This window comes from Natrix helvetica (genome assembly GCF_964273705.1).
Source record: "Natrix helvetica genome assembly, chromosome: W".
Taxonomy (NCBI): domain Eukaryota; kingdom Metazoa; phylum Chordata; class Lepidosauria; order Squamata; family Natricidae; genus Natrix; species Natrix helvetica.
The window spans coordinates 2,846,002-2,990,180 of NC_138555.1; positions in this window are offsets into that span (position 1 = coordinate 2,846,002).

Here is a 144,179-nt window from a genome sequence, read left to right on the forward strand (position 1 = left end):
TGCTAGCTGATCAGGAATGGGGATATCAGACACTGTAGCCCAGTTCTGTAAATGAGCCATGATTGAATGCATATCACTCTTCAAAGTGAAGTCATCCTGAACTCCATCTAGCTTACCATAACATAGCATGTTTATGATTATTTTTCTCTCTGATTGGGAATATAGGATAATATATTCAAATATATAATATCTCTATATTGTAAGCGGAAATGGTTAGGGTTAGGGTTAGGGCCTTTGTCTTTTGCTAGCTGATCAGGAATGGGGATATCAGACACTGTAGCCCAGTTCTGTAAATGAGCCATGATTGAATGCATATCACTCTTCAAAGTGAAGTCATCCTGAACTCCATCTAGCTTACCATAACTTAGCATGTTTATGATTATTTTTCTCTCTGATTTGAATATAAGATAATATATTCAAATATATAATATCTGTATATTGGAAGCGGAAAGGGTTAGGGCCTTTGTCTTTTGCTAGCTGATCAGGAATGGGGATATCAGACACAGTAGCCCAGTTCTGTAAATGAGCCATGATTGAATGCATATCATTCTTCAAAGTGAAGTCATCCTGAACTCCATCTAGCTTACCATAACTTAGCATGTTTATGATTATTTTTCTCTCTGATTTGAATATAAGATAATATATTCAAATATATAATATCTGTATATTGGAAGCGGAAAGGGTTAGGGTTAGGGTTAGGGTTAGGGCCTTTGTCTTTTGCTAGCTGATCAGGAATGGGGATATCAGACACTGTAGCCCAGTTCTGTAAATGAGCCATGATTGAATGCATATCACCCTTCAAAGTGAAGTCATCCTGAACTCCATCTAGCGTACCATAACTTAGCATGTTTATGATTATTTTTCTCTCTGATTTGAATATAAGATAATACATTCAAATATATAATATCTGTATATTGGAAGCGGAAAGGGTTAGGGTTAGGGTTAGGGTTAGGGCCTTTGTCTTTTGCTAGCTGATCAGGAATGGGGATATCAGACACTGTAGCCCAGTTTTGTAAATGAGCCATGATTGAATGCATATCACTCTTCAAAGTGAAGTCATCCTAAACTCCATCTAGCGTACCATAACTTCGTATGTTTATGATTATTTTTCTCTCTGATTTGAATATAAGATAATATATTCAAATATATAATATCTGTATATTAGAAGCGGAAAGGGTTAGGGTTAGGGTTAGGGTTAGGGTTAGGGCCTTTGTCTTTTGCTAGCTGATCAGGAATGGGGATATCAGACACTGTAGCCCAGTTCTGTAAATGAGCCATGATTGAATGCATATCACTCTTCAAAGTGAAGTCATCCTGAACTCCATCTAGCGTACCATAACTTAGCATGTTTATGATTATTTTTCTCTCTGATTTGAATATAAGATAATATATTCAAACATATAATATCTGTATATTGTAAGCGGAAAGGGTTAGGGTTAGGGTTAGGATTAGGATTAGGGTTAGGCCCTTTGTCTTTTGCTAGCTGATCAGGAATGGGGATATCAGACACTGTAGCCCAGTTCTGTAAATGAGCCATGATAGAATGCATATCACTTTTCAAAGTGAAGTCATCCTGAACTCCATCTAGCTTACCATAACTTAGCATGTTTATGATTATTTTTCTCTCTGATTTGAATATAAGATAATATATTCAAATATATAATATCTGTATATTGGAAGCGGAAAGGGTTAGGGTTAGGGTTAGGGTTAGGGCCTTTGTCTTTTGCTAGCTGATCAGGAATGGGGATATCAGACACTGTAGCCCAGTTCTGTAAATGAGCCATGATTGAATGCATATCACCCTTCAAAGTGAAGTCATCCTGAACTCCATCTAGCGTACCATAACTTAGCATGTTTATGATTATTTTTCTCTCTGATTTGAATATAAGATAATATATTAAAATATATAATATCTGTATATTGGAAGCGGAAAGGGTTAGGGTTAGGGTTAGGGTTAGGGTTAGGGCCTTTTTCTTTTGCTAGATGATCAGGAATGGGGATATCAGACACTGTAGCCCAGTTCTGTAAATGAGCCATGATAGAATGCATATCACTCTTCAAAGTGAAGTCATCCTGAACTCCATCTAGCTTACCATAACTTAGCATGTTTATGATTATTTTTCTCTCTGATTTGAATATAAGATAATATATTCAAATATATAATATCTGTATATTGTAAGCGGAAAGGGTTAGGGTTAGGGTTAGGGTTAGGGCCTTTGTCTTTTGCTAGCTGATCAGGAATGGGGATATCAGACACTGTAGCCCAGTTCTGTAAATGAGCCATGATAGAATGCATATCACTCTTCAAAGTGAAGTCATCCTGAACTCCATCTAGCTTACCATAACTTAGCATGTTTATGATTATTTTTCTCTCTGATTTGAATATAAGATAATATATTCAAATATATAATATCTGTATATTGGAAGCGGAAAGGGTTAGGGTTAGGGCCTTTGTCTTTTGCTCGCTGATCAGGAATGGGGATATCAGACACTGTAGCCCAGTTCTGTAAATGAGCCATGATTGAATGCATATCACCCTTCAAAGTGAAGTCATCCTGAACTCCATCTAGCGTACCATAACTTAGCATGTTTATGATTATTTTTCTCTCTGATTTGAATATAAGATAATACATTCAAATATATAATATCTGTATATTGGAAGTGGAAAGGGTTAGGGTTAGGGTTAGGGTTAGGGCCTTTGTCTTTTGCTAGCTGATCAGGAATGGGGATATCAGACACTGTAGCCCAGTTTTGTAAATGAGCCATGATTGAATGCATATCACTCTTCAAAGTGAAGTCATCCTAAACTCCATCTAGCGTACCATAACTTCGTATGTTTATGATTATTTTTCTCTCTGATTTGAATATAAGATAATATATTCAAATATATAATATCTGTATATTAGAAGCGGAAAGGGTTAGGGTTAGGGTTAGGATTAGGATTAGGGTTAGGCCCTTTGTCTTTTGCTAGCTGATCAGGAATGGGGATATCAGACACTGTAGCCCAGTTCTGTAAATGAGCCATGATTGAATGCATATCACTCTTCAAAGTGAAGTCATCCTGAACTCCATCTAGCGTACCATAACTTAGCATGTTTATGATTATTTTTCTCTCTGATTTGAATATAAGATAATATATTCAAACATATAATATCTGTATATTGTAAGCGGAAAGGGTTAGGGTTAGGGTTAGGATTAGGGTTAGGGTTAGGGCCTTTGTCTTTTGCTAGCTGATCAGGAATGGGGATATCAGACACTGTAGCCCAGTTCTCTAAATGAGCCATGATTGAATGCATATCATTCTTCAAAGTGAAGTCATCCTGAACTCCATCTAGCTTACCATAACTTAGCATGTTTATGATTATTTTTCTCTCTGATTTGAATATAAGATAATATATTCAAATATATAATATCTGTATATTGGAAGCGGAAAGGGTTAGGGTTAGGGTTAGGGTTAGGGCCTTTGTCTTTTGCTAGCTGATCAGGAATGGGGATATCAGACACTGTAGCCCAGTTCTGTAAATGAGCCATGATTGAATGCATATCACCCTTCAAAGTGAAGTCATCCTGAACTCCATCTAGCGTACCATAACTTAGCATGTTTATGATTATTTTTCTCTCTGATTTGAATATAAGATAATATATTAAAATATATAATATCTGTATATTGGAAGCGGAAAGGGTTAGGGTTAGGGTTAGGATTAGGATTAGGGTTAGGGCCTTTGTCTTTTGCTAGCTGATCAGGAATGGGGATATCAGACACTGTAGCCCAGTTCTGTAAATGAGCCATGATTGAATGCATATCACTCTTCAAAGTGAAGTCATCCTGAACTCCATCTAGCTTACCATAACTTAGCATGTTTATGATTATTTTTCTCTCTGATTTGAATATAAGATAATATATTCAAATATATAATATCTGTATATTGTAAGCGGAAAGGGTTAGGGTTAGGGTTAGGGTTAGGGCCTTTGTCTTTTGCTAGCTGATCAGGAATGGGGATATCAGACACTGTAGCCCAGTTCTGTAAATGAGCCATGATAGAATGCATATCACTCTTCAAAGTGAAGTCATCCTGAACTCCATCTAGCGTACCATAACTTAGCATGTTTATGATTATTTTTCTCTCTGATTTGAATATAAGATAATATATTCAAACATATAATATCTGTATATTGTAAGCGGAAAGGGTTAGGGTTAGGGTTAGGATTAGGGTTAGGGTTAGGGCCTTTCTCTTTTGCTAGCTGATCAGGAATGGGGATATCAGACACTGTAACCCAGTTCTGTAAATGAGCCATGATTGATTGCATATCACTCTTCAAAGTGAAGTCATCCTGAACTCCACCTAGCTTACCATAACTTAGCATGTTTATGATTATTTTTCTCTCTGATTTGAATATAAGATAATATATTCAAATATATAATATCTGTATATTGGAAGCGGAAAGGGTTAGGGTTAGGGCCTTTGTCTTTTGCTCGCTGATCAGGAATGGGGATATCAGACACTGTAGCCCAGTTCTGTAAATGAGCCATGATTGAATGCATATCACCCTTCAAAGTGAAGTCATCCTGAACTCCATCTAGCGTACCATAACTTAGCATGTTTATGATTATTTTTCTCTCTGATTTGAATATAAGATAATACATTCAAATATATAATATCTGTATATTGGAAGTGGAAAGGGTTAGGGTTAGGGTTAGGGTTAGGGCCTTTGTCTTTTGCTAGCTGATCAGGAATGGGGATATCAGACACTGTAGCCCAGTTTTGTAAATGAGCCATGATTGAATGCATATCACTCTTCAAAGTGAAGTCATCCTAAACTCCATCTAGCGTACCATAACTTCGTATGTTTATGATTATTTTTCTCTCTGATTTGAATATAAGATAATATATTCAAATATATAATATCTGTATATTAGAAGCGGAAAGGGTTAGGGTTAGGGTTAGGGTTAGGGTTAGGGCCTTTGTCTTTTGCTAGCTGATCAGGAATGGGGATATCAGACACTGTAGCCCAGTTCTGTAAATGAGCCATGATTGAATGCATATCACTCTTCAAAGTGAAGTCATCCTGAACTCCATCTAGCGTACCATAACTTAGCATGTTTATGATTATTTTTCTCTCTGATTTGAATATAAGATAATATATTCAAACATATAATATCTGTATATTGTAAGCGGAAAGGGTTAGGGTTAGGGTTAGGATTAGGGTTAGGGTTAGGGCCTTTGTCTTTTGCTAGCTGATCAGGAATGGGGATATCAGACACTGTAGCCCAGTTCTCTAAATGAGCCATGATTGAATGCATATCATTCTTCAAAGTGAAGTCATCCTGAACTCCATCTAGCTTACCATAACTTAGCATGTTTATGATTATTTTTCTCTCTGATTTGAATATAAGATAATATATTCAAATATATAATATCTGTATATTGGAAGCGGAAAGGGTTAGGGTTAGGGTTAGGGTTAGGGCCTTTGTCTTTTGCTAGCTGATCAGGAATGGGGATATCAGACACTGTAGCCCAGTTCTGTAAATGAGCCATGATTGAATGCATATCACCCTTCAAAGTGAAGTCATCCTGAACTCCATCTAGCGTACCATAACTTAGCATGTTTATGATTATTTTTCTCTCTGATTTGAATATAAGATAATATATTAAAATATATAATATCTGTATATTGGAAGCGGAAAGGGTTAGGGTTAGGGTTAGGGTTAGGGTTAGGGCCTTTGTCTTTTGCTAGATGATCAGGAATGTGGATATCAGACACTGTAGCCCAGTTCTGTAAATGAGCCATGATAGAATGCATATCACTCTTCAAAGTGAAGTCATCCTGAACTCCATCTAGCTTACCATAACTTAGCATGTTTATGATTATTTTTCTCTCTGATTTGAATATAAGATAATATATTCAAATATATAATATCTGTATATTGTAAGCGGAAAGGGTTAGGGTTAGGGTTAGGGTTAGGGCCTTTGTCTTTTGCTAGCTGATCAGGAATGGGGATATCAGACACTGTAGCCCAGTTCTGTAAATGAGCCATGATAGAATGCATATCACTCTTCAAAGTGAAGTCATCCTGAACTCCATCTAGCTTACCATAACTTAGCATGTTTATGATTATTTTTCTCTCTGATTTGAATATAAGATAATATATTCAAATATATAATATCTGTATATTGGAAGCGGAAAGGGTTAGGGTTAGGGCCTTTGTCTTTTGCTCGCTGATCAGGAATGGGGATATCAGACACTGTAGCCCAGTTCTGTAAATGAGCCATGATTGAATGCATATCACCCTTCAAAGTGAAGTCATCCTGAACTCCATCTAGCGTACCATAACTTAGCATGTTTATGATTATTTTTCTCTCTGATTTGAATATAAGATAATATATTAAAATATATAATATCTGTATATTGGAAGCGGAAAGGGTTAGGGTTAGGGTTAGGGTTAGGGTTAGGGCCTTTGTCTTTTGCTAGCTGATCAGGAATGGGGATATAAGACACTGTAGCCCAGTTCTGTAAATGAGCCATGATAGAATGCATATCACTCTTCAAAGTGAAGCCATCCTGAACTCCATCTAGCTTACCATAACTTAGCATGTTTATGATTATTTTTCTCTCTGATTTGAATATAAGATAATATATTCAAATATATAATATCTATATATTGTAAGCGGAAAGGGTTAGGGTTAGGGTTAGGGTTAGGGTTAGGGCCTTTGTCTTTTGCTAGCTGATCAGGAATGGGGATATCAGACACTGTAGCCCAGTTCTGTAAATGAGCCATGATAGAATGCATATCACTCTTCAAAGTGAAGTCATCCTGAACTCCATCTAGCTTACCATAACTTAGCATGTTTATGATTATTTTTCTCTCTGATTTGAATATAAGATAATATATTCAAATATATAATATCTGTATATTGGAAGCGGAAAGGGTTAGGGTTAGGGCCTTTGTCTTTTGCTCGCTGATCAGGAATGGGGATATCAGACACTGTAGCCCAGTTCTGTAAATGAGCCATGATTGAATGCAAATCACTCTTCAAAGTGAAGTCATCCTGAACTCCATCTAGCATACCATAACTTAGCATGTTTATGATTATTTTTCTCTCTGATTTGAATATAAGATAATACATTGAAATATATAATATCTGTATATTGGAAGCGGAAAGGGTTAGGGTTAGGGTTAGGGTTAGGGCCTTTGTCTTTTGCTAGCTGATCAGGAATGGGGATATCAGACACTGTAGCCCAGTTTTGTAAATGAGCCATGATTGAATGCATATCACTCTTCAAAGTGAAGTCATCCTAAACTCCATCTAGCGTACCATAACTTCGTATGTTTATGATTATTTTTCTCTCTGATTTGAATATAAGATAATATATTCAAATATATAATATCTGTATATTAGAAGCGGAAAGGGTTAGGGTTAGGGTTAGGGTTAGGGTTAGGGCCTTTGTCTTTTGCTAGCTGATCAGGAATGGGGATATCAGACACTGTAGCCCAGTTCTGTAAATGAGCCATGATTGAATGCATATCACTCTTCAAAGTGAAGTCATCCTGAACTCCATCTAGCGTACCATAACTTAGCATGTTTATGATTATTTTTCTCTCTGATTTGAATATAAGATAATATATTCAAACATATAATATCTGTATACTGTAATCGGAAAGGGTTAGGGTTAGGGTTAGGATTAGGATTAGAGTTAGGCCCTTTGTCTTTTGCTAGCTGATCAGGAATGGGGATATCAGACACTGTAGCCCAGTTCTGTAAATGAGCCATGATAGAATGCATATCACTCTTCAAAGTGAAGTCATCCTGAACTCCATCTAGCTTACCATAACTTAGCATGTTTATGATTATTTTTCTCTCTGATTTGAATATAAGATAATATATTCAAATATATAATATCTGTATATTGGAAGCGGAAAGGGTTAGGGTTAGGGCCTTTGTCTTTTGCTAGCTGATCAGGAATGGGGATATCAGACACTGTAGCCCAGTTCTGTAAATGAGCCATGATTGAATGCATATCATTCTTCAAAGTGAAGTCATCCTGAACTCCATCTAGCTTACCATAACTTAGCATGTTTATGATTATTTTTCTCTCTGATTTGAATATAAGATAATATATTCAAATATATAATATCTGTATATTGGAAGCGGAAAGGGTTAGGGTTAGGGTTAGGGTTAGGGCCTTTGTCTTTTGCTAGCTGATCAGGAATGGGGATATCAGACACTGTAGCCCAGTTCTGTAAATGAGCCATGATTGAATGCATATCACCCTTCAAAGTGAAGTCATCCTGAACTCCATCTAGCGTACCATAACTTAGCATGTTTATGATTATTTTTCTCTCTGATTTGAATATAAGATAATATATTCAAATATATAATATCTGTATATTGGAAGCGGAAAGGGTTAGGGTTAGGGTTAGGGTTAGGGTTAGGGCCTTTGTCTTTTGCTAGCTGATCAGGAATGGGGATATCAGACACTGTAGCCCAGTTCTGTAAATGAGCCATGATTGAATGCATATCACTCTTCAAAGTGAAGTCATCCTGAACTCCATCTAGCGTTCCATAACTTAGCATGTTTATGATTATTTTTCTCTCTGATTTGAATATAAGATAATATATTCAAATATATAATATCTCTATATTGTAAGCGGAAAGGGTTAGGGTTAGGGTTAGGATTAGGGTTAGGGCCTTTGTCTTTTTCTAGCTGATCAGGAATGGGGATATCAGACACTGTAGCCCAGTTCTGTAAATGAGCCATGATTGAATGCATATCACTCTTCAAAGTGAAGTCATCCTGAACTCCATCTAGCGTTCCATAACTTAGCATGTTTATGATTATTTTTCTCTCTGATTTGAATATAAGATAATATATTCAAATATATAATATCTCTATATTGTAAGCGGAAAGGGTTAGGGTTAGGGTTAGGATTAGGGTTAGGGCCTTTGTCTTTTTCTAGCTGATCAGGAATGGGGATATCAGACACTGTAGCCCAGTTCTGTAAATGAGCCATGATTGAATGCATATCACTCTTCAAAGTGAAGTCATCCTGAACTCCATCTAGCGTACCATAACTTAGCATGTTTATGATTATTTTTCTCTCTGATTTGAATATAAGATAATATATTCAAATATATAATATCTGTATATTGGAAAAGGAAAGGGTTAGGGTTAGGATTAGGATTTATTCTTCGCATTTCTAAACCGCCCCCTTTCCCAAAAAGAGACTCGGGACTAGGGTTAGGGTTAGGGTTAGGGCCTTTGTCTTTTGCTAGCTGTTCAGGAATGGGGATATCAGACACTGTAGCCCCGTTCTGTAAATGAGCCATGATTGAATGCATATCACTCTTCAAAGTAAAGTGATCCTGAACCCCATCTAGCTTACCATAACTTAGCATGCTTATGATTATTTTTCTCTCTGATTTGAATATAAGATAATATATTCAAATATATAATATCTGTATATTGTAAGCGGAAAGGGTTAGGGTTAGGGTTAGGGTTAGGGCCTTTGTCTTTTGCTAGCTGATCAGGAATGGGGATATCAGACACTGTAGCCCCGTTCTGTAAATGAGCCATGATTGAATGCATATCACTCTTCAAACTAAAGTGATCCTGAACCCCATCTAGCTTACCATAACTTAGCATGCTTATGATTATTTTTCTCTCTGATTTGAATATAAGATAATATATTCAAATATATAATATCTGTATATTGTAAGCGGAAAGGGTTAGGGTTAGGGTTAGGGTTAGTGTTAGGTCCTTTGTCTTTTGCTAGCTGATCAGGAATGAGGATATCAGACACTGTAGCCCAGTTTTGTAAATGAGCCATGATTGAATGCATATCACTCTTGAAAGTGAAGTCGTCCTAAACTCCATCTAGCGTACCATAACTTAGCATGTTTATGATTATTTTTCTCTCTGATTTGAATATAAGATAATATATTCAAATATATAATATCTGTATATTGGAAAAGGAAAGGGTTAGGGTTAGGATTAGGATTTATTCTTAGCATTTCTAAACCGCCCCCTTTCCCAAAAAGGGACTCGGTACTAGGGTTAGGGTTAGGGTTAGGGCCTTTGTCTTTTGCTAGCTGATCAGGAATGGGGATATCAGACACTGTAGCCCAGTTCTGTAAATGAGCCATGATAGAATGCATATCACTCTTCAAAGTGAAGTCGTCCTGAACTCCATCTAGCTTACCATAACTTAGCATGTTTATGATTATTTTTCTCTCTGATTTGAATATAAGATAATATATTCAAATATATAATATCTGTATATTGGAAGCGGAAAGGGTTAGGGTTAGGGCCTTTGTCTTTTCCTAGCTGATCAGGAATGGGGATATCAGACACTGTAGCCCCGTTCTGTAAATGAGCCATGATTGAATGCATATCACTCTTCAAAGTGAAGTGATCCTGAACCCCATCTAGCTTACCATAACTTAGCATGCTTATGATTATTTTTCTCTCTGATTTGAATATAAGATATCATATTCAAATATATAATATCTGTATATTCTAAGCGGAAAGGGTTAGGGTTAGGGTTAGTGTTAGGTCCTTTGTCTTTTGCTAGCTGATCAGGAATGGGGATATCAGACACTGTAGCCCAGTTTTGTAAATGAGCCATGATTGAATGCATATCACTCTTCAAAGTGAAGTCATCCTAAACTCCATCTAGCGTACCATAACTTGGCATGTTTATGATTATTTTTCTCTCTGATTTGAATATAAGATAATATATTCAAATATATAATATCTGTATATTGTAAGCGGAAAGGGTTAGGGTTAGGGTTAGGGCCTTTGTCTTTTGCTAGCTGATCAGGAATGGGGATATCAGACACTGTAGCCCAGTTCTGTAAATGAGCCATGATAGAATGCATATCACTCTTCAAAGTGAAGTCATCCTGAACTCCATCTAGCTTACCATAACTTAGCATGTTTATGATTATTTTTCTCTCTGATTTGAATATAAGATAATATATTCAAATATATAATATCTGTATATTGTAAGCAGAAAGGGTTAGGGTTAGGATTAGGAATAGGGTTAGGGCCTTTGTCTTTTGCTAGCTGATCAGGAATGGGGATATCAGACACTGTAGCCCAGTTCTGTAAATGAGCCATGATTGAATGCATATCACTCTTCAAAGTGAAGTGATCCTGAACCCCATCTAGCTTACCATAACTTAGCATGCTTATGATTATTTTTCTCTCTGATTTGAATATAAGATAATATATTCAAATATATAATATCTGTATATTCTAAGCGGAAAGGGTTAGGGTTAGGGTTAGTGTTAGGTCCGTTGTGTTTTGCTAGCTAATCCGGAATGGGGATATCAGACACTGTAGCCCAGTTCTGTAAATGAGCCATGATTGAATGCATATCACTCTTCAAAGTAAAGTGATCCTGAACCCCATCTAGCTTACCATAACTTACAATGCTTATGATTATTTTTCTCTCTGATTTGAATATAAGATAATATATTCAAATATATAATATCTGTATATTGTAAGCGGAAAGGGTTAGGGTTAGGGTTAGGGTTAGTGTTAGGTTCTTTGTCTTTTGCTAGCTGATCAGGAATGGGGATATCAGACACTGTAGCCCAGTTCTGTAAATGAGCCATGATAGAATGCATATCACTCTTCAAAGTGAAGTCATCCTGAACTCCATCTAGCTTACCATAACTTAGCATGTTTATGATTATTTTTCTCTCTGATTTGAATATAAGATAATATATTCAAATATATAATATCTGTATATTGGAAGCGGAAAGGGTTAGGGTTAGGGTTAGGGTTAGAGTTAGGGCCTTTGTCTTTTGCTAGCTAATCCGGAATGGGGATATCAGACACTGTAGCCCAGTTCTGTAAATGAGCCATGATAGAATGCATATCACTCTTCAAAGTGAAGTCATCCTGAACTCCATCTAGCTTACCATAACTTAGCATGTTTATGATTATTTTTCTCTCTGATTTGAATATAAGATAATATATTCAAATATATAATATCTGTATATTGGAAGCGGAAAGGGTTAGGGTTAGGGCCTTTGTCTTTTGCTCGCTGATCAGGAATGGGGATATCAGACACTGTAGCCCAGTTCTGTAAATGAGCCATGATTGAATGCATATCACTCTTCAAAGTGAAGTCATCCTGAACTCCATCTAGCGTACCATAACTTAGCATGTTTATGATTATTTTTCTCTCTGATTTGAATATAAGATAATATATTCAAACATATAATATCTGTATATTGTAAGCGGAAAGGGTTAGGGTTAGGGTTAGTGTTAGGTCCTTTGTCTTTTGCTAGCTGATCAGGAATGGGGATATCAGACACTGTAGCCCAGTTTTGTAAATGAGCCATGATTGAATGCATATCACTCTTCAAAGTGAAGTCATCCTAAACTCCATCTAGCGTACCATAACTTGGCATGTTTATGATTATTTTTCTCTCTGATTTGAATATAAGATAATATATTCAAATATATAATATCTGTATATTGTAAGCGGAAAGGGTTAGGGTTAGGGTTAGGGCCTTTGTCTTTTGCTAGCTGATCAGGAATGGGGATATCAGACACTGTAGCCCAGTTCTGTAAATGAGCCATGATAGAATGCATATCACTCTTCAAAGTGAAGTCATCCTGAACTCCATCTAGCTTACCATAACTTAGCATGTTTATGATTATTTTTCTCTCTGATTTGAATATAAGATAATATATTCAAATATATAATATCTGTATATTGTAAGCAGAAAGGGTTAGGGTTAGGATTAGGAATAGGGTTAGGGCCTTTGTCTTTTGCTAGCTGATCAGGAATGGGGATATCAGACACTGTAGCCCAGTTCTGTAAATGAGCCATGATTGAATGCATATCACTCTTCAAAGTGAAGTGATCCTGAACCCCATCTAGCTTACCATAACTTAGCATGCTTATGATTATTTTTCTCTCTGATTTGAATATAAGATAATATATTCAAATATATAATATCTGTATATTCTAAGCAGAAAGGGTTAGGGTTAGGGTTAGTGTTAGGTCCGTTGTGCTTTGCTAGCTAATCCGGAATGGGGATATCAGACACTGTAGCCCAGTTCTGTAAATGAGCCATGATTGAATGCATATCACTCTTCAAAGTAAAGTGATCCTGAACCCCATCTAGCTTACCATAACTTAGCATGCTTATGATTATTTTTCTCTCTGATTTGAATATAAGATAATATATTCAAATATATAATATCTGTATATTGTAAGCGGAAAGGGTTAGGGTTAGGGTTAGGGTTAGTGTTAGGTCCTTTGTCTTTTGCTAGCTGATCAGGAATGGGGATATCAGACACTGTAGCCCAGTTCTGTAAATGAGCCATGATAGAATGCATATCACTCTTCAAAGTGAAGTCATCCTGAACTCCATCTAGCTTACCATAACTTAGCATGCTTATGATTATTTTTCTCTCTGATTTGAATATAAGATAATATATTCAAATATATAATATCTGTATATTGGAAGCGGAAAGGGTTAGGGTTAGGGTTAGGGTTAGAGTTAGGGCCTTTGTCTTTTGCTAGCTAATCCGGAATGGGGATATCAGACACTGTAGCCCAGTTCTGTAAATGAGCCATGATAGAATGCATATCACTCTTCAAAGTGAAGTCATCCTGAACTCCATCTAGCTTACCATAACTTAGCATGTTTATGATTATTTTTCTCTCTGATTTGAATATAAGATAATATATTCAAATATATAATATCTGTATATTGGAAGCGGAAAGGGTTAGGGTTAGGGCCTTTGTCTTTTGCTCGCTGATCAGGAATGGGGATATCAGACACTGTAGCCCAGTTCTGTAAATGAGCCATGATTGAATGCATATCACTCTTCAAAGTGAAGTCATCCTGAACTCCATCTAGCGTACCATAACTTAGCATGTTTATGATTATTTTTCTCTCTGATTTGAATATAAGATAATATATTCAAACATATAATATCTGTATATTGTAAGCGGAAAGGGTTAGGGTTAGGGTTAGGATTAGGATTAGGGTTAGGGCCTTTGTCTTTTGCTAGCTGATCAGGAATGGGGATATCAGACACTGTAGCCCAGTTCTGTAAATGAGCCATGATTGAATGCATATCACTCTTCAAAGCGAAGTCATCCTGAACTCCATCTAGCGTACCAAAACTTAGCATGTTTATGATTATTTTTCTCTCTGATTTGAATATAAGATAATATATTCAAACATATAATATCTGTATATTGTAAGCGGAAAGGGTTAGGGTTAGGGTTAGGGTTAGTGTTAGGTCCTTTGTCTTTTGCTAGCTGATCAGGAATGGGGATATCAGACACTGTAGCCCAGTTCTGTAAATGAGCCATGATAGAATGCATATCACTCTTCAAAGTGAAGTCATCCTGAACTCCATCTAGCTTACCATAACTTAGCATGTTTATGATTATTTTTCTCTCTGATTTGAATATAAGATAATATATTCAAATATATAATATCTGTATATTGGAAGCGGAAAGGGTTAGGGTTAGGGTTAGGGTAAGAGTTAGGGCCTTTGTCTTTTGCTAGCTAATCCGGAATGGGGATATCAGACACTGTAGCCCAGTTCTGTAAATGAGCCATGATTGAATGCATATCACTCTTCAAAGTGAAGTCATCCTGAACTCCACCTAGCGTACCAAAACTTAGCATGTTTATGATTATTTTTCTCTCTGATTTGAATATAAGATAATATATTCAAATATATAATATCTGTGTATTGGAAGCGGAAAGGGTTAGGGTTAGAGTTAGGGCCTTTGTCTTTTGCTAGCTGATCAGGAATGGGGATATCAGACACTGTAGCCCAGTTCTGTAAATGAGCCATGATTGAATGCATATTACTCTTCAAAGTGAAGTCATCCTGAACTCCATCTAGCGTACCATAACTTAGCATGTTTATGATTATTTTTCTCTCTGATTTGAATATAAGATAATATATTCAAATATATAATATCTGTATATTGTAAGCAGAAAGGGTTAGGGTTAGGATTAGGAATAGGGTTAGGGCCTTTGTCTTTTGCTAGCTGATCAGGAATGGGGATATCAGACACTGTAGCCCAGTTCTGTAAATGAGCCATGATTGAATGCATATCACTCTTCAAAGTGAAGTGATCCTGAACCCCATCTAGCTTACCATAACTTAGCATGCTTATGATTATTTTTCTCTCTGATTTGAATATAAGATAATATATTCAAATATATAATATCTGTATATTGGAAGCGGAAAGGGTTAGGGTTAGGGCCTTTGTCTCTTGCTCGCTGATCAGGAATGGGGATATCAGACACTGTAGCCCAGTTCTGTAAATGAGCCATGATTGAATGCATATCACTCTTCAAAGTGAAGTCATCCTGAACTCCATCTAGCGTACCATAACTTAGCATGTTTATGATTATTTTTCTCTCTGATTTGAATATAAGATAATATATTCAAATATATAATATCTGTATATTGGAAGCGGAAAGGGTTAGGGTTAGGGTTAGGGTTAGAGTTAGGGCCTTTGTCTTTTGCTAGCTAATCCGGAATGGGGATATCAGACACTGTAGCCCAGTTCTGTAAATGAGCCATGATTGAATGCATATCACTCTTCAAAGTGAAGTCATCCTGAACTCCACCTAGCGTACCAAAACTTAGCATGTTTATGATTATTTTTCTCTCTGATTTGAATATAAGATAATATATTCAAATATATAATATCTGTGTATTGGAAGCGGAAAGGGTTAGGGTTAGAGTTAGGGCCTTTGTCTTTTGCTAGCTGATCAGGAATGGGGATATCAGACACTGTAGCCCAGTTCTGTAAATGAGCCATGATTGAATGCATATTACTCTTCAAAGTGAAGTCATCCTGAACTCCATCTAGCGTACCATAACTTAGCATGTTTATGATTATTTTTCTCTCTGATTTGAATATAAGATAATATATTCAAATATATAATATCTGTATATTGTAAGCAGAAAGGGTTAGGGTTAGGATTAGGAATAGGGTTAGGGCCTTTGTCTTTTGCTAGCTGATCAGGAATGGGGATATCAGACACTGTAGCCCAGTTCTGTAAATGAGCCATGATTGAATGCATATCACTCTTCAAAGTGAAGTGATCCTGAACCCCATCTAGCTTACCATAACTTAGCATGCTTATGATTATTTTTCTCTCTGATTTGAATATAAGATAATATATTCAAATATATAATATCTGTATATTGGAAGCGGAAAGGGTTAGGGTTAGGGCCTTTGTCTCTTGCTCGCTGATCAGGAATGGGGATATCAGACACTGTAGCCCAGTTCTGTAAATGAGCCATGATTGAATGCATATCACTCTTCAAAGTGAAGTCATCCTGAACTCCATCTAGCGTACCATAACTTAGCATGTTTATGATTATTTTTCTCTCTGATTTGAATATAAGATAATATATTCAAATATATAATATCTGTATATTCTAAGCGGAAAGGGTTAGGGTTAGTGTTAGTGTTAGGTCCTTTGTCTTTTGCTAGCTGATCAGGAATGGGGATATCAGACACTGTAGCCCAGTTTTGTAAATGAGCCATGATTGAATGCATATCACTCTTCAAAGTGAAGTCATCCTAAACTCCATCTAGCGTACCATAACTTGGCATGTTTATGATTATTTTTCTCTCTGATTTGAATATAAGATAATATATTCAAATATATAATATCTGTATATTGTAAGCGGAAAGGGTTAGGGTTAGGGTTAGGGCCTTTGTCTTTTGCTAGCTGATCAGGAATGGGGATATCAGACACTGTAGCCCAGTTCTGTAAATGAGCCATGATAGAATGCATATCACTCTTCAAAGTGAAGTCATCCTGAACTCCATCTAGCTTACCATAACTTAGCATGTTTATGATTATTTTTCTCTCTGATTTGAATATAAGATAATATATTCAAATATATAATATCTGTATATTGTAAGCAGAAAGGGTTAGGGTTAGGATTAGGAATAGGGTTAGGGCCTTTGTCTTTTGCTAGCTGATCAGGAATGGGGATATCAGACACTGTAGCCCAGTTCTGTAAATGAGCCATGATTGAATGCATATCACTCTTCAAAGTGAAGTGATCCTGAACCCCATCTAGCTTACCATAACTTAGCATGCTTATGATTATTTTTCTCTCTGATTTGAATATAAGATAATATATTCAAATATATAATATCTGTATATTCTAAGCGGAAAGGGTTAGGGTTAGGGTTAGTGTTAGGTCCTTTGTGTTTTGCTAGCTAATCCGGAATGGGGATATCAGACACTGTAGCCCAGTTCTGTAAATGAGCCATGATTGAATGCATATCACTCTTCAAAGTAAAGTGATCCTGAACCCCATCTAGCTTACCATAACTTAGCATGCTTATGATTATTTTTCTCTCTGATTTGAATATAAGATAATATTTTCAAATATATAATATCTGTATATTGTAAGCGGAAAGGGTTAGGGTTAGGGTTAGGGTTAGTGTTAGGTCCTTTGTCTTTTGCTAGCTGATCAGGAATGGGGATATCAGACACTGTAGCCCAGTTCTGTAAATGAGCCATGATAGAATGCATATCACTCTTCAAAGTGAAGTCATCCTGAACTCCATCTAGCTTACCATAACTTAGCATGTTTATGATTATTTTTCTCTCTGATTTGAATATAAGATAATATATTCAAATATATAATATCTGTATATTGGAAGCGGAAAGGGTTAGGGTTAGGGTTAGGGTTAGAGTTAGGGCCTTTGTCTTTTGCTAGCTAATCCGGAATGGGGATATCAGACACTGTAGCCCAGTTCTGTAAATGAGCCATGATTGAATGCATATCACTCTTCAAAGTGAAGTCATCCTGAACTCCATCTAGCGTACCATAACTTAGCATGTTTATGATTATTTTTCTCTCTGATTTGAATATAAGATAATATATTCAAACATATAATATCTGTATATTGTAAGCGGAAAGGGTTAGGGTTAGGTTTAGGATTAGGATTAGTGTTAGGGCCTTTGTCTTTTGCTAGCTGATCAGGAATGGGGATATCAGACACTGTAGCCCAGTTCTGTAAATGAGCCATGATTGAATGCATATCACTCTTCAAAGCGAAGTCATCCTGAACTCCATCTAGCGTACCAAAACTTAGCATGTTTATGATTATTTTTCTCTCTGATTTGAATATAAGATAATATATTCAAATATATAATATCTGTGTATTGGAAGCGGAAAGGGTTAGGGTTAGAGTTAGGGCCTTTGTCTTTTGCTAGCTGATCAGGAATGGGGATATCAGACACTGTAGCCCAGTTCTGTAAATGAGCCATGATTGAATGCATATCACTCTTCAAAGTGAAGTGATCCTGAACCCCATCTAGCTTACCATAACTTAGCATGCTTATGATTATTTTTCTCTCTGATTTGAATATAAGATAATATATTCAAATATATAATATCTGTATATTGGAAGCGGAAAGGGTTAGGGTTAGGGCCTTTGTCTCTTGCTCGCTGATCAGGAATGGGGATATCAGACACTGTAGCCCAGTTCTGTAAATGAGCCATGATTGAATGCATATCACTCTTCAAAGTGAAGTCATCCTGAACTCCATCTAGCGTACCATAACTTAGCATGTTTATGATTATTTTTCTCTCTGATTTGAATATAAGATAATATATTCAAACATATAATATCTGTATATTGTAAGCGGAAAGGGTTAGGGTTAGGGTTAGGATTAGGATTAGGGTTAGGGCCTTTGTCTTTTGCTAGCTGATCAGGAATGGGGATATCAGACACTGTAGCCCAGTTCTGTAAATGAGCCATGATTGAATGCATATCACTCTTCAAAGCGAAGTCATCCTGAACTCCATCTAGCGTACCAAAACTTAGCATGTTTATGATTATTTTTCTCTCTGATTTGAATATAAGATAATATATTCAAATATATAATATCTGTATATTGGAAAAGGAAAGGGTTAGGGTTAGGTTTAGGGTTAGGGTTAGGGCCTTTGTCTTTTTCTAGCTGATCAGGAATGGGGATATCAGACACTGTAGCCCAGTTCTGTAAATGAGCCATGATTGAATGCATATCACTCTTCAAAGTGAAGTCATCCTGAACTCCATCTAGCGTACCATAACTTAGCATGTTTATGATTATTTTTCTCTCTGATTTGAATATAAGATAATATATTCAAATATATAATATCTGTATATTGGAAGCGGAAAGGGTTAGGGTTAGGGTTAGGGTTAGGGCCTTTGTCTTTTGCTAGCTGATCAGGAATGGGGATATCAGACACTGTAGCCCAGTTCTGTAAATGAGCCATGATAGAATGCATATCACTCTTCAAAATGAAGTCGTCCTGAACTCCATCTAGCTTACCATAACTTAGCATGTTTATGATTATTTTTCTCTCTGATTTGAATATAAGATAATATATTCAAATATATAATATCTGTATATTGGAAGCGGAAAGGGTTAGGGTTAGGGCCTTTGTCTTTTGCTAGCTGATCAGGAATGGGGATATCAGACACTGTAGCCCCGTTCTGTAAATGAGCCATGATTGAATGCATATCACTCTTCAAAGTGAAGTGATCCTGAACCCCATCTAGCTTACCATAACTTAGCATGCTTATGATTATTTTTCTCTCTGATTTGAATATAAGATATTATATTCAAATATATAATATCTGTATATTGTAAGCGGAAAGGGTTAGGGTTAGGGTTAGGGTTAGTGTTAGGTCCTTTGTCTTTTGCTAGCTGATCAGGAATGGGGATATCAGACACTGTAGCCCAGTTTTGTAAATGAGCCATGATTGAATGCATATCACTCTTCAAAGTGAAGTCATCATAAACTCCATCTAGCGTACCATAACTTGGCATGTTTATGATTATTTTTCTCTCTGATTTGAATATAAGATAATATATTCAAATATATAATATCTGTATATTGTAAGCGGAAAGGGTTAGGGTTAGGGTTAGGGCCTTTGTCTTTTGCTAGCTGATCAGGAATGGGGATATCAGACACTGTAGCCCAGTTCTGTAAATGAGCCATGATAGAATGCATATCACTCTTCAAAGTGAAGTCATCCTGAACTCCATCTAGCTTACCATAACTTAGCATGTTTATGATTATTTTTCTCTCTGATTTGAATATAAGATAATATATTCAAATATATAATATCTGTATATTGTAAGCAGAAAGGGTTAGGGTTAGGATTAGGAATAGGGTTAGGGCCTTTGTCTTTTGCTAGCTGATCAGGAATGGGGATATCAGACACTGTAGCCCAGTTCTGTAAATGAGCCATGATTGAATGCGTATCACTCTTCAAAGTGAAGTGATCCTGAACCCCATCTAGCTTACCATAACTTAGCATGCTTATGATTATTTTTCTCTCTGATTTGAATATAAGATAATATATTCAAATATATAATATCTGTATATTGGAAAAGGAAAGGGTTAGGGTTAGGTTTAGGGTTAGGGTTAGGGCCTTTGTCTTTTTCTAGCTGATCAGGAATGGGGATATCAGACACTGTAGCCCAGTTCTGTAAATGAGCCATGATTGAATGCATATCACTCTTCAAAGTGAAGTCATCCTGAACTCCATCTAGCGTACCATAACTTAGCATGTTTATGATTATTTTTCTCTCTGATTTGAATATAAGATAATATATTCAAATATATAATATCTGTATATTGGAAGCGGAAAGGGTTAGGGTTAGGGTTAGGGTTAGGGCCTTTGTCTTTTGCTAGCTGATCAGGAATGGGGATATCAGACACTGTAGCCCAGTTCTGTAAATGAGCCATGATAGAATGCATATCACTCTTCAAAATGAAGTCGTCCTGAACTCCATCTAGCTTACCATAACTTAGCATGTTTATGATTATTTTTCTCTCTGATTTGAATATAAGATAATATATTCAAATATATAATATCTGTATATTGGAAGCGGAAAGGGTTAGGGTTAGGGCCTTTGTCTTTTGCTAGCTGATCAGGAATGGGGATATCAGACACTGTAGCCCCGTTCTGTAAATGAGCCATGATTGAATGCATATCACTCTTCAAAGTGAAGTGATCCTGAACCCCATCTAGCTTACCATAACTTAGCATGCTTATGATTATTTTTCTCTCTGATTTGAATATAAGATATTATATTCAAATATATAATATCTGTATATTGTAAGCGGAAAGGGTTAGGGTTAGGGTTAGGGTTAGTGTTAGGTCCTTTGTCTTTTGCTAGCTGATCAGGAATGGGGATATCAGACACTGTAGCCCAGTTTTGTAAATGAGCCATGATTGAATGCATATCACTCTTCAAAGTGAAGTCATCATAAACTCCATCTAGCGTACCATAACTTGGCATGTTTATGATTATTTTTCTCTCTGATTTGAATATAAGATAATATATTCAAATATATAATATCTGTATATTGTAAGCGGAAAGGGTTAGGGTTAGGGTTAGGGCCTTTGTCTTTTGCTAGCTGATCAGGAATGGGGATATCAGACACTGTAGCCCAGTTCTGTAAATGAGCCATGATAGAATGCATATCACTCTTCAAAGTGAAGTCATCCTGAACTCCATCTAGCTTACCATAACTTAGCATGTTTATGATTATTTTTCTCTCTGATTTGAATATAAGATAATATATTCAAATATATAATATCTGTATATTGTAAGCAGAAAGGGTTAGGGTTAGGATTAGGAATAGGGTTAGGGCCTTTGTCTTTTGCTAGCTGATCAGGAATGGGGATATCAGACACTGTAGCCCAGTTCTGTAAATGAGCCATGATTGAATGCGTATCACTCTTCAAAGTGAAGTGATCCTGAACCCCATCTAGCTTACCATAACTTAGCATGCTTATGATTATTTTTCTCTCTGATTTGAATATAAGATAATATATTCAAATATATAATATCTGTATATTCTAAGCGGAAAGGGTTAGGGTTAGGGTTAGTGTTAGGTCCTTTGTGTTTTGCTAGCTAATCTGGAATGGGGATATCAGACACTGTAGCCCAGTTCTGTAAATGAGCCATGATTGAATGCATATCACTCTTCAAAGTAAAGTGATCCTGAACCCCATCTAGCTTACCATAACTTAGCATGCTTATGATTATTTTTCTCTCTGATTTGAATATAAGATAATATATTCAAATATATAATATCTGTATATTGTAAGCGGAAAGGGTTAGGGTTAGGGTTAGGGTTAGTGTTAGGTCCTTTGTCTTTTGCTAGCTGATCAGGAATGGGGATATCAGACTCTGTAGCCCAGTTCTGTAAATGAGCCATGATAGAATGCATATCACTCTTCAAAGTGAAGTCATCCTGAACTCCATCTAGCTTACCATAACTTAGCATGTTTATGATTATTTTTCTCTCTGATTTGAATATAAGATAATATATTCAAATATATAATATCTGTATATTGGAAGCGGAAAGGGTTAGGGTTAGGGCCTTTGTCTTTTGCTCGCTGATCAGGAATGGGGATATCAGACACTGTAGCCCAGTTCTGTAAATGAGCCATGATTGAATGCATATCACTCTTCAAAGTGAAGTCATCCTGAACTCCATCTAGCGTACCATAACTTAGCGTGTTTATGATTATTTTTCTCTCTGATTTGAATATAAGATAATACATTCAAATATATAATATCTGTATATTGGAAGCGGAAAGGGTTAGGGTTAGGGTTAGGGTTAGGGCCTTTGTCTTTTGCTAGCTGATCAGGAATGGGGATATCAGACACTGTAGCCCAGTTCTGTAAAAGAGCCATGATTGAATGCATATCACCCTTCAAAGTGAAGTCATCCTGAACTCCATCTAGCGTACCATAACTTAGCATGTTTATGATTATTTTTCTCTCTGATTTGAATATAAGATAATATATTCAAATATATAATATCTGTATATTGGAAGCGGAAAGGGTTAGGGTTAGGGTTAGGGTTAGGGTTAGGGCCTTTGTCTTTTGCTAGCTGATCAGGAATGGGGATATCAGACACTGTAGCCCAGTTCTGTAAATGAGCCATGATTGAATGCATATCACTCTTCAAAGTGAAGTCATCCTGAACTCCATCTAGCGTTCCATAACTTAGCATGTTTATGATTATTTTTCTCTCTGATTTGAATATAAGATAATATATTCAAATATATAATATCTCTATATTGTAAGCGGAAAGGGTTAGGGTTAGGGTTAGGATTAGGGTTAGGGCCTTTGTCTTTTGCTAGCTGATCAGGAATGGGGATATCAGACACTGTAGCCCAGTTCTGTAAATGAGCCATGATTGAATGCATATCACTCTTCAAAGTGAAGTCATCCTGAACTCCATCTAGCGTACCATAACTTAGCATGTTTATGATTATTTTTCTCTCTGATTTGAATATAAGATAATATATTCAAATATATAATATCTGTATATTGTAAGCGGAAAGGGTTAGGGTTAGGGTTAGGGTTAGTGTTAGGTCCTTTGTCTTTTGCTAGCTGATCAGGAATGGGGATATCAGACACTGTAGCCCAGTTCTGTAAATGAGCCATGATTGAATGCATATCACTCTTCAAAGTGAAGTCGTCCTAAACTCCATCTAGCTTACCATAACTTAGCATGTTTATGATTATTTTTCTCTCTGATTTGAATATAAGATAATATATTCAAATATATAATATCTGTATATTGGAAAAGGAAAGGGTTAGGGTTAGGATTAGGATTTATTCTTAGCATTTCTAAACCGCCCCCTTTCCCAAAAAGGGACTCGGGACTAGGGTTAGGGTTAGGGTTAGGGCCTTTGTCTTTTGCTAGCTGATCAGGAATGGGGATATCAGACACTGTAGCCCAGTTCTGTAAATGAGCCATGATAGAATGCATATCACTCTTCAAAGTGAAGTCGTCCTGAACTCCATCTAGCTTACCATAACTTAGCATGTTTATGATTATTTTTCTCTCTGATTTGAATATAAGATAATATATTCAAATATATAATATCTGTATATTGGAAGCGGAAAGGGTTAGGGTTAGGGTTAGGGTTAGGGTTAGGGCCTTTGTCTTTTGCTAGCTGATCAGGAATGGGGATATCAGACACTGTAGCCCAGTTCTGTAAATGAGCCATGATTGAATGCATATCACTCTTCAAAGTGAAGTCGTCCTAAACTCCATCTAGCTTACCATACCTTAGCATGTTTATGATTATTTTTCTCTCTGATTTGAATATAAGATAATATATTCAAATATATAATATCTGTATATTGGAAAAGGAAAGGGTTAGGGTTAGGATTAGGATTTATTCTTAGCATTTCTAAACCGCCCCCTTTCCCAAAAAGGGACTCGGGACTAGGGTTAGGGTTAGGGTTAGGGCCTTTGTCTTTTGCTAGCTGATCAGGAATGGGGATATCAGACACTGTAGCCCAGTTCTGTAAATGAGCCATGATAGAATGCATATCACTCTTCAAAGTGAAGTCGTCCTGAACTCCATCTAGCTTACCATAACTTAGCATGTTTATGATTATTTTTCTCTCTGATTTGAATATAAGATAATATATTCAAATATATAATATCTGTATATTGGAAGCGGAAAGGGTTAGGGTTAGGGCCTTTGTCTTTTGCTAGCTGATCAGGAATGGGGATATCAGACACTATAGCCCCGTTCTGTAAATGAGCCATGATTGAATGCATATCACTCTTCAAAGTGAAGTGATCCTGAACCCCATCTAGCTTACCATAACTTAGCATGCTTATGATTATTTTTCTCTCTGATTTGAATATAAGATATTATATTCAAATATATAATATCTGTATATTCTAAGCGGAAAGGATTAGGGTTAGTGTTAGTGTTAGGTCCTTTGTCTTTTGCTAGCTAATCCGGAATGGGGATATCAGACACTGTAGCCCAGTTCTGTAAATGAGCCATGATTGAATGCATATCACTCTTCAAAGTAAAGTGATCCTGAAACCCATCTAGCTTACCATAACTTAGCATGCTTATGATTATTTTTCTCTCTGATTTGAATATAAGATAATATATTCAAATATATAATATCTGTATATTGTAAGCGGAAAGGGTTAGGGTTAGGGTTAGGGTTAGTGTTAGGTCCTTTGTCTTTTGCTAGCTGATCAGGAATGGGGATATCAGACACTGTAGCCCAGTTTTGTAAATGAGCCATGATTGAATGCATATCACTCTTCAAAGTGAAGTCATCCTAAACCCCATCTAGCGTACCATAACTTGGCATGTTTATGATTATTTTTCTCTCTGATTTGAATATAAGATAATATATTCAAATATATAATATCTGTATATTGTAAGCGGAAAGGGTTAGGGTTAGGGTTAGGGCCTTTGTCTTTTGCTAGCTGATCAGGAATGGGGATATCAGACACTGTAGCCCAGTTCTGTAAATGAGCCATGATAGAATGCATATCACTCTTCAAAGTGAAGTCATCCTGAACTCCATCTAGCTTACCATAACTTAGCATGTTTATGATTATTTTTCTCTCTGATTTGAATATAAGATAATATATTCAAATATATAATATCTGTATATTGTAAGCAGAAAGGGTTAGGGTTAGGATTAGGAATAGGGTTAGGGCCTTTGTCTTTTGCTAGCTGATCAGGAATGGGGATATCAGACACTGTAGCCCAGTTCTGTAAATGAGCCATGATTGAATGCATATCACTCTTCAAAGTGAAGTGATCCTGAACCCCATCTAGCTTACCATAACTTAGCATGCTTATGATTATTTTTCTCTCTGATTTGAATATAAGATAATATATTCAAATATATAATATCTGTATATTGTAAGCGGAAAGGGTTAGGGTTAGGGTTAGGGTTAGTGTTAGGTCCTTTGTCTTTTGCTAGCTGATCAGGAATGGGGATATCAGACACTGTAGCCCAGTTCTGTAAATGAGCCATGATAGAATGCATATCACTCTTCAAAGTGAAGTCATCCTGAACTCCATCTAGCTTACCATAACTTAGCATGTTTATGATTATTTTTCTCTCTGATTTGAATATAAGATAATATATTCAAATATATAATATCTGTATATTGGAAGCGGAAAGGGTTAGGGTTAGGGCCTTTGTCTTTTGCTCGCTGATCAGGAATGGGGATATCAGACACTGTAGCCCAGTTCTGTAAATGAGCCATGATTGAATGCATATCACTCTTCAAAGTGAAGTCATCCTGAACTCCATCTAGCGTACCATAACTTAGCATGTTTATGATTATTTTTCTCTCTGATTTGAATATAAGATAATACATTCAAATATATAATATCTGTATATTGGAAGCGGAAAGGGTTAGGGTTAGGGTTAGGGTTAGGGCCTTTGTCTTTTGCTAGCTGATCAGGAATGGGGATATCAGACACTGTAGCCCAGTTTTGTAAATGAGCCATGATTGAATGCATATCACTCTTCAAAGTGAAGTCATCCTAAACTCCATCTAGCGTACCATAACTTCGTATGTTTATGATTATTTTTCTCTCTGATTTGAATATAAGATAATATATTCAAATATATAATATCTGTATATTAGAAGCGGAAAGGGTTAGGGTTAGGGTTAGGGTTAGGGCCTTTGTCTTTTGCTAGCTGATCAGGAATGGGGATATCAGACACTGTAGCCCAGTTCTGTAAATGAGCCATGATTGAATGCATATCACTCTTCAAAGTGAAGTCATCCTGAACTCCATCTAGCGTACCATAACTTAGCATGTTTATGATTATTTTTCTCTCTGATTTGAATATAAGATAATATATTCAAACATATAATATCGGTATATTGTAAGCGGAAAGGGTTAGGGTTAGGGTTAGGATTAGGATTAGGGTTAGGGCCTTTGTCTTTTGCTAGCTGATCAGGAATGGGGATATCAGACACTGTAGCCCAGTTCTGTAAATGAGCCATGATTGAATGCATATCACTCTTCAAAGCGAAGTCATCCTGAACTCCATCTAGCGTACCAAAACTTAGCATGTTTATGATTATTTTTCTCTCTGATTTGAATATAAGATAATATATTCAAATATATAATATCTGTATATTGTAAGCGGAAAGGGTTAGGGTTAGGGTTAGGGTTAGTGTTAGGTCCTTTGTCTTTTGCTAGCTGATCAGGAATGGGGATATCAGACACTGTAGCCCAGTTCTGTAAATGAGCCATGATAGAATGCATATCACTCTTCAAAGTGAAGTCATCCTGAACTCCATCTAGCTTACCATAACTTAGCATGTTTATGATTATTTTTCTCTCTGATTTGAATATAAGATAATATATTCAAATATATAATATCTGTATATTGGAAGCGGAAAGGGTTAGGGTTAGGGCCTTTGTCTTTTGCTCGCTGATCAGGAATGGGGATATCAGACACTGTAGCCCAGTTCTGTAAATGAGCCATGATTGAATGCATATCACTCTTCAAAGTAAAGTGATCCTGAACCCCATCTAGCTTACCATAACTTAGCATGCTTATGATTATTTTTCTCTCTGATTTGAATATAAGATAATATATTCAAACATATAATATCGGTATATTGTAAGCGGAAAGGGTTAGGGTTAGGGTTAGGATTAGGATTAGGGTTAGGGCCTTTGTCTTTTGCTAGCTGATCAGGAATGGGGATATCAGACACTGTAGCCCAGTTCTGTAAATGAGCCATGATTGAATGCATATCACTCTTCAAAGCGAAGTCATCCTGAACTCCATCTAGCGTACCAAAACTTAGCATGTTTATGATTATTTTTCTCTCTGATTTGAATATAAGATAATATATTCAAATATATAATATCTGTATATTGTAAGCGGAAAGGGTTAGGGTTAGGGTTAGGGTTAGTGTTAGGTCCTTTGTCTTTTGCTAGCTGATCAGGAATGGGGATATCAGACACTGTAGCCCAGTTCTGTAAATGAGCCATGATAGAATGCATATCACTCTTCAAAGTGAAGTCATCCTGAACTCCATCTAGCTTACCATAACTTAGCATGTTTATGATTATTTTTCTCTCTGATTTGAATATAAGATAATATATTCAAATATATAATATCTGTATATTGGAAGCGGAAAGGGTTAGGGTTAGGGCCTTTGTCTTTTGCTCGCTGATCAGGAATGGGGATATCAGACACTGTAGCCCAGTTCTGTAAATGAGCCATGATTGAATGCATATCACTCTTCAAAGTAAAGTGATCCTGAACCCCATCTAGCTTACCATAACTTAGCATGCTTATGATTATTTTTCTCTCTGATTTGAATATAAGATAATATATTCAAATATATAATATCTGTATATTGTAAGCGGAAAGGGTTAGGGTTAGGGTTAGGGTTAGTGTTAGGTCCTTTGTCTTTTGCTAGCTGATCAGGAATGGGGATGTCAGACACTGTAGCCCAGTTCTGTAAATGAGCCATGATAGAATGCATATCACTCTTCAAAGTGAAGTCATCCTGAACTCCATCTAGCTTACCATAACTTAGCATGTTTATGATTATTTTTCTCTCTGATTTGAATATAAGATAATATATTCAAATATATAATATCTGTATATTGGAAGCGGAAAGGGTTAGGGTTAGGGCCTTTGTCTTTTGCTCGCTGATCAGGAATGGGGATATCAGACACTGTAGCCCAGTTCTGTAAATGAGCCATGATTGAATGCATATCACTCTTCAAAGTGAAGTCATCCTGAACTCCATCTAGCGTACCATAACTTAGCATGTTTATGATTATTTTTCTCTCTGATTTGAATATAAGATAATACATTCAAATATATAATATCTGTATATTGGAAGCGGAAAGGGTTAGGGTTAGGGTTAGGGTTAGGGCCTTTGTCTTTTGCTAGCTGATCAGGAATGGGGATATCAGACACTGTAGCCCAGTTTTGTAAATGAGCCATGATTGAATGCATATCACTCTTCAAAGTGAAGTCATCCTAAACTCCATCTAGCGTACCATAACTTCGTATGTTTATGATTATTTTTCTCTCTGATTTGAATATAAGATAATATATTCAAATATATAATATCTGTATATTAGAAGCGGAAAGGGTTAGGGTTAGGGTTAGGGTTAGGGCCTTTGTCTTTTGCTAGCTGATCAGGAATGGGGATATCAGACACTGTAGCCCAGTTCTGTAAATGAGCCATGATTGAATGCATATCACTCTTCAAAGTGAAGTCATCCTGAACTCCATCTAGCGTACCATAACTTAGCATGTTTATGATTATTTTTCTCTCTGATTTGAATATAAGATAATATATTCAAACATATAATATCGGTATATTGTAAGCGGAAAGGGTTAGGGTTAGGGTTAGGATTAGGATTAGGGTTAGGGCCTTTGTCTTTTGCTAGCTGATCAGGAATGGGGATATCAGACACTGTAGCCCAGTTCTGTAAATGAGCCATGATTGAATGCATATCACTCTTCAAAGCGAAGTCATCCTGAACTCCATCTAGCGTACCAAAACTTAGCATGTTTATGATTATTTTTCTCTCTGATTTGAATATAAGATAATATATTCAAATATATAATATCTGTATATTGGAAAAGGAAAGGGTTAGGGTTAGGTTTAGGGTTAGGGTTAGGGCCTTTGTCTTTTTCTAGCTGATCAGGAATGGGGATATCAGACACTGTAGCCCAGTTCTGTAAATGAGCCATGATTGAATGCATATCACTCTTCAAAGTGAAGTCATCCTGAACTCCATCTAGCGTACCATAACTTAGCATGTTTATGATTATTTTTCTCTCTGATTTGAATATAAGATAATATATTCAAATATATAATATCTGTATATTGGAAGCGGAAAGGGTTAGGGTTAGGGTTAGGGCCTTTGTCTTTTGCTAGCTGATCAGGAATGGGGATATCAGACACTGTAGCCTAGTTCTGTAAAAGAGCCATGATTGAATGCATATCACCCTTCAAAGTGAAGTCATCCTGAACTCCATATAGCGTACCATAACTTAGCATGTTTATGATTATTTTTCTCTCTGATTTGAATATAAGATAATATATTCAAATATATAATATCTGTATATTGGAAGCGGAAAGGGTTAGGGTTAGGGTTAGGGTTAGGGTTAGGGCCTTTGTCTTTTGCTAGCTGATCAGGAATGGGGATATCAGACACTGTAGCCCAGTTCTGTAAATGAGCCATGATTGAATGCATATCACTCTTCAAAGTGAAGTCATCCTGAACTCCATCTAGCGTTCCATAACTTAGCATGTTTATGATTATTTTTCTCTCTGATTTGAATATAAGATAATATATTCAAATATATAATATCTCTATATTGTAAGCGGAAAGGTTTAGGGTTAGGGTTAGGATTAGGGTTATTGTCTTTGTCTTTTGCTAGCTGATCAGGAATGGGGATATCAGACACTGTAGCCCAGTTGTGTAAATGAGCCATGATTGAATGCATATCACTCTTCAAAGTGAAGTCATCCTGAACTCCATCTAGCGTACCATAACTTAGCATGTTTATGATTATTTTTCTCTCTGATTTGAACATAAGATAATATATTCAAATATATAATATCTGTATATTGTAAGCGGAAAGGGTTAGGGTTAGGGTTCGGGTTAGGGCCTTTGTCTTTTGCTAGCTGATCAGGAATGGGGATATCAGACACTATAGCCCAGTTCTGTAAATGAGCCATGATTGAATGCATATCACTCTTCAAAGCGAAGTCATCCTGAACTCCATCTAGCGTACCATAACTTAGCATGTTTATGATTATTTTTCTCTCTGATTTGAATATAAGATAATATATTCAAATATATAATATCTGTATATTGGAAAAGGAAAGGGTTAGGGTTAGGGTTAGGGTTAGGGTTAGGGCCTTTGTCTTTTTCTAGCTGATCAGGAATGGGGATATCAGACACTGTAGCCCAGTTCTGTAAATGAGCCATGATTGAATGCATATCACCCTTCAAAGTGAAGTCATCCTGAACTCCATCTAGCGTACCATAACTTAGCATGTTTATGATTATTTTTCTCTCTGATTTGAATATAAGATAATATATTCAAATATATAATATCTGTATATTGGAAGCGGAAAGGGTTAGGGTTAGGGTTAGGGTTAGGGTTAGGGTTAGGGCCTTTGTCTTTTGCTAGCTGATCAGGAATGGGGATATCAGACACTGTAGCCCAGTTCTGTAAATGAGCCATGATTGAATGCATATCACTCTTCAAAGTGAAGTCATCCTGAACTCCATCTAGCGTACCATAACTTAGCATGTTTATGATTATTTTTCTCTCTGATTTGAATATAAGATAATATATTCAAATATATAATATCTGTATATTGTAAGCGGAAAGGGTTAGGGTTAGGGTTAGGGTTAGGGCCTTTGTCTTTTGCTAGCTGATCAGGAATGGGGATATCAGACACTGTAGCCCAGTTCTGTAAATGAGCCATGATTGAATGCATATCACTCTTCAAAGCAAAGTCATCCTGAACTCCATCTAGCGTACCATAACTTAGCATGTTTATGATTATTTTTCTCTGTGATTTGAATATAAGATAATATATTCAAATATATAATATCTGTATATTGGAAAAGGAAAGGGTTAGGGTTAGGATTAGGATTTATTCTTCGCATTTCTAAACCGCCCCCTTTCCCAAAAAGGGACTCGGGACTAGGGTTAGGGTTAGGGTTAGGGCCTTTGTCTTTTGCTAGCTGTTCAGGAATGGGGATATCAGACACTGTAGCCCCGTTCTCTAAATGAGCCATGATTGAATGCATATCACTCTTCAAAGTGAAGTGATCCTGAAGCCCATCTAGCTTACCATAACTTAGCATGCTTATGATTATTTTTCTCTCTGATTTGAATATAAGATAATATATTCAAATATATAATATCTGTATATTGTAAGCGGAAAGGGTTAGGGTTAGGGTTAGTGTTAGGTCCTTTATCTTTTGCTAGCTAATCCGGAATGGGGATATCAGACACTGTAGCCCAGTTCTGTAAATGAGCCATGATTGAATGCATATCACTCTTCAAAGTAAAGTGATCCTGAACCCCATCTAGCTTACCATAACTTAGCATGCTTATGATTATTTTTCTCTCTGATTTGAATATAAGATAATATATTCAAATATATAATATCTGTATATTGTAAGCGGAAAGGGTTAGGGTTAGGGTTAGGGTTAGGGTTAGGTCCTTTGTCTTTTGCTAGCTGATCAGGAATGGGGATATCAGACACTGTAGCCCAGTTTTGTAAATGAGCCATGATTGAATGCATATCACTCTTCAAAGTGAAGTCGTCCTAAACTCCATCTAGCGTACCATAACTTAGCATGTTTATGATTATTTTTCTCTCTGATTTGAATATAAGATAATATATTCAAATATATAATATCTGTATATTGTAAGCGGAAAGGGTTAGGGTTAGGGTTAGGGTTAGGGCCTTTGTCTTTTCTAGCTGATCAGGAATGGGGATATCAGACACTGTAGCCCAGTTCTGTAAATGAGCCATGATAGAATGCATATCACTCTTCAAAGTGAAGTCATCCTGAACTCCATCTAGCTTACCATAACTTAGCATGTTTATGATTATTTTTCTCTCTGATTTGAATATAAGATAATATATTCAAATATATAATATCTGGATATTGGAAGCGGAAAGGGTTAGGGTTAGGGCCTTTGTCTTTTGCTCGCTGATCAGGAATGGGGATATCAGACACTGTAGCCCCGTTCTGTAAATGAGCCATGATTGAATGCATATCACTCTTCAAAGTGAAGTGATCCTGAACCCCATTTGCTTACCATAACTTAGCATGCTTATGATTATTTTTCTCTCTGATTTGAATATAAGATATTATATTCAAATATATAATATCTGTATATTCTAAGTGGAAAGGGTTAGGGTTAGGGTTAGTGTTAGGTCCTTTGTCTTTTGCTAGCTAATCCGGAATGGGGATATCAGACACTGTAGCCCAGTTCTGTAAATGAGCCATGACTGAATGCATATCACTCTTCAAAGTAAAGTGATCCTGAAACCCATCTAGCTTACCATAACTTAGCATGCTTATGATTATTTTTCTCTCTGATTTGAATATAAGATAATATATTCAAATATATAATATCTGTATATTGTAAGCGGAAAGGGTTAGGGTTAGGGTTAGGGTTAGTGTTAGGTCCTTTGTCTTTTGCTAGCTGATCAGGAATGGGGATATCAGACACTGTAGCCCAGTTTTGTAAATGAGCCATGATTGAATGCATATCACTCTTCAAAGTGAAGTCATCCTAAACCCCATCTAGCGTACCATAACTTAGCATGTTTATGATTATTTTTCTCTCTGATTTGAATATAAGATAATATATTCAAATATATAATATCTGGATATTGGAAGCGGAAAGGGTTAGGGTTAGGGTTAGGGCCTTTGTCTTTTGCTAGCTGATCAGGAATGGGGATATCAGACACTGTAGCCCAGTTCTGTAAATGAGCCATGATAGAATGCATATCACTCTTCAAAGTGAAGTCATCCTGAACTCCATCTAGCGTACCATAACTTAGCATGTTTATGATTATTTTTCTCTCTGATTTGAATATAAGATAATATATTCAAATATATAATATCTGTATATTGTAAGCGGAAAGGGTTAGGGTTAGGGTTAGGGGTAGGGCCTTTGTCTTTTGCTAGCTGATCAGGAATGGGGATATCAGACACTGTAGCCCAGTTCTGTAAATGAGCCATGATTGAATGCATATCACTCTTCAAAGCAAAGTCATCCTGAACTCCATCTAGCGTACCATAACTTAGCATGTTTATGATTATTTTTCTCTGTGATTTGAATATAAGATAATATATTCAAATATATAATATCTGTATATTGGAAAAGGAAAGGGTTAGGGTTAGGATTAGGATTTATTCTTCGCATTTCTAAACCGCCCCCTTTCCCAAAAAGGGACTCGGGACTAGGGTTAGGGTTAGGGTTAGGGCCTTTGTCTTTTGCTAGCTGTTCAGGAATGGGGATATCAGACACTGTAGCCCCGTTCTGTAAATGAGCCATGATTGAATGCATATCACTCTTCAAAGTGAAGTGATCCTGAAGCCCATCTAGCTTACCATAACTTAGCATGCTTATGATTATTTTTCTCTCTGATTTGAATATAAGATAATATATTCAAATATATAATATCTGTATATTGTAAGCGGAAAGGGTTAGGGTTAGGGTTAGTGTTAGGTCCTTTATCTTTTGCTAGCTAATCCGGAATGGGGATATCAGACACTGTAGCCCAGTTCTGTAAATGAGCCATGATTGAATGCATATCACTCTTCAAAGTAAAGTGATCCTGAACCCCATCTAGCTTACCATAACTTAGCATGCTTATGATTATTTTTCTCTCTGATTTGAATATAAGATAATATATTCAAATATATAATATCTGTATATTGTAAGCGGAAAGGGTTAGGGTTAGGGTTAGGGTTAGGATTAGGGTTAGGTCCTTTGTCTTTTGCTAGCTGATCAGGAATGGGGATATCAGACACTGTAGCCCAGGTCTGTAAATGAGCCATGATTGAATGCATATCACTCTTCAAAGTGAAGTCATCCTGAACTCCATCTAGCGTACCATAACTTAGCATGTTTATGATTATTTTTCTCTCTGATTTGAATATAAGATAATATATTCAAATATATAATATCTGTATATTGTAAGCGGAAAGGGTTAGGGTTAGGGTTAGGGTTAGGGCCTTTGTCTTTTGCTAGCTGATCAGGAATGGGGATATCAGACACTGTAGCCCAGTTCTGTAAATGAGCCATGATTGAATGCATATCACTCTTCAAAGCAAAGTCATCCTGAACTCCATCTAGCGTACCATAACTTAGCATGTTTATGATTATTTTTCTCTGTGATTTGAATATAAGATAATATATTTAAACATATAATATCTGTATATTGTAAGCGGAAAGGGTTAGGGTTAGGGTTAGGATTAGGATTAGGGTTAGGTCCTTTGTCTTTTGCTAGCTGATCAGGAATGGGGATATCAGACACTGTAGCCCAGTTCTGTAAATGAGCCATGATTGAATGCATATCACTCTTCAAAGCAAAGTCATCCTGAACTCCATCTAGCGTACCATAACTTAGCATGTTTATGATTATTTTTCTCTGTGATTTGAATATAAGATAATATATTCAAATATATAATATCTGTATATTGGAAAAGGAAAGGGTTAGGGTTAGGATTAGGATTTATTCTTCGCATTTCTAAACCGCCCCCTTTCCCAAAAAGGGACTCGGGACTAGGGTTAGGGTTAGGGTTAGGGCCTTTGTCTTTTGCTAGCTGTTCAGGAATGGGGATATCAGACACTGTAGCCCCGTTCTGTAAATGAGCCATGATTGAATGCATATCACTCTTCAAAGTGAAGTGATCCTGAAGCCCATCTAGCTTACCATAACTTAGCATGCTTATGATTATTTTTCTCTCTGATTTGAATATAAGATAATATATTCAAATATATAATATCTGTATATTGTAAGCGGAAAGGGTTAGGGTTAGGGTTAGTGTTAGGTCCTTTATCTTTTGCTAGCTAATCCGGAATGGGGATATCAGACACTGTAGCCCAGTTCTGTAAATGAGCCATGATTGAATGCATATCACTCTTCAAAGTAAAGTGATCCTGAACCCCATCTAGCTTACCATAACTTAGCATGCTTATGATTATTTTTCTCTCTGATTTGAATATAAGATAATATATTCAAATATATAATATCTGGATATTGGAAGCGGAAAGGGTTAGGGTTAGGGCCTTTGTCTTTTGCTCGCTGATCAGGAATGGGGATATCAGACACTGTCGCCCAATTCTGTAAATGAGCCATGATTGAATGCATATCACTCTTCAAAGTGAAGTCATCCTGAACTCCATCTAGCGTACCATAACTTAGCATGTTTATGATTATTTTTCTCTCTGATTTGAATATAAGATAATATATTTAAACATATAATATCTGTATATTGTAAGCGGAAAGGGTTAGGGTTAGGGTTAGGATTAGGATTAGGGTTAGGTCCTTTGTCTTTTGCTAGCTGATCAGGAATGGGGATATCAGACACTGTAGCCCAGTTCTGTAAATGAGCCATGATTGAATGCATATCACTCTTCAAAGTGAAGTCATCCTGAACTCCATCTAGCGTACCATAACTTAGCATGTTTATGATTATTTTTCTCTCTGATTTGAATATAAGATAATATATTCAAATATATAATATCTGTATATTGGAAGCGGAAAGGGTTAGGGTTAGGGTTAGGGTTAGGGCCTTTGTCTTTTGCTAGCTGATCAGGAATGGGGATATCAGACACTGTAGCCCAGTTCTGTAAAAGAGCCATGATTGAATGCATATCACCCTTCAAAGTGAAGTCATCCTGAACTCCATCTAGCGTACCATAACTTAGCATGTTTATGATTATTTTTCTCTCTGATTTGAATATAAGATAATATATTCAAATATATAATATCTGTATATTGGAAGCGGAAAGGGTTAGGGTTAGGGTTAGGGTTAGGGTTAGGGCCTTTGCTTTTGCTAGCTGATCAGGAATGGGGATATCAGACACTGTAGCCCAGTTCTGTAAAAGAGCCATGATTGAATGCATATCACCCTTCAAAGTGAAGTCATCCTGAACTCCATCTAGCGTACCATAACTTAGCATGTTTATGATTATTTTTCTCTCTGATTTGAATATAAGATAATATATTCAAATATATAATATCTGTATATTGGAAAAGGAAAGGGTTAGGGTTAGGATTAGGATTTATTCTTCGCATTTCTAAACCGCCCCCTTTCCCAAAAAGGGACTCGGGACTAGGGTTAGGGTTAGGGTTAGGGCCTTTGTCTTTTACTAGCTGTTCAGGAATGGGGATATCAGACACTGTAGCCCCGTTCTGTAAATGAGCCATGATTGAATGCATATCACTCTTCAAAGTGAAGTGATCCTGAACCCCATCTAGCTTACCATAACTTAGCATGCTTATGATTATTTTTCTCTCTGATTTGAATATAAGATAATATATTCAAATATATAATATCTGTATATTGTAAGCGGAAAGGGTTAGGGTTAGGGTTAGTGTTAGGTCCTTTATCTTTTGCTAGCTAATCCGGAATGGGGATATCAGACACTGTAGCCCAGTTCTGTAAATGAGCCATGATTGAATGCATATCACTCTTCAAAGTAAAGTGATCCTGAACCCCATCTAGCTTACCATAACTTAGCATGCTTATGATTATTTTTCTCTCTGATTTGAATATAAGATTATATATTCAAATATATAATATCTGTATATTGTAAGCGGAAAGGGTTAGGGTTAGGGTTAGTGTTAGGTCCTTTGTCTTTTGCTAGCTGATCAGGAATGGGGATATCAGACACTGTAGGCCAGTTTTGTAAATTAGCCATGATTGAATGCATATCACTCTTCAAAGTGAAGTCGTCCTAAACTCCATCTAGCGTACCATAACTTAGCATGTTTATGATTATTTTTCTCTCTGATTTGAATATAAGATAATATATTTAAACATATAATATCTGAATATTGTAAGCGGAAAGGGTTAGGGTTAGGGTTAGGGCCTTTGTCTTTTGCTAGCTGATCAGGAATGGGGATATCAGACACTGTAGCCCAGTTCTGTAAAGGAGCCATGATAGAATGCATATCACTCTTCAAAGTGAAGTCATCCTGAACTCCATCTAGCTTACCATAACTTAGCATGTTTATGATTATTTTTCTCTCTGATTTGAATATAAGATAATATATTCAAATATATAATATCTGGATATTGGAAGCGGAAAGGGTTAGGGTTAGGGCCTTTGTCTTTTGCTCGCTGATCAGGAATGGGGATATCAGACACTGTAGCCCAGTTCTGTAAATGAGCCATGATTGAATGCATATCACTCTTCAAAGTGAAGTCATCCTGAACTCCATCTAGCGTACCATAACTTAGCATGTTTATGATTATTTTTCTCTCTGATTTGAATATAAGATAATACATTCAAATATATAATATCTGTATATTGGAAGCGGAAAGGGTTAGGGTTAGGGTTAGGGTTAGGGCCTTTGTCTTTTGCTAGCTGATCAGGAATGGGGATATCAGACACTGTAGCCCAGTTTTGTAAATGAGCCATGATTGAGTGCATATCACTCTTCAAAGTGAAGTCATCCTAAACTCCATCTAGCGTACCATAACTTCGTATGTTTATGATTATTTTTTTCTCTGATTTGAATATGAGATAATATATTCAAATATATAATATCTGTATATTAGAAGCGGAAAGGGTTAGGGTTAGGGTTAGGGTTAGGGTTAGGGTTAGGGCCTTTGTCTTTTGCTAGCTGATCAGGAATGGGGATATCAGACACTGTAGCCCAGTTCTGTAAATGAGCCATGATTGAATGCATATCACTCTTCAAAGTGAAGTCATCCTGAACTCCATCTAGCGTACCATAACTTAGCATGTTTATGATTATTTTTCTCTCTGATTTGAATATAAGATAATATATTCAAATATATAATATCTGTATATTGGAAAAGGAAAGGGTTAGGGTTAGGATTAGGATTTATTCTTCGCATTTCTAAACCGCCCCCTTTCCCAAAAAGGGACTCGGGACTAGGGTTAGGGTTAGGGTTAGGGCCTTTGTCTTTTACTAGCTGTTCAGGAATGGGGATATCAGACACTGTAGCCCCGTTCTGTAAATGAGCCATGATTGAATGCATATCACTCTTCAAAGTGAAGTGATCCTGAACCCCATCTAGCTTACCATAACTTAGCATGCTTATGATTATTTTTCTCTCTGATTTGAATATAAGATAATATATTCAAATATATAATATCTGTATATTGTAAGCGGAAAGGGTTAGGGTTAGGGTTAGTGTTAGGTCCTTTATCTTTTGCTAGCTAATCCGGAATGGGGATATCAGACACTGTAGCCCAGTTCTGTAAATGAGCCATGATTGAATGCATATCACTCTTCAAAGTAAAGTGATCCTGAACCCCATCTAGCTTACCATAACTTAGCATGCTTATGATTATTTTTCTCTCTGATTTGAATATAAGATTATATATTCAAATATATAATATCTGTATATTGTAAGCGGAAAGGGTTAGGGTTAGGGTTAGTGTTAGGTCCTTTGTCTTTTGCTAGCTGATCAGGAATGGGGATATCAGACACTGTAGGCCAGTTTTGTAAATTAGCCATGATTGAATGCATATCACTCTTCAAAGTGAAGTCGTCCTAAACTCCATCTAGCGTACCATAACTTAGCATGTTTATGATTATTTTTCTCTCTGATTTGAATATAAGATAATATATTTAAACATATAATATCTGAATATTGTAAGCGGAAAGGGTTAGGGTTAGGGTTAGGGCCTTTGTCTTTTGCTAGCTGATCAGGAATGGGGATATCAGACACTGTAGCCCAGTTCTGTAAAGGAGCCATGATAGAATGCATATCACTCTTCAAAGTGAAGTCATCCTGAACTCCATCTAGCTTACCATAACTTAGCATGTTTATGATTATTTTTCTCTCTGATTTGAATATAAGATAATATATTCAAATATATAATATCTGGATATTGGAAGCGGAAAGGGTTAGGGTTAGGGCCTTTGTCTTTTGCTCGCTGATCAGGAATGGGGATATCAGACACTGTAGCCCAGTTCTGTAAATGAGCCATGATTGAATGCATATCACTCTTCAAAGTGAAGTCATCCTGAACTCCATCTAGCGTACCATAACTTAGCATGTTTATGATTATTTTTCTCTCTGATTTGAATATAAGATAATACATTCAAATATATAATATCTGTATATTGGAAGCGGAAAGGGTTAGGGTTAGGGTTAGGGTTAGGGCCTTTGTCTTTTGCTAGCTGATCAGGAATGGGGATATCAGACACTGTAGCCCAGTTTTGTAAATGAGCCATGATTGAGTGCATATCACTCTTCAAAGTGAAGTCATCCTAAACTCCATCTAGCGTACCATAACTTCGTATGTTTATGATTATTTTTTTCTCTGATTTGAATATGAGATAATATATTCAAATATATAATATCTGTATATTAGAAGCGGAAAGGGTTAGGGTTAGGGTTAGGGTTAGGGTTAGGGTTAGGGCCTTTGTCTTTTGCTAGCTGATCAGGAATGGGGATATCAGACACTGTAGCCCAGTTCTGTAAATGAGCCATGATTGAATGCATATCACTCTTCAAAGTGAAGTCATCCTGAACTCCATCTAGCGTACCATAACTTAGCATGTTTACGATTATTTTTCTCTCTGATTTGAATATAAGATAATATATTTAAACATATAATATCTGTATATTGTAAGCGGAAAGGGTTAGGGTTAGGGTTAGGATTAGGATTAGGGTTAGGGCCTTTGTCTTTTGCTAGCTGATCAGGAATGGGGATATCAGACACTGTAGCCCCGTTCTGTAAATGAGCCATGATTGAATGCATATCACTCTTCAAAGCGAAGTCATCCTGAACTCCATCTAGCGTACCATAACTTAGCATGTTTATGATTATTTTTCTCTCTGATTTGAATATAAGATAATATATTCAAATATATAATATCTGTATATTGGAAAAGGAAAGGGTTAGGGTTAGGGTTAGGGTTAGGGTTAGGGCCTTTGTCTTTTGCTAGCTGATCAGGAATGGGGATATCAGACACTGTAGCCCAGTTCTGTAAATGAGCCATGATTGAATGCACATCACTCTTCAAAGTGAAGTCATCCTAAACTCCATCTAGCGTACCATAACTTAGCATGTTTATGATTATTTTTCTCTCTGATTTGAATATAAGATAATATATTCAAATATATAATATCTGTATATTGTAAGCGGAAAGGGTTAGGGTTAGGGTTAGGGCCTTTGTCTTTTGCTAGCTGATCAGGAATGGGGATATCAGACACTGTAGCCCAGTTCTGTAAATGAGCCATGATAGAATGCATATCACTCTTCAAAGTGAAGTCATCCTGAACTCCATCTAGCTTACCATAACTTAGCATGTTTATGATTATTTTTCTCTCTGATTTGAATATAAGATAATATATTCAAATATATAATATCTGGATATTGGAAGCGGAAAGGGTTAGGGTTAGGGCCTTTGTCTTTTGCTAGCTGATCAGGAATGGGGATATCAGACACTGTAGCCCAGTTTTGTAAATGAGCCATGATTGAGTGCATATCACTCTTCAAAGTGAAGTCATCCTAAACTCCATCTAGCGTACCATAACTTCGTATGTTTATGATTATTTTTCTCTCTGATTTGAATATAAGATAATATATTCAAATATAATATCTGTATATTAGAAGCGGAAAGGGTTAGGGTTAGGGTTAGGGTTAGGGTTAGGGTTAGGGCCTTTGTCTTTTGCTAGCTGATCAGGAATTGGGATATCAGACACTGTAGCCCATTTCTGTAAATGAGCCATGATTGAATGCATATCACTCTTCAAAGTGAAGTCATCCTGAACTCCATCTAGCGTACCATAACTTAGCATGTTTACGATTATTTTTCTCTCTGATTTGAATATAAGATAATATATTCAAATATATAATATCTGTATATTGGAAGCGGAAAGGGTTAGGGTTAGGGTTAGGGTTAGGGCCTTTGTCTTTTGCTAGCTGATCAGGAATGGGGATATCAGACACTGTAGCCCAGTTCTGTACATGAGCCATGATTGAATGCATATCACCCTTCAAAGTGAAGTCATCCTGAACTCCATCTAGCGTACCATAACTTAGCATGTTTATGATTATTTTTCTCTCTGATTTGAATATAAGATAATATATTCAAATATATAATATCTGTATATTGGAAGCGGAAAGGGTTAGGGTTAGGGTTAGGGTTAGGGTTAGGGCCTTTGTCTTTTGCTAGCTGATCAGGAATGGGGATATCAGACACTGTAGCCCAGTTCTGTAAAAGAGCCATGATTGAATGCATATCACCCTTCAAAGTGAAGTCATCCTGAACTCCATCTAGCGTACCATAACTTAGCATGTTTATGATTATTTTTCTCTCTGATTTGAATATAAGATAATATATTTAAACATATAATATCTGTATATTGTAAGCGGAAAGGGTTAGGGTTAGGGTTAGGATTAAGATTAGGGTTAGGGCCTTTGTCTTTTGCTAGCTGATCAGGAATGGGGATATCAGACACTGTAGCCCAGTTCTGTAAATGAGCCATGGTTGAATGCATATCACTCTTCAAAGCGAAGTCATCCTGAACTCCATCTAGCGTACCATAACTTAGCATGTTTATGATTATTTTTCTCTCTGATTTGAATATAAGATAATATATTCAAACATATAATATCTGTATATTGTAAGCGGAAAGGGTTAGGGTTAGGGTTAGGGTTAGGATTAGGGTTAGGGCCTTTGTCTTTTTCTAGGTGATCAGGAATGGGGATATCAGACACTGTAGCCCAGTTCTGTAAATGAGCCATGATTGAATGCATATCACTCTTCAAAGTGAAGTCATCCTGAACTCCATCTAGCGTACCATAACTTAGCATGTTTATGATTATTTTTCTCTCTGATTTGAATATAAGATAATATATTCAAATATATAATATCTGTATATTGGAAGCGGAAAGGGTTAGGGTTAGGGTTAGGGTTAGGGTTAGGGCCTTTGTCTTTTGCTAGCTGATCAGGAATGGGGATATCAGACACTGTAGCCCAGGTCTGTAAATGAGCCATTATTGAATGCATATCACTCTTCAAAGTGAAGTCATCCTGAACTCCATCTAGCGTACCATAACTTAGCATGTTTATGATTATTTTTCTCTCTGATTTGAATATAAGATAATATATTCAAATATATAATATCTGTATATTGTAAGCGGAAAGGGTTAGGGTTAGGGTTAGGGTTAGGGCCTTTGTCTTTTGCTAGCTGATCAGGAATGGGGATATCAGACACTGTAGCCCAGTTCTGTAAATGAGCCATGATTGAATGCATATCACTCTTCAAAGCAAAGTCATCCTGAACTCCATCTAGCGTACCATAACTTAGCATGTTTATGATTATTTTTCTCTGTGATTTGAATATAAGATAATATATTTAAACATATAATATCTGTATATTGTAAGCGGAAAGGGTTAGGGTTAGGGTTAGGATTAGGATTAGGGTTAGGTCCTTTGTCTTTTGCTAGCTGATCAGGAATGGGGATATCAGACACTGTAGCCCAGTTCTGTAAATGAGCCATGATTGAATGCATATCACTCTTCAAAGCAAAGTCATCCTGAACTCCATCTAGCGTACCATAACTTAGCATGTTTATGATTATTTTTCTCTGTGATTTGAATATAAGATAATATATTCAAATATATAATATCTGTATATTGGAAAAGGAAAGGGTTAGGGTTAGGATTAGGATTTATTCTTCGCATTTCTAAACCGCCCCCTTTCCCAAAAAGGGACTCGGGACTAGGGTTAGGGTTAGGGTTAGGGCCTTTGTCTTTTGCTAGCTGTTCAGGAATGGGGATATCAGACACTGTAGCCCCGTTCTGTAAATGAGCCATGATTGAATGCATATCACTCTTCAAAGTGAAGTGATCCTGAAGCCCATCTAGCTTACCATAACTTAGCATGCTTATGATTATTTTTCTCTCTGATTTGAATATAAGATAATATATTCAAATATATAATATCTGTATATTGTAAGCGGAAAGGGTTAGGGTTAGGGTTAGTGTTAGGTCCTTTATCTTTTGCTAGCTAATCCGGAATGGGGATATCAGACACTGTAGCCCAGTTCTGTAAATGAGCCATGATTGAATGCATATCACTCTTCAAAGTAAAGTGATCCTGAACCCCATCTAGCTTACCATAACTTAGCATGCTTATGATTATTTTTCTCTCTGATTTGAATATAAGATAATATATTCAAATATATAATATCTGGATATTGGAAGCGGAAAGGGTTAGGGTTAGGGCCTTTGTCTTTTGCTCGCTGATCAGGAATGGGGATATCAGACACTGTCGCCCAATTCTGTAAATGAGCCATGATTGAATGCATATCACTCTTCAAAGTGAAGTCATCCTGAACTCCATCTAGCGTACCATAACTTAGCATGTTTATGATTATTTTTCTCTCTGATTTGAATATAAGATAATATATTTAAACATATAATATCTGTATATTGTAAGCGGAAAGGGTTAGGGTTAGGGTTAGGATTAGGATTAGGGTTAGGTCCTTTGTCTTTTGCTAGCTGATCAGGAATGGGGATATCAGACACTGTAGCCCAGTTCTGTAAATGAGCCATGATTGAATGCATATCACTCTTCAAAGTGAAGTCATCCTGAACTCCATCTAGCGTACCATAACTTAGCATGTTTATGATTATTTTTCTCTCTGATTTGAATATAAGATAATATATTCAAATATATAATATCTGTATATTGGAAGCGGAAAGGGTTAGGGTTAGGGTTAGGGTTAGGGCCTTTGTCTTTTGCTAGCTGATCAGGAATGGGGATATCAGACACTGTAGCCCAGTTCTGTAAAAGAGCCATGATTGAATGCATATCACCCTTCAAAGTGAAGTCATCCTGAACTCCATCTAGCGTACCATAACTTAGCATGTTTATGATTATTTTTCTCTCTGATTTGAATATAAGATAATATATTCAAATATATAATATCTGTATATTGGAAGCGGAAAGGGTTAGGGTTAGGGTTAGGGTTAGGGTTAGGGCCTTTGCTTTTGCTAGCTGATCAGGAATGGGGATATCAGACACTGTAGCCCAGTTCTGTAAAAGAGCCATGATTGAATGCATATCACTCTTCAAAGTGAAGTCATCCTGAACTCCATCTAGCGTACCATAACTTAGCATGTTTATGATTATTTTTCTCTCTGATTTGAATATAAGATAATATATTCAAATATATAATATCTGTATATTGGAAAAGGAAAGGGTTAGGGTTAGGATTAGGATTTATTCTTCGCATTTCTAAACCGCCCCCTTTCCCAAAAAGGGACTCGGGACTAGGGTTAGGGTTAGGGTTAGGGCCTTTGTCTTTTACTAGCTGTTCAGGAATGGGGATATCAGACACTGTAGCCCCGTTCTGTAAATGAGCCATGATTGAATGCATATCACTCTTCAAAGTGAAGTGATCCTGAACCCCATCTAGCTTACCATAACTTAGCATGCTTATGATTATTTTTCTCTCTGATTTGAATATAAGATAATATATTCAAATATATAATATCTGTATATTGTAAGCGGAAAGGGTTAGGGTTAGGGTTAGTGTTAGGTCCTTTATCTTTTGCTAGCTAATCCGGAATGGGGATATCAGACACTGTAGCCCAGTTCTGTAAATGAGCCATGATTGAATGCATATCACTCTTCAAAGTAAAGTGATCCTGAACCCCATCTAGCTTACCATAACTTAGCATGCTTATGATTATTTTTCTCTCTGATTTGAATATAAGATTATATATTCAAATATATAATATCTGTATATTGTAAGCGGAAAGGGTTAGGGTTAGGGTTAGTGTTAGGTCCTTTGTCTTTTGCTAGCTGATCAGGAATGGGGATATCAGACACTGTAGGCCAGTTTTGTAAATTAGCCATGATTGAATGCATATCACTCTTCAAAGTGAAGTCGTCCTAAACTCCATCTAGCGTACCATAACTTAGCATGTTTATGATTATTTTTCTCTCTGATTTGAATATAAGATAATATATTTAAACATATAATATCTGAATATTGTAAGCGGAAAGGGTTAGGGTTAGGGTTAGGGCCTTTGTCTTTTGCTAGCTGATCAGGAATGGGGATATCAGACACTGTAGCCCAGTTCTGTAAAGGAGCCATGATAGAATGCATATCACTCTTCAAAGTGAAGTCATCCTGAACTCCATCTAGCTTACCATAACTTAGCATGTTTATGATTATTTTTCTCTCTGATTTGAATATAAGATAATATATTCAAATATATAATATCTGGATATTGGAAGCGGAAAGGGTTAGGGTTAGGGCCTTTGTCTTTTGCTCGCTGATCAGGAATGGGGATATCAGACACTGTAGCCCAGTTCTGTAAATGAGCCATGATTGAATGCATATCACTCTTCAAAGTGAAGTCATCCTGAACTCCATCTAGCGTACCATAACTTAGCATGTTTATGATTATTTTTCTCTCTGATTTGAATATAAGATAATACATTCAAATATATAATATCTGTATATTGGAAGCGGAAAGGGTTAGGGTTAGGGTTAGGGTTAGGGCCTTTGTCTTTTGCTAGCTGATCAGGAATGGGGATATCAGACACTGTAGCCCAGTTTTGTAAATGAGCCATGATTGAGTGCATATCACTCTTCAAAGTGAAGTCATCCTAAACTCCATCTAGCGTACCATAACTTCGTATGTTTATGATTATTTTTTTCTCTGATTTGAATATGAGATAATATATTCAAATATATAATATCTGTATATTAGAAGCGGAAAGGGTTAGGGTTAGGGTTAGGGTTAGGGTTAGGGTTAGGGCCTTTGTCTTTTGCTAGCTGATCAGGAATGGGGATATCAGACACTGTAGCCCAGTTCTGTAAATGAGCCATGATTGAATGCATATCACTCTTCAAAGTGAAGTCATCCTGAACTCCATCTAGCGTACCATAACTTAGCATGTTTACGATTATTTTTCTCTCTGATTTGAATATAAGATAATATATTTAAACATATAATATCTGTATATTGTAAGCGGAAAGGGTTAGGGTTAGGGTTAGGATTAGGATTAGGGTTAGGGCCTTTGTCTTTTGCTAGCTGATCAGGAATGGGGATATCAGACACTGTAGCCCCGTTCTGTAAATGAGCCATGATTGAATGCATATCACTCTTCAAAGCGAAGTCATCCTGAACTCCATCTAGCGTACCATAACTTAGCATGTTTATGATTATTTTTCTCTCTGATTTGAATATAAGATAATATATTCAAATATATAATATCTGTATATTGGAAAAGGAAAGGGTTAGGGTTAGGGTTAGGGTTAGGGTTAGGGCCTTTGTCTTTTGCTAGCTGATCAGGAATGGGGATATCAGACACTGTAGCCCAGTTCTGTAAATGAGCCATGATTGAATGCACATCACTCTTCAAAGTGAAGTCATCCTAAACTCCATCTAGCGTACCATAACTTAGCATGTTTATGATTATTTTTCTCTCTGATTTGAATATAAGATAATATATTCAAATATATAATATCTGTATATTGTAAGCGGAAAGGGTTAGGGTTAGGGTTAGGGCCTTTGTCTTTTGCTAGCTGATCAGGAATGGGGATATCAGACACTGTAGCCCAGTTCTGTAAATGAGCCATGATAGAATGCATATCACTCTTCAAAGTGAAGTCATCCTGAACTCCATCTAGCTTACCATAACTTAGCATGTTTATGATTATTTTTCTCTCTGATTTGAATATAAGATAATATATTCAAATATATAATATCTGGATATTGGAAGCGGAAAGGGTTAGGGTTAGGGCCTTTGTCTTTTGCTAGCTGATCAGGAATGGGGATATCAGACACTGTAGCCCAGTTTTGTAAATGAGCCATGATTGAGTGCATATCACTCTTCAAAGTGAAGTCATCCTAAACTCCATCTAGCGTACCATAACTTCGTATGTTTATGATTATTTTTCTCTCTGATTTGAATATAAGATAATATATTCAAATATAATATCTGTATATTAGAAGCGGAAAGGGTTAGGGTTAGGGTTAGGGTTAGGGTTAGGGTTAGGGCCTTTGTCTTTTGCTAGCTGATCAGGAATGGGGATATCAGACACTGTAGCCCATTTCTGTAAATGAGCCATGATTGAATGCATATCACTCTTCAAAGTGAAGTCATCCTGAACTCCATCTAGCGTACCATAACTTAGCATGTTTACGATTATTTTTCTCTCTGATTTGAATATAAGATAATATATTCAAATATATAATATCTGTATATTGGAAGCGGAAAGGGTTAGGGTTAGGGTTAGGGTTAGGGCCTTTGTCTTTTGCTAGCTGATCAGGAATGGGGATATCAGACACTGTAGCCCAGTTCTGTACATGAGCCATGATTGAATGCATATCACCCTTCAAAGTGAAGTCATCCTGAACTCCATCTAGCGTACCATAACTTAGCATGTTTATGATTATTTTTCTCTCTGATTTGAATATAAGATAATATATTCAAATATATAATATCTGTATATTGGAAGCGGAAAGGGTTAGGGTTAGGGTTAGGGTTAGGGTTAGGGCCTTTGTCTTTTGCTAGCTGATCAGGAATGGGGATATCAGACACTGTAGCCCAGTTCTGTAAAAGAGCCATGATTGAATGCATATCACCCTTCAAAGTGAAGTCATCCTGAACTCCATCTAGCGTACCATAACTTAGCATGTTTATGATTATTTTTCTCTCTGATTTGAATATAAGATAATATATTTAAACATATAATATCTGTATATTGTAAGCGGAAAGGGTTAGGGTTAGGGTTAGGATTAAGATTAGGGTTAGGGCCTTTGTCTTTTGCTAGCTGATCAGGAATGGGGATATCAGACACTGTAGCCCAGTTCTGTAAATGAGCCATGGTTGAATGCATATCACTCTTCAAAGCGAAGTCATCCTGAACTCCATCTAGCGTACCATAACTTAGCATGTTTATGATTATTTTTCTCTCTGATTTGAATATAAGATAATATATTCAAACATATAATATCTGTATATTGTAAGCGGAAAGGGTTAGGGTTAGGGTTAGGGTTAGGATTAGGGTTAGGGCCTTTGTCTTTTTCTAGGTGATCAGGAATGGGGATATCAGACACTGTAGCCCAGTTCTGTAAATGAGCCATGATTGAATGCATATCACTCTTCAAAGTGAAGTCATCCTGAACTCCATCTAGCGTACCATAACTTAGCATGTTTATGATTATTTTTCTCTCTGATTTGAATATAAGATAATATATTCAAATATATAATATCTGTATATTGGAAGCGGAAAGGGTTAGGGTTAGGGTTAGGGTTAGGGTTAGGGCCTTTGTCTTTTGCTAGCTGATCAGGAATGGGGATATCAGACACTGTAGCCCAGTTCTGTACATGAGCCATGATTGAATGCATATCACCCTTCAAAGTGAAGTCATCCTGAACTCCATCTAGCGTACCATAACTTAGCATGTTTATGATTATTTTTCTCTCTGATTTGAATATAAGATAATATATTCAAATATATAATATCTGTATATTGGAAGCGGAAAGGGTTAGGGTTAGGGTTAGGGTTAGGGTTAGGGCCTTTGTCTTTTGCTAGCTGATCAGGAATGGGGATATCAGACACTGTAGCCCAGTTCTGTAAAAGAGCCATGATTGAATGCATATCACCCTTCAAAGTGAAGTCATCCTGAACTCCATCTAGCGTACCATAACTTAGCATGTTTATGATTATTTTTCTCTCTGATTTGAATATAAGATAATATATTCAAATATATAATATCTGTATATTGGAAGCGGAAAGGGTTAGGGTTAGGGTTAGGGTTAGGGTTAGGGCCTTTGTCTTTTGCTAGCTGATCAGGAATGGGGATATCAGACACTGTAGCCCAGTTCTGTAAATGAGCCATGATTGAATGCATATCACTCTTCAAAGTGAAGTCATCCTGAACTCCATCTAGCGTACCATAACTTAGCATGTTTATGATTATTTTTCTCTCTGATTTGAATATAAGATAATATATTCAAATATATAATATCTCTATATTGTAAGCGGAAAGGGTTAGGGTTAGGGTTAGGATTAGGGTTAGGGCCTTTGTCTTTTGCTAGCTGATCAGGAATGGGGATATCAGACACTGTAGCCCAGTTCTGTAAATGAGCCATGATTGAATGCATATCACTCTTCAAAGTGAAGTCATCCTGAACTCCATCTAGCGTACCATAACTTAGCATGTTTATGATTATTTTTCTCTCTGATTTGAATATAAGATAATATATTCAAATATATAATATCTGTATATTGGAAGCGGAAAGGGTTAGGGTTAGGGTTAGGGTTAGGGTTAGGGCCTTTGTCTTTTGCTAGCTGATCAGGAATGGGGATATCAGACACTGTAGCCCAGTTCTGTAAATGAGCCATGATTGAATGCATATCACTCTTCAAAGTGAAGTCATCCTGAACTCCATCTAGCGTTCCATAACTTAGCATGTTTATGATTATTTTTCTCTCTGATTTGAATATAAGATAATATATTCAAATATATAATATCTCTATATTGTAAGCGGAAAGGGTTAGGGTTAGGGTTAGGATTAGGGTTAGGGCCTTTGTCTTTTGCTAGCTGATCAGGAATGGGGATATCAGACACTGTAGCCCAGTTCTGTAAATGAGCCATGATTGAATGCATATCACTCTTCAAAGTGAAGTCATCCTGAACTCCATCTAGCGTACCATAACTTAGCATGTTTATGATTATTTTTCTCTCTGATTTGAATATAAGATAATATATTCAAATATATAATATCTGTATATTGTAACCGGAAAGGGTTAGGGTTAGGGTTAGGGTTAGGGGCTTTGTCTTTTGCTAGCTGATCAGGAATGGGGATATCAGACACTGTAGCCCAGTTCTGTAAATGAGCCATGATTGAATGCATATCACTCTTCAAAGCGAAGTCATCCTGAACTCCATCTAGCGTACCATAACTTAGCATGTTTATGATTATTTTTCTCTCTGATTTGAATATAAGATAATATATTCAAATATATAATATCTGTATATTGGAAGCGGAAAGGGTTAGGGTTAGGGTTAGGGTTAGGGCCTTTGTCTTTTGCTAGCTGATCAGGAATGGGGATATCAGACACTGTAGCCCAGTTCTGTAAATGAGCCATGATTGAATGCATATCACTCTTCAAAGCGAAGTCATCCTGAACTCCATCTAGCGTACCATAACTTAGCATGTTTATGATTATTTTTCTCTCTGATTTGAATATAAGATAATATATTCAAATATATAATATCTGTATATTGGAAAAGGAAAGGGTTAAGGTTAGGATTAGGATTTATTCTTCGCATTTCTAAACCGCCCCCTTTCCCAAAAAGGGACTCGGGACTAGGGTTAGGGTTAGGGTTAGGGCCTTTGTCTTTTGCTAGCTGTTCAGGAATGGGGATATCAGACACTGTAGCCCCGTTCTGTAAATGAGCCATGATTGAATGCATATCACTCTTCAAAGTGAAGTGATCCTGAACCCCATCTAGCTTACCATAACTTAGCATGCTTATGATTATTTTTCTCTCTGATTTGAATATAAGATAATATATTCAAATATATAATATCTGTATATTGTAAGCGGAAAGGGTTAGTGTTAGGGTTAGTGTTAGGTCCTTTATCTTTTGCTAGCTAATCCGGAATGGGGATATCAGACACTGTAGCCCAGTTCTGTAAATGAGCCATGATTGAATGCATATCACTCTTCAAAGTAAAGTGATCCTGAACCCCATCTAGTTTACCATAACTTAGCATGCTTATGATTATTTTTCTCTCTGATTTGAATATAAGATAATATATTCAAATATATAATATCTGTATATTGTAAGCGGAAAGGGTTAGGGTTAGGGTTAGGATTAGGGTTACGGCCTTTGTCTTTTGCTAGCTGATCAGGAATGGGGATATCAGACACTGTAGCCCAGTTCTGTAAATGAGCCATGATTGAATGCATATCACTCTTCAAAGCGAAGTCATCCTGAACTCCATCTAGCTTACCATAACTTAGCATGTTTATGATCATTTTTCTCTCTGATTTGAATATAAGATAATATATTCAAATATATAATATCTGTATATTGGAAAAGGAAAGGGTTAGGGTTAGGATTAGGATTTATTCTTCGCATTTCTAAACCGCCCCCTTTCCCAAAAAGGGACTCGGGACTAGGGTTAGGGTTAGGGTTAGGGCCTTTGTCTTTTGCTAGCTGTTCAGGAATGGGGATATCAGACACTGTAGCCCCGTTCTGTAAATGAGCCATGATTGAATGCATATCACTCTTCAAAGTGAAGTGATCCTGAACCCCATCTAGCTTACCATAACTTAGCATGCTTATGATTATTTTTCTCTCTGATTTGAATATAAGATAATATATTCAAATATATAATATCTGTATATTGTAAGCGGAAAGGGTTAGGGTTAGGGTTAGTGTTAGGTCCTTTATCTTTTGCTAGCTAATCCGGAATGGGGATATCAGACACTGTAGCCCAGTTCTGTAAATGAGCCATGATTGAATGCATATCACTCTTCAAAGTAAAGTGATCCTGAACCCCATCTAGCTTACCATAACTTAGCATGCTTATGATTATTTTTCTCTCTGATTTGAATATAAGATAATATATTCAAATATATAATATCTGGATATTGGAAGCGGAAAGGGTTAGGGTTAGGGCCTTTGTCTTTTGCTCGCTGATCAGGAATGGGGATATCAGACACTGTCGCCCAATTCTGTAAATGAGCCATGATTGAATGCATATCACTCTTCAAAGTGAAGTCATCCTGAACTCCATCTAGCGTACCATAACTTAGCATGTTTATGATTATTTTTCTCTCTGATTTGAATATAAGATAATATATTTAAACATATAATATCTGTATATTGTAAGCGGAAAGGGTTAGGGTTAGGGTTAGGATTAGGATTAGGGTTAGGTCCTTTGTCTTTTGCTAGCTGATCAGGAATGGGGATATCAGACACTGTAGCCCAGTTCTGTAAATGAGCCATGATTGAATGCATATCACTCTTCAAAGCGAAGTCATCCTGAACTCCATCTAGCGTACCATAACTTAGCATGTTTATGATTATTTTTCTCTCTGATTTGAATATAAGATAATATATTCAAATATATAATATCTGTATATTGGAAGCGGAAAGGGTTAGGGTTAGGGCCTTTGTCTTTTGCTCGCTGATCAGGAATGGGGATATCAGACACTGTAGCCCCGTTCTGTAAATGAGCCATGATTGAATGCATATCACTCTTCAAAGTGAAGTGATCCTGAACCCCATTTGCTTACCATAACTTAGCATGCTTATGATTATTTTTCTCTCTGATTTGAATATAAGATATTATATTCAAATATATAATATCTGTATATTCTAAGCGGAAAGGGTTAGGGTTAGGGTTAGTGTTAGGTCCTTTGTCTTTTGCTAGCTAATCCGGAATGGGGATATCAGACACTGTAGCCCAGTTCTGTAAATGAGCCATGATTGAATGCATATCACTCTTCAAAGTAAAGTGATCCTGAAACCCATCTAGCTTACCATAACTTAGCATGCTTATGATTATTTTTCTCTCTGATTTGAATATAAGATAATATATTCAAATATAGAATATCTGTATATTGTAAGCGGAAAGGGTTAGGGTTAGGGTTAGGGTTAGTGTTAGGTCCTTTGTCTTTTGCTAGCTGATCAGGAATGGGGATATCAGACACTGTAGCCCAATTCTGTAAATGAGCCATGATTGAATGCATATCACTCTTCAAAGTGAAGTCATCCTGAACTCCATCTAGCGTACCATAACTTAGCATGTTTATGATTATTTTTCTCTCTGATTTGAATATAAGATAATATATTTAAACATATAATATCTGTATATTGTAAGCGGAAAGGGTTAGGGTTAGGGTTAGGATTAGGATTAGGGTTAGGTCCTTTGTCTTTTGCTAGCTGATCAGGAATGGGGATATCAGACACTGTAGCCCAGTTCTGTAAATGAGCCATGATTGAATGCATATCACTCTTCAAAGCGAAGTCATCCTGAACTCCATCTAGCGTACCATAACTTAGCATGTTTATGATTATTTTTCTCTCTGATTTGAATATAAGATAATATATTTAAACATATAATATCTGTATATTGTAAGCGGAAAGGGTTAGGGTTAGGGTTAGGATTAGGATTAGGGTTAGGTCCTTTGTCTTTTGCTAGCTGATCAGGAATGGGGATATCAGACACTGTAGCCCAGTTCTGTAAATGAGCCATGATTGAATGCATATCACTCTTCAAAGCGAAGTCATCCTGAACTCCATCTAGCGTACCATAACTTAGCATGTTTATGATTATTTTTCTCTCTGATTTGAATATAAGATAATATATTCAAATATATAATATCTGTATATTGGAAGCGGAAAGGGTTAGGGTTAGGGCCTTTGTCTTTTGCTCGCTGATCAGGAATGGGGATATCAGACACTGTAGCCCCGTTCTGTAAATGAGCCATGATTGAATGCATATCACTCTTCAAAGTGAAGTGATCCTGAACCCCATTTGCTTACCATAACTTAGCATGCTTATGATTATTTTTCTCTCTGATTTGAATATAAGATATTATATTCAAATATATAATATCTGTATATTCTAAGCGGAAAGGGTTAGGGTTAGGGTTAGTGTTAGGTCCTTTGTCTTTTGCTAGCTAATCCGGAATGGGGATATCAGACACTGTAGCCCAGTTCTGTAAATGAGCCATGATTGAATGCATATCACTCTTCAAAGTAAAGTGATCCTGAAACCCATCTAGCTTACCATAACTTAGCATGCTTATGATTATTTTTCTCTCTGATTTGAATATAAGATAATATATTCAAATATAGAATATCTGTATATTGTAAGCGGAAAGGGTTAGGGTTAGGGTTAGGGTTAGTGTTAGGTCCTTTGTCTTTTGCTAGCTGATCAGGAATGGGGATATCAGACACTGTAGCCCAGTTCTGTAAATGAGCCATGATTGAATGCATATCACTCTTCAAAGTAAAGTGATCCTGAAACCCATCTAGCTTACCATAACTTAGCATGCTTATGATTATTTTTCTCTCTGATTTGAATATAAGATAATATATTCAAATATATAATATCTGGATATTGGAAGCGGAAAGGGTTAGGGTTAGGGTTGGGGCCTTTGTCTTTTGCTAGCTGATCAGGAATGGGGATATCAGACACTGTAGCCCAGTTCTGTAAATGAGCCATGATAGAATGCATATCACTCTTCAAAGTGAAGTCATCCTGAACTCCATCTAGCTTACCATAACTTAGCATGTTTATGATTATTTTTCTCTCTGATTTGAATATAAGATAATATATTCAAATATATAATATCTGGATATTGGAAGCGGAAAGGGTTAGGGTTAGGGCCTTTGTCTTTTGCTCGCTGATCAGGAATGGGGATATCAGACACTGTAGCCCAGTTCTGTAAATGAGCCATGATTGAATGCATATCACTCTTCAAAGTGAAGTCATCCTGAACTCCATCTAGCGTACCATAACTTAGCATGTTTATGATTATTTTTCTCTCTGATTTGAATATAAGATAATATATTCAAATATATAATATCTGTATATTGTAAGCGGAAAGGGTTAGGGTTAGGGTTAGGGTTAGGGTTAGGGCCTTTGTCTTTTGCTAGCTGATCAGGAATGGGGATATCAGACACTGTAGCCCAGTTCTGTAAATGAGCCATGATAGAATGCATATCACTCTTCAAAGTGAAGTCATCCTGAACTCCATCTAGCGTACCATAACTTAGCATGTTTATGATTATTTTTCTCTCTGATTTGAATATAAGATAATATATTCAAATATATAATATCTGTATATTGGAAGCGGAAAGGGTTAGGGTTAGGGTTAGGGCCTTTGTCTTTTGCTAGCTGATCAGGAATGGGGATATCAGACACTGTAGCCCAGTTCTGTAAAAGAGCCATGATTGAATGCATATCACCCTTCAAAGTGAAGTCATCCTGAACTCCATCTAGCGTACCATAACTTAGCATGTTTATGATTATTTTTCTCTCTGATTTGAATATAAGATAATATATTCAAATATATAATATCTGTATATTGGAAGCGGAAAGGGTTAGGGTTAGGGTTAGGGTTAGGGTTAGGGCCTTTGCTTTTGCTAGCTGATCAGGAATGGGGATATCAGACACTGTAGCCCAGTTCTGTAAAAGAGCCATGATTGAATGCATATCACCCTTCAAAGTGAAGTCATCCTGAACTCCATCTAGCGTACCATAACTTAGCATGTTTATGATTATTTTTCTCTCTGATTTGAATATAAGATAATATATTCAAATATATAATATCTGTATATTGGAAGCGGAAAGGGTTAGGGTTAGGGTTAGGGTTAGGGTTAGGGCCTTTGTCTTTTGCTAGCTGATCAGGAATGGGGATATCAGACACTGTAGCCCAGTTCTGTAAATGAGCCATGATTGAATGCATATCACTCTTCAAAGTGAAGTCATCCTGAACTCCATCTAGCGTACCATAACTTAGCATGTTTATGATTATTTTTCTCTCTGATTTGAATATAAGATAATATATTCAAATATATAATATCTGTATATTGGAAGCGGAAAGGGTTAGGGTTAGGGTTAGGGTTAGGGTTAGGGTTAGGGCCTTTGTCTTTTGCTAGCTGATCAGGAATGGGGATATCAGACACTGTAGCCCAGTTCTGTAAATGAGCCATGATTGAATGCATATCACTCTTCAAAGTGAAGTCATCCTGAACTCCATCTAGCGTACCATAACTTAGCATGTTTATGATTATTTTTCTCTCTGATTTGAATATAAGATAATATATTCAAATATATAATATCTGTATATTGGAAAAGGAAAGGGTTAGGGTTAGGATTAGGATTTATTCTTCGCATTTCTAAACCGCCCCCTTTCCCAAAAAGGGACTCGGGACTAGGGTTAGGGTTAGGGTTAGGGCCTTTGTCTTTTACTAGCTGTTCAGGAATGGGGATATCAGACACTGTAGCCCCGTTCTGTAAATGAGCCATGATTGAATGCATATCACTCTTCAAAGTGAAGTGATCCTGAACCCCATCTAGCTTACCATAACTTAGCATGCTTATGATTATTTTTCTCTCTGATTTGAATATAAGATAATATATTCAAATATATAATATCTGTATATTGTAAGCGGAAAGGGTTAGGGTTAGGGTTAGGGTTAGGTCCTTTATCTTTTGCTAGCTAATCCGGAATGGGGATATCAGACACTGTAGCCCAGTTCTGTAAATGAGCCATGATTGAATGCATATCACTCTTCAAAGTAAAGTGATCCTGAACCCCATCTAGCTTACCATAACTTAGCATGCTTATGATTATTTTTCTCTCTGATTTGAATATAAGATTATATATTCAAATATATAATATCTGTATATTGTAAGCGGAAAGGGTTAGGGTTAGGGTTAGTGTTAGGTCCTTTGTCTTTTGCTAGCTGATCAGGAATGGGGATATCAGACACTGTAGGCCAGTTTTGTAAATTAGCCATGATTGAATGCATATCACTCTTCAAAGTGAAGTCATCCTGAACTCCATCTAGCGTACCATAACTTAGCATGTTTACGATTATTTTTCTCTCTGATTTGAATATAAGATAATATATTTAAACATATAATATCTGTATATTGTAAGCGGAAAGGGTTAGGATTAGGGTTAGGGCCTTTGTCTTTTGCTAGCTGATCAGGAATGGGGATATCAGACACTGTAGCCCCGTTCTGTAAATGAGCCATGATTGAATGCATATCACTCTTCAAAGCGAAGTCATCCTGAACTCCATCTAGCGTACCATAACTTAGCATGTTTATGATTATTTTTCTCTCTGATTTGAATATAAGATAATATATTCAAATATATAATATCTGTATATTGGAAAAGGAAAGGGTTAGGGTTAGGGTTAGGGTTAGGGTTAGGGCCTTTGTCTTTTGCTAGCTGATCAGGAATGGGGATATCAGACACTGTAGCCCAGTTCTGTAAATGAGCCATGATTGAATGCACATCACTCTTCAAAGTGAAGTCATCCTAAACTCCATCTAGCGTACCATAACTTAGCATGTTTATGATTATTTTTCTCTCTGATTTGAATATAAGATAATATATTCAAATATATAATATCTGTATATTGTAAGCGGAAAGGGTTAGGGTTAGGGTTAGGGCCTTTGTCTTTTGCTAGCTGATCAGGAATGGGGATATCAGACACTGTAGCCCAGTTCTGTAAATGAGCCATGATAGAATGCATATCACTCTTCAAAGTGAAGTCATCCTGAACTCCATCTAGCTTACCATAACTTAGCATGTTTATGATTATTTTTCTCTCTGATTTGAATATAAGATAATATATTCAAATATATAATATCTGGATATTGGAAGCGGAAAGGGTTAGGGTTAGGGCCTTTGTCTTTTGCTAGCTGATCAGGAATGGGGATATCAGACACTGTAGCCCAGTTTTGTAAATGAGCCATGATTGAGTGCATATCACTCTTCAAAGTGAAGTCATCCTAAACTCCATCTAGCGTACCATAACTTCGTATGTTTATGATTATTTTTCTCTCTGATTTGAATATAAGATAATATATTCAAATATAATATCTGTATATTAGAAGCGGAAAGGGTTAGGGTTAGGGTTAGGGTTAGGGTTAGGGTTAGGGCCTTTGTCTTTTGCTAGCTGATCAGGAATGGGGATATCAGACACTGTAGCCCATTTCTGTAAATGAGCCATGATTGAATGCATATCACTCTTCAAAGTGAAGTCATCCTGAACTCCATCTAGCGTACCATAACTTAGCATGTTTACGATTATTTTTCTCTCTGATTTGAATATAAGATAATATATTTAAACATATAATATCTGTATATTGTAAGCGGAAAGGGTTAGGGTTAGGGTTAGGATTAAGATTAGGGTTAGGGCCTTTGTCTTTTGCTAGCTGATCAGGAATGGGGATATCAGACACTGTAGCCCAGTTCTGTAAATGAGCCATGATTGAATGCATATCACTCTTCAAAGCGAAGTCATCCTGAACTCCATCTAGCGTACCATAACTTAGCATGTTTATGATTATTTTTCTCTCTGATTTGAATATAAGATAATATATTCAAACATATAATATCTGTATATTGTAAGCGGAAAGGGTTAGGGTTAGGGTTAGGATTAGGGTTAGGGCCTTTGTCTTTTTCTAGGTGATCAGGAATGGGGATATCAGACACTGTAGCCCAGTTCTGTAAATGAGCCATGATTGAATGCATATCACTCTTCAAAGTGAAGTCATCCTGAACTCCATCTAGCGTACCATAACTTAGCATGTTTATGATTATTTTTCTCTCTGATTTGAATATAAGATAATATATTCAAATATATAATATCTGTATATTGGAAGCGGAAAGGGTTAGGGTTAGGGTTAGGGTTAGGGCCTTTGTCTTTTGCTAGCTGATCAGGAATGGGGATATCAGACACTGTAGCCCAGTTCTGTACATGAGCCATGATTGAATGCATATCACCCTTCAAAGTGAAGTCATCCTGAACTCCATCTAGCGTACCATAACTTAGCATGTTTATGATTATTTTTCTCTCTGATTTGAATATAAGATAATATATTCAAATATATAATATCTGTATATTGGAAGCGGAAAGGGTTAGGGTTAGGGTTAGGGTTAGGGTTAGGGCCTTTGTCTTTTGCTAGCTGATCAGGAATGGGGATATCAGACACTGTAGCCCAGTTCTGTAAAAGAGCCATGATTGAATGCATATCACCCTTCAAAGTGAAGTCATCCTGAACTCCATCTAGCGTACCATAACTTAGCATGTTTATGATTATTTTTCTCTCTGATTTGAATATAAGATAATATATTCAAATATATAATATCTGTATATTGGAAGCGGAAAGGGTTAGGGTTAGGGTTAGGGTTAGGGTTAGGGCCTTTGTCTTTTGCTAGCTGATCAGGAATGGGGATATCAGACACTGTAGCCCAGTTCTGTAAATGAGCCATGATTGAATGCATATCACTCTTCAAAGTGAAGTCATCCTGAACTCCATCTAGCGTACCATAACTTAGCATGTTTATGATTATTTTTCTCTCTGATTTGAATATAAGATAATATATTCAAATATATAATATCTCTATATTGTAAGCGGAAAGGGTTAGGGTTAGGGTTAGGATTAGGGTTAGGGCCTTTGTCTTTTGCTAGCTGATCAGGAATGGGGATATCAGACACTGTAGCCCAGTTCTGTAAATGAGCCATGATTGAATGCATATCACTCTTCAAAGTGAAGTCATCCTGAACTCCATCTAGCGTACCATAACTTAGCATGTTTATGATTATTTTTCTCTCTGATTTGAATATAAGATAATATATTCAAATATATAATATCTGTATATTGGAAGCGGAAAGGGTTAGGGTTAGGGTTAGGGTTAGGGTTAGGGCCTTTGTCTTTTGCTAGCTGATCAGGAATGGGGATATCAGACACTGTAGCCCAGTTCTGTAAATGAGCCATGATTGAATGCATATCACTCTTCAAAGTGAAGTCATCCTGAACTCCATCTAGCGTTCCATAACTTAGCATGTTTATGATTATTTTTCTCTCTGATTTGAATATAAGATAATATATTCAAATATATAATATCTCTATATTGTAAGCGGAAAGGGTTAGGGTTAGGGTTAGGATTAGGGTTAGGGCCTTTGTCTTTTGCTAGCTGATCAGGAATGGGGATATCAGACACTGTAGCCCAGTTCTGTAAATGAGCCATGATTGAATGCATATCACTCTTCAAAGTGAAGTCATCCTGAACTCCATCTAGCGTACCATAACTTAGCATGTTTATGATTATTTTTCTCTCTGATTTGAATATAAGATAATATATTCAAATATATAATATCTGTATATTGGAAGCGGAAAGGGTTAGGGTTAGGGTTAGGGTTAGGGCCTTTGTCTTTTGCTAGCTGATCAGGAATGGGGATATCAGACACTGTAGCCCAGTTCTGTAAATGAGCCATGATTGAATGCATATCACTCTTCAAAGCGAAGTCATCCTGAACTCCATCTAGCGTACCATAACTTAGCATGTTTATGATTATTTTTCTCTCTGATTTGAATATAAGATAATATATTCAAATATATAATATCTGTATATTGGAAGCGGAAAGGGTTAGGGTTAGGGTTAGGGTTAGGGCCTTTGTCTTTTGCTAGCTGATCAGGAATGGGGATATCAGACACTGTAGCCCAGTTCTGTAAATGAGCCATGATTGAATGCATATCACTCTTCAAAGCGAAGTCATCCTGAACTCCATCTAGCGTACCATAACTTAGCATGTTTATGATTATTTTTCTCTCTGATTTGAATATAAGATAATATATTCAAATATATAATATCTGTATATTGGAAAAGGAAACGGTTAAGGTTAGGATTAGGATTTATTCTTCGCATTTCTAAACCGCCCCCTTTCCCAAAAAGGGACTCGGGACTAGGGTTAGGGTTAGGGTTAGGGCCTTTGTCTTTTGCTAGCTGTTCAGGAATGGGGATATCAGACACTGTAGCCCCGTTCTGTAAATGAGCCATGATTGAATGCATATCACTCTTCAAAGTGAAGTGATCCTGAACCCCATCTAGCTTACCATAACTTAGCATGCTTATGATTATTTTTCTCTCTGATTTGAATATAAGATAATATATTCAAATATATAATATCTGTATATTGTAAGCGGAAAGGGTTAGTGTTAGGGTTAGTGTTAGGTCCTTTATCTTTTGCTAGCTAATCCGGAATGGGGATATCAGACACTGTAGCCCAGTTCTGTAAATGAGCCATGATTGAATGCATATCACTCTTCAAAGTAAAGTGATCCTGAACCCCATCTAGTTTACCATAACTTAGCATGCTTATGATTATTTTTCTCTCTGATTTGAATATAAGATAATATATTCAAATATATAATATCTGTATATTGTAAGCGGAAAGGGTTAGGGTTAGGGTTAGGATTAGGGTTACGGCCTTTGTCTTTTGCTAGCTGATCAGGAATGGGGATATCAGACACTGTAGCCCAGTTCTGTAAATGAGCCATGATTGAATGCATATCACTCTTCAAAGCGAAGTCATCCTGAACTCCATCTAGCTTACCATAACTTAGCATGTTTATGATCATTTTTCTCTCTGATTTGAATATAAGATAATATATTCAAATATATAATATCTGTATATTGGAAAAGGAAAGGGTTAGGGTTAGGATTAGGATTTATTCTTCGCATTTCTAAACCGCCCCCTTTCCCAAAAAGGGACTCGGGACTAGGGTTAGGGTTAGGGTTAGGGCCTTTGTCTTTTGCTAGCTGTTCAGGAATGGGGATATCAGACACTGTGGCCCCGTTCTGTAAATGAGCCATGATTGAATGCATATCACTCTTCAAAGTGAAGTGATCCTGAACCCCATCTAGCTTACCATAACTTAGCATGCTTATGATTATTTTTCTCTCTGATTTGAATATAAGATAATATATTCAAATATATAATATCTGTATATTGTAAGCGGAAAGGGTTAGGGTTAGGGTTAGTGTTAGGTCCTTTATCTTTTGCTAGCTAATCCGGAATGGGGATATCAGACACTGTAGCCCAGTTCTGTAAATGAGCCATGATTGAATGCATATCACTCTTCAAAGTAAAGTGATCCTGAACCCCATCTAGCTTACCATAACTTAGCATGCTTATGATTATTTTTCTCTCTGATTTGAATATAAGATAATATATTCAAATATATAATATCTGGATATTGGAAGCGGAAAGGGTTAGGGTTAGGGCCTTTGTCTTTTGCTCGCTGATCAGGAATGGGGATATCAGACACTGTCGCCCAATTCTGTAAATGAGCCATGATTGAATGCATATCACTCTTCAAAGTGAAGTCATCCTGAACTCCATCTAGCGTACCATAACTTAGCATGTTTATGATTATTTTTCTCTCTGATTTGAATATAAGATAATATATTTAAACATATAATATCTGTATATTGTAAGCGGAAAGGGTTAGGGTTAGGGTTAGGATTAGGATTAGGGTTAGGTCCTTTGTCTTTTGCTAGCTGATCAGGAATGGGGATATCAGACACTGTAGCCCAGTTCTGTAAATGAGCCATGATTGAATGCATATCACTCTTCAAAGCGAAGTCATCCTGAACTCCATCTAGCGTACCATAACTTAGCATGTTTATGATTATTTTTCTCTCTGATTTGAATATAAGATAATATATTCAAATATATAATATCTGTATATTGGAAGCGGAAAGGGTTAGGGTTAGGGCCTTTGTCTTTTGCTCGCTGATCAGGAATGGGGATATCAGACACTGTAGCCCCGTTCTGTAAATGAGCCATGATTGAATGCATATCACTCTTCAAAGTGAAGTGATCCTGAACCCCATTTGCTTACCATAACTTAGCATGCTTATGATTATTTTTCTCTCTGATTTGAATATAAGATATTATATTCAAATATATAATATCTGTATATTCTAAGCGGAAAGGGTTAGGGTTAGGGTTAGTGTTAGGTCCTTTGTCTTTTGCTAGCTAATCCGGAATGGGGATATCAGACACTGTAGCCCAGTTCTGTAAATGAGCCATGATTGAATGCATATCACTCTTCAAAGTAAAGTGATCCTGAAACCCATCTAGCTTACCATAACTTAGCATGCTTATGATTATTTTTCTCTCTGATTTGAATATAAGATAATATATTCAAATATAGAATATCTGTATATTGTAAGCGGAAAGGGTTAGGGTTAGGGTTAGGGTTAGTGTTAGGTCCTTTGTCTTTTGCTAGCTGATCAGGAATGGGGATATCAGACACTGTAGCCCAGTTCTGTAAATGAGCCATGATTGAATGCATATCACTCTTCAAAGTAAAGTGATCCTGAAACCCATCTAGCTTACCATAACTTAGCATGCTTATGATTATTTTTCTCTCTGATTTGAATATAAGATAATATATTCAAATATATAATATCTGGATATTGGAAGCGGAAAGGGTTAGGGTTAGGGTTGGGGCCTTTGTCTTTTGCTAGCTGATCAGGAATGGGGATATCAGACACTGTAGCCCAGTTCTGTAAATGAGCCATGATAGAATGCATATCACTCTTCAAAGTGAAGTCATCCTGAACTCCATCTATCTTACCATAACTTAGCATGTTTATGATTATTTTTCTCTCTGATTTGAATATAAGATAATATATTCAAATATATAATATCTGGATATTGGAAGCGGAAAGGGTTAGGGTTAGGGCCTTTGTCTTTTGCTCGCTGATCAGGAATGGGGATATCAGACACTGTAGCCCAGTTCTGTAAATGAGCCATGATTGAATGCATATCACTCTTCAAAGTGAAGTCATCCTGAACTCCATCTAGCGTACCATAACTTAGCATGTTTATGATTATTTTTCTCTCTGATTTGAATATAAGATAATATATTCAAATATATAATATCTGTATATTGTAAGCGGAAAGGGTTAGGGTTAGGGTTAGGATTAGGGTTAGGGCCTTTGTCTTTTGCTAGCTGATCAGGAATGGGGATATCAGACACTGTAGCCCAGTTCTGTAAATGAGCCATGATAGAATGCATATCACTCTTCAAAGTGAAGTCATCCTGAACTCCATCTAGCGTACCATAACTTAGCATGTTTATGATTATTTTTCTCTCTGATTTGAATATAAGATAATATATTCAAATATATAATATCTGTATATTGGAAGCGGAAAGGGTTAGGGTTAGGGTTAGGGTTAGGGCCTTTGTCTTTTGCTAGCTGATCAGGAATGGGGATATCAGACACTGTAGCCCAGTTCTGTAAAAGAGCCATGATTGAATGCATATCACCCTTCAAAGTGAAGTCATCCTGAACTCCATCTAGCGTACCATAACTTAGCATGTTTATGATTATTTTTCTCTCTGATTTGAATATAAGATAATATATTCAAATATATAATATCTGTATATTGGAAGCGGAAAGGGTTAGGGTTAGGGTTAGGGTTAGGGTTAGGGCCTTTGCTTTTGCTAGCTGATCAGGAATGGGGATATCAGACACTGTAGCCCAGTTCTGTAAAAGAGCCATGATTGAATGCATATCACCCTTCAAAGTGAAGTCATCCTGAACTCCATCTAGCGTACCATAACTTAGCATGTTTATGATTATTTTTCTCTCTGATTTGAATATAAGATAATATATTCAAATATATAATATCTGTATATTGGAAGCGGAAAGGGTTAGGGTTAGGGTTAGGGTTAGGGTTAGGGCCTTTGTCTTTTGCTAGCTGATCAGGAATGGGGATATCAGACACTGTAGCCCAGTTCTGTAAATGAGCCATGATTGAATGCATATCACTCTTCAAAGTGAAGTCATCCAGAACTCCATCTAGCGTACCATAACTTAGCATGTTTATGATTATTTTTCTCTCTGATTTGAATATAAGATAATATATTCAAATATATAATATCTGTATATTGGAAAAGGAAAGGGTTAGGGTTAGGATTAGGATTTATTCTTCGCATTTCTAAACCGCCCCCTTTCCCAAAAAGGGACTCGGGACTAGGGTTAGGGTTAGGGTTAGGGCCTTTGTCTTTTGCTAGCTGTTCAGGAATGGGGATATCAGACACTGTAGCCCCGTTCTGTAAATGAGCCATGATTGAATGCATATCACTCTTCAAAGTGAAGTGATCCTGAACCCCATCTAGCTTACCATAACTTAGCATGCTTATGATTATTTTTCTCTCTGATTTGAATATAAGATAATATATTCAAATATATAATATCTGTATATTGTAAGCGGAAAGGGTTAGGGTTAGGGTTAGTGTTAGGTCCTTTATCTTTTGCTAGCTAATCCGGAATGGGGATATCAGACACTGTAGCCCAGTTCTGTAAATGAGCCATGATTGAATGCATATCACTCTTCAAAGTAAAGTGATCCTGAACCCCATCTAGCTTACCATAACTTAGCATGCTTATGATTATTTTTCTCTCTGATTTGAATATAAGATAATATATTCAAATATATAATATCTGTATATTGTAAGCGGAAAGGGTTAGGGTTAGGGTTAGTGTTAGGTCCTTTGTCTTTTGCTAGCTGATCAGGAATGGGGATATCAGACACTGTAGGCCAGTTTTGTAAATTAGCCATGATTGAATGCATATCACTCTTCAAAGTGAAGTCGTCCTAAACTCCATCTAGCGTACCATAACTTAGCATGTTTATGATTATTTTTCTCTCTGATTTGAATATAAGATAATATATTCAAATATATAATATCTGTATATTGTAAGCGGAAAGGGTTAGGGTTAGGGTTAGTGTTAGGTCCTTTATCTTTTGCTAGCTAATCCGGAATGGGGATATCAGACACTGTAGCCCAGTTCTGTAAATGAGCCATGATTGAATGCATATCACTCTTCAAAGTAAAGTGATCCTGAACCCCATCTAGCTTACCATAACTTAGCATGCTTATGATTATTTTTCTCTCTGATTTGAATATAAGATAATATATTCAAATATATAATATCTGGATATTGGAAGCGGAAAGGGTTAGGGTTAGGGCCTTTGTCTTTTGCTCGCTGATCAGGAATGGGGATATCAGACACTGTCGCCCAATTCTGTAAATGAGCCATGATTGAATGCATATCACTCTTCAAAGTGAAGTCATCCTGAACTCCATCTAGCGTACCATAACTTAGCATGTTTATGATTATTTTTCTCTCTGATTTGAATATAAGATAATATATTTAAACATATAATATCTGTATATTGTAAGCGGAAAGGGTTAGGGTTAGGGTTAGGATTAGGATTAGGGTTAGGTCCTTTGTCTTTTGCTAGCTGATCAGGAATGGGGATATCAGACACTGTAGCCCAGTTCTGTAAATGAGCCATGATTGAATGCATATCACTCTTCAAAGCGAAGTCATCCTGAACTCCATCTAGCGTACCATAACTTAGCATGTTTATGATTATTTTTCTCTCTGATTTGAATATAAGATAATATATTCAAATATATAATATCTGTATATTGGAAGCGGAAAGGGTTAGGGTTAGGGCCTTTGTCTTTTGCTCGCTGATCAGGAATGGGGATATCAGACACTGTAGCCCCGTTCTGTAAATGAGCCATGATTGAATGCATATCACTCTTCAAAGTGAAGTGATCCTGAACCCCATTTGCTTACCATAACTTAGCATGCTTATGATTATTTTTCTCTCTGATTTGAATATAAGATATTATATTCAAATATATAATATCTGTATATTCTAAGCGGAAAGGGTTAGGGTTAGGGTTAGTGTTAGGTCCTTTGTCTTTTGCTAGCTAATCCGGAATGGGGATATCAGACACTGTAGCCCAGTTCTGTAAATGAGCCATGATTGAATGCATATCACTCTTCAAAGTAAAGTGATCCTGAAACCCATCTAGCTTACCATAACTTAGCATGCTTATGATTATTTTTCTCTCTGATTTGAATATAAGATAATATATTCAAATATAGAATATCTGTATATTGTAAGCGGAAAGGGTTAGGGTTAGGGTTAGGGTTAGTGTTAGGTCCTTTGTCTTTTGCTAGCTGATCAGGAATGGGGATATCAGACACTGTAGCCCAGTTCTGTAAATGAGCCATGATTGAATGCATATCACTCTTCAAAGTAAAGTGATCCTGAAACCCATCTAGCTTACCATAACTTAGCATGCTTATGATTATTTTTCTCTCTGATTTGAATATAAGATAATATATTCAAATATATAATATCTGGATATTGGAAGCGGAAAGGGTTAGGGTTAGGGTTGGGGCCTTTGTCTTTTGCTAGCTGATCAGGAATGGGGATATCAGACACTGTAGCCCAGTTCTGTAAATGAGCCATGATAGAATGCATATCACTCTTCAAAGTGAAGTCATCCTGAACTCCATCTAGCTTACCATAACTTAGCATGTTTATGATTATTTTTCTCTCTGATTTGAATATAAGATAATATATTCAAATATATAATATCTGGATATTGGAAGCGGAAAGGGTTAGGGTTAGGGCCTTTGTCTTTTGCTCGCTGATCAGGAATGGGGATATCAGACACTGTAGCCCAGTTCTGTAAATGAGCCATGATTGAATGCATATCACTCTTCAAAGTGAAGTCATCCTGAACTCCATCTAGCGTACCATAACTTAGCATGTTTATGATTATTTTTCTCTCTGATTTGAATATAAGATAATATATTCAAATATATAATATCTGTATATTGTAAGCGGAAAGGGTTAGGGTTAGGGTTAGGATTAGGGTTAGGGCCTTTGTCTTTTGCTAGCTGATCAGGAATGGGGATATCAGACACTGTAGCCCAGTTCTGTAAATGAGCCATGATAGAATGCATATCACTCTTCAAAGTGAAGTCATCCTGAACTCCATCTAGCGTACCATAACTTAGCATGTTTATGATTATTTTTCTCTCTGATTTGAATATAAGATAATATATTCAAATATATAATATCTGTATATTGGAAGCGGAAAGGGTTAGGGTTAGGGTTAGGGTTAGGGCCTTTGTCTTTTGCTAGCTGATCAGGAATGGGGATATCAGACACTGTAGCCCAGTTCTGTAAAAGAGCCATGATTGAATGCATATCACCCTTCAAAGTGAAGTCATCCTGAACTCCATCTAGCGTACCATAACTTAGCATGTTTATGATTATTTTTCTCTCTGATTTGAATATAAGATAATATATTCAAATATATAATATCTGTATATTGGAAGCGGAAAGGGTTAGGGTTAGGGTTAGGGTTAGGGTTAGGGCCTTTGCTTTTGCTAGCTGATCAGGAATGGGGATATCAGACACTGTAGCCCAGTTCTGTAAAAGAGCCATGATTGAATGCATATCACCCTTCAAAGTGAAGTCATCCTGAACTCCATCTAGCGTACCATAACTTAGCATGTTTATGATTATTTTTCTCTCTGATTTGAATATAAGATAATATATTCAAATATATAATATCTGTATATTGGAAGCGGAAAGGGTTAGGGTTAGGGTTAGGGTTAGGGTTAGGGCCTTTGTCTTTTGCTAGCTGATCAGGAATGGGGATATCAGACACTGTAGCCCAGTTCTGTAAATGAGCCATGATTGAATGCATATCACTCTTCAAAGTGAAGTCATCCAGAACTCCATCTAGCGTACCATAACTTAGCATGTTTATGATTATTTTTCTCTCTGATTTGAATATAAGATAATATATTCAAATATATAATATCTGTATATTGGAAAAGGAAAGGGTTAGGGTTAGGATTAGGATTTATTCTTCGCATTTCTAAACCGCCCCCTTTCCCAAAAAGGGACTCGGGACTAGGGTTAGGGTTAGGGTTAGGGCCTTTGTCTTTTGCTAGCTGTTCAGGAATGGGGATATCAGACACTGTAGCCCCGTTCTGTAAATGAGCCATGATTGAATGCATATCACTCTTCAAAGTGAAGTGATCCTGAACCCCATCTAGCTTACCATAACTTAGCATGCTTATGATTATTTTTCTCTCTGATTTGAATATAAGATAATATATTCAAATATGTAATATCTGTATATTGTAAGCGGAAAGGGTTAGGGTTAGGGTTAGTGTTAGGTCCTTTATCTTTTGCTAGCTAATCCGGAATGGGGATATCAGACACTGTAGCCCAGTTCTGTAAATGAGCCATGATTGAATGCATATCACTCTTCAAAGTAAAGTGATCCTGAACCCCATCTAGCTTACCATAACTTAGCATGCTTATGATTATTTTTCTCTCTGATTTGAATATAAGATAATATATTCAAATATATAATATCTGTATATTGTAAGCGGAAAGGGTTAGGGTTAGGGTAAGTGTTAGGTCCTTTGTCTTTTGCTAGCTGATCAGGAATGGGGATATCAGACACTGTAGGCCAGTTTTGTAAATTAGCCATGATTGAATGCATATCACTCTTCAAAGTGAAGTCGTCCTAAACTCCATCTAGCGTACCATAACTTAGCATGTTTATGATTATTTTTCTCTCTGATTTGAATATAAGATAATATATTCAAATATATAATATCTGTATATTGTAAGCGGAAAGGGTTAGGGTTAGGGTTAGGGTTAGGGTTAGGGCCTTTGTCTTTTGCTAGCTGATCAGGAATGGGGATATCAGACACTGTAGCCCAGTTCTGTAAATGAGCCATGATTGAATGCATATCACTCTTCAAAGTGAAGTCATCCTGAACTCCATCTAGCGTACCATAACTTCGCATGTTTATGATTATTTTTCTCTCTGATTTGAATATAAGATAATATATTTAAACATATAATATCTGAATATTGTAAGCGGAAAGGGTTAGGGTTAGGGTTAGGGCCTTTGTCTTTTGCTAGCTGATCAGGAATGGGGATATCAGACACTGTAGCCCAGTTCTGTAAAGGAGCCATGATAGAATGCATATCACTCTTCAAAGTGAAGTCATCCTGAACTCCATCTAGCTTACCATAACTTAGCATGTTTATGATTATTTTTCTCTCTGATTTGAATATAAGATAATATATTCAAATATATAATATCTGGATATTGGAAGCGGAAAGGGTTAGGGTTAGGGCCTTTGTCTTTTGCTCGCTGATCAGGAATGGGGATATCAGACACTGTAGCCCAGTTCTGTAAATGAGCCATGATTGAATGCATATCACTCTTCAAAGTGAAGTCATCCTGAACTCCATCTAGCGTACCATAACTTAGCATGTTTATGATTATTTTTCTCTCTGATTTGAATATAAGATAATACATTCAAATATATAATATCTGTATATTGGAAGCGGAAAGGGTTAGGGTTAGGGTTAGGGTTAGGGCCTTTGTCTTTTGCTAGCTGATCAGGAATGGGGATATCAGACACTGTAGCCCAGTTTTGTAAATGAGCCATGATTGAGTGCATATCACTCTTCAAAGTGAAGTCATCCTAAACTCCATCTAGCGTACCATAACTTCGTATGTTTATGATTATTTTTCTCTCTGATTTGAATATGAGATAATATATTCAAATATATAATATCTGTATATTAGAAGCGGAAAGGGTTAGGGTTAGGGTTAGGGTTAGGGTTAGGGTTAGGGCCTTTGTCTTTTGCTAGCTGATCAGGAATGGGGATATCAGACACTGTAGCCCAGTTCTGTAAATGAGCCATGATTGAATGCATATCACTCTTCAAAGTGAAGTCATCCTGAACTCCATCTAGCGTACCATAACTTAGCATGTTTACGATTATTTTTCTCTCTGATTTGAATATAAGATAATATATTTAAACATATAATATCTGTATATTGTAAGCGGAAAGGGTTAGGGTTAGGGTTAGGATTAGGATTAGGGTTAGGGCCTTTGTCTTTTGCTAGCTGATCAGGAATGGGGATATCAGACACTGTAGCCCAGTTCTGTAAATGAGCCATGATTGAATGCATATCACTCTTCAAAGCGAAGTCATCCTGAACTCCATCTAGCGTACCATAACTTAGCATGTTTATGATTATTTTTCTCTCTGATTTGAATATAAGATAATATATTCAAATATATAATATCTGTATATTGGAAAAGGAAAGGGTTAGGGTTAGGGTTAGGGTTAGGGTTAGGGCCTTTGTCTTTTGCTAGCTGATCAGGAATGGGGATATCAGACACTGTAGCCCAGTTCTGTAAATGAGCCATGATTGAATGCACATCACTCTTCAAAGTGAAGTCATCCTAAACTCCATCTAGCGTACCATAACTTAGCATGTTTATGATTATTTTTCTCTCTGATTTGAATATAAGATAATATATTCAAATATATAATATCTGTATATTGTAAGCGGAAAGGGTTAGGGTTAGGGTTAGGGCCTTTGTCTTTTGCTAGCTGATCAGGAATGGGGATATCAGACACTGTAGCCCAGTTCTGTAAATGAGCCATGATAGAATGCATATCACTCTTCAAAGTGAAGTCATCCTGAACTCCATCTAGCTTACCATAACTTAGCATGTTTATGATTATTTTTCTCTCTGATTTGAATATAAGATAATATATTCAAATATATAATATCTGGATATTGGAAGCGGAAAGGGTTAGGGTTAGGGCCTTTGTCTTTTGCTAGCTGATCAGGAATGGGGATATCAGACACTGTAGCCCAGTTTTGTAAATGAGCCATGATTGAGTGCATATCACTCTTCAAAGTGAAGTCATCCTAAACTCCATCTAGCGTACCATAACTTCGTATGTTTATGATTATTTTTCTCTCTGATTTGAATATAAGATAATATATTCAAATATATAATATCTGTATATTCTAAGCGGAAAGGGTTAGGGTTAGGGTTAGGGTTAGGGTTAGGGTTAGGGCCTTTGTCTTTTGCTAGCTGATCAGGAATGGGGATATCAGACACTGTAGCCCAGTTCTGTAAATGAGCCATGATTGAATGCATATCACTCTTCAAAGTGAAGTCATCCTGAACTCCATCTAGCGTACCATAACTTAGCATGTTTACGATTATTTTTCTCTCTGATTTGAATATAAGATAATATATTTAAACATATAATATCTGTATATTGTAAGCGGAAAGGGTTAGGGTTAGGGTTAGGATTAAGATTAGGGTTAGGGCCTTTGTCTTTTGCTAGCTGATCAGGAATGGGGATATCAGACACTGTAGCCCAGTTCTGTAAATGAGCCATGATTGAATGCATATCACTCTTCAAAGCGAAGTCATCCTGAACTCCATCTAGCGTACCATAACTTAGCATGTTTATGATTATTTTTCTCTCTGATTTGAATATAAGATAATATATTCAAACATATAATATCTGTATATTGTAAGCGGAAAGGGTTAGGGTTAGGGTTAGGATTAGGGTTAGGGCCTTTGTCTTTTTCTAGCTGATCAGGAATGGGGATATCAGACACTGTAGCCCAGTTCTGTAAATGAGCCATGATTGAATGCATATCACTCTTCAAAGTGAAGTCATCCTGAACTCCATCTAGCGTACCATAACTTAGCATGTTTATGATTATTTTTCTCTCTGATTTGAATATAAGATAATATATTCAAATATATAATATCTGTATATTGGAAGCGGAAAGGGTTAGGGTTAGGGTTAGGGTTAGGGCCTTTGTCTTTTGCTAGCTGATCAGGAATGGGGATATCAGACACTGTAGCCCAGTTCTGTACATGAGCCATGATTGAATGCATATCACCCTTCAAAGTGAAGTCATCCTGAACTCCATCTAGCGTACCATAACTTAGCATGTTTATGATTATTTTTCTCTCTGATTTGAATATAAGATAATATATTCAAATATATAATATCTGTATATTGGAAGCGGAAAGGGTTAGGGTTAGGGTTAGGGTTAGGGTTAGGGCCTTTGTCTTTTGCTAGCTGATCAGGAATGGGGATATCAGACACTGTAGCCCAGTTCTGTAAAAGAGCCATGATTGAATGCATATCACCCTTCAAAGTGAAGTCATCCTGAACTCCATCTAGCGTACCATAACTTAGCATGTTTATGATTATTTTTCTCTCTGATTTGAATATAAGATAATATATTCAAATATATAATATCTGTATATTGGAAGCGGAAAGGGTTAGGGTTAGGGTTAGGGTTAGGGTTAGGGTTAGGGCCTTTGTCTTTTGCTAGCTGATCAGGAATGGGGATATCAGACACTGTAGCCCAGTTCTGTAAATGAGCCATGATTGAATGCATATCACTCTTCAAAGTGAAGTCATCCTGAACTCCATCTAGCGTACCATAACTTAGCATGTTTATGATTATTTTTCTCTCTGATTTGAATATAAGATAATATATTCAAATATATAATATCTCTATATTGTAAGCGGAAAGGGTTAGGGTTAGGGTTAGGATTAGGGTTAGGGCCTTTGTCTTTTGCTAGCTGATCAGGAATGGGGATATCAGACACTGTAGCCCAGTTCTGTAAATGAGCCATGATTGAATGCATATCACTCTTCAAAGTGAAGTCATCCTGAACTCCATCTAGCGTACCATAACTTAGCATGTTTATGATTATTTTTCTCTCTGATTTGAATATAAGATAATATATTCAAATATATAATATCTGTATATTGGAAGCGGAAAGGGTTAGGGTTAGGGTTAGGGTTAGGGTTAGGGCCTTTGTCTTTTGCTAGCTGATCAGGAATGGGGATATCAGACACTGTAGCCCAGTTCTGTAAATGAGCCATGATTGAATGCATATCACTCTTCAAAGTGAAGTCATCCTGAACTCCATCTAGCGTTCCATAACTTAGCATGTTTATGATTATTTTTCTCTCTGATTTGAATATAAGATAATATATTCAAATATATAATATCTCTATATTGTAAGCGGAAAGGGTTAGGGTTAGGGTTAGGATTAGGGTTAGGGCCTTTGTCTTTTGCTAGCTGATCAGGAATGGGGATATCAGACACTGTAGCCCAGTTCTGTAAATGAGCCATGATTGAATGCATATCACTCTTCAAAGTGAAGTCATCCTGAACTCCATCTAGCGTACCATAACTTAGCATGTTTATGATTATTTTTCTCTCTGATTTGAATATAAGATAATATATTCAAATATATAATATCTGTATATTGTAACTGGAAAGGGTTAGGGTTAGGGTTAGGGTTAGGGCCTTTGTCTTTTGCTAGCTGATCAGGAATGGGGATATCAGACACTGTAGCCCAGTTCTGTAAATGAGCCATGATTGAATGCATATCACTCTTCAAAGCGAAGTCATCCTGAACTCCATCTAGCGTACCATAACTTAGCATGTTTATGATTATTTTTCTCTCTGATTTGAATATAAGATAATATATTCAAATATATAATATCTGTATATTGGAAGCGGAAAGGGTTAGGGTTAGGGTTAGGGTTAGGGCCTTTGTCTTTTGCTAGCTGATCAGGAATGGGGATATCAGACACTGTAGCCCAGTTCTGTAAATGAGCCATGATTGAATGCATATCACTCTTCAAAGCGAAGTCATCCTGAACTCCATCTAGCGTACCATAACTTAGCATGTTTATGATTATTTTTCTCTCTGATTTGAATATAAGATAATATATTCAAATATATAATATCTGTATATTGGAAAAGGAAAGGGTTAAGGTTAGGATTAGGATTTATTCTTCGCATTTCTAAACCGCCCCCTTTCCCAAAAAGGGACTCGGGACTAGGGTTAGGGTTAGGGTTAGGGCCTTTGTCTTTTGCTAGCTGTTCAGGAATGGGGATATCAGACACTGTAGCCCCGTTCTGTAAATGAGCCATGATTGAATGCATATCACTCTTCAAAGTGAAGTGATCCTGAACCCCATCTAGCTTACCATAACTTAGCATGCTTATGATTATTTTTCTCTCTGATTTGAATATAAGATAATATATTCAAATATATAATATCTGTATATTGTAAGCGGAAAGGGTTAGTGTTAGGGTTAGTGTTAGGTCCTTTATCTTTTGCTAGCTAATCCGGAATGGGGATATCAGACACTGTAGCCCAGTTCTGTAAATGAGCCATGATTGAATGCATATCACTCTTCAAAGTAAAGTGATCCTGAACCCCATCTAGTTTACCATAACTTAGCATGCTTATGATTATTTTTCTCTCTGATTTGAATATAAGATAATATATTCAAATATATAATATCTGTATATTGTAAGCGGAAAGGGTTAGGGTTAGGGTTAGGATTAGGGTTACGGCCTTTGTCTTTTGCTAGCTGATCAGGAATGGGGATATCAGACACTGTAGCCCAGTTCTGTAAATGAGCCATGATTGAATGCATATCACTCTTCAAAGCGAAGTCATCCTGAACTCCATCTAGCTTACCATAACTTAGCATGTTTATGATCATTTTTCTCTCTGATTTGAATATAAGATAATATATTCAAATATATAATATCTGTATATTGGAAAAGGAAAGGGTTAGGGTTAGGATTAGGATTTATTCTTCGCATTTCTAAACCGCCCCCTTTCCCAAAAAGGGACTCGGGACTAGGGTTAGGGTTAGGGTTAGGGCCTTTGTCTTTTGCTAGCTGTTCAGGAATGGGGATATCAGACACTGTAGCCCCGTTCTGTAAATGAGCCATGATTGAATGCATATCACACTTCAAAGTGAAGTGATCCTGAACCCCATCTAGCTTACCATAACTTAGCATGCTTATGATTATTTTTCTCTCTGATTTGAATATAAGATAATATATTCAAATATATAATATCTGTATATTGTAAGCGGAAAGGGTTAGGGTTAGGGTTAGGATTAGGGTTACGGCCTTTGTCTTTTGCTAGCTGATCAGGAATGGGGATATCAGACACTGTAGCCCAGTTCTGTAAATGAGCCATGATTGAATGCATATCACTCTTCAAAGCGAAGTCATCCTGAACTCCATCTAGCTTACCATAACTTAGCATGTTTATGATCATTTTTCTCTCTGATTTGAATATAAGATAATATATTCAAATATATAATATCTGTATATTGGAAAAGGAAAGGGTTAGGGTTAGGATTAGGATTTATTCTTCGCATTTCTAAACCGCCCCCTTTCCCAAAAAGGGACTCGGGACTAGGGTTAGGGTTAGGGTTAGGGCCTTTGTCTTTTGCTAGCTGTTCAGGAATGGGGATATCAGACACTGTAGCCCCCTTCTGTAAATGAGCCATGATTGAATGCATATCACTCTTCAAAGTGAAGTGATCCTGAACCCCATCTAGCTTACCATAACTTAGCATGCTTATGATTATTTTTCTCTCTGATTTGAATATAAGATAATATATTCAAATATATAATATCTGTATATTGTAAGCGGAAAGGGTTAGTGTTAGGGTTAGTGTTAGGTCCTTTATCTTTTGCTAGCTAATCCGGAATGGGGATATCAGACACTGTAGCCCAGTTCTGTAAATGAGCCATGATTGAATGCATATCACTCTTCAAAGTAAAGTGATCCTGAACCCCATCTAGTTTACCATAACTTAGCATGCTTATGATTATTTTTCTCTCTGATTTGAATATAAGATAATATATTCAAATATATAATATCTGTATATTGTAAGCGGAAAGGGTTAGGGTTAGGGTTAGGGTTAGTGTTAGGTCCTTTGTCTTTTGCTAGCTGATCAGGAATGGGGATATCAGACACTGTAGCCCAGTTCTGTAAATGAGCCATGATAGAATGCATATCACTCTTCAAAGTGAAGTCATCCTGAACTCCATCTAGCTTACCATAACTTAGCATGTTTATGATTATTTTTCTCTCTGATTTGAATATAAGATAATATATTCAAATATATAATATCTGTATATTGGAAGCGGAAAGGGTTAGGGTTAGGGCCTTTGTCTTTTGCTCGCTGATCAGGAATGGGGATATCAGACACTGTAGCCCCGTTCTGTAAATGAGCCATGATTGAATGCATATCACTCTTCAAAGTGAAGTGATCCTGAACCCCATCTAGCTTACCATAACTTAGCATGCTTATGATTATTTTTCTCTCTGATTTGAATATAAGATATTATATTCAAATATATAATATCTGTATATTCTAAGCGGAAAGGGTTAGGGTTAGGGTTAGTGTTAGGTCCTTTGTCTTTTGCTAGCTGATCAGGAATGGGGATATCAGACACTGTAGCCCAGTTTTGTAAATGAGCCATGATTGAATGCATATCACTCTTCAAAGTGAAGTCGTCCTAAACTCCATCTAGCGTACCATAACTTAGCATGTTTATGATTATTTTTCTCTCTGATTTGAATATAAGATAATATATTCAAATATATAATATCTGTATATTGTAAGCGGAAAGGGTTAGGGTTAGGGTTAGGATTAGGGTTAGGGCCTTTGTCTTTTGCTAGCTGATCAGGAATGGGGATATCAGACACTGTAGCCCAGTTCTGTAAATGAGCCATGATTGAATGCATATCACTCTTCAAAGCGAAGTCATCCTGAACTCCATCTAGCTTACCATAACTTAGCATGTTTATGATCATTTTTCTCTCTGATTTGAATATAAGATAATATATTCAAATATATAATATCTGTATATTGGAAAAGGAAAGGGTTAGGGTTAGGATTAGGATTTATTCTTCGCATTTCTAAACCGCCCCCTTTCCCAAAAAGGGACTCGGGACTAGGGTTAGGGTTAGGGTTAGGGCCTTTGTCTTTTGCTAGCTGTTCAGGAATGGGGATATCAGACACTGTAGCCCCGTTCTGTAAATGAGCCATGATTGAATGCATATCACTCTTCAAAGTGAAGTGATCCTGAACCCCATCTAGCTTACCATAACTTAGCATGCTTATGATTATTTTTCTCTCTGATTTGAATATAAGATAATATATTCAAATATATAATATCTGTATATTGGAAGCGGAAAGGGTTAGTGTTAGGGTTAGTGTTAGGTCCTTTATCTTTTGCTAGCTAATCCGGAATGGGGATATCAGACACTGTAGCCCAGTTCTGTAAATGAGCCATGATTGAATGCATATCACTCTTCAAAGTAAAGTGATCCTGAACCCCATCTAGTTTACCATAACTTAGCATGCTTATGATTATTTTTCTCTCTGATTTGAATATAAGATAATATATTCAAATATATAATATCTGTATATTGTAAGCGGAAAGGGTTAGGGTTAGGGTTAGGGTTAGTGTTAGGTCCTTTGTCTTTTGCTAGCTGATCAGGAATGGGGATATCAGACACTGTAGCCCAGTTTTGTAAATGAGCCATGATTGAATGCATATCACTCTTCAAAGTGAAGTCGTCCTAAACTCCATCTAGCGTACCATAACTTAGCATGTTTATGATTATTTTTCTCTCTGATTTGAATATAAGATAATATATTCAAATATATAATATCTGTATATTGTAAGCGGAAAGGGTTAGGGTTAGGGTTAGGGCCTTTGTCTTTTGCTAGCTGATCAGGAATGGGGATATCAGACACTGTAGCCCAGTTCTGTAAATGAGCCATGATAGAATGCATATCACTCTTCAAAGTGAAGTCATCCTGAACTCCATCTAGCTTACCATAACTTAGCATGTTTATGATTATTTTTCTCTCTGATTTGAATATAAGATAATATATTCAAATATATAATATCTGTATATTGGAAGCGGAAAGGGTTAGGGTTAGGGCCTTTGTCTTTTGCTCGCTGATCAGGAATGGGGATATCAGACACTGTAGCCCCGTTCTGTAAATGAGCCATGATTGAATGCATATCACTCTTCAAAGTGAAGTGATCCTGAACCCCATCTAGCTTACCATAACTTAGCATGCTTATGATTATTTTTCTCTCTGATTTGAATATAAGATATTATATTCAAATATATAATATCTGTATATTCTAAGCGGAAAGGCTTAGGGTTAGGGTTAGTGTTAGGTCCTTTGTCTTTTGCTAGCTGATCAGGAATGGGGATATCAGACACTGTAGCCCCGTTCTGTAAATGAGCCATGATTGAATGCATATCACTCTTCAAAGTGAAGTCGTCCTAAACTCCATCTAGCGTACCATAACTTAGCATGTTTATGATTATTTTTCTCTCTGATTTGAATATAAGATAATATATTCAAATATATAATATCTGTATATTGTAAGCGGAAAGGGTTAGGGTTAGGGTTAGGATTAGGGTTAGGGCCTTTGTCTTTTGCTAGCTGATCCGGAATGGGGATATCAGACACTGTAGCCAAGTTCTGTAAATGAGCCATGATTGAATGCATATCACTCTTCAAAGCGAAGTCATCCTGAACTCCATCTAGCTTACCATAACTTAGCATGTTTATGATCATTTTTCTCTCTGATTTGAATATAAGATAATATATTCAAATATATAATATCTGTATATTGGAAAAGGAAAGGGTTAGGGTTAGGATTAGGATTTATTCTTCGCATTTCTAAACCGCCCCCTTTCCCAAAAAGGGACTCGGGACTAGGGTTAGGGTTAGGGTTAGGGCCTTTGTCTTTTGCTAGCTGTTCAGGAATGGGGATATCAGACACTGTAGCCCCGTTCTGTAAATGAGCCATGATTGAATGCATATCACTCTTCAAAGTGAAGTGATCCTGAACCCCATCTAGCTTACCATAACTTAGCATGCTTATGATTATTTTTCTCTCTGATTTGAATATAAGATAATATATTCAAATATATAATATCTGGATATTGGAAGCGGAAAGGGTTAGGGTTAGGGCCTTTGTCTTTTGCTCGCTGATCAGGAATGGGGATATCAGACACTGTAGCCCAGTTCTGTAAATGAGCCATGATTGAATGCATATCACTCTTCAAAGTGAAGTCATCCTGAACTCCATCTAGCGTACCATAACTTAGCATGTTTATGATTATTTTTCTCTCTGATTTGAATATAAGATAATACATTCAAATATATAATATCTGTATATTGGAAGCGGAAAGGGTTAGGGTTAGGGTTAGGGTTAGGGCCTTTGTCTTTTGCTAGCTGATCAGGAATGGGGATATCAGACACTGTAGCCCAGTTTTGTAAATGAGCCATGATTGAGTGCATATCACTCTTCAAAGTGAAGTCATCCTAAACTCCATCTAGCGTACCATAACTTCGTATGTTTATGATTATTTTTCTCTCTGATTTGAATATAAGATAATATATTCAAATATATAATATCTGTATATTAGAAGCGGAAAGTGTTAGGGTTAGGGTTAGGGTTAGGGTTAGGGCCTTTGTCTTTTGCTAGCTGATCAGGAATGGGGATATCAGACACTGTAGCCCAGTTCTGTAAATGAGCCATGATTGAATGCATATCACTCTTCAAAGTGAAGTCATCCTGAACTCCATCTAGCGTACCATAACTTAGCATGTTTACGATTATTTTTCTCTCTGATTTGAATATAAGATAATATATTTAAACATATAATATCTGTATATTGTAAGCGGAAAGGGTTAGGGTTAGGGTTAGGATTAGGATTAGGGTTAGGGCCTTTGTCTTTTGCTAGCTGATCAGGAATGGGGATATCAGACACTGTAGCCCAGTTCTGTAAATGAGCCATGATTGAATGCATATCACTCTTCAAAGCGAAGTCATCCTGAACTCCATCTAGCGTACCATAACTTAGCATGTTTATGATTATTTTTCTCTCTGATTTGAATATAAGATAATATATTCAAATATATAATATCTGTATATTGGAAAAGGAAAGGGTTAGGGTTAGGTTTAGGGTTAGGGTTAGGGCCTTTGTCTTTTTGTAGCTGATCAGGAATGGGGATATCAGACACTGTAGCCCAGTTCTGTAAATGAGCCATGATTGAATGCATATCACCCTTCAAAGTGAAGTCATCCTGAACTCCATCTAGCGTACCATAACTTAGCATGTTTATGATTATTTTTCTCTCTGATTTGAATATAAGATAATATATTCAAATATATAATATCTGTATATTGGAAGCGGAAAGGGTTAGGGTTAGGGTTAGGGTTAGGGCCTTTGTCTTTTGCTAGCTGATCAGGAATGGGGATATCAGACACTGTAGCCCAGTTTTGTAAAAGAGCCATGATTGAATGCATATCACCCTTCAAAGTGAAGTCATCCTGAACTCCATCTAGCGTACCATAACTTAGCATGTTTATGATTATTTTTCTCTCTGATTTGAATATAAGATAATATATTCAAATATATAATATCTGTATATTGGAAGCGGAAAGGGTTAGGGTTAGGGTTAGGGTTAGGGTTAGGGCCTTTGTCTTTTGCTAGCTGATCAGGAATGGGGATATCAGACACTGTAGCCCAGTTCTGTAAATGAGCCATGATAGAATGCATATCACTCTTCAAAGTGAAGTCATCCTGAACTCCATCTAGCTTACCATAACTTAGCATGTTTATGATTATTTTTCTCTCTGATTTGAATATAAGATAATATATTCAAATATATAATATCTGGATATTGGAAGCGGAAAGGGTTAGGGTTAGGGCCTTTGTCTTTTGCTCGCTGATCAGGAATGGGGATATCAGACACTGTAGCCCAGTTCTGTAAATGAGCCATGATTGAATGCATATCACTCTTCAAAGTGAAGTCATCCTGAACTCCATCTAGCGTACCATAACTTAGCATGTTTATGATTATTTTTCTCTCTGATTTGAATATAAGATAATACATTCAAATATATAATATCTGTATATTGGAAGCGGAAAGGGTTAGGGTTAGGGTTAGGGTTAGGGCCTTTGTCTTTTGCTAGCTGATCAGGAATGGGGATATCAGACACTGTAGCCCAGTTTTGTAAATGAGCCATGATTGAGTACATATCACTCTTCAAAGTGAAGTCATCCTAAACTCCATCTAGCGTACCATAACTTCGTATGTTTATGATTATTTTTCTCTCTGATTTGAATATAAGATAATATATTCAAATATATAATATCTGTATATTAGAAGCGGAAAGGGTTAGGGTTAGGGTTAGGGTTAGGGTTAGGGCCTTTGTCTTTTGCTAGCTGATCAGGAATGGGGATATCAGACACTGTAGCCCAGTTCTGTAAATGAGCCATGATTGAATGCATATCACTCTTCAAAGTGAAGTCATCCTGAACTCCATCTAGCGTACCATAACTTAGCATGTTTACGATTATTTTTCTCTCTGATTTGAATATAAGATAATATATTTAAACATATAATATCTGTATATTGTAAGCGGAAAGGGTTAGGATTAGGGTTAGGATTAGGATTAGGGTTAGGGCCTTTGTCTTTTGCTAGCTGATCAGGAATGGGGATATCAGACACTGTAGCCCAGTTCTGTAAATGAGCCATGATTGAATGCATATCACTCTTCAAAGCGAAGTCATCCTGAACTCCATCTAGCGTACCATAACTTAGCATGTTTATGATTATTTTTCTCTCTGATTTGAATATAAGATAATATATTCAAATATATAATATCTGTATATTGGAAAAGGAAAGGGTTAGGGTTAGGTTTAGGGTTAGGGTTAGGGCCTTTGTCTTTTTCTAGCTGATCAGGAATGGGGATATCAGACACTGTAGCCCAGTTCTGTAAATGAGCCATGATTGAATGCATATCACTCTTCAAAGTGAAGTCATCCTGAACTCCATCTAGCGTACCATAACTTAGCATGTTTATGATTATTTTTCTCTCTGATTTGAATATAAGATAATATATTCAAATATATAATATCTGTATATTAGAAGCGGAAAGGGTTAGGGTTAGGGTTAGGGTTAGGGTTAGGGCCTTTGTCTTTTGCTAGCTGATCAGGAATGGGGATATCAGACACTGTAGCCCAGTTCTGTAAATGAGCCATGATTGAATGCATATCACTCTTCAAAGTGAAGTCATCCTGAACTCCATCTAGCGTACCATAACTTAGCATGTTTACGATTATTTTTCTCTCTGATTTGAATATAAGATAATATATTTAAACATATAATATCTGTATATTGTAAGCGGAAAGGGTTAGGATTAGGGTTAGGATTAGGATTAGGGTTAGGGCCTTTGTCTTTTGCTAGCTGATCAGGAATGGGGATATCAGACACTGTAGCCCAGTTCTGTAAATGAGCCATGATTGAATGCATATCACTCTTCAAAGCGAAGTCATCCTGAACTCCATCTAGCGTACCATAACTTAGCATGTTTATGATTATTTTTCTCTCTGATTTGAATATAAGATAATATATTCAAATATATAATATCTGTATATTGGAAAAGGAAAGGGTTAGGGTTAGGTTTAGGGTTAGGGTTAGGGCCTTTGTCTTTTTCTAGCTGATCAGGAATGGGGATATCAGACACTGTAGCCCAGTTCTGTAAATGAGCCATGATTGAATGCATATCACTCTTCAAAGTGAAGTCATCCTGAACTCCATCTAGCGTACCATAACTTAGCATGTTTATGATTATTTTTCTCTCTGATTTGAATATAAGATAATATATTCAAATATATAATATCTGTATATTAGAAGCGGAAAGGGTTAGGGTTAGGGTTAGGGTTAGGGTTAGGGCCTTTGTCTTTTGCTAGCTGATCAGGAATGGGGATATCAGACACTGTAGCCCAGTTCTGTAAATGAGCCATGATTGAATGCATATCACTCTTCAAAGTGAAGTCATCCTGAACTCCATCTAGCGTACCATAACTTAGCATGTTTACGATTATTTTTCTCTCTGATTTGAATATAAGATAATATATTTAAACATATAATATCTGTATATTGTAAGCGGAAAGGGTTAGGATTAGGGTTAGGATTAGGATTAGGGTTAGGGCCTTTGTCTTTTGCTAGCTGATCAGGAATGGGGATATCAGACACTGTAGCCCAGTTCTGTAAATGAGCCATGATTGAATGCATATCACTCTTCAAAGCGAAGTCATCCTGAACTCCATCTAGCGTACCATAACTTAGCATGTTTATGATTATTTTTCTCTCTGATTTGAATATAAGATAATATATTCAAATATATAATATCTGTATATTGGAAAAGGAAAGGGTTAGGGTTAGGTTTAGGGTTAGGGTTAGGGCCTTTGTCTTTTTCTAGCTGATCAGGAATGGGGATATCAGACACTGTAGCCCAGTTCTGTAAATGAGCCATGATTGAATGCATATCACTCTTCAAAGTGAAGTCATCCTGAACTCCATCTAGCGTACCATAACTTAGCATGTTTATGATTATTTTTCTCTCTGATTTGAATATAAGATAATATATTCAAATATATAATATCTGTATATTGGAAGCGGAAAGGGTTAGGGTTAGGGTTAGGGTTAGGGCCTTTGTCTTTTGCTAGCTGATCAGGAATGGGGATATCAGACACTGTAGCCCAGTTCTGTAAAAGAGCCATGATTGAATGCATATCACCCTTCAAAGTGAAGTCATCCTGAACTCCATCTAGCGTACCATAACTTAGCATGTTTATGATTATTTTTCTCTCTGATTTGAATATAAGATAATATATTCAAATATATAATATCTGTATATTGGAAGCGGAAAGGGTTAGGGTTAGGGTTAGGGTTAGGGTTAGGGCCTTTGTCTTTTGCTAGCTGATCAGGAATGGGGATATCAGACACTGTAGCCCAGTTCTGTAAAAGAGCCATGATTGAATGCATATCACCCTTCAAAGTGAAGTCATCCTGAACTCCATCTAGCGTACCATAACTTAGCATGTTTATGATTATTTTTCTCTCTGATTTGAATATAAGATAATATATTCAAATATATAATATCTGTATATTGGAAGCGGAAAGGGTTAGGGTTAGGGTTAGGGTTAGGGCCTTTGTCTTTTGCTAGCTGATCAGGAATGGGGATATCAGACACTGTAGCCCAGTTTTGTAAATGAGCCATGATTGAGTGCATATCACTCTTCAAAGTGAAGTCATCCTAAACTCCATCTAGCGTACCATAACTTCGTATGTTTATGATTATTTTTCTCTCTGATTTGAATATAAGATAATATATTCAAATATATAATATCTGTATATTAGAAGCGGAAAGGGTTAGGGTTAGGGTTAGGGTTAGGGTTAGGGCCTTTGTCTTTTGCTCGCTGATCAGGAATGGGGATATCAGACACTGTAGCCCAGTTCTGTAAATGAGCCATGACTGAATGCATATCACTCTTCAAAGTAAAGTGATCCTGAAACCCATCTAGCGTACCATAACTTAGCATGTTTATGATTATTTTTCTCTCTGATTTGAATATAAGATAATATATTTAAACATATAATATCTGTATATTGTAAGCGGAAAGGGTTAGGGTTAGGGTTAGGGTTAGGGTTAGTGTTAGGTCCTTTGTCTTTTGCTAGCTGATCAGGAATGGGGATATCAGACACTGTAGCCCAGTTTTGTAAATGAGCCATGATTGAATGCATATCACTCTTCAAAGTGAAGTCATCCTAAACCCCATCTAGCGTACCATAACTTAGCATGTTTATGATTATTTTTCTCTCTGATTTGAATATAAGATAATATATTCAAATATATAATATCTGGATATTGGAAGCGGAAAGGGTTAGGGTTAGGGTTAGGGCCTTTGTCTTTTGCTAGCTGATCAGGAATGGGGATATCAGACACTGTCGCCCAATTCTGTAAATGAGCCATGATTGAATGCACATCACTCTTCAAAGTGAAGTCATCCTGAACTCCATCTAGCGTACCATAACTTAGCATGTTTATGATTATTTTTCTCTCTGATTTGAATATAAGATAATATATTTAAACATATAATATCTGTATATTGTAAGCGGAAAGGGTTAGGGTTAGGGTTAGGATTAGGATTAGGGTTAGGTCCTTTGTCTTTTGCTAGCTGATCAGGAATGGGGATATCAGACACTGTAGCCCAGTTCTGTAAATGAGCCATGATTGAATGCATATCACTCTTCAAAGCAAAGTCATCCTGAACTCCATCTAGCGTACCATAACTTAGCATGTTTATGATTATTTTTCTCTCTGATTTGAATATAAGATAATATATTCAAATATATAATATCTGTATATTGGAAGCGGAAAGGGTTAGGGTTAGGTTTAGGGTTAGGGTTAGAGCCTTTGTCTTTTGCTAGCTGATCAGGAATGGGGATATCAGACACTGTAGCCCAGTTCTGTAAATGAGCCATGATAGAATGCATATCACTCTTCAAAGTGAAGTCATCCTGAACTCCATCTAGCTTACCATAACTTAGCATGTTTATGATTATTTTTCTCTCTGATTTGAATATAAGATAATATATTCAAATATATAATATCTGGATATTGGAAGCGGAAAGGGTTAGGGTTAGGGCCTTTGTCTTTTGCTCGCTGATCAGGAATGGGGATATCAGACACTGTAGCCCCGTTCTGTAAATGAGCCATGATTGAATGCATATCACTCTTCAAAGTGAAGTGATCCTGAACCCCATTTGCTTACCATAACTTAGCATGCTTATGATTATTTTTCTCTCTGATTTGAATATAAGATATTATATTCAAATATATAATATCTGTATATTCTAAGTGGAAAGGGTTAGGGTTAGGGTTAGTGTTAGGTCCTTTGTCTTTTGCTAGCTAATCCGGAATGGGGATATCAGACACTGTAGCCCAGTTCTGTAAATGAGCCATGACTGAATGCATATCACTCTTCAAAGTAAAGTGATCCTGAAACCCATCTAGCTTACCATAACTTAGCATGCTTATGATTATTTTTCTCTCTGATTTGAATATAAGATAATATATTCAAATATATAATATCTGGATATTGGAAGCGGAAAGGGTTAGGGTTAGGGTTAGGGCCTTTGTCTTTTGCTAGCTGATCAGGAATGGGGATATCAGACACTGTAGCCCAGTTCTGTAAATGAGCCATGATTGAATGCATATCACTCTTCAAAGTGAAGTCATCCTGAACTCCATCTAGCGTACCATAACTTAGCATGTTTATGATTATTTTTCTCTCTGATTTGAATATAAGATAATACATTCAAATATATAATATCTGTATATTGGAAGCGGAAAGGGTTAGGGTTAGGGTTAGGGTTAGGGCCTTTGTCTTTTGCTAGCTGATCAGGAATGGGGATATCAGACACTGTAGCCCAGTTTTGTAAATGAGCCATGATTGAGTACATATCACTCTTCAAAGTGAAGTCATCCTAAACTCCATCTAGCGTACCATAACTTCGTATGTTTATGATTATTTTTCTCTCTGATTTGAATATAAGATAATATATTCAAATATATAATATCTGTATATTAGAAGCGGAAAGGGTTAGGGTTAGGGTTAGGGTTAGGGTTAGGGTTAGGGCCTTTGTCTTTTGCTAGCTGATCAGGAATGGGGATATCAGACACTGTAGCCCAGTTCTGTAAATGAGCCATGATTGAATGCATATCACTCTTCAAAGTGAAGTCATCCTGAACTCCATCTAGCGTACCATAACTTAGCATGTTTACGATTATTTTTCTCTCTGATTTGAATATAAGATAATATATTTAAACATATAATATCTGTATATTGTAAGCGGAAAGGGTTAGGATTAGGGTTAGGATTAGGATTAGGGTTAGGGCCTTTGTCTTTTGCTAGCTGATCAGGAATGGGGATATCAGACACTGTAGCCCAGTTCTGTAAATGAGCCATGATTGAATGCATATCACTCTTCAAAGCGAAGTCATCCTGAACTCCATCTAGCGTACCATAACTTAGCATGTTTATGATTATTTTTCTCTCTGATTTGAATATAAGATAATATATTCAAATATATAATATCTGTATATTGGAAAAGGAAAGGGTTAGGGTTAGGTTTAGGGTTAGGGTTAGGGCCTTTGTCTTATTCTAGCTGATCAGGAATGGGGATATCAGACACTGTAGCCCAGTTCTGTAAATGAGCCATGATTGAATGCATATCACTCTTCAAAGTGAAGTCATCCTGAACTCCATCTAGCGTACCATAACTTAGCATGTTTACGATTATTTTTCTCTCTGATTTGAATATAAGATAATATATTTAAACATATAATATCTGTATATTGTAAGCGGAAAGGGTTAGGGTTAGGGTTAGGATTAGGATTAGGGTTAGGTCCTTTGTCTTTTGCTAGCTGATCAGGAATGGGGATATCAGACACTGTAGCCCAGTTCTGTAAATGAGCCATGATTGAATGCATATCACTCTTCAAAGCGAAGTCATCCTGAACTCCATCTAGCGTACCATAACTTAGCATGTTTATGATTATTTTTCTCTCTGATTTGAATATAAGATAATATATTCAAATATATAATATCTGTATATTGGAAAAGGAAAGGGTTAGGGTTAGGTTTAGGGTTAGGGTTAGGGCCTTTGTCTTTTTCTAGCTGATCAGGAATGGGGATATCAGACACTGTAGCCCAGTTCTGTAAATGAGCCATGATTGAATGCATATCACTCTTCAAAGTGAAGTCATCCTGAACTCCATCTAGCGTACCATAACTTAGCATGTTTATGATTATTTTTCTCTCTGATTTGAATATAAGATAATATATTCAAATATATAATATCTGTATATTGGAAGCGGAAAGGGTTAGGGTTAGGTTTAGGGTTAGGGTTAGGGCCTTTGTCTTTTGCTAGCTGATCAGGAATGGGGATATCAGACACTGTAGCCCAGTTCTGTAAATGAGCCATGATAGAATGCATATCACTCTTCAAAGTGAAGTCATCCTGAACTCCATCTAGCTTACCATAACTTAGCATGTTTATGATTATTTTTCTCTCTGATTTGAATATAAGATAATATATTCAAATATATAATATCTGGATATTGGAAGCGGAAAGGGTTAGGGTTAGGGCCTTTGTCTTTTGCTCGCTGATCAGGAATGGGGATATCAGACACTGTAGCCCCGTTCTGTAAATGAGCCATGATTGAATGCATATCACTCTTCAAAGTGAAGTGATCCTGAACCCCATTTGCTTACCATAACTTAGCATGCTTATGATTATTTTTCTCTCTGATTTGAATATAAGATATTATATTCAAATATATAATATCTGTATATTCTAAGTGGAAAGGGTTAGGGTTAGGGTTAGTGTTAGGTCCTTTGTCTTTTGCTAGCTAATCCGGAATGGGGATATCAGACACTGTAGCCCAGTTCTGTAAATGAGCCATGACTGAATGCATATCACTCTTCAAAGTAAAGTGATCCTGAAACCCATCTAGCTTACCATAACTTAGCATGTTTATGATTATTTTTCTCTCTGATTTGAATATAAGATAATATATTCAAATATATAATATCTGTATATTGGAAGCGGAAAGGGTTAGGGTTAGGGCCTTTGTCTTTTGCTCGCTGATCAGGAATGGGGATATCAGACACTGTAGCCCCGTTCTGTAAATGAGCCATGATTGAATGCATATCACTCTTCAAAGTGAAGTGATCCTGAACCCCATTTGCTTACCATAACTTAGCATGCTTATGATTATTTTTCTCTCTGATTTGAATATAAGATATTATATTCAAATATATAATATCTGTATATTCTAAGCGGAAAGGGTTAGGGTTAGGGTTAGTGTTAGGTCCTTTGTCTTTTGCTAGCTAATCCGGAATGGGGATATCAGACACTGTAGCCCAGTTCTGTAAATGAGCCATGATTGAATGCATATCACTCTTCAAAGTAAAGTGATCCTGAAACCCATCTAGCTTACCATAACTTAGCATGCTTATGATTATTTTTCTCTCTGATTTGAATATAAGATAATATATTCAAATATATAATATCTGTATATTGTAAGCGGAAAGGGTTAGGGTTAGGGTTAGGGTTAGTGTTAGGTCCTTTGTCTTTTGCTAGCTGATCAGGAATGGGGATATCAGACACTGTAGCCCAGTTCTGTAAATGAGCCATGATTGAATGCATATCACTCTTCAAAGTAAAGTGATCCTGAAACCCATCTAGCTTACCATAACTTAGCATGCTTATGATTATTTTTCTCTCTGATTTGAATATAAGATAATATATTCAAATATATAATATCTGGATATTGGAAGCGGAAAGGGTTAGGGTTAGGGTTAGGGCCTTTGTCTTTTGCTAGCTGATCAGGAATGGGGATATCAGACACTGTAGCCCAGTTCTGTAAATGAGCCATGATAGAATGCATATCACTCTTCAAAGTGAAGTCATCCTGAACTCCATCTAGCTTACCATAACTTAGCATGTTTATGATTATTTTTCTCTCTGATTTGAATATAAGATAATATATTCAAATATATAATATCTGGATATTGGAAGCGGAAAGGGTTAGGGTTAGGGCCTTTGTCTTTTGCTCGCTGATCAGGAATGGGGATATCAGACACTGTAGCCCAGTTCTGTAAATGAGCCATGATTGAATGCATATCACTCTTCAAAGTGAAGTCATCCTGAACTCCATCTAGCGTACCATAACTTAGCATGTTTATGATTATTTTTCTCTCTGATTTGAATATAAGATAATATATTCAAATATATAATATCTGTATATTGTAAGCGGAAAGGGTTAGGGTTAGGGTTAGGGTTAGGGTTAGGGCCTTTGTCTTTTGCTAGCTGATCAGGAATGGGGATATCAGACACTGTAGCCCAGTTCTGTAAATGAGCCATGATAGAATGCATATCACTCTTCAAAGTGAAGTCATCCTGAACTCCATCTAGCGTACCATAACTTAGCATGTTTACGATTATTTTTCTCTCTGATTTGAATATAAGATAATATATTCAAATATATAATATCTGTATATTGGAAAAGGAAAGGGTTAGGGTTAGGTTTAGGGTTAGGGTTAGGGCCTTTGTCTTATTCTAGCTGATCAGGAATGGGGATATCAGACACTGTAGCCCAGTTCTGTAAATGAGCCATGATTGAATGCATATCACTCTTCAAAGTGAAGTCATCCTGAACTCCATCTAGCGTACCATAACTTAGCATGTTTACGATTATTTTTCTCTCTGATTTGAATATAAGATAATATATTTAAACATATAATATCTGTATATTGTAAGCGGAAAGGGTTAGGGTTAGGGTTAGGATTAGGATTAGGGTTAGGTCCTTTGTCTTTTGCTAGCTGATCAGGAATGGGGATATCAGACACTGTAGCCCAGTTCTGTAAATGAGCCATGATTGAATGCATATCACTCTTCAAAGTGAAGTCATCCTGAACTCCATCTAGCGTACCATAACTTAGCATGTTTACGATTATTTTTCTCTCTGATTTGAATATAAGATAATATATTTAAACATATAATATCTGTATATTGTAAGCGGAAAGGGTTAGGGTTAGGGTTAGGATTAGGATTAGGGTTAGGTCCTTTGTCTTTTGCTAGCTGATCAGGAATGGGGATATCAGACACTGTAGCCCAGTTCTGTAAATGAGCCATGATTGAATGCATATCACTCTTCAAAGCGAAGTCATCCTGAACTCCATCTAGCGTACCATAACTTAGCATGTTTATGATTATTTTTCTCTCTGATTTGAATATAAGATAATATATTCAAATATATAATATCTGTATATTGGAAAAGGAAAGGGTTAGGGTTAGGTTTAGGGTTAGGGTTAGGGCCTTTGTCTTTTTCTAGCTGATCAGGAATGGGGATATCAGACACTGTAGCCCAGTTCTGTAAATGAGCCATGATTGAATGCATATCACTCTTCAAAGTGAAGTCATCCTGAACTCCATCTAGCGTACCATAACTTAGCATGTTTATGATTATTTTTCTCTCTGATTTGAATATAAGATAATATATTCAAATATATAATATCTGTATATTGGAAGCGGAAAGGGTTAGGGTTAGGTTTAGGGTTAGGGTTAGGGCCTTTGTCTTTTGCTAGCTGATCAGGAATGGGGATATCAGACACTGTAGCCCAGTTCTGTAAATGAGCCATGATAGAATGCATATCACTCTTCAAAGTGAAGTCATCCTGAACTCCATCTAGCTTACCATAACTTAGCATGTTTATGATTATTTTTCTCTCTGATTTGAATATAAGATAATATATTCAAATATATAATATCTGGATATTGGAAGCGGAAAGGGTTAGGGTTAGGGCCTTTGTCTTTTGCTCGCTGATCAGGAATGGGGATATCAGACACTGTAGCCTCGTTCTGTAAATGAGCCATGATTGAATGCATATCACTCTTCAAAGTGAAGTGATCCTGAACCCCATTTGCTTACCATAACTTAGCATGCTTATGATTATTTTTCTCTCTGATTTGAATATAAGATATTATATTCAAATATATAATATCTGTATATTCTAAGTGGAAAGGGTTAGGGTTAGGGTTAGTGTTAGGTCCTTTGTCTTTTGCTAGCTAATCCGGAATGGGGATATCAGACACTGTAGCCCAGTTCTGTAAATGAGCCATGACTGAATGCATATCACTCTTCAAAGTAAAGTGATCCTGAAACCCATCTAGCTTACCATAACTTAGCATGTTTATGATTATTTTTCTCTCTGATTTGAATATAAGATAATATATTCAAATATATAATATCTGTATATTGGAAGCGGAAAGGGTTAGGGTTAGGGCCTTTGTCTTTTGCTCGCTGATCAGGAATGGGGATATCAGACACTGTAGCCCCGTTCTGTAAATGAGCCATGATTGAATGCATATCACTCTTCAAAGTGAAGTGATCCTGAACCCCATTTGCTTACCATAACTTAGCATGCTTATGATTATTTTTCTCTCTGATTTGAATATAAGATATTATATTCAAATATATAATATCTGTATATTCTAAGCGGAAAGGGTTAGGGTTAGGGTTAGTGTTAGGTCCTTTGTCTTTTGCTAGCTAATCCGGAATGGGGATATCAGACACTGTAGCCCAGTTCTGTAAATGAGCCATGATTGAATGCATATCACTCTTCAAAGTAAAGTGATCCTGAAACCCATCTAGCTTACCATAACTTAGCATGCTTATGATTATTTTTCTCTCTGATTTGAATATAAGATAATATATTCAAATATATAATATCTGGATATTGGAAGCGGAAAGGGTTAGGGTTAGGGTTAGGGTTAGTGTTAGGTCCTTTGTCTTTTGCTAGCTGATCAGGAATGGGGATATCAGACACTGTAGCCCAGTTCTGTAAATGAGCCATGATTGAATGCATATCACTCTTCAAAGTAAAGTGATCCTGAAACCCATCTAGCTTACCATAACTTAGCATGCTTATGATTATTTTTCTCTCTGATTTGAATATAAGATAATATATTCAAATATATAATATCTGGATATTGGAAGCGGAAAGGGTTAGGGTTAGGGTTAGGGCCTTTGTCTTTTGCTAGCTGATCAGGAATGGGGATATCAGACACTGTAGCCCAGTTCTGTAAATGAGCCATGATAGAATGCATATCACTCTTCAAAGTGAAGTCATCCTGAACTCCATCTAGCTTACCATAACTTAGCATGTTTATGATTATTTTTCTCTCTGATTTGAATATAAGATAATATATTCAAATATATAATATCTGGATATTGGAAGCGGAAAGGGTTAGGGTTAGGGCCTTTGTCTTTTGCTCGCTGATCAGGAATGGGGATATCAGACACTGTAGCCCAGTTCTGTAAATGAGCCATGATTGAATGCATATCACTCTTCAAAGTGAAGTCATCCTGAACTCCATCTAGCGTACCATAACTTAGCATGTTTATGATTATTTTTCTCTCTGATTTGAATATAAGATAATATATTCAAATATATAATATCTGTATATTGTAAGCGGAAAGGGTTAGGGTTAGGGTTAGGGTTAGGGTTAGGGCCTTTGTCTTTTGCTAGCTGATCAGGAATGGGGATATCAGACACTGTAGCCCAGTTCTGTAAATGAGCCATGATAGAATGCATATCACTCTTCAAAGTGAAGTCATCCTGAACTCCATCTAGCGTACCATAACTTAGCATGTTTATGATTATTTTTCTCTCTGATTTGAATATAAGATAATATATTCAAATATATAATATCTGTATATTGGAAGCGGAAAGGGTTAGGGTTAGGGTTAGGGTTAGGGCCTTTGTCTTTTGCTAGCTGATCAGGAATGGGGATATCAGACACTGTAGCCCAGTTCTGTAAAAGAGCCATGATTGAATGCATATCACCCTTCAAAGTGAAGTCATCCTGAACTCCATCTAGCGTACCATAACTTAGCATGTTTATGATTATTTTTCTCTCTGATTTGAATATAAGATAATATATTCAAATATATAATATCTGTATATTGGAAGCGGAAAGGGTTAGGGTTAGGGTTAGGGTTAGGGTTAGGGCCTTTGTCTTTTGCTAGATGATCAGGAATGGGGATATCAGACACTGTAGCCCAGTTCTGTAAAAGAGCCATGATTGAATGCATATCACCCTTCAAAGTGAAGTCATCCTGAACTCCATCTAGCGTACCATAACTTAGCATGTTTATGATTATTTTTCTCTCTGATTTGAATATAAGATAATATATTCAAATATATAATATCTGTATATTGGAAGCGGAAAGGGTTAGGGTTAGGGTTAGGGTTAGGGTTAGGGCCTTTGTCTTTTGCTAGCTGATCAGGAATGGGGATATCAGACACTGTAGCCCAGTTCTGTAAATGAGCCATGATTGAATGCATATCACTCTTCAAAGTGAAGTCATCCTGAACTCCATCTAGCGTACCATAACTTAGCATGTTTATGATTATTTTTCTCTCTGATTTGAATATAAGATAATATATTCAAATATATAATATCTGTATATTGGAAGCGGAAAGGGTTAGGGTTAGGGCCTTTGTCTTTTGCTAGTTGATCAGGAATGGGGATATCAGACACTGTAGCCCCGTTCTGTAAATGAGCCATGATTGAATGCATATCACTCTTCAAAGTGAAGTGATCCTGAACCCCATTTGCTTACCATAACTTAGCATGCTTATGATTATTTTTCTCTCTGATTTGAATATAAGATATTATATTCAAATATATAATATCTGTATATTCTAAGCGGAAAGGGTTAGGGTTAGGGTTAGTGTTAGGTCCTTTGTCTTTTGCTAGCTAATCCGGAATGGGGATATCAGACACTGTAGCCCAGTTCTGTAAATGAGCCATGATTGAATGCATATCACTCTTCAAAGTAAAGTGATCCTGAAACCCATCTAGCTTACCATAACTTAGCATGCTTATGATTATTTTTCTCTCTGATTTGAATATAAGATAATATATTCAAATATATAATATCTGTATATTGTAAGCGGAAAGGGTTAGGGTTAGGGTTAGGGTTAGTGTTAGGTCCTTTGTCTTTTGCTAGCTGATCAGGAATGGGGATATCAGACACTGTAGCCCAGTTCTGTAAATGAGCCATGATTGAATGCATATCACTCTTCAAAGTAAAGTGATCCTGAAACCCATCTAGCTTACCATAACTTAGCATGCTTATGATTATTTTTCTCTCTGATTTGAATATAAGATAATATATTCAAATATATAATATCTGGATATTGGAAGCGGAAAGGGTTAGGGTTAGGGTTAGGGCCTTTGTCTTTTGCTAGCTGATCAGGAATGGGGATATCAGACACTGTAGCCCAGTTCTGTAAATGAGCCATGATAGAATGCATATCACTCTTCAAAGTGAAGTCATCCTGAACTCCATCTAGCTTACCATAACTTAGCATGTTTATGATTATTTTTCTCTCTGATTTGAATATAAGATAATATATTCAAATATATAATATCTGGATATTGGAAGCGGAAAGGGTTAGGGTTAGGGCCTTTGTCTTTTGCTCGCTGATCAGGAATGGGGATATCAGACACTGTAGCCCAGTTCTGTAAATGAGCCATGATAGAATGCATATCACTCTTCAAAGTGAAGTCATCCTGAACTCCATCTAGCGTACCATAACTTAGCATGTTTATGATTATTTTTCTCTCTGATTTGAATATAAGATAATATATTCAAATATATAATATCTGTATATTGGAAGCGGAAAGGGTTAGGGTTAGGGTTAGGGCCTTTGTCTTTTGCTAGCTGATCAGGAATGGGGATATCAGACACTGTAGCCCAGTTCTGTAAAAGAGCCATGATTGAATGCATATCACCCTTCAAAGTGAAGTCATCCTGAACTCCATCTAGCGTACCATAACTTAGCATGTTTATGATTATTTTTCTCTCTGATTTGAATATAAGATAATATATTCAAATATATAATATCTGTATATTGGAAGCGGAAAGGGTTAGGGTTAGGGTTAGGGTTAGGGTTAGGGCCTTTGTCTTTTGCTAGCTGATCAGGAATGGGGATATCAGACACTGTAGCCCAGTTCTGTAAAAGAGCCATGATTGAATGCATATCACCCTTCAAAGTGAAGTCATCCTGAACTCCATCTAGCGTACCATAACTTAGCATGTTTATGATTATTTTTCTCTCTGATTTGAATATAAGATAATATATTCAAATATATAATATCTGTATATTGGAAGCGGAAAGGGTTAGGGTTAGGGTTAGGGTTAGGGTTAGGGCCTTTGTCTTTTGCTAGCTGATCAGGAATGGGGATATCAGACACTGTAGCCCAGTTCTGTAAATGAGCCATGATTGAATGCATATCACTCTTCAAAGTGAAGTCATCCTGAACTCCATCTAGCGTACCATAACTTAGCATGTTTATGATTATTTTTCTCTCTGATTTGAATATAAGATAATATATTCAAATATATAATATCTGTATATTGGAAAAGGAAAGGGTTAGGGTTAGGATTAGGATTTATTCTTCGCATTTCTAAACCGCCCCCTTTCCCAAAAAGGGACTCGGGACTAGGGTTAGGGTTAGGGTTAGGGCCTTTGTCTTTTGCTAGCTGTTCAGGAATGGGGATATCAGACACTGTAGCCCCGTTCTGTAAATGAGCCATGATTGAATGCATATCACTCTTCAAAGTGAAGTGATCCTGAACCCCATCTAGCTTACCATAACTTAGCATGCTTATGATTATTTTTCTCTCTGATTTGAATATAAGATAATATATTCAAATATATAATATCTGTATATTGTAAGCGGAAAGGGTTAGGGTTAGGGTTAGTGTTAGGTCCTTTATCTTTTGCTAGCTAATCCGGAATGGGGATATCAGACACTGTAGCCCAGTTCTGTAAATGAGCCATGATTGAATGCATATCACTCTTCAAAGTAAAGTGATCCTGAACCCCATCTAGCTTACCATAACTTAGCATGCTTATGATTATTTTTCTCTCTGATTTGAATATAAGATAATATATTCAAATATATAATATCTGTATATTGTAAGCGGAAAGGGTTAGGGTTAGGGTTAGTGTTAGGTCCTTTGTCTTTTGCTAGCTGATCAGGAATGGGGATATCAGACACTGTAGGCCAGTTTTGTAAATTAGCCATGATTGAATGCATATCACTCTTCAAAGTGAAGTCGTCCTAAACTCCATCTAGCGTACCATAACTTAGCATGTTTATGATTATTTTTCTCTCTGATTTGAATATAAGATAATATATTCAAATATATAATATCTGTATATTGTAAGCGGAAAGGGTTAGGGTTAGGGTTAGGGTTAGGGTTAGGGCCTTTGTCTTTTGCTAGCTGATCAGGAATGGGGATATCAGACACTGTAGCCCAGTTCTGTAAATGAGCCATGATTGAATGCATATCACTCTTCAAAGTGAAGTCATCCTGAACTCCATCTAGCGTACCATAACTTCGCATGTTTATGATTATTTTTCTCTCTGATTTGAATATAAGATAATATATTTAAACATATAATATCTGAATATTGTATGCGGAAAGGGTTAGGGTTAGGGTTAGGGCCTTTGTCTTTTGCTAGCTGATCAGGAATGGGGATATCAGACACTGTAGCCCAGTTCTGTAAATGAGCCATGATAGAATGCATATCACTCTTCAAAGTGAAGTCATCCTGAACTCCATCTAGCTTACCATAACTTAGCATGTTTATGATTATTTTTCTCTCTGATTTGAATATAAGATAATATATTCAAATATATAATATCTGGATATTGGAAGCGGAAAGGGTTAGGGTTAGGGCCTTTGTCTTTTGCTCGCTGATCAGGAATGGGGATATCAGACACTGTAGCCCAGTTCTGTAAATGAGCCATGATTGAATGCATATCACTCTTCAAAGTGAAGTCATCCTGAACTCCATCTAGCGTACCATAACTTAGCATGTTTATGATTATTTTTCTCTCTGATTTGAATATAAGATAATACATTCAAATATATAATATCTGTATATTGGAAGCGGAAAGGGTTAGGGTTAGGGTTAGGGTTAGGGCCTTTGTCTTTTGCTAGCTGATCAGGAATGGGGATATCAGACACTGTAGCCCAGTTTTGTAAATGAGCCATGATTGAGTGCATATCACTCTTCAAAGTGTAGTCATCCTAAACTCCATCTAGCGTACCATAACTTCGTATGTTTATGATTATTTTTCTCTCTGATTTGAATATGAGATAATATATTCAAATATATAATATCTGTATATTAGAAGCGGAAAGGGTTAGGGTTAGGGTTAGGGTTAGGGTTAGGGTTAGGGCCTTTGTCTTTTGCTAGCTGATCAGGAATGGGGATATCAGACACTGTAGCCCAGTTCTGTAAATGAGCCATGATTGAATGCATATCACTCTTCAAAGTGAAGTCATCCTGAACTCCATCTAGCGTACCATAACTTAGCATGTTTACGATTATTTTTCTCTCTGATTTGAATATAAGATAATATATTTAAACATATAATATCTGTATATTGTAAGCGGAAAGGGTTAGGGTTAGGGTTAGGATTAGGATTAGGGTTAGGGCCTTTGTCTTTTGCTAGCTGATCAGGAATGGGGATATCAGACACTGTAGCCCAGTTCTGTAAATGAGCCATGATTGAATGCATATCACTCTTCAAAGCGAAGTCATCCTGAACTCCATCTAGCGTACCATAACTTAGCATGTTTATGATTATTTTTCTCTCTGATTTGAATATAAGATAATATATTCAAATATATAATATCTGTATTTTGGAAAAGGAAAGGGTTAGGGTTAGGATTAGGGTTAGGGTTAGGGCCTTTGTCTTTTGCTAGCTGATCAGGAATGGGGATATCAGACACTGTAGCCCAGTTCTGTAAATGAGCCATGATTGAATGCATATCACTCTTCAAAGTGAAGTCATCCTAAACTCCATCTAGCGTACCATAACTTAGCATGTTTATGATTATTTTTCTCTCTGATTTGAATATAAGATAATATATTCAAATATATAATATCTGTATATTGTAAGCGGAAAGGGTTAGGGTTAGGGTTAGGGCCTTTGTCTTTTGCTAGCTGATCAGGAATGGGGATATCAGACACTGTAGCCCAGTTCTGTAAATGAGCCATGATAGAATGCATATCACTCTTCAAAGTGAAGTCATCCTGAACTCCATCTAGCTTACCATAACTTAGCATGTTTATGATTATTTTTCTCTCTGATTTGAATATAAGATAATATATTCAAATATATAATATCTGGATATTGGAAGCGGAAAGGGTTAGGGTTAGGGCCTTTGTCTTTTGCTAGCTGATCAGGAATGGGGATATCAGACACTGTAGCCCAGTTTTGTAAATGAGCCATGATTGAGTGCATATCACTCTTCAAAGTGAAGTCATCCTAAACTCCATCTAGCGTACCATAACTTCGTATGTTTATGATTATTTTTCTCTCTGATTTGAATATAAGATAATATATTCAAATATATAATATCTGTATATTAGAAGCGGAAAGGGTTAGGGTTAGGGTTAGGGTTAGGGCCTTTGTCTTTTGCTAGCTGATCAGGAATGGGGATATCAGACACTGTAGCCCAGTTCTGTAAATGAGCCATGATTGAATGCATATCACTCTTCAAAGTGAAGTCATCCTGAACTCCATCTAGCGTACCATAACTTAGCATGTTTACGATTATTTTTCTCTCTGATTTGAATATAAGATAATATATTTAAACATATAATATCTGTATATTGTAAGCGGAAAGGGTTAGGGTTAGGGTTAGGATTAGGATTAGGGTTAGGGCCTTTGTCTTTTGCTAGCTGATCAGGAATGGGGATATCAGACACTGTAGCCCAGTTTTGTAAATGAGCCATGATTGAATGCATATCACTCTTCAAAGTGAAGTCATCCTAAACCCCATCTAGCGTACCATAACTTGGCATGTTTATGATTATTTTTCTCTCTGATTTGAATATAAGATAATATATTCAAATATATAATATCTGTATATTGTAAGCGGAAAGGGTTAGGGTTAGGGTTAGGGCCTTTGTCTTTTGCTAGCTGATCAGGAATGGGGATATCAGACACTGTAGCCCAGTTCTGTAAATGAGCCATGATAGAATGCATATCACTCTTCAAAGTGAAGTCATCCTGAACTCCATCTAGCTTACCATAACTTAGCATGTTTATGATTATTTTTCTCTCTGATTTGAATATAAGATAATATATTCAAATATATAATATCTGTATATTGGAAAAGGAAAAGGTTAGGGTTAGGATTAGGATTTATTCTTCGCATTTCTAAACCGCCCCCTTTCCCAAAAAGGGACTCGGGACTAGGGTTAGGGTTAGGGTTAGGGCCTTTGTCTTTTGCTAGCTGTTCAGGAATGGGGATATCAGACACTGTAGCCCCGTTCTGTAAATGAGCCATGATTGAATGCATATCACTCTTCAAAGTGAAGTGATCCTGAACCCCATCTAGCTTACCATAAATTAGCATGCTTATGATTATTTTTCTCTCTGATTTGAATATAAGATAATATATTCAAATATATAATATCTGTATATTGGAAGCGGAAAGGGTTAGTGTTAGGGTTAGTGTTAGGTCCTTTATCTTTTGCTAGCTAATCCGGAATGGGGATATCAGACACTGTAGCCCAGTTCTGTAAATGAGCCATGATTGAATGCATATCACTCTTCAAAGTAAACTGATCCTGAACCCCATCTAGTTTACCATAACTTAGCTTGCTTATGATTATTTTTCTCTCTGATTTGAATATAAGATAATATATTCAAATATATAATATCTGTATATTGTAAGCGGAAAGGGTTAGGGTTAGGGTTAAGGGTTAGTGTTAGGTCCTTTGTCTTTTGCTAGCTGATCAGGAATGGGGATATCAGACACTGTAGCCCAGTTTTGTAAATGAGCCATGATTGAATGCATATCACTCTTCAAAGTGAAGTCGTCCTAAACTCCATCTAGCGTACCATAACTTAGCATGTTTATGATTATTTTTCTCTCTGATTTGAATATAAGATAATATATTCAAATATATAATATCTGTATATTGTAAGCGGAAAGGGTTAGGGTTAGGGTTAGGGCCTTTGTCTTTTGCTAGCTGATCAGGAATGGGGATATCAGACACTGTAGCCCAGTTCTGTAAATGAGCCATGATAGAATGCATATCACTCTTCAAAGTGAAGTCATCCTGAACTCCATCTAGCTTACCATAACTTAGCATGTTTATGATTATTTTTCTCTCTGATTTGAATATAAGATAATATATTCAAATATATAATATCTGTATATTGGAAGCGGAAAGGGTTAGGGTTAGGGCCTTTGTCTTTTGCTCGCTGATCAGGAATGGGGATATCAGACACTGTAGCCCCGTTCTGTAAATGAGCCATGATTGAATGCATATCACTCTTCAAAGTGAAGTGATCCTGAACCCCATCTAGCTTACCATAACTTAGCATGCTTATGATTATTTTTCTCTCTGATTTGAATATAAGATATTATATTCAAATATATAATATCTGTATATTCTAAGCGGAAAGGGTTAGGGTTAGGGTTAGTGTTAGGTCCTTTGTCTTTTGCTAGCTGATCAGGAATGGGGATATCAGACACTGTAGCCCAGTTTTGTAAATGAGCCATGATTGAATGCATATCACTCTTCAAAGTGAAGTCATCCTAAACTCCATCTAGCGTACCATAACTTAGCATGTTTATGATTATTTTTCTCTCTGATTTGAATAAAAGATAATATATTCAAATATATAATATCTGTATATTGGAAAAGGAAAGGGTTAGGGTTAGGGTTAGGGTTAGGGTTAGGGCCTTTGTCTTTTGCTAGCTGATCAGGAATGGGGATATCAGACACTGTAGCCCAGTTCTGTAAAAGAGCCATGATTGAATGCATATCACCCTTCAAAGTGAAGTCATCCTGAACTCCATCTAGCGTACCATAACTTAGCATGTATATGATTATTTTTCTCTCTGATTTGAATATAAGATAATATATTCAAATATATAATATCTGTATATTGGAAGCGGAAAGGGTTAGGGTTAGGGTTAGGGTTAGGGTTAGGGCCTTTGTCTTTTCCTAGCTGATCAGGAATGGGGATATCAGACACTGTAGCCAAGTTCTGTAAATGAGCCATGATTGAATGCATATCACTCTTCAAAGCGAAGTCATCCTGAACTCCATCTAGCTTACCATAACTTAGCATGTTTATGATCATTTTTCTCTCTGATTTGAATATAAGATAATATATTCAAATATATAATATCTGTATATTGGAAAAGGAAAGGGTTAGGGTTAGGATTAGGATTTATTCTTCGCATTTCTAAACCGCCCCCTTTCCCAAAACGGGACTCGGGACTAGGGTTAGGGTTAGGGTTAGGGCCTTTGTCTTTTGCTAGCTGTTCAGGAATGGGGATATCAGACACTGTAGCCCCGTTCTGTAAATGAGCCATGATTGAATGCATATCACTCTTCAAAGTGAAGTGATCCTGAACCCCATCTAGCTTACCATAACTTAGCATGCTTATGATTATTTTTCTCTCTGATTTGAATATAAGATAATATATTCAAATATATAATATCTGTATATTGTAAGCGGAAAGGGTTAGTGTTAGGGTTAGTGTTAGGTCCTTTATCTTTTGCTAGCTAATCCGGAATGGGGATATCAGACACTGTAGCCCAGTTCTGTAAATGAGCCATGATTGAATGCATATCACTCTTCAAAGTAAAGTGATCCTGAACCCCATCTAGTTTACCATAACTTAGCATGCTTATGATTATTTTTCTCTCTGATTTGAATATAAGATAATATATTCAAATATATAATATCTGTATATTGTAAGCGGAAAGGGTTAGGGTTAGGGTTAGGGTTAGTGTTAGGTCCTTTGTCTTTTGCTAGCTGATCAGGAATGGGGATATCAGACACTGTAGCCCAGTTCTGTAAATGAGCCATGATAGAATGCATATCACTCTTCAAAGTGAAGTCATCCTGAACTCCATCTAGCTTACCATAACTTAGCATGTTTATGATTATTTTTCTCTCTGATTTGAATATAAGATAATATATTCAAATATATAATATCTGGATATTGGAAGCGGAAAGGGTTAGGGTTAGGGCCTTTGTCTTTTGCTCGCTGATCAGGAATGGGGATATCAGACACTGTAGCCCAGTTCTGTAAATGAGCCATGATTGAATGCATATCACTCTTCAAAGTGAAGTCATCCTGAACTCCATCTAGCGTACCATAACTTAGCATGTTTATGATTATTTTTCTCTCTGATTTGAATATAAGATAATACATTCAAATATATAATATCTGTATATTGGAAGCGGAAAGGGTTAGGGTTAGGGTTAGGGTTAGGGCCTTTGTCTTTTGCTAGCTGATCAGGAATGGGGATATCAGACACTGTAGCCCAGTTTTGTAAATGAGCCATGATTGAGTGCATATCACTCTTCAAAGTGAAGTCATCCTAAACTCCATCTAGCGTACCATAACTTAGCATGTTTATGATTATTTTTCTCTCTGATTTGAATATAAGATAATATATTCAAATATATAATATCTGTATATTGGAAGCGGAAAGGGTTAGGGTTAGGGTTAGGGTTAGGGTTAGGGCCTTTGTCTTTTGCTAGCTGATCAGGAATGGGGATATCAGACACTGTAGCCCAGTTCTGTAAATGAGCCATGATTGAATGCATATCACTCTTCAAAGTGAAGTCATCCTGAACTCCATCTAGCGTTCCATAACTTAGCATGTTTATGATTATTTTTCTCTCTGATTTGAATATAAGATAATATATTCAAATATATAATATCTCTATATTGTAAGCGGAAAGGGTTAGGGTTAGGGTTAGGGTTAGGGCCTTTGTCTTTTGCTAGCTGATCAGGAATGGGGATATCAGACACTGTAGCCCAGTTCTGTAAATGAGCCATGATTGAATGCATATCACTCTTCAAAGCGAAGTCATCCTGAACTCCATCTAGCGTACCATAACTTAGCATGTTTATGATTATTTTTCTCTCTGATTTGAATATAAGATAATATATTCAAATATATAATATCTGTATATTGGAAAAGGAAAGGGTTAGGGTTAGGATTAGGATTTATTCTTCGCATTTCTAAACCGCCCCCTTTCCCAAAAAGGGACTCGGGACTAGGGTTAGGGTTAGGGTTAGGGCCTTTGTCTTTTGCTAGCTGTTCAGGAATGGGGATATCAGACACTGTAGCCCCGTTCTGTAAATGAGCCATGATTGAATGCATATCACTCTTCAAAGTGAAGTGATCCTGAACCCCATCTAGCTTACCATAACTTAGCATGCTTATGATTATTTTTCTCTCTGATTTGAATATAAGATAATATATTCAAATATATAATATCTGTATATTGTAAGCGGAAAGGGTTAGGGTTAGGGTTAGTGTTAGGTCCTTTGTCTTTTGCTAGCTAATCCGGAATGGGGATATCAGACACTGTAGCCCAGTTCTGTAAATGAGCCATGATTGAATGCATATCACTCTTCAAAGTAAAGTGATCCTGAAACCCATCTAGCTTACCATAACTTAGCATGCTTATGATTATTTTTCTCTCTGATTTGAATATAAGATAATATATTCAAATATATAATATCTGTATATTGTAAGCGGAAAGGGTTAGGGTTAGGGTTAGGATTAGGGTTAGGGCCTTTGTCTTTTGCTAGCTGATCAGGAATGGGGATATCAGACACTGTAGCCCAGTTCTGTAAATGAGCCATGATTGAATGCATATCACTCTTCAAAGTGAAGTCATCCTGAACTCCATCTAGCGTTCCATAACTTAGCATGTTTATGATTATTTTTCTCTCTGATTTGAATATAAGATAATATATTCAAATATATAATATCTCTATATTGTAAGCGGAAAGGGTTAGGGTTAGGGTTAGGATTAGGGTTAGGGCCTTTGTCTTTTGCTAGCTGATCAGGAATGGGGATATCAGACACTGTAGCCCAGTTCTGTAAATGAGCCATGATTGAATGCATATCACTCTTCAAAGTGAAGTCATCCTGAACTCCATCTAGCGTACCATAACTTAGCATGTTTATGATTATTTTTCTCTCTGATTTGAATATAAGATAATATATTCAAATATATAATATCTGTATATTGGAAGCGGAAAGGGTTAGGGTTAGGGTTAGGGTTAGGGCCTTTGTCTTTTGCTAGCTGATCAGGAATGGGGATATCAGACACTGTAGCCCAGTTCTGTAAATGAGCCATGATTGAATGCATATCACTCTTCAAAGTGAAGTCATCCTGAACTCCATCTAGCGTTCCATAACTTAGCATGTTTATGATTATTTTTCTCTCTGATTTGAATATAAGATAATATATTCAAATATATAATATCTCTATATTGTAAGCGGAAAGGGTTAGGGTTAGGGTTAGGATTAGGGTTAGGGCCTTTGTCTTTTGCTAGCTGATCAGGAATGGGGATATCAGACACTGTAGCCCAGTTCTGTAAATGAGCCATGATTGAATGCATATCACTCTTCAAAGTGAAGTCATCCTGAACTCCATCTAGCGTACCATAACTTAGCATGTTTATGATTATTTTTCTCTCTGATTTGAATATAAGATAATATATTCAAATATATAATATCTGTATATTGTAAGCGGAAAGGGTTAGGGTTAGGGTTAGGGTTAGGGCCTTTGTCTTTTGCTAGCTGATCAGGAATGGGGATATCAGACACTGTAGCCCAGTTCTGTAAATGAGCCATGATTGAATGCATATCACTCTTCAAAGCGAAGTCATCCTGAACTCCATCTAGCGTACCATAACTTAGCATGTTTATGATTATTTTTCTCTCTGATTTGAATATAAGATAATATATTCAAATATATAATATCTGTATATTGGAAGCGGAAAGGGTTAGGGTTAGGGTTAGGGTTAGGGTTAGGGCCTTTGTCTTTTGCTAGCTGATCAGGAATGGGGATATCAGACACTGTAGCCCAGTTCTGTAAATGAGCCATGATTGAATGCATATCACTCTTCAAAGTGAAGTCATCCTGAACTCCATCTAGCGTTCCATAACTTAGCATGTTTATGATTATTTTTCTCTCTGATTTGAATATAAGATAATATATTCAAATATATAATATCTCTATATTGTAAGCGGAAAGGGTTAGGGTTAGGGTTAGGGTTAGGGCCTTTGTCTTTTGCTAGCTGATCAGGAATGGGGATATCAGACACTGTAGCCCAGTTCTGTAAATGAGCCATGATTGAATGCATATCACTCTTCAAAGCGAAGTCATCCTGAACTCCATCTAGCGTACCATAACTTAGCATGTTTACGATTATTTTTCTCTCTGATTTGAATATAAGATAATATATTTAAACATATAATATCTGTATATTGTAAGCGGAAAGGGTTAGGGTTAGGGTTAGGATTAGGATTAGGGTTAGGGCCTTTGTCTTTTGCTAGCTGATCAGGAATGGGGATATCAGACACTGTAGCCCAGTTCTGTAAATGAGCCATGATTGAATGCATATCACTCTTCAAAGCGAAGTCATCCTGAACTCCATCTAGCGTACCATAACTTAGCATGTTTATGATTATTTTTCTCTCTGATTTGAATATAAGATAATATATTCAAATATATAATATCTGTATATTGGAAAAGGAAAGGGTTAGGGACTAGGGTTAGGGTTAGGGTTAGGGCCTTTGTCTTTTGCTAGCTGTTCAGGAATGGGGATATCAGACACTGTAGCCCCGTTCTGTAAATGAGCCATGATTGAATGCATATCACCCTTCAAAGTGAAGTCATCCTGAACTCCATCTAGCGTACCATAACTTAGCATGTTTATGATTATTTTTCTCTCTGATTTGAATATAAGATAATATATTCAAATATATAATATCTGTATATTGGAAGCGGAAAGGGTTAGGGTTAGGGTTAGGGTTAGGGCCTTTGTCTTTTGCTAGCTGATCAGGAATGGGGATATCAGACACTGTAGCCCAGTTTTGTAAAAGAGCCATGATTGAATGCATATCACCCTTCAAAGTGAAGTCATCCTGAACTCCATCTAGCGTACCATAACTTAGCATGTTTATGATTATTTTTCTCTCTGATTTGAATATAAGATAATATATTCAAATATATAATATCTGTATATTGGAAGCGGAAAGGGTTAGGGTTAGGGTTAGGGTTAGGGTTAGGGCCTTTGTCTTTTGCTAGCTGATCAGGAATGGGGATATCAGACACTGTAGCCCAGTTCTGTAAATGAGCCATGATAGAATGCATATCACTCTTCAAAGTGAAGTCATCCTGAACTCCATCTAGCTTACCATAACTTAGCATGTTTATGATTATTTTTCTCTCTGATTTGAATATAAGATAATATATTCAAATATATAATATCTGTATATTGGAAGCGGAAAGGGTTAGGGTTAGGGTTAGGGTTAGGGCCTTTGTCTTTTGCTAGCTGATCAGGAATGGGGATATCAGACACTGTAGCCCAGTTTTGTAAATGAGCCATGATTGAGTGCATATCACTCTTCAAAGTGAAGTCATCCTAAACTCCATCTAGCGTACCATAACTTCGTATGTTTATGATTATTTTTCTCTCTGATTTGAATATAAGATAATATATTCAAATATATAATATCTGTATATTAGAAGCGGAAAGGGTTAGGGTTAGGGTTAGGGTTAGGGTTAGGGCCTTTGTCTTTTGCTAGCTGATCAGGAATGGGGATATCAGACACTGTAGCCCAGTTCTGTAAATGAGCCATGATTGAATGCATATCACTCTTCAAAGTGAAGTCATCCTGAACTCCATCTAGCGTACCATAACTTAGCATGTTTACGATTATTTTTCTCTCTGATTTGAATATAAGATAATATATTTAAACATATAATATCTGTATATTGTAAGCGGAAAGGGTTAGGATTAGGGTTAGGATTAGGATTAGGGTTAGGGCCTTTGTCTTTTGCTAGCTGATCAGGAATGGGGATATCAGACACTGTAGCCCAGTTCTGTAAATGAGCCATGATTGAATGCATATCACTCTTCAAAGCGAAGTCATCCTGAACTCCATCTAGCGTACCATAACTTAGCATGTTTATGATTATTTTTCTCTCTGATTTGAATATAAGATAATATATTCAAATATATAATATCTGTATATTGGAAGCGGAAAGGGTTAGGGTTAGGGTTAGGGTTAGGGCCTTTGTCTTTTGCTAGCTGATCAGGAATGGGGATATCAGACACTGTAGCCCAGTTCTGTAAAAGAGCCATGATTGAATGCATATCACCCTTCAAAGTGAAGTCATCCTGAACTCCATCTAGCGTACCATAACTTAGCATGTTTATGATTATTTTTCTCTCTGATTTGAATATAAGATAATATATTCAAATATATAATATCTGTATATTGGAAGCGGAAAGGGTTAGGGTTAGGGTTAGGGTTAGGGTTAGGGCCTTTGTCTTTTGCTAGCTGATCAGGAATGGGGATATCAGACACTGTAGCCCAGTTCTGTAAAAGAGCCATGATTGAATGCATATCACCCTTCAAAGTGAAGTCATCCTGAACTCCATCTAGCGTACCATAACTTAGCATGTTTATGATTATTTTTCTCTCTGATTTGAATATAAGATAATATATTCAAATATATAATATCTGTATATTGGAAGCGGAAAGGGTTAGGGTTAGGGTTAGGGTTAGGGTTAGGGCCTTTGTCTTTTGCTAGCTGATCAGGAATGGGGATATCAGACACTGTAGCCCAGTTCTGTAAATGAGCCATGATTGAATGCATATCACTCTTCAAAGTGAAGTCATCCTGAACTCCATCTAGCGTTCCATAACTTAGCATGTTTATGATTATTTTTCTCTCTGATTTGAATATAAGATAATATATTCAAATATATAATATCTCTATATTGTAAGCGGAAAGGGTTAGGGTTAGGGTTAGGATTAGGGTTAGGGCCTTTGTCTTTTGCTAGCTGATCAGGAATGGGGATATCAGACACTGTAGCCCAGTTCTGTAAATGAGCCATGATTGAATGCATATCACTCTTCAAAGTGAAGTCATCCTGAACTCCATCTAGCGTACCATAACTTAGCATGTTTATCATTATTTTTCTCTCTGATTTGAATATAAGATAATATATTCAAATATATAATATCTGTATATTGTAAGCGGAAAGGGTTAGGGTTAGGGTTAGGGTTAGGGCCTTTGTCTTTTGCTAGCTGATCAGGAATGGGGATATCAGACACTGTAGCCCAGTTCTGTAAATGAGCCATGATTGAATGCATATCACTCTTCAAAGCGAAGTCATCCTGAACTCCATCTAGCGTACCATAACTTAGCATGTTTATGATTATTTTTCTCTCTGATTTGAATATAAGATAATATATTCAAATATATAATATCTGTATATTGGAAGCGGAAAGGGTTAGGGTTAGGGTTAGGGTTAGGGTTAGGGCCTTTGTCTTTTGCTAGCTGATCAGGAATGGGGATATCAGACACTGTAGCCCAGTTCTGTAAATGAGCCATGATTGAATGCATATCACTCTTCAAAGTGAAGTCATCCTGAACTCCATCTAGCGTTCCATAACTTAGCATGTTTATGATTATTTTTCTCTCTGATTTGAATATAAGATAATATATTCAAATATATAATATCTCTATATTGTAAGCGGAAAGGGTTAGGGTTAGGGTTAGGGTTAGGGCCTTTGTCTTTTGCTAGCTGATCAGGAATGGGGATATCAGACACTGTAGCCCAGTTCTGTAAATGAGCCATGATTGAATGCATATCACTCTTCAAAGCGAAGTCATCCTGAACTCCATCTAGCGTACCATAACTTAGCATGTTTATGATTATTTTTCTCTCTGATTTGAATATAAGATAATATATTCAAATATATAATATCTGTATATTGGAAAAGGAAAGGGTTAGGGTTAGGTTTAGGGTTAGGGTTAGGGCCTTTGTCTTTTTCTAGCTGATCAGGAATGGGGATATCAGACACTGTAGCCCAGTTCTGTAAATGAGCCATGATTGAATGCATATCACTCTTCAAAGTGAAGTCATCCTGAACTCCATCTAGCGTACCATAACTTAGCATGTTTATGATTATTTTTCTCTCTGATTTGAATATAAGATAATATATTCAAATATATAATATCTGTATATTGGAAGCGGAAAGGGTTAGGGTTAGGGTTAGGGTTAGGGCCTTTGTCTTTTGCTAGCTGATCAGGAATGGGGATATCAGACACTGTAGCCCAGTTCTGTAAAAGAGCCATGATTGAATGCATATCACCCTTCAAAGTGAAGTCATCCTGAACTCCATCTAGCGTACCATAACTTAGCATGTTTATGATTATTTTTCTCTCTGATTTGAATATAAGATAATATATTCAAATATATAATATCTGTATATTGGAAGCGGAAAGGGTTAGGGTTAGGGTTAGGGTTAGGGTTAGGGCCTTTGTCTTTTGCTAGCTGATCAGGAATGGGGATATCAGACACTGTAGCCCAGTTCTGTAAAAGAGCCATGATTGAATGCATATCACCCTTCAAAGTGAAGTCATCCTGAACTCCATCTAGCGTACCATAACTTAGCATGTTTATGATTATTTTTCTCTCTGATTTGAATATAAGATAATATATTCAAATATATAATATCTGTATATTGGAAGCGGAAAGGGTTAGGATTAGGGTTAGGGTTAGGGCCTTTGTCTTTTGCTAGCTGATCAGGAATGGGGATATCAGACACTGTAGCCCAGTTTTGTAAATGAGCCATGATTGAGTGCATATCACTCTTCAAAGTGAAGTTATCCTAAACTCCATCTAGCGTACCATAACATCGTATGTTTATGATTATTTTTCTCTCTGATTTGAATATAAGATAATATATTCAAATATATAATATCTGTATATTAGAAGCGGAAAGGGTTAGGGTTAGGGTTAGGGTTAGGGCCTTTGTCTTTTGCTAGCTGATCAGGAATGGGGATATCAGACACTGTAGCCCAGTTCTGTAAATGAGCCATGATTGAATGCATATCACTCTTCAAAGTGAAGTCATCCTGAACTCCATCTAGCGTACCATAACTTAGCATGTTTACGATTATTTTTCTCTCTGATTTGAATATAAGATAATATATTTAAACATATAATATCTGTATATTGTAAGCGGAAAGGGTTAGGATTAGGGTTAGGATTAGGATTAGGGTTAGGGCCTTTGTCTTTTGCTAGCTGATCAGGAATGGGGATATCAGACACTGTAGCCCAGTTCTGTAAATGAGCCATGATTGAATGCATATCACTCTTCAAAGCGAAGTCATCCTGAACTCCATCTAGCGTACCATAACTTAGCATGTTTATGATTATTTTTCTCTCTGATTTGAATATAAGATAATATATTCAAATATATAATATCTGTATATTGGAAAAGGAAAGGGTTAGGGTTAGGTTTAGGGTTAGGGTTAGGGCCTTTGTCTTTTTCTAGCTGATCAGGAATGGGGATATCAGACACTGTAGCCCACTTCTGTAAATGAGCCATGATTGAATGCATATCACTCTTCAAAGTGAAGTCATCCTGAACTCCATCTAGCGTACCATAACTTAGCATGTTTATGATTATTTTTCTCTCTGATTTGAATATAAGATAATATATTCAAATATATAATATCTGTATATTGGAAGCGGAAAGGGTTAGGGTTAGGGTTAGGGTTAGGGCCTTTGTCTTTTGCTAGCTGATCAGGAATGGGGATATCAGACACTGTAGCCCAGTTCTGTAAAAGAGCCATGATTGAATGCATATCACCCTTCAAAGTGAAGTCATCCTGAACTCCATCTAGCGTACCATAACTTAGCATGTTTATGATTATTTTTCTCTCTGATTTGAATATAAGATAATATATTCAAATATATAATATCTGTATATTGGAAGCGGAAAGGGTTAGGGTTAGGGTTAGGGTTAGGGCCTTTGTCTTTTGCTAGCTGATCAGGAATGGCGATATCAGACACTGTAGCCCAGTTCTGTAAAAGAGCCATGATTGAATGCATATCACCCTTCAAAGTGAAGTCATCCTGAACTCCATCTAGCGTACCATAACTTAGCATGTTTATGATTATTTTTCTCTCTGATTTGAATATAAGATAATATATTCAAATATATAATATCTGTATATTGGAAGCGGAAAGGGTTAGGGTTAGGGTTAGGGTTAGGGCCTTTGTCTTTTGCTAGCTGATCAGGAATGGGGATATCAGACACTGTAGCCCAGTTCTGTAAATGAGCCATGATTGAATGCATATCACTCTTCAAAGTGAAGTCATCCTGAACTCCATCTAGCGTTCCATAACTTAGCATGTTTATGATTATTTTTCTCTCTGATTTGAATATAAGATAATATATTCAAATATATAATATCTCTATATTGTAAGCGGAAAGGGTTAGGGTTAGGGTTAGGATTAGGGTTAGGGCCTTTGTCTTTTGCTAGCTGATCAGGAATGGGGATATCAGACACTGTAGCCCAGTTCTGTAAATGAGCCATGATTGAATGCATATCACTCTTCAAAGTGAAGTCATCCTGAACTCCATCTAGCGTACCATAACTTAGCATGTTTATGATTATTTTTCTCTCTGATTTGAATATAAGATAATATATTCAAATATATAATATCTGTATATTGTAAGCGGAAAGGGTTAGGGTTAGGGTTAGGGTTAGGGCCTTTGTCTTTTGCTAGCTGATCAGGAATGGGGATATCAGACACTGTAGCCCAGTTCTGTAAATGAGCCATGATTGAATGCATATCACTCTTGAAAGCGAAGTCATCCTGAACTCCATCTAGCGTACCATAACTTAGCATGTTTATGATTATTTTTCTCTCTGATTTGAATATAAGATAATATATTCAAATATATAATATCTGTATATTGGAAGCGGAAAGGGTTAGGGTTAGGGTTAGGGTTAGGGTTAGGGCCTTTGTCTTTTGCTAGCTGATCAGGAATGGGGATATCAGACACTGTAGCCCAGTTCTGTAAATGAGCCATGATTGAATGCATATCACTCTTCAAAGTGAAGTCATCCTGAACTCCATCTAGCGTTCCATAACTTAGCATGTTTATGATTATTTTTCTCTCTGATTTGAATATAAGATAATATATTCAAATATATAATATCTCTATATTGTAAGCGGAAAGGGTTAGGGTTAGGGTTAGGGTTAGGGCCTTTGTCTTTTGCTAGCTGATCAGGAATGGGGATATCAGACACTGTAGCCCAGTTCTGTAAATGAGCCATGATTGAATGCATATCACTCTTCAAAGCGAAGTCATCCTGAACTCCATCTAGCGTACCATAACTTAGCATGTTTATGATTATTTTTCTCTCTGATTTGAATATAAGATAATATATTCAAATATATAATATCTGTATATTGGAAAAGGAAAGGGTTAGGGTTAGGATTAGGATTTATTCTTCGCATTTCTAAACCGCCCCCTTTCCCAAAAAGGGACTCGGGACTAGGGTTAGGGTTAGGGTTAGGGCCTTTGTCTTTTGCTAGCTGTTCAGGAATTGGGATATCAGACACTGTAGCCCCGTTCTGTAAATGAGCCATGATTGAATGCATATCACTCTTCAAAGTGAAGTGATCCTGAACCCCATCTAGCTTACCATAACTTAGCATGCTTATGATTATTTTTCTCTCTGATTTGAATATAAGATAATATATTCAAATATATAATATCTGTATATTGTAAGCGGAAAGGGTTAGGGTTAGGGTTAGTGTTAGGTCCTTTGTCTTTTGCTAGCTAATCCGGAATGGGGATATCAGACACTGTAGCCCAGTTCTGTAAATGAGCCATGATTGAATGCATATCACTCTTCAAAGTAAAGTGATCCTGAAACCCATCTAGCTTACCATAACTTAGCATGCTTATGATTATTTTTCTCTCTGATTTGAATATAAGATAATATATTCAAATATATAATATCTGTATATTGTAAGCGGAAAGGGTTAGGTTTAGGGTTAGGATTAGGGTTAGGGCCTTTGTCTTTTGCTAGCTGATCAGGAATGGGGATATCAGACACTGTAGCCCAGTTCTGTAAATGAGCCATGATTGAATGCATATCACTCTTCAAAGTGAAGTCATCCTGAACTCCATCTAGCGTTCCATAACTTAGCATGTTTATGATTATTTTTCTCTCTGATTTGAATATAAGATAATATATTCAAATATATAATATCTCTATATTGTAAGCGGAAAGGGTTAGGGTTAGGGTTAGGATTAGGGTTAGGGCCTTTGTCTTTTGCTAGCTGATCAGGAATGGGGATATCAGACACTGTAGCCCAGTTCTGTAAATGAGCCATGATTGAATGCATATCACTCTTCAAAGTGAAGTCATCCTGAACTCCATCTAGCGTACCATAACTTAGCATGTTTATGATTATTTTTCTCTCTGATTTGAATATAAGATAATATATTCAAATATATAATATCTGTATATTGGAAGCGGAAAGGGTTAGGGTTAGGGTTAGGGTTAGGGCCTTTGTCTTTTGCTAGCTGATCAGGAATGGGGATATCAGACACTGTAGCCCAATTCTGTAAATGAGCCATGATTGAATGCATATCACTCTTCAAAGTGAAGTCATCCTGAACTCCATCTAGCGTTCCATAACTTAGCATGTTTATGATTATTTTTCTCTCTGATTTGAATATAAGATAATATATTCAAATATATAATATCTCTATATTGTAAGCGGAAAGGGTTAGGGTTAGGGTTAGGATTAGGGTTAGGGCCTTTGTCTTTTGCTAGCTGATCAGGAATGGGGATATCAGACACTGTAGCCCAGTTCTGTAAATGAGCCATGATTGAATGCATATCACTCTTCAAAGTGAAGTCATCCTGAACTCCATCTAGCGTACCATAACTTAGCATGTTTATGATTATTTTTCTCTCTGATTTGAATATAAGATAATATATTCAAATATATAATATCTGTATATTGGAAGCGGAAAGGGTTAGGGTTAGGGTTAGGGTTAGGGCCTTTGTCTTTTGCTAGCTGATCAGGAATGGGGATATCAGACACTGTAGCCCAGTTCTGTAAATGAGCCATGATTGAATGCATATCACTCTTCAAAGTGAAGTCATCCTGAACTCCATCTAGCGTTCCATAACTTAGCATGTTTATGATTATTTTTCTCTCTGATTTGAATATAAGATAATATATTCAAATATATAATATCTCTATATTGTAAGCGGAAAGGGTTAGGGTTAGGGTTAGGATTAGGGTTAGGGCCTTTGTCTTTTGCTAGCTGATCAGGAATGGGGATATCAGACACTGTAGCCCAGTTCTGTAAATGAGCCATGATTGAATGCATATCACTCTTCAAAGTGAAGTCATCCTGAACTCCATCTAGCGTACCATAACTTAGCATGTTTATGATTATTTTTCTCTCTGATTTGAATATAAGATAATATATTCAAATATATAATATCTGTATATTGTAAGCGGAAAGGGTTAGGGTTAGGGTTAGGGTTAGGGCCTTTGTCTTTTGCTAGCTGATCAGGAATGGGGATATCAGACACTGTAGCCCAGTTCTGTAAATGAGCCATGATTGAATGCATATCACTCTTCAAAGCGAAGTCATCCTGAACTCCATCTAGCGTACCATAACTTAGCATGTTTATGATTATTTTTCTCTCTGATTTGAATATAAGATAATATATTCAAATATATAATATCTGTATATTGGAAGCGGAAAGGGTTAGGGTTAGGGTTAGGGTTAGGGTTAGGGCCTTTGTCTTTTGCTAGCTGATCAGGAATGGGGATATCAGACACTGTAGCCCAGTTCTGTAAATGAGCCATGATTGAATGCATATCACTCTTCAAAGTGAAGTCATCCTGAACTCCATCTAGCGTTCCATAACTTAGCATGTTTATGATTATTTTTCTCTCTGATTTGAATATAAGATAATATATTCAAATATATAATATCTCTATATTGTAAGCGGAAAGGGTTAGGGTTAGGGTTAGGGTTAGGGCCTTTGTCTTTTGCTAGCTGATCAGGAATGGGGATATCAGACACTGTAGCCCAGTTCTGTAAATGAGCCATGATTGAATGCATATCACTCTTCAAAGCGAAGTCATCCTGAACTCCATCTAGCGTACCATAACTTAGCATGTTTATGATTATTTTTCTCTCTGATTTGAATATAAGATAATATATTCAAATATATAATATCTGTATATTGGAAAAGGAAAGGGTTAGGGTTAGGATTAGGATTTATTCTTCGCATTTCTAAACCGCCCCCTTTCCCAAAAAGGGACTCGGGACTAGGGTTAGGGTTAGGGTTAGGGCCTTTGTCTTTTGCTAGCTGTTCAGGAATGGGGATATCAGACACTGTAGCCCCGTTCTGTAAATGAGCCATGATTGAATGCATATCACTCTTCAAAGTGAAGTGATCCTGAACCCCATCTAGCTTACCATAACTTAGCATGCTTATGATTATTTTTCTCTCTGATTTGAATATAAGATAATATATTCAAATATATAATATCTGTATATTGTAAGCGGAAAGGGTTAGGGTTAGGGTTAGTGTTAGGTCCTTTGTCTTTTGCTAGCTAATCCGGAATGGGGATATCAGACACTGTAGCCCAGTTCTGTAAATGAGCCATGATTGAATGCATATCACTCTTCAAAGTAAAGTGATCCTGAAACCCATCTAGCTTACCATAACTTAGCATGCTTATGATTATTTTTCTCTCTGATTTGAATATAAGATAATATATTCAAATATATAATATCTGTATATTGTAAGCGGAAAGGGTTAGGACTAGGGTTAGGGCCTTTGTCTTTTGCTAGCTGATCAGGAATGGGGATATCAGACACTGTAGCCCAGTTCTGTAAATGAGCCATGATTCAATGCATATCACTCTTCAAAGCGAAGTCATCCTGAACTCCATCTAGCTTACCATAACTTAGCATGTTTATGATTATTTTTCTCTCTGATTTGAATATAAGATAATATATTCAAATATATAATATCTGTATATTGGAAAAGCAAAGGGTTAGGGTTAGGATTAGGATTTATTCTTCGCATTTCTAAACCGCCCCCTTTCCCAAAAAGGGACTCGGGACTAGGGTTAGGGTTAGGGTTAGGGCCTTTGTCTTTTGCTAGCTGTTCAGGAATGGGGATATCAGACACTGTAGCCCAGTTTTGTAAATGAGCCATGATTGAATGCATATCACTCTTCAAAGTGAAGTCGTCCTAAACTCCATCTAGCGTACCATAACTTAGCATGTTTATGATTATTTTTCTCTCTGATTTGAATATAAGATAATATATTCAAATATATAATATCTGTATATTGTAAGCGGAAAGGGTTAGGGTTAGGGTTAGGGTTAGGGTTAGGGTTAGGGCCTTTGTCTTTTGCTAGCTGATCAGGAATGGGGATATCAGACACTGTAGCCCAGTTCTGTAAATGAGCCATGATAGAATGCATATCACTCTTCAAATTGAAGTCATCCTGAACTCCATCTAGCTTACCATAACTTAGCATGTTTATGATTATTTTTCTCTCTGATTTGAATATAAGATAATATATTCAAATATATAATATCTGTATATTGGAAGCGGAAAGGGTTAGGGTTAGGGCCTTTGTCTTTTGCTCGCTGATCAGGAATGGGGATATCAGACACTGTAGCCCCGTTCTGTAAATGAGCCATGATTGAATGCATATCACTCTTCAAAGTGAAGTGATCCTGAACCCCATCTAGCTTACCATAACTTAGCATGCTTATGATTATTTTTCTCTCTGATTTGAATATAAGATATTATATTCAAATATATAATATCTGTATATTCTAAGCGGAAAGGGTTAGGGTTAGGGTTAGTGTTAGGTCCTTTGTCTTTTGCTAGCTCATCCGGAATGGGGATATCAGACACTGTAGCCCAGTTCTGTAAATGAGCCATGATTGAATGCATATCACTCTTCAAAGTAAAGTGATCCTGAAACCCATCTAGCTTACCATAACTTAGCATGCTTATGATTATTTTTCTCTCTGATTTGAATATAAGATAATATATTCAAATATATAATATCTGTATATTGTAAGCGGAAAGGGTTAGGGTTAGGGTTAGGGTTAGTGTTAGGTCCTTTGTCTTTTGCTAGCTGATCAGGAATGGGGATATCAGACACTGTAGCCCAGTTTTGTAAATGAGCCATGATTGAATGCATATCACTCTTCAAAGTGAAGTCATCCTAAACTCCATCTAGCGTACCATAACTTAGCATGTTTATGATTATTTTTCTCTCTGATTTGAATATAAGATAATATATTCAAATATATAATATCTGTATATTGTAAGCGGAAAGGGTTAGGGTTAGGGTTAGGGCCTTTGTCTTTTGCTACCTGATCAGGAATGGGGATATCAGACACTGTAGCCCAGTTCTGTAAATGAGCCATGATAGAATGCATATCACTCTTCAAAGTGAAGTCATCCTGAACTCCATCTAGCTTACCATAACTTAGCATGTTTATGATTATTTTTCTCTCTGATTTGAATATAAGATAATATATTCAAATATATAATATCTAGATATTGGAAGCGGAAAGGGTTAGGGTTACGGCCTTTGTCTTTTGCTCGCTGATCAGGAATGGGGATATCAGACACTGTAGCCCAGTTCTGTAAATGAGCCATGATTGAATGCATATCACTCTTCAAAGTGAAGTCATCCTGAACTCCATCTAGCGTACCATAACTTAGCATGTTTATGATTATTTTTCTCTCTGATTTGAATATAAGATGATACATTCAAATATATAATATCTGTATATTGGAAGCGGAAAGGGTTAGGGTTAGGGTTAGGGTTAGGGCCTTTGTCTTTTGCTAGCTGATCAGGAATGGGGATATCAGACACTGTAGCCCAGTTTTGTAAATGAGCCATGATTGAATGCATATCACTCTTCAAAGTGAAGTCATCCTAAACTCCATCTAGCGTACCATAACTTCGTATGTTTATGATTATTTTTCTCTCTGATTTGAATATAAGATAATATATTCAAATATATAATATCTGTATATTAGAAGCGGAAAGGGTTAGGGTTAGGGTTAGGGTTAGGGTTAGGGCCTTTGTCTTTTGCTAGCTGATCAGGAATGGGGATATCAGACACTGTAGCCCAGTTCTGTAAATGAGCCATGATTGAATGCATATCACTCTTCAAAGTGAAGTCATCCTGAACTCCATCTAGCGTACCATAACTTAGCATGTTTATGATTATTTTTCTCTCTGATTTGAATATAAGATAATATATTCAAATATATAATATCTGTATATTGGAAGCGGAAAGGGTTAGGGTTAGGGTTAGGGTTAGGGTTAGGGCCTTTGTCTTTTGCTAGCTGATCAGGAATGGGGATATCAGACACTGTAGCCCAGTTCTGTAAATGAGCCATGATTGAATGCATATCACTCTTCAAAGTGAAGTCATCCTGAACTCCATCTAGCGTTCCATAACTTAGCATGTTTATGATTATTTTTCTCTCTGATTTGAATATAAGATAATATATTCAAATATATAATATCTCTATATTGTAAGCGGAAAGGGTTAGGGTTAGGGTTAGGATTAGGGTTAGGGCCTTTGTCTTTTGCTAGCTGATCAGGAATGGGGATATCAGATACTGTAGCCCAGTTCTGTAAATGAGCCATGATTGAATGCATATCACTCTTCAAAGTGAAGTCATCCTGAACTCCATCTAGCGTACCATAACTTAGCATGTTTATGATTATTTTTCTCTCTGATTTGAATATAAGATAATATATTCAAATATATAATATCTGTATATTGTAAGCGGAAAGGGTTAGGGTTAGGGTTCGGGTTAGGGCCTTTGTCTTTTGCTAGCTGATCAGGAATGGGGATATCAGACACTGTAGCCCAGTTCTGTAAATGAGCCATGATTGAATGCATATCACTCTTCAAAGCGAAGTCATCCTGAACTCCATCTAGCGTACCATAACTTAGCATGTTTATGATTATTTTTCTCTCTGATTTGAATATAAGATAATATATTCAAATATATAATATCTGTATATTGGAAAAGGAAAGGGTTAGGGTTAGGGTTAGGGTTAGGGTTAGGGCCTTTGTCTTTTCCTAGCTGATCAGGAATGGGGATATCAGACACTGTAGCCCAGTTCTGTAAATGAGCCATGATTGAATGCATATCACCCTTCAAAATGAAGTCATCCTGAACTCCATCTAGCGTACCATAACTTAGCATGTTTATGATTATTTTTCTCTCTGATTTGAATATAAGATAATATATTCAAATATATAATATCTGTATATTGGAAGCGGAAAGGGTTAGGGTTAGGGTTAGGGTTAGGGTTAGGGCCTTTGTCTTTTGCTAGCTGATCAGGAATGGGGATATCAGACACTGTAGCCCAGTTCTGTAAATGAGCCATGATTGAATGCATATCACTCTTCAAAGTGAAGTCATCCTGAACTCCATCTAGCGTTCCATAACTTAGCATGTTTATGATTATTTTTCTCTCTGATTTGAATATAAGATAATATATTCAAATATATAATATCTGTATATTGGAAGCGGAAAGGGTTAGGGTTAGGGTTAGGGTTAGGGTTAGGGCCTTTGTCTTTTGCTAGCTGATCAGGAATGGGGATATCAGACACTGTAGCCCAGTTCTGTAAATGAGCCATGATTGAATGCATATCACTCTTCAAAGTGAAGTCATCCTGAACTCCATCTAGCGTTCCATAACTTAGCATGTTTATGATTATTTTTCTCTCTGATTTGAATATAAGATAATATATTCAAATATATAATATCTCTATATTGTAAGCGGAAAGGGTTAGGGTTAGGGTTAGGGTTAGGGCCTTTGTCTTTTTCTAGCTGATCAGGAATGGGGATATCAGACACTGTAGCCCAGTTCTGTAAATGAGCCATGATTGAATGCATATCACCCTTCAAAGTGAAGTCATCCTGAACTCCATCTAGCGTACCATAACTTAGCATGTTTATGATTATTTTTCTCTCTGATTTGAATATAAGATAATATATTCAAATATATAATATCTGTATATTGGAAGCGGAAAGGGTTAGGGTTAGGGTTAGGGTTAGGGTTAGGGCCTTTGTCTTTTGCTAGCTGATCAGGAATGGGGATATCAGACACTGTAGCCCAGTTCTGTATATGAGCCATGATTGAATGCATATCACTCTTCAAAGTGAAGTCATCCTGAACTCCATCTAGCGTTCCATAACTTAGCATGTTTATGATTATTTTTCTCTCTGATTTGAATATAAGATAATATATTCAAATATATAATATCTCTATATTGTAAGCGGAAAGGGTTAGGGTTAGGGTTAGGATTAGGGTTAGGGCCTTTGTCTTTTGCTAGCTGATCAGGAATGGGGATATCAGACACTGTAGCCCAGTTCTGTAAATGAGCCATGATTGAATGCATATCACTCTTCAAAGTAAAGTGATCCTGAACCCCATCTAGCTTACCATAACTTAGCATGCTTATGATTATTTTTCTCTCTGATTTGAATATAAGATAATATATTCAAATATATAATATCTGTATATTGTAAGCGGAAAGGGTTAGGGTTAGGGTTAGGGTTAGTGTTAGGTCCTTTGTCTTTTGCTAGCTAATCAGGAATGGGGATATCAGACACTGTAGCCCAGTTTTGTAAATGAGCCATGATTGAATGCATATCACTCTTCAAAGTGAAGTCGTCCTAAACTCCATCTAGTGTACCATAACTTAGCATGTTTATGATTATTTTTCTCTCTGATTTGAATATAAGATAATATATTCAAATATATAATATCTGTATATTGTAAGCGGAAAGGGTTAGGGTTAGGGTTCGGGTTAGGGCCTTTGTCTTTTGCTAGCTGATCAGGAATGGGGATATCAGACACTGTAGCCCAGTTCTGTAAATGAGCCATGATTGAATGCATATCACTCTTCAAAGCGAAGTCATCCTGAACTCCATCTAGCGTACCATAACTTAGCATGTTTATGATTATTTTTCTCTCTGATTTGAATATAAGATAATATATTCAAATATATAATATCTGTATATTGGAAAAGGAAAGGGTTAGGGTTAGGGTTAGGGTTAGGGCCTTTGTCTTTTTCTAGCTGATCAGGAATGGGGATATCAGACACTGTAGCCCAGTTCTGTAAATGAGCCATGATTGAATGCATATCACCCTTCAAAGTGAAGTCATCCTGAACTCCATCTAGCGTACCATAACTTAGCATGTTTATGATTATTTTTCTCTCTGATTTGAATATAAGATAATATATTCAAATATATAATATCTGTATATTGGAAGCGGAAAGGGTTAGGGTTAGGGTTAGGGTTAGGGTTAGGGCCTTTGTCTTTTGCTAGCTGATCAGGAATGGGGATATCAGACACTGTAGCCCAGTTCTGTATATGAGCCATGATTGAATGCATATCACTCTTCAAAGTGAAGTCATCCTGAACTCCATCTAGCGTTCCATAACTTAGCATGTTTATGATTATTTTTCTCTCTGATTTGAATATAAGATAATATATTCAAATATATAATATCTCTATATTGTAAGCGGAAAGGGTTAGGGTTAGGGTTAGGATTAGGGTTAGGGCCTTTGTCTTTTGCTAGCTGATCAGGAATGGGGATATCAGACACTGTAGCCCAGTTCTGTAAATGAGCCATGATTGAATGCATATCACTCTTCAAAGTGAAGTCATCCTGAACTCCATCTAGCGTTCCATAACTTAGCATGTTTATGATTATTTTTCTCTCTGATTTGAATATAAGATAATATATTCAAATATATAATATCTCTATCTTGTAAGCGGAAAGGGTTAGGGTTAGGGTTAGGATTAGGGTTAGGGCCTTTGTCTTTTGCTAGCTGATCAGGAATGGGGATATCAGACACTGTAGCCCAGTTCTGTAAATGAGCCATGATTGAATGCATATCACTCTTCAAAGTGAAGTCATCCTGAACCCCATCTAGCGTACCATAACTTAGCATGTTTATGATTATTTTTCTCTCTGATTTGAATATAAGATAATATATTCAAATATATAATATCTGTATATTGTAAGCGGAAAGGGTTAGGGTTAGGGTTAGGGTTAGGGCCTTTGTCTTTTGCTAGCTGATCAGGAATGGGGATATCAGACACTGTAGCCCAGTTCTGTAAATGAGCCATGATTGAATGCATATCACTCTTCAAAGCGAAGTCATCCTGAACTCCATCTAGCGTACCATAACTTAGCATGTTTATGATTATTTTTCTCTCTGATTTGAATATAAGATAATATATTCAAATATATAATATCTGTATATTGGAAAAGGAAAGTGTTAGGGTTAGGATTAGGATTTATTCTTCGCATTTCTAAACCGCCCCCTTTCCCAAAAAGGGACTCGGGACTAGGGTTAGGGTTAGGGTTAGGGCCTTTGTCTTTTGCTAGCTGTTCAGGAATGGGGATATCAGACACTGTAGCCCCGTTCTGTAAATGAGCCATGATTGAATGCATATCACTCTTCAAAGTGAAGTGATCCTGAACCCCATCTAGCTTACCATAACTTAGCATGCTTATGATTATTTTTCTCTCTGATTTGAATATAAGATAATATATTCAAATATATAATATCTGTATATTGTAAGCGGAAAGGGTTAGGGTTAGGGTTAGTGTTAGGTCCTTTGTCTTTTGCTAGCTAATCCGGAATGGGGATATCAGACACTGTAGCCCAGTTCTGTAAATGAGCCATGATTGAATGCATATCACTCTTCAAAGTAAAGTGATCCTGAAACCCATCTAGCTTACCATAACTTAGCATGCTTATGATTATTTTTCTCTCTGATTTGAATATAAGATAATATATTCAAATATATAATATCTGTATATTGTAAGCGGAAAGGGTTAGGGTTAGGGTTAGGATTAGGGTTAGGGCCTTTGTCTTTTGCTAGCTGATCAGGAATGGGGATATCAGACACTGTAGCCCAGTTCTGTAAATGAGCCATGATTGAATGCATATCACTCTTCAAAGCGAAGTCATCCTGAACTCCATCTAGCTTACCATAACTTAGCATGTTTATGATTATTTTTCTCTCTGATTTGAATATAAGATAATATATTCAAATATATAATATCTGTATATTGGAAAAGGAAAGGGTTAGGGTTAGGATTAGGATTTATTCTTCGCATTTCTAAACCGCCCCCTTTCCCAAAAAGGGACTCGGGACTAGGGTTAGGGTTAGGGTTAGGGCCTTTGTCTTTTGCTAGCTGTTCAGGAATGGGGATATCAGACACTGTAGCCCAGTTTTGTATATGAGCCATGATTGAATGCATATCACTCTTCAAAGTGAAGTCGTCCGAAACTCCATCTAGCGTACCATAACTTAGCATGTTTATGATTATTTTTCTCTCTGATTTGAATATAAGATAATATATTCAAATATATAATATCTGTATATTGTAAGCAGAAAGGGTTAGGGTTAGGGTTAGGGTTAGGGTTAGGGTTAGGGCCTTTGTCTTTTGCTAGCTGATCAGGAATGGGGATATCAGACACTGTAGCCCAGTTCTGTAAATGAGCCATGATAGAATGCATATCACTCTTCAAAGTGAAGTCATCCTGAACTCCATCTAGCTTACCATAACTTAGCATGTTTATGATTATTTTTCTCTCTGATTTGAATATAAGATAATATATTCAAATATATAATATCTGTATATTGGAAGCGGAAAGGGTTAGGGTTAGGGCCTTTGTCTTTTGCTCGCTGATCAGGAATGGGGATATCAGACACTGTAGCCCCGTTCTGTAAATGAGCCATGATTGAATGCATATCACTCTTCAAAGTGAAGTGATCCTGAACCCCATCTAGCTTACCATAACTTAGCATGCTTATGATTATTTTTCTCTCTGATTTGAATATAAGATATTATATTCAAATATATAATATCTGTATATTCTAAGCGGAAAGGGTTAGGGTTAGGGTTAGTGTTAGGTCCTTTGTCTTTTGCTAGCTAATCCGGAATGGGGATATCAGACACTGTAGCCCAGTTCTGTAAATGAGCCATGATTGAATGCATATCACTCTTCAAAGTAAAGTGATCCTGAAACCCATCTAGCTTACCATAACTTAGCATGCTTATGATTATTTTTCTCTCTGATTTGAATATAAGATAATATATTCAAATATATAATATCTGTATATTGTAAGCGGAAAGGGTTAGGGTTAGGGTTAGGGTTAGTGTTAGGTCCTTTGTCTTTTGCTAGCTGATCAGGAATGGGGATATCAGACAGTGTAGCCCAGTTTTGTAAATGAGCCATGATTGAATGCATATCACTCTTCAAAGTGAAGTCATCCTAAACTCCATCTAGCGTACCATAACTTAGCATGTTTATGATTATTTTTCTCTCTGATTTGAATATAAGATAATATATTCAAATATATAATATCTGTATATTGTAAGCGGAAAGGGTTAGGGTTAGGGTTAGGGCCTTTGTCTTTTGCTAGCTGATCAGGAATGGGGATATCAGACACTGTAGCCCAGTTCTGTAAATGAGCCATGATAGAATGCATATCACTCTTCAAAGTGAAGTCATCCTGAACTCCATCTAGCTTACCATAACTTAGCATGTTTATGATTATTTTCTCTCTGATTTGAATATAAGATAATATATTCAAATATATAATATCTAGATATTGGAAGCGGAAAGGGTTAGGGTTACGGCCTTTGTCTTTTGCTCGCTGATCAGGAATGGGGATATCAGACACTGTAGCCCAGTTCTGTAAATGAGCCATGATTGAATGCATATCACTCTTCAAAGTGAAGTCATCCTGAACTCCATCTAGCGTACCATAACTTAGCATGTTTATGATTATTTTTCTCTCTGATTTGAATATAAGATAATACATTCAAATATATAATATCTGTATATTGGAAGCGGAAAGGGTTAGGGTTAGGGTTAGGGTTAGGGCCTTTGTCTTTTGCTAGCTGATCAGGAATGGGGATATCAGACACTGTAGCCCAGTTTTGTAAATGAGCCATGATTGAATGCATATCACTCTTCAAAGTGAAGTCATCCTAAACTCCATCTAGCGTACCATAACTTCGTATGTTTATGATTATTTTTCTCTCTGATTTGAATATAAGATAATATATTCAAATATATAATATCTGTATATTGGAAGCGGAAAGGGTTAGGGTTAGGGTTAGGGTTAGGGTTAGGGCCTTTGTGTTTTGCTAGCTGATCAGGAATGGGGATATCAGACACTGTAGCCCAGTTCTGTAAATGAGCCATGATTGAATGCATATCACTCTTCAAAGTGAAGTCATCCTGAACTCCATCTAGCGTTCCATAACTTAGCATGTTTATGATTATTTTTCTCTCTGATTTGAATATAAGATAATATATTCAAATATATAATATCTCTATATTGTAAGCGGAAAGGGTTAGGGTTAGGGTTAGGATTAGGGTTAGGGCCTTTGTCTTTTGCTAGCTGATCAGGAATGGGGATATCAGATACTGTAGCCCAGTTCTGTAAATGAGCCATGATTGAATGCATATCACTCTTCAAAGTGAAGTCATCCTGAACTCCATCTAGCGTACCATAACTTAGCATGTTTATGATTATTTTTCTCTCTGATTTGAATATAAGATAATATATTCAAATATATAATATCTGTATATTGTAAGCGGAAAGGGTTAGGGTTAGGGTTCGGGTTAGGGCCTTTGTCTTTTGCTAGCTGATCAGGAATGGGGATATCAGACACTGTAGCCCAGTTCTGTAAATGAGCCATGATTGAATGCATATCACTCTTCAAAGCGAAGTCATCCTGAACTCCATCTAGCGTACCATAACTTAGCATGTTTATGATTATTTTTCTCTCTGATTTGAATATAAGATAATATATTCAAATATATAATATCTGTATATTGGAAAAGGAAAGGGTTAGGGTTAGGGTTAGGGTTAGGGCCTTTGTCTTTTTCTAGCTGATCAGGAATGGGGATATCAGACACTGTAGCCCAGTTCTGTAAATGAGCCATGATTGAATGCATATCACCCTTCAAAGTGAAGTCATCCTGAACTCCATCTAGCGTACCATAACTTAGCATGTTTATGATTATTTTTCTCTCTGATTTGAATATAAGATAATATATTCAAATATATAATATCTGTATATTGGAAGCGGAAAGGGTTAGGGTTAGGGTTAGGGTTAGGGCCTTTGTCTTTTGCTAGCTGATCAGGAATGGGGATATCAGACACTGTAGCCCAGTTCTGTAAATGAGCCATGATTGAATGCATATCACTCTTCAAAGTGAAGTCATCCTGAACTCCATCTAGCGTTCCATAACTTAGCATGTTTATGATTATTTTTCTCTCTGATTTGAATATAAGATAATATATTCAAATATATAATATCTGTATATTGGAAGCGGAAAGGGTTAGGGTTAGGGTTAGGATTAGGGTTAGGGCCTTTGTCTTTTGCTAGCTGATCAGGAATGGGGATATCAGACACTGTAGCCCAGTTCTGTAAATGAGCCATGATTGAATGCATATCACTCTTCAAAGTGAAGTCATCCTGAACTCCATCTAGCGTACCATAACTTAGCATGTTTATGATTATTTTTCTCTCTGATTTGAATATAAGATAATATATTCAAATATATAATATCTCTATATTGTAAGCGGAAAGGGTTAGGGTTAGGGTTAGGATTAGGGTTAGGGCCTTTGTCTTTTGCTAGCTGATCAGGAATGGGGATATCAGACACTGTAGCCCAGTTCTGTAAATGAGCCATGATTGAATGCATATCACTCTTCAAAGTGAAGTCATCCTGAACTCCATCTAGCGTACCATAACTTAGCATGTTTATGATTATTTTTCTCTCTGATTTGAATATAAGATAATATATTCAAATATATAATATCTCTATATTGTAAGCGGAAAGGGTTAGGGTTAGGGTTAGGATTAGGGTTAGGGCCTTTGTCTTTTGCTAGCTGATCAGGAATGGGGATATCAGACACTGTAGCCCAGTTCTGTAAATGAGCCATGATTGAATGCATATCACTCTTCAAAGTAAAGTGATCCTGAACCCCATCTAGCTTACCATAACTTAGCATGCTTACGATTATTTTTCTCTCTGATTTGAATATAAGATAATATATTCAAATATATAATATCTGTATATTGTAAGCGGAAAGGGTTAGGGTTAGGGTTAGGGTTAGGGCCTTTGTCTTTTGCTAGCTGATCAGGAATGGGGATATCAGACACTGTAGCCCAGTTCTGTAAATGAGCCATGATTGAATGCATATCACTCTTCAAAGCGAAGTCATCCTGAACTCCATCTAGCGTACCATAACTTAGCATGTTTATGATTATTTTTCTCTCTGATTTGAATATAAGATAATATATTCAAATATATAATATCTGTATATTGGAAAAGGAAAGGGTTAGGGTTAGGATTAGGATTTATTCTTCGCATTTCTAAACCACCCCCTTTCCCAAAAAGGGACTCGGGACTAGGGTTAGGGTTAGGGTTAGGGCCTTTGTCTTTTGCTAGCTGTTCAGGAATGGGGATATCAGACACTGTAGCCCCGTTCTGTAAATGAGCCATGATTGAATGCATATCACTCTTCAAAGTGAAGTGATCCTGAACCCCATCTAGCTTACCATAACTTAGCATGCTTATGATTATTTTTCTCTCTGATTTGAATATAAGATAATATATTCAAATATATAATATCTGTATATTGTAAGCGGAAAGGGTTAGGGTTAGGGTTAGTGTTAGGTCCTTTATCTTTTGCTAGCTAATCCGGAATGGGGATATCAGACACTGTAGCCCAGTTCTGTAAATGAGCCATGATTGAATGCATATCACTCTTCAAAGTAAAGTGATCCTGAACCCCATCTAGCTTACCATAACTTAGCATGCTTATGATTATTTTTCTCTCTGATTTGAATATAAGATAATATATTCAAATATATAATATCTGTATATTGTAAGCGGAAAGGGTTAGGGTTAGGGTTAGTGTTAGGTCCTTTATCTTTTGCTAGCTAATCCGGAATGGGGATATCAGACACTGTAGCCCAGTTCTGTAAATGAGCCATGATTGAATGCATATCACTCTTCAAAGTAAAGTGATCCTGAACCCCATCTAGCTTACCATAACTTAGCATGCTTATGATTATTTTTCTCTCTGATTTGAATATAAGATAATATATTCAAATATATAATATCTGTATATTGTAAGCGGAAAGGGTTAGGGTTAGGGTTAGGGTTAGTGTTAGGTCCTTTGTCTTTTGCTAGCTGATCAGGAATGGGGATATCAGACACTGTAGCCCAGTTCTGTAAATGAGCCATGATTGAATGCATATCACTCTTCAAAGCGAAGTCATCCTGAACTCCATCTAGCTTACCATAACTTAGCATGTTTATGATTATTTTTCTCTCTGATTTGAATATAAGATAATATATTCAAATATATAATATCTGTATATTGGAAAAGGAAAGGGTTAGGGTTAGGATTAGGATTTATTCTTCGCATTTCTAAACCGCCCCCTTTCCCAAAAAGGGACTCGGGACTAGGGTTAGGGTTAGGGTTAGGGCCTTTGTCTTTTGCTAGCTGTTCAGGAATGGGGATATCAGACACTGTAGCCCCGTTCTGTAAATGAGCCATGATTGAATGCATATCACTCTTCAAAGTAAAGTGATCCTGAACCCCATCTAGCTTACCATAACTTAGCATGCTTATGATTATTTTTCTCTCTGATTTGAATATAAGATAATATATTCAAATATATAATATCTGTATATTGTAAGCGGAAAGGGTTAGGGTTAGGGTTAGGGTTAGTGTTAGGTCCTTTGTCTTTTGCTAGCTGATCAGGAATGGGGATATCAGACACTGTAGCCCAGTTTTGTAAATGAGCCATGATTGAATGCATATCACTCTTCAAAGTGAAGTCGTCCTAAACTCCATCTAGCGTACCATAACTTAGCATGTTTATGATTATTTTTCTCTCTGATTTGAATATAAGATAATATATTCAAATATATAATATCTGTATATTGTAAGCGGAAAGGGTTAGGGTTAGGGTTAGGGTTAGGGTTAGGGCCTTTGTCTTTTGCTAGCTGATCAGGAATGGGGATATCAGACACTGTAGCCCAGTTCTGTAAATGAGCCATGATAGAATGCATATCACTCTTCAAAGTGAAGTCATCCTGAACTCCATCTAGCTTACCATAACTTAGCATGTTTATGATTATTTTTCTCTCTGATTTGAATATAAGATAATATATTCAAATATATAATATCTGTATATTGGAAGCGGAAAGGGTTAGGGTTAGGGCCTTTGTCTTTTGCTCGCTGATCAGGAATGGGGATATCAGACACTGTAGCCCCGTTCTGTAAATGAGCCATGATTGAATGCATATCACTCTTCAAAGTGTAGTGATCCTGAACCCCATTTGCTTACCATAACTTAGCATGCTTATGATTATTTTTCTCTCTGATTTGAATATAAGATATTATATTCAAATATATAATATCTGTATATTCTAAGTGGAAAGGGTTAGGGTTAGGGTTAGTGTTAGGTCCTTTGTCTTTTGCTAGCTAATCCGGAATGGGGATATCAGACACTGTAGCCCAGTTCTGTAAATGAGCCATGATTGAATGCATATCACTCTTCAAAGTAAAGTGATCCTGAAACCCATCTAGCTTACCATAACTTAGCATGCTTATGATTATTTTTCTCTCTGATTTGAATATAAGATAATATATTCAAATATATAATATCTGTATATTGTAAGCGGAAAGGGTTAGGGTTAGGGTTAGGGTTAGTGTTAGGTCCTTTGTCTTTTGCTAGCTGATCAGGAATGGGGATATCAGACACTGTAGCCCAGTTTTGTAAATGAGCCATGATTGAATGCATATCACTCTTCAAAGTGAAGTCATCCTAAACCCCATCTAGCGTACCATAACTTAGCATGTTTATGATTATTTTTCTCTCTGATTTGAATATAAGATAATATATTCAAATATATAATATCTGTATATTGTAAGCGGAAAGGGTTAGGGTTAGGGTTAGGGTTAGTGTTAGGTCCTTTGTCTTTTGCTAGCTGATCAGGAATGGGGATATCAGACACTGTAGCCCAGTTTTGTAAATGAGCCATGATTGAATGCATATCACTCTTCAAAGTGAAGTCGTCCTAAACTCCATCTAGTGTACCATAACTTAGCATGTTTATGATTATTTTTCTCTCTGATTTGAATATAAGATAATATATTCAAATATATAATATCTGTATATTGTAAGCGGAAAGGGTTAGGGTTAGGGTTAGGGTTAGGGTTAGGGCCTTTGTCTTTTGCTAGCTGATCAGGAATGGGGATATCAGACACTGTAGCCCAGTTCTGTAAATGAGCCATGATAGAATGCATATCACTCTTCAAAGTGAAGTCATCCTGAACTCCATCTAGCTTACCATAACTTAGCATGTTTATGATTATTTTTCTCTCTGATTTGAATATAAGATAATATATTCAAATATATAATATCTGGATATTGGAAGCGGAAAGGGTTAGGGTTAGGGCCTTTGTCTTTTGCTCGCTGATCAGGAATGGGGATATCAGACACTGTAGCCCAGTTCTGTAAATGAGCCATGATTGAATGCATATCACTCTTCAAAGTGAAGTCATCCTGAACTCCATCTAGCGTACCATAACTTAGCATGTTTATGATTATTTTTCTCTCTGATTTGAATATAAGATAATATATTCAAATATATAATATCTGTATATTGGAAGCGGAAAGGGTTAGGGTTAGGGTTAGGGTTAGGGTTAGGGCCTTTGTCTTTTGCTAGCTGATCAGGAATGGGGATATCAGACACTGTAGCCCAGTTCTGTAAATGAGCCATGATAGAATGCATATCACTCTTCAAAGTGAAGTCATCCTGAACTCCATCTAGCTTACCATAACTTAGCATGTTTATGATTATTTTTCTCTCTGATTTGAATATAAGATAATATATTCAAATATATAATATCTGTATATTGGAAGCGGAAAGGGTTAGTGTTAGGTCCTTTGTCTTTTGCTAGCTAATCTGGAATGGGGATATCAGACACTGTAGCCCAGTTCTGTAAATGAGCCATGATTGAATGCATATCACTCTTCAAAGTAAAGTGATCCTGAAACCCATCTAGCTTACCATAACTTAGCATGCTTATGATTATTTTTCTCTCTGATTTGAATATAAGATAATATATTCAAATATATAATATCTGTATATTGTAAGCGGAAAGGGTTAGGGTTAGGGTTAGGGTTAGTGTTAGGTCCTTTGTCTTTTGCTAGCTGATCAGGAATGGGGATATCAGACACTGTAGCCCAGTTTTGTAAATGAGCCATGATTGAATGCATATCACTCTTCAAAGTGAAGTCATCCTAAACCCCATCTAGCGTACCATAACTTAGCATGTTTATGATTATTTTTCTCTCTGATTTGAATATAAGATAATATATTCAAATATATAATATCTGGATATTGGAAGCGGAAAGGGTTAGGGTTAGGTTTAGGGTTAGGGTTAGGGCCTTTGTCTTTTTCTAGCTGATCAGGAATGGGGATATCAGACACTGTAGCCCAGTTCTGTAAATGAGCCATGATTGAATGCATATCACTCTTCAAAGTGAAGTCATCCTGAACTCCATCTAGCGTACCATAACTTAGCATGTTTATGATTATTTTTCTCTCTGATTTGAATATAAGATAATATATTCAAATATATAATATCTGTATATTGGAAGCGGAAAGGGTTAGGGTTAGGGTTAGGGTTAGGGTTAGGGCCTTTGTCTTTTGCTAGCTGATCAGGAATGGGGATATCAGACACTGTAGCCCAGTTCTGTAAATGAGCCATGATAGAATGCATATCACTCTTCAAAGTGAAGTCATCCTGAACTCCATCTAGCTTATCATAACTTAGCATGTTTATGATTATTTTTCTCTCTGATTTGAATATAAGATAATATATTCAAATATATAATATCTGTATATTGGAAGCGGAAAGGGTTAGTGTTAGGTCCTTTGTCTTTTGCTAGCTAATCTGGAATGGGGATATCAGACACTGTAGCCCAGTTCTGTAAATGAGCCATGATTGAATGCATATCACTCTTCAAAGTAAAGTGATCCTGAAACCCATCTAGCTTACCATAACTTAGCATGCTTATGATTATTTTTCTCTCTGATTTGAATATAAGATAATATATTCAAATATATAATATCTGTATATTGTAAGCGGAAAGGGTTAGGGTTAGGGTTAGGGTTAGTGTTAGGTCCTTTGTCTTTTGCTAGCTGATCAGGAATGGGGATATCAGACACTGTAGCCCAGTTTTGTAAATGAGCCATGATTGAATGCATATCACTCTTCAAAGTGAAGTCATCCTAAACCCCATCTAGCGTACCATAACTTAGCATGTTTATGATTATTTTTCTCTCTGATTTGAATATAAGATAATATATTCAAATATATAATATCTGGATATTGGAAGCGGAAAGGGTTAGGGTTAGGGTTAGGGCCTTTGTCTTTTGCTAGCTGATCAGGAATGGGGATATCAGACACTGTAGCCCAGTTCTGTAAATGAGCCATGATAGAATGCATATCACTCTTCAAAGTGAAGTCATCCTGAACTCAATCTAGCTTACCATAACTTAGCATGTTTATGATTATTTTTCTCTCTGATTTGAATATAAGATAATATATTCAAATATATAATATCTGGATATTGGAAGCGGAAAGGGTTAGGGTTAGGGCCTTTGTCTTTTGCTCGCTGATCAGGAATGGGGATATCAGACACTGTAGCCCGGTTCTGTAAATGAGCCATGATTGAATGCATATCACTCTTCAAAGTGAAGTCATCCTGAACTCCATCTAGCGTACCATAACTTAGCATGTTTATGATTATTTTTCTCTCTGATTTGAATATAAGATAATATATTTAAACATATAATATCTGTATATTGTAAGCGGAAAGGGTTAGGGTTAGGGTTAGGGTTAGGGCCTTTGTCTTTTGCTAGCTGATCAGGAATGGGGATATCAGACACTGTAGCCCAGTTCTGTAAATGAGCCATGATTGAATGCATATCACTCTTCAAAGCGAAGTCATCCTGAACTCCATCTAGCGTACCATAACTTAGCATGTTTATGATTATTTTTCTCTCTGATTTGAATATAAGATAATATATTCAAATATATAATATCTGTATATTGGAAAAGGAAAGGGTTAGGGTTAGGTTTAGGGTTAGGGTTAGGGCCTTTGTCTTTTTCTAGCTGATCAGGAATGGGGATATCAGACACTGTAGCCTAGTTCTGTAAATGAGCCATGATTGAATGCATATCACTCTTCAAAGTGAAGTCATCCTGAACTCCATCTAGCGTACCATAACTTAGCATGTTTATGATTATTTTTCTCTCTGATTTGAATATAAGATAATATATTCAAATATATAATATCTGTATATTGGAAGCGGAAAGCGTTAGGGTTAGGTTTAGGGTTAGGGTTAGGGCCTTTGTCTTTTGCTAGCTGATCAGGAATGGGGATATCAGACACTGTAGCCCAGTTCTGTAAATGAGCCATGATAGAATGCATATCACTCTTCAAAGTGAAGTCATCCTGAACTCCATCTAGCTTACCATAACTTAGCATGTTTATGATTATTTTTCTCTCTGATTTGAATATAAGATAATATATTCAAATATATAATATCTGTATATTGGAAGCGGAAAGGGTTAGGGTTAGGGCCTTTGTCTTTTGCTCGCTGATCAGGAATGGGGATATCAGACACTGTAGCCCCGTTCTGTAAATGAGCCATGATTGAATGCATATCACTCTTCAAAGTGAAGTGATCCTGAACCCCATTTGCTTACCATAACTTAGCATGCTTATGATTATTTTTCTCTCTGATTTGAATATAAGATATTATATTCAAATATATAATATCTGTATATTCTAAGCGGAAAGGGTTAGGGTTAGGGTTAGTGTTAGGTCCTTTGTCTTTTGCTAGCTAATCCGGAATGGGGATATCAGACACTGTAGCCCAGTTCTGTAAATGAGCCATGATTGAATGCATATCACTCTTCAAAGTAAAGTGATCCTGAAACCCATCTAGCTTACCATAACTTAGCATGCTTATGATTATTTTTCTCTCTGATTTGAATATAAGATAATATATTCAAATATATAATATCTGTATATTGTAAGCGGAAAGGGTTAGGGTTAGGGTTAGGGTTAGTGTTAGGTCCTTTGTCTTTTGCTAGCTGATCAGGAATGGGGATATCAGACACTGTAGCCCAGTTCTGTAAATGAGCCATGATTGAATGCATATCACTCTTCAAAGTAAAGTGATCCTGAAACCCATCTAGCTTACCATAACTTAGCATGCTTATGATTATTTTTCTCTCTGATTTGAATATAAGATAATACATTCAAATATATAATATCTGGATATTGGAAGCGGAAAGGGTTAGGGTTAGGGTTAGGGCCTTTGTCTTTTGCTAGCTGATCAGGAATGGGGATATCAGACACTGTAGCCCAGTTCTGTAAATGAGCCATGATAGAATGCATATCACTCTTCAAAGTGAAGTCATCCTGAACTCCATCTAGCTTACCATAACTTAGCATGTTTATGATTATTTTTCTCTCTGATTTGAATATAAGATAATATATTCAAATATATAATATCTGGATATTGGAAGCGGAAAGGGTTAGGGTTAGGGCCTTTGTCTTTTGCTCGCTGATCAGGAATGGGGATATCAGACACTGTAGCCCAGTTCTGTAAATGAGCCATGATTGAATGCATATCACTCTTCAAAGTGAAGTCGTCCTGAACTCCATCTAGCGTACCATAACTTAGCATGTTTATGATTATTTTTCTCTCTGATTTGAATATAAGATAATATATTTAAACATATAATATCTGTATATTGTAAGCGGAAGGGTTAGGGTTAGGGTTAGGATTAGGATTAGGGTTAGGGCCTTTGTCTTTTGCTAGCTGATCAGGAATGGGGATATCAGACACTGTAGCCCAGTTCTGTAAATGAGCCATGATTGAATGCATATCACTCTTCAAAGCGAAGTCATCCTGAACTCCATCTAGCGTACCATAACTTAGCATGTTTATGATTATTTTTCTCTCTGATTTGAATATAAGATAATATATTCAAATATATAATATCTGTATATTGGAAAAGGAAAGGGTTAGGGTTAGGTTTAGGGTTAGGGTTAGGGCCTTTGTCTTTTTCTAGCTGATCAGGAATGGGGATATCAGACACTGTAGCCTAGTTCTGTAAATGAGCCATGATTGAATGCATATCACTCTTCAAAGTGAAGTCATCCTGAACTCCATCTAGCGTACCATAACTTAGCATGTTTATGATTATTTTTCTCTCTGATTTGAATATAAGATAATATATTCAAATATATAATATCTGTATATTGGAAGCGGAAAGCGTTAGGGTTAGGTTTAGGGTTAGGGTTAGGGCCTTTGTCTTTTGCTAGCTGATCAGGAATGGGGATATCAGACACTGTAGCCCAGTTCTGTAAATGAGCCATGATAGAATGCATATCACTCTTCAAAGTGAAGTCATCCTGAACTCCATCTAGCTTACCATAACTTAGCATGTTTATGATTATTTTTCTCTCTGATTTGAATATAAGATAATATATTCAAATATATAATATCTGTATATTGGAAGCGGAAAGGGTTAGGGTTAGGGCCTTTGTCTTTTGCTCGCTGATCAGGAATGGGGATATCAGACACTGTAGCCCCGTTCTGTAAATGAGCCATGATTGAATGCATATCACTCTTCAAAGTGAAGTGATCCTGAACCCCATTTGCTTACCATAACTTAGCATGCTTATGATTATTTTTCTCTCTGATTTGAATATAAGATATTATATTCAAATATATAATATCTGTATATTCTAAGCGGAAAGGGTTAGGGTTAGGGTTAGTGTTAGGTCCTTTGTCTTTTGCTAGCTAATCCGGAATGGGGATATCAGACACTGTAGCCCAGTTCTGTAAATGAGCCATGATTGAATGCATATCACTCTTCAAAGTAAAGTGATCCTGAAACCCATCTAGCTTACCATAACTTAGCATGCTTATGATTATTTTTCTCTCTGATTTGAATATAAGATAATATATTCAAATATATAATATCTGTATATTGTAAGCGGAAAGGGTTAGGGTTAGGGTTAGGGTTAGTGTTAGGTCCTTTGTCTTTTGCTAGCTGATCAGGAATGGGGATATCAGACACTGTAGCCCAGTTCTGTAAATGAGCCATGATTGAATGCATATCACTCTTCAAAGTAAAGTGATCCTGAAACCCATCTAGCTTACCATAACTTAGCATGCTTATGATTATTTTTCTCTCTGATTTGAATATAAGATAATACATTCAAATATATAATATCTGGATATTGGAAGCGGAAAGGGTTAGGGTTAGGGTTAGGGCCTTTGTCTTTTGCTAGCTGATCAGGAATGGGGATATCAGACACTGTAGCCCAGTTCTGTAAATGAGCCATGATAGAATGCATATCACTCTTCAAAGTGAAGTCATCCTGAACTCCATCTAGCTTACCATAACTTAGCATGTTTATGATTATTTTTCTCTCTGATTTGAATATAAGATAATATATTCAAATATATAATATCTGGATATTGGAAGCGGAAAGGGTTAGGGTTAGGGCCTTTGTCTTTTGCTCGCTGATCAGGAATGGGGATATCAGACACTGTAGCCCAGTTCTGTAAATGAGCCATGATTGAATGCATATCACTCTTCAAAGTGAAGTCGTCCTGAACTCCATCTAGCGTACCATAACTTAGCATGTTTATGATTATTTTTCTCTCTGATTTGAATATAAGATAATATATTTAAACATATAATATCTGTATATTGTAAGCGGAAGGGTTAGGGTTAGGGTTAGGATTAGGATTAGGGTTAGGGCCTTTGTCTTTTGCTAGCTGATCAGGAATGGGGATATCAGACACTGTAGCCCAGTTCTGTAAATGAGCCATGATTGAATGCATATCACTCTTCAAAGCGAAGTCATCCTGAACTCCATCTAGCGTACCATAACTTAGCATGTTTATGATTATTTTTCTCTCTGATTTGAATATAAGATAATATATTCAAATATATAATATCTGTATATTGGAAAAGGAAAGGGTTAGGGTTAGGTTTAGGGTTAGGGTTAGGGCCTTTGTCTTTTTCTAGCTGATCAGGAATGGGGATATCAGACACTGTAGCCCAGTTCTGTAAATGAGCCATGATTGAATGCATATCACTCTTCAAAGTGAAGTCATCCTGAACTCCATCTAGCGTACCATAACTTAGCATGTTTATGATTATTTTTCTCTCTGATTTGAATATAAGATAATATATTCAAATATATAATATCTGTATATTGTAAGCGGAAAGGGTTAGAGTTAGGGTTAGGGTTAGGGTTAGGGCCTTTGTCTTTTGCTAGCTGATCAGGAATGGGGATATCAGACACTGTAGCCCAGTTCTGTAAATGAGCCATGATAGAATGCATATCACTCTTCAAAGTGAAGTCATCCTGAACTCCATCTAGCGTACCATAACTTAGCATGTTTATGATTATTTTTCTCTCTGATTTGAATATAAGATAATATATTCAAATATATAATATCTGTATATTGGAAGCGGAAAGGGTTAGGGTTAGGGTTAGGGTTAGGGCCTTTGTCTTTTGCTAGCTGATCAGGAATGGGGATATCAGACACTGTAGCCCAGTTCTGTAAAAGAGCCATGATTGAATGCATATCACCCTTCAAAGTGAAGTCATCCTGAACTCCATCTAGCGTACCATAACTTAGCATGTTTATGATTATTTTTCTCTCTGATTTGAATATAAGATAATATATTCAAATATATAATATCTGTATATTGGAAAAGGAAAGGGTTAGGGTTAGGTTTAGGGTTAGGGTTAGGGCCTTTGTCTTTTTCTAGCTGATCAGGAATGGGGATATCAGACACTGTAGCCTAGTTCTGTAAATGAGCCATGATTGAATGCATATCACTCTTCAAAGTGAAGTCATCCTGAACTCCATCTAGCGTACCATAACTTAGCATGTTTATGATTATTTTTCTCTCTGATTTGAATATAAGATAATATATTCAAATATATAATATCTGTATATTGGAAGCGGAAAGCGTTAGGGTTAGGTTTAGGGTTAGGGTTAGGGCCTTTGTCTTTTGCTAGCTGATCAGGAATGGGGATATCAGACACTGTAGCCCAGTTCTGTAAATGAGCCATGATAGAATGCATATCACTCTTCAAAGTGAAGTCATCCTGAACTCCATCTAGCTTACCATAACTTAGCATGTTTATGATTATTTTTCTCTCTGATTTGAATATAAGATAATATATTCAAATATATAATATCTGTATATTGGAAGCGGAAAGGGTTAGGGTTAGGGCCTTTGTCTTTTGCTCGCTGATCAGGAATGGGGATATCAGACACTGTAGCCCCGTTCTGTAAATGAGCCATGATTGAATGCATATCACTCTTCAAAGTGAAGTGATCCTGAACCCCATTTGCTTACCATAACTTAGCATGCTTATGATTATTTTTCTCTCTGATTTGAATATAAGATATTATATTCAAATATATAATATCTGTATATTCTAAGCGGAAAGGGTTAGGGTTAGGGTTAGTGTTAGGTCCTTTGTCTTTTGCTAGCTAATCCGGAATGGGGATATCAGACACTGTAGCCCAGTTCTGTAAATGAGCCATGATTGAATGCATATCACTCTTCAAAGTAAAGTGATCCTGAAACCCATCTAGCTTACCATAACTTAGCATGCTTATGATTATTTTTCTCTCTGATTTGAATATAAGATAATATATTCAAATATATAATATCTGTATATTGTAAGCGGAAAGGGTTAGGGTTAGGGTTAGGGTTAGTGTTAGGTCCTTTGTCTTTTGCTAGCTGATCAGGAATGGGGATATCAGACACTGTAGCCCAGTTCTGTAAATGAGCCATGATTGAATGCATATCACTCTTCAAAGTAAAGTGATCCTGAAACCCATCTAGCTTACCATAACTTAGCATGCTTATGATTATTTTTCTCTCTGATTTGAATATAAGATAATACATTCAAATATATAATATCTGGATATTGGAAGCGGAAAGGGTTAGGGTTAGGGTTAGGGCCTTTGTCTTTTGCTAGCTGATCAGGAATGGGGATATCAGACACTGTAGCCCAGTTCTGTAAATGAGCCATGATAGAATGCATATCACTCTTCAAAGTGAAGTCATCCTGAACTCCATCTAGCTTACCATAACTTAGCATGTTTATGATTATTTTTCTCTCTGATTTGAATATAAGATAATATATTCAAATATATAATATCTGGATATTGGAAGCGGAAAGGGTTAGGGTTAGGGCCTTTGTCTTTTGCTCGCTGATCAGGAATGGGGATATCAGACACTGTAGCCCAGTTCTGTAAATGAGCCATGATTGAATGCATATCACTCTTCAAAGTGAAGTCGTCCTGAACTCCATCTAGCGTACCATAACTTAGCATGTTTATGATTATTTTTCTCTCTGATTTGAATATAAGATAATATATTTAAACATATAATATCTGTATATTGTAAGCGGAAGGGTTAGGGTTAGGGTTAGGATTAGGATTAGGGTTAGGGCCTTTGTCTTTTGCTAGCTGATCAGGAATGGGGATATCAGACACTGTAGCCCAGTTCTGTAAATGAGCCATGATTGAATGCATATCACTCTTCAAAGTAAAGTGATCCTGAAACCCATCTAGCTTACCATAACTTAGCATGCTTATGATTATTTTTCTCTCTGATTTGAATATAAGATAATATATTCAAATATATAATATCTGTATATTGTAAGCGGAAAGGGTTAGGGTTAGGGTTAGGGTTAGTGTTAGGTCCTTTGTCTTTTGCTAGCTGATCAGGAATGGGGATATCAGACACTGTAGCCCAGTTCTGTAAATGAGCCATGATTGAATGCATATCACTCTTCAAAGTAAAGTGATCCTGAAACCCATCTAGCTTACCATAACTTAGCATGCTTATGATTATTTTTCTCTCTGATTTGAATATAAGATAATATATTCAAATATATAATATCTGGATATTGGAAGCGGAAAGGGTTAGGGTTAGGGTTAGGGCCTTTGTCTTTTGCTAGCTGATCAGGAATGGGGATATCAGACACTGTAGCCCAGTTCTGTAAATGAGCCATGATAGAATGCATATCACTCTTCTTTTTTTTTTTTTTTTTTTTTTTTTTTTTTTTTTTTTTTTTTTTTGAGTTTTGTAATAAAATTTTATTGGTTTTTCAAAATTTATAGGGAAAAGGGTAAATGGACAGGTATACAAATTTTGGCAGTTGCAAAGTGTGTGAGGCCCCCCTCCCTCCATACCCATAGCGTACATTTATATATAATGCATTAATATATAATTGATTATAATCAGCATATTAGTTCTATTATTAAATTCAATCAAATTAAACATTACAATATAAAATCCAAATATAATTCCATTTTCACTTTCGGTCAATTTATAATAATATGATTTTCATATTTATTTCTGTGATCTGAGTCTTCTTGCTATTGCCCCATCTCCCTCCACTGGCAGAGCTCTGGCCCCTCCCGTGTCCTGCGTGTCCGTTGTAGTGTCTGGTGGTTTCTCTAGGAGTGTTTTATTTTTTTCCATAAAGGCCTGCGCCTCTATGGGTGAATTAATTCTGATTCTTGTCTCCTCCCAGAATATCAGCATACCTTCAGGCATCAACCATCTAAACCACACCCCTTTCTGGTATAATTTATTCGCTAATTGCGAATAATTTTTTCTTTTTTCTCTAATCTTCTTAGGGATCTGCTTCAGAATGGTTATCTCCATATCATGATATGTCAATGCTTGCCCCCTCTGTACACCCAGAATTTCATCTCTTGTGGTTTTTCTAAGGAATTTAATGTGAACCTCCCTGGGTAAATTGTGTGTTCTAGCATAAGCTGAGTTCACTCTATAAACCAGATCTATATCCCACCCCATCTGTTGTTTTTCTTTGTGTGTATAGTCAGCCAGAATGTTTGTCATGATGTCCCTTATATTTTCCCCATCTTCTTCTATAACATTTTGAAATCTAAGATAATAGGACATTCTCTCAAATTCTAATTTCATCTGTTGGATGTCAAGATCTTTGTTCCCTTTCTGCACGGCTTCCACCCCCCCCCTCACCTCCTCCACCCCCCCTTCCACAAGATTCAGTCTTTGTGAGTTCTTATATATTTGGGCTTGATTTTCTTTAATTTCATCTTTCATTTCCCTTAACTGTTTCTTGATTTCCTCCTGGCCCTGTAGAATTTGTTGAAGCATTTGTTGAAAGTCCATCTCTGTAGTCTTATGGTGCATCAGTTCTGTTATCTTTGACTGTGTGGCTGGACTGGATGTTGCGGATGTTGGAGCAGAAGTGGCAAAGCCAGGTTTTCCAGGAGGGGGTCTTTTAGATGCCATCCTTTATAACGTTAAAAGTTCAGTCCAAATATGAAGTAAGCAATTAGAAAAGAAGGGTAGCCAGGTGAATCCGGGAGCAGAATAACCAGGCAGAAGAGAATCTCTCCAATAAGTCTGGCAATAGATAGAAAATTTCCCCTAGAAGGTTAAAAAAATACCAATCCACAAGAGGTTCCTCTGGGAGACACGGAGACAAAGACCGGAAGCCTGAATTTTAAAGGTGGAGTCAGGTTTCAGAGTTCATAAAGACAACGGAAGTGTGCCATCTTGCCCTGCCAGTTTTGGGCACAGAGGCGTAACAAAGTTTTAGAAAGTTCCAAAAGTCCTCAAATCATTGTAATATGTAAAATTAAATTGAAAAGAAAATCATCTCAGCCTAAGTGAGGCTTTATTCGTTGGCTCTCCCCCCTCCTCCTTCCCCGGGGGCTGAGAGCAAAATTGTTTCTTGCCGCTTGTCCAAGGGGGGGGGGGAAACCCCCCTCCCTCCAGCCGCACCTCCAAAATGCTCCGAAAGTTGTTTTAAAGTTTTAAAAGCTGAATCAAATCTTCATGCAAAGTAAGGGATGAAGAGAGAGGCAACCTCACCGCACCGCAGCTGCTTCCTTCAATTGTAGCATTCTCCAGTCGGCTTGTAGCGAGGCGCGAGGCGTGGAAACGCGATGCGCCCTCCGAGCTTGCTCCCCGGTGCCTTGGGCGCGCGAGAGAGCCCCCGCCGGCTGCCGCCGCTGCAGGAGACCTCCGCGATGCCGCCCCTCCGGCAGGACCCCTCTGCGGGGTGTCCTGTGCCCCCCAAGGAGTGGGGAAGCCCACCGGGGAGCCGGAGCGGGCAAAGAGCTGCCCGTCGCCGCCGCCGCCGGAACCGGAACTCACATATCACTCTTCAAAGTGAAGTCATCCTGAACTCCATCTAGCTTACCATAACTTAGCATGTTTATGATTATTTTTCTCTCTGATTTGAATATAAGATAATATATTCAAATATATAATATCTGGATATTGGAAGCGGAAAGGGTTAGGGTTAGAGCCTTTGTCTTTTGCTCGCTGATCAGGAATGGGGATATCAGACACTGTAGCCCAGTTCTGTAAATGAGCCATGATTGAATGCATATCACTCTTCAAAGTGAAGTCGTCCTGAACTCCATCTAGCGTACCATAACTTAGCATGTTTATGATTATTTTTCTCTCTGATTTGAATATAAGATAATATATTTAAACATATAATATCTGTATATTGTAAGCGGAAGGGTTAGGGTTAGGGTTAGGATTAGGATTAGGGTTAGGGCCTTTGTCTTTTGCTAGCTGATCAGGAATGGGGATATCAGACACTGTAGCCCAGTTCTGTAAATGAGCCATGATTGAATGCATATCACTCTTCAAAGCGAAGTCATCCTGAACTCCATCTAGCGTAC